Below are 121,896 nucleotides of genomic sequence, written 5' to 3'. Positions count from 1 at the left end.
GGACGTTCACCATTCTCTTACCTATAGGCATAGGGAGTAGTAGGACTACTACCCACTACTACCTTCCATGTCTTAGACTAGTCATTAGCTTGATACTCCATCATATCACGGTTAGTAACCGTGGATTCACGTAGTGTGTGTCGGTGACACAGTATTTTCATTTCACACAGCCCAGTGAGTACAATATTTTGTTTGCCAGTTTAATAACGACTGTGATAATACTAATAGTAACAAAGTTGTTTCCAACTTCGAATGTTCTTCGCCCGTCGTTTGTTCAACGTTTCATTTCCACAGCAGATCATAATCAGATTCAGGGCACTGTGAATAAAAGTCAAAACGATGAACCATGTCCTTATCGTTCATACTATTCTGACCTGGGCAACGATATAAAAAACTGGCAAATAACGGTGACCCACGTGCCACGGGGACAGAATGACCTTTGATCAGAGTATCTACGCATGCGCCGTCCATTACCGTGAAAAATGGCTGCTCTGTGATCAACGGTTGGGAGGAGAGATTCCAAAAAAGGAGTAAGTTTCTTCTTATTTTGCCAAGAAATTGGCAGAGAAAAGTTATAGAATCGTGAGAGGTGGTGACAATCGAGTGGAACGGAGATTACCCTGTATGAACGCGTTGTAGTTTAACAACGCCGATACCGAACTACTACTTCTGTCTGCCGAAAGGTGAGTTTTTTACGTTTTACCTGATATTGTTGATAAGACATTATCAGCGAATCTGTTGGTCAATAGACAATCAGAAGTCATATGAACTGTCTGGCTGTAAAACAGCATCGACATTTTAGTTTCTTGTCTGAAATACGGGTGCAAATATCCACGTGTAGTCTTCAGCACAGATTATTCATGCAGTCACCGAAGTCCCGGCGAAGTTTCTGGTCGTATTGATAAGAGGATTTAGCGTGTTCGTCGTTGTACGTGTTTACGTTGCGTAGTCCATGTAGTCAGACCCATTCATGTTGCTGCGTGGTTTGACTGAACACATATATTAGTACTCCACGAAAATATCGTGGTCTAATGAAAATTACCTTAGATGCTTTTTTTATGATCGTAGCTTCCGCCTTTCACGCCCTTCCCACCGGTTCATGCCAGGTATGCCTGGCAGTTTAAAAACCTTTCTTCACGCTTCTGTAGTCAGCCACGGAACAAAACATAGTGGCATAGTGTTCAAAATTATTGATAATTTCATATGTAAACATTGCAACTGTATTTAGTGATATGAATAATATGGAATTTACTGAACACACTGCATGTCAGTGATATTTATCCTACTGCTTTGTATTGTATCATAATATTAGTGTTTAACAATGGTTTAATGGATGTAATCACATTCTTAATGACTATCTAGATGCATAGTGTAAAACACAATTCATCTTGTTATTGTGACCAGTCTTTATTTCCAGAATGTCTAAGTATTATTGTAATGACCAATGTGATCCACTTAAATTTTCGAGAGACACACATAGATGAAATCTAAATTTTGTAGCAGTGAATATTTTAAGATTGGGAATCACTAACTCTCACATCTCATGTAGTATATTTATGTGGGGATTATGAAGGATTATGAAGTTTTCTGCAGTTTATCCTTAACCTGATAATCATACTTCTATACAAGTACTGTAAATTACTTAATTATTCACTGGCTTTTAATTTTGCTATTTTTGTTGATAAGTAATATTCACTAAATTAAATCCATGTGAAATTGGACAATAGAACTCATTGTTTCCCTACAAAGTCTGTAACCCAGTGCAGTTGATCAAAATATTGAAATATTGAAATTAAATGTCAGTGAAAATAAATGATTTTACAGTATTGCTCTTGTCTCAGGCAACATATCCATAATCTTTGCACAGTGAACCTTTCAATTTTGTGTAAACAAACAATGTATTAGAGTTGTTGCATAGGACCCATATCAAAATCCACATGACGTGACTAATGGTGCTTTAAGGCAACAATTTTTGCTTGAACTGATTGGTGTGATTGTTTGGTTCTCAGATATAGAGGTGTTTTATTTTTGTATATTCTATACATAGAGAAAGGTCTGAATGGTGTTCAGTTCAAATTGATTTCTGGTTTGCACAGATTTTGGTCGCTTGTTACCATATTTTTTTTAGTCAGATTGAGTGATCGTGCTTCAATGTGTTTGAAGGTAAAAATACCCATGTCATGTTTGGGTAGCTGTTGAAGAGTCTTATTTCAGGTACATGTAATAGTGTATTACCTACTCCTTGCAGCAAGGAGTCCACTTGTATCCCTACATGTAAACCTCATTATAGCCACATAAATTTAATTCTTATCCATACTAATTACTAATAGATACTTCACAGGATTATTTACTTCCCAATATTGCCGTCACACTCTACCTCGTATTATAGTCATTGCATGATATGAGGTTACTTATACAATACAAGTGACATCATGGACTAGTATTAGTCCAAGAGGAGTGAAATAACACAGCTTATGACGCCACAATTATCAACTAATTTACAAATTAGTGTTATTAGGTGAGAAGCTGTTCGTCACAAGACCACTATGTCGCACTACCTCAAAATGAGTTAAATTTGGCACAGTTTACCATCTTATTTCTACCTTATTTGACTACTGGTATGTATTTACATGTATTGACTACTGGCAGCAATACTCATTGGTTTCTTCAGTCTGACTTGACTGGCATGACTTTAAAGAAAAGAACTTTTGAATGCATGTTGTATGGAGCTGATAAATGCAGCTGTGAATAGTTTTAAATCATTGCAGTTCATTTTGTTCTTTTTCAGTCTTCAAAAATTTAGTTTAACATTTAATTAAAAGAAGTATTGAAAGTGTTAATTTCATACTATGTAATATATTTAATTGTATTGCGTGCAATGTTGTACCAGACGTTCCTGAACCACGGCAAGGTCATTGTTTTACATTTTTTTTACATTTGATAACATGTTGACTATTTTTGTGGTGAAATAGCATTCCATTCTGTTTAGCTAAGTGTTGATGTATTGTATATAGTTGTGGTTTGAAATATTTCCATCTTGACTAACTTAGAAAGACAGCTCCCCTAACTTTTTTGGCTCCATCTCTTTGACTTCTAATATTGCAATGATGTTGAGTGACTTTATTGAGTGGAGTGGAATGGATTGGTGGATCATCCCGCTACAGTAAATACAAGTCTATGGTGGATCAGGTAGGAGACATGTGACCTACATGTATCCCTATGCATTCTTCATTATTACGGGAAAGAGCGGAAAGAGGGGAAAAGGGAGAGGGAGCTGGGAAATCCTTACCGTGATAGGTTTTAAATCATTCATATATTTAACTACCGATATCAGCGACATCTCTCAAATGGTGATGGGTGGGGTCTCCTGTAACATGGATCTTTGAACCTTTATTATTGCATATTTTATCGTATGAATGTCTGACCTGTTGATATGGTGTAGGTAACCTATCCTATGTTAATCTGGGGTACTGAGCTCTATTTGCAATTGACAGTGTGGTCATCCTTCGGTTTAATTCCAGAGTTTAAATTCACCATGAATTAAGCTTCAAATAAAATAGTTCATACCAGGGCCAATAAGAAAAGTTAGAGTAATAGTTTTAATTGTCGTAAGGGGATATCCACCTGCTTAACTATGACAATATATGAGTTTATATTCACATCCTCACTATTTCTATGCTTTCTTTGTCATTAGTAAATATCTCCAGATGAATAAGTAAAAATGACATTATGATGTACTGTAGAATACTTTATTTTCGCTTGGAATTAATTTTCGCTATTTTCACTGAAAGAATGATTCAGTGAAAAGAAAATCCAGTGAATATACTTTTTTTCCTTTATTTTACATTAAACTTGTCAAAAATCAGTGAAAATTAATTCCATACAAAACATCCAAAAAGTCTTTTCAGTGAAAATTAATTCCAGCTAAAATAAAGTTATCACTGTTTAACATTCAGTCGTCGCAGTGGTCTCCTTATATCTGCAGATGTCTCTTATTTTAACTCACTGAATCTATTAAACAAAATATTTTCCATTTGATTAAATTTCTACAATCACGTGTTCTAAAGTTGGCAACATGTAACCGTCTGTGCTAAGATTTTAGCTGTGGGTGGGTCAAAGGTCGATTTATTACAATCACTTACTGGACAAAGTCTCCATTGATAACATTCCAGCAAAATGAAACGCTAATCAGCTAATCAGATTAAATAAAATTATACTTTTATGTATTGCATGATAGGGGTCAGCAAAAGTTAAAGGTTCTGTCTGGCAGAGAAAAAAAATGGGCTTTGATTGGCGAAAGGTTCAACACTCACTTCAACTTACAACATTCATTAATAAATCCAATATCACATGGTCACCCATTGAAGATACATAACATAAACCTAAGAGTTTAACAACTGGTGTGATTTGCCATGAAGATTTCATGTGGGTATATGGCATGGCAGGGCATTTTCAGCTCTGTGTGCAGAGCACACAGCTAATGTCATACGGATGTTTGCCTGTAAGGTTGGATGGATGGATGGATGGATGTACATTTATGTGTCAAATCTTGTCCCACTGATATCTCCAAAACCATCGAGTGGATCAGGGTGATTACATTTTACAAATCTGTGCATATTAATTAGCTAATTTGCTTAACTGTTTGCACAAATGGTTTGAAAACTTGTTGTTACAGTATACTTTCTGGTTTTGGAGCTCAATGTTTACTGTTAATTTGGAAATAATGTGCATATGTTAATTAGCTCATATGCATAGTATATATTTTGTAGTTGATACATTGGAGTCAAGCCTGGCATTCCATCCTAGAGGCTGCTACATTGTAGCTATATTCAGTAATACAATGTTTCGGGTTACTTTTGGCTGGTCTATAATCTTTGTAGTGTATTTGTCAAGATGAATTTTATAAAGTTCAGTACTGCATTTAGTTGTATTATACAAGTTATGCTATTAACTAATTTTGCATATATGTTGTAAATCAAGACTAGCCTTACGTAGCGATTTCATCGTTGCTGTGGTTTTTGTATTTTTGCATGAAATAGTGCAATGTGTACATGTACACTGACGTGTAGGTGTGTTGAATTCCAAAATTTGGTACATGTTTTTTCAAGTATCTTCCATCTGTATACAATTTTGTACTGTTCTTTTTTCAATTGATGAAATATTCAAAGCATACTAATTAGCTTCTTTCAGAAAAGTTTGTTGATGTAACAGTTTGCTGTAATCAGTTAAAACTTAATACTGTCTCATGCATACTGTTTGTGTAGTTGAATGTCTAATGCTACTTTGTAATTAATCTGCATATTGATTGTTCTCCTGATAATTACGTACTTACACAGGCCTTATCGTTTTATGTTAATTGTTCAGTAAACATCGAAAGTTTATTGTCTTCACTTCACATGGACACACTTTCTAGCATCCCTAGTTTAGTCATGGTTTTGACTTCTGGTATAGGGTGATAAACTTATTAATGTTTCCTGTAATTGTACCTTTTACTGACGATCCATGGTCTTATATTGATTCCATTATTTAATTGACAAATATATGTTAAACTTGCATGCCTTATTAACATAATGGTTATAGTTGCACATCTTTTGCATGCTTGACCACATTGTAGATTTTTGATTTTGTTCACCAATAAGAATAAAATTGTTTTTAATATTAAACCCACAAGCCTGTGCCATCTTTAGCATCTGTAATCATCATCTAATCTGAGAGGTGGTGATAACTATGGATTTAGTTTAATAAAGATTATTAGACAGTTTTATATGTTTACAGTTGAAATATAATATTAATGAGTTGGGAGAATAGGCACCTGTGGATTATTACACAGGTGTGTCATTAGTTTATTCATTACAAACACTCAAACAGCTTGCTCATGTCTGGTGTCAAACTAGTTCATTCAGTACTCTATTCATCTATAGCTTTTTACGGCTTTTGGAATAAAATATTTGACCACCGTTGCCAAATTTTGTATTCTTCTGTAATTGCATTCAAGCATGGAGAACTTTTATTAAAAACTATACGAATCATGTCTGTTATTACAAAGTTTTGAAATTAAACAACAATTTTGGTTAATTGATCTGTGCCTGTCCAATATAAGTGCGTGATGAAACATGTTAGCTGTGTTACTGTCATCAATTTTCAATCTTTATCCCATCTAGAAATAAATCAATCATTGGATCAATTGAAATATCAATATAATAAATACTATCACTTAAAAGGTCATGTTGCTTTAACTCTTATATGGTCAAGTCAATGTACAATTACATGGGGCTGACAAGATTTGGGTTAAAGCTTCCTCTCCAAATTGAAAAATCTATAAAAAAACAAACCTCTCACTGATGCACTGATTAGACTTGTGTAGTTTATGAAAAATCTTTCATGTGTTTATATTAGCTGTGTAGTCATAGTACCTATAGATAGAATGTGAACACAGAGTGATTGCTATAATTGAGTGGATATACATGGTATTACCTTCCAATCTTGGTCAAATTAAGGTGTTGCCATAGTGATGCTTTTGTTTGTTTAAAAACATCAAATGCTAAGCATGTATTGAATTTGAATTTGGCTCATACTGCCATTATAAAAAAGTTTTTGCAAAACTAAATTCTGAGAAATTATATCTGATTGACATTTCAATTATGAAGATAAACAAACATTTTTGGTGTATCTTTAAATTATGGCTTCTCAATTTTGTGGATCCCAGATTATCAGAGGTGTTAATTAAATACTTTATAATTGAAAGGTGTACCAGTTGCATTTGCACATGTCTTCTTTGCACAGGCTAAGAGATCAAACGAACTAAACTAAACACTCAAAAGTCATTGTATTCAGTGCCCATTTGAAAGCTTTACTATGAATATTCATATATAATGTAAAATGCTTTATTTTCACTGGGAATTCATTTTCGCTGTTTTCACTGAAGGAATGATTCAGTGAAAATAAATCCACCGAATATACCTTTTTTTCTATATTTTATTTTCAACTTTAAAAATCAGTGAAAATAAATTCTAGCTAAAATAAAGTATTTTACAGTATGTAACTATTCATTTCTGTATGCCGTTACCAACATGACAATGAACGTGAGTGCATCCAGAGATGTACGATGAGACTAGTTCCCGTTATTCTGTATGCCATTACCAACATGACAATGAACGTGAGCGCATCCAGACACGTACGATGAGACTAGTTCCTGTTATTCTGTATGCCATTACCAACATGACAATGAACGTGAGTGCATCCAGAGATGTACGATGAGACTAGTTCCCGTTATTCTGTATGCCATTACCAACATGACAATGAACGTGAGCGCATCCAGAGATGTACGATGAGACTAGTTCCCGTTATTCTGTATGCCATTACCAACATGACAATGAACGTGAGTGCATCCAGAGATGTACGATGAGACTAGTTCCCGTTATTCTGTATGCCATTACCAACATGACAATGAATGTGAGCGCATCCAGAGATGTACGATGAGACTAGTTCCTGTTATTCTGTTTGCCATTACCAACATGACAATGAACGTGAGCGCATCCAGACACGTACGATGAGACTAGTTCCCGTTATTCTGTATGCCATTACCAACATGACAATGAACGTGAGTGCATCCAGAGATGTACGATGAGACTAGTTCCCGTTATTCTGTATGCCATTACCAACATGACAATGAACGTGAGTGCATCCAGAGATGTACGATGAGACTAGTTCCCGTTATTCTGTATGTCATTACCAACATGACAATGAACGTGAGTGCATCCAGAGATGTACGATGAGACTAGTTCCTGTTATTCTGTATGCCATTACCAACATGACAATGAACGTGAGTGCATCCAGAGATGTACGATGAGACTAGTTCCCGTTATTCTGTATGTCATTACCAACATGACAATGAACGTGAGTGCATCCAGAGATGTACGATGAGACTAGTTCCCGTTATTCTGTATGTCATTACCAACATGACAATGAACGTGAGTGCATCAAGAGACGTACGATGAGACTAGTTCCCGTTATTCTGTATGCCATTACCAACATGACAATGAACGTGAGTGCATCCAGAGATGTACGATGAGACTAGTTCCTGTTATTCTGTATACCACTTCCAACATGATAATGAATGTGAGTGCATCCAGAGACGTACGATGAGACTAGATCCCGTTATTCTGTATGCCAATAAAAATTGGGCCCAATTAGTAAACTAACATCAAAATTTTCATTTTTGTATGTGACTTCATGCATTCAGAATTTTGATTTGAAATTTGATAATTGTCAAATTTATGGTTGAGCACTTCAATCAGATACATGATCACCATGGAGAGTGATTTGCATTCTGCTGATATCTTGTTGCCGTCTTTCCTTTCATACACCTGGAGCTGCAGTTTAAATGATCACATTGTTTCGTGCAAGGAACCAAGACAAATTAAATAGTTTGTAAGAGGCTTGGGACTAGGTCACTCAACTCATAACTCCACTGGAAACTCCACAGGTCACTTTGCAATATGGGGAAGTGTACTTGTATATAAATCTTGTCATGAATGAGAAGAGGTATCCATACATACTGTAAATCAGCTGTTTATTATTCTGCCATGTTCTTTACCTAATTTAACAATCGTGTGTTTTTTGAATTCATCAAGTCTGTTCTTATACAAGTCAGCATTTTAGTTGAACAAAATAAGTTCTGTAAAATGGCATGTGTTACAGTGGTAAGTGATTGTCAATTTTTCCAGCATAATATTCATAATCTTCATATTTGTTTTAACTGTTTATCGAAATACAGTTTTTATTTACCATGCTTGTGATTATCATTGACATATTTTTCATGAAAATTTCAGAAAAACATGAAACCAGAATGTTCACCATTGAAATGTCTTGAGTATGTTTACGAGGTAGATTGTGATTTGTATTTACCATGCAAAATTCTTTTTGTTTTTATTACTAAGATTATTTCTTTATAATAAGATGATTTAGTTTTTCTTTAAAACTATTTTCAGATTGATTGGATATTGTTTAGTATCACAGTATGTGTTATTGATTTCTTCTGAATTCTGCACAAGATTTCTTTCATACCAACAGATCTCTATGCATATTGATGCCAAGAATGTTATAAGCAAAATATTTTAAAATGAAAGATTATTTTGGAATTTGACATAGACATTATTGTAAATATTATATAATTGGTTACTTCAAACTATATTGTGTATTTTGAAAATATAATGTTACAATTATGATAAAATGAAACTATTTAAAAGTTTATTTTTTTTATGTCATTCCCAAATATTATTCTTCCTAGTTTGTGATGTTTTGCCAATTTTAATTTTAAATTGGAAATTCTATGGGAACTGAACTTTAAATTCCACTGTGACTGATCCATAAACTATTCCGTTTTTGATTATTGTTTATATTTTTATAGTAACTTCCTGTATGTATGTATGTACTAGTATTCCCGAAGGTGGTTTTATTTCCTGACACCTAAGTAAGAAAGGAATGAGTGTGTTTTCACCCATGCCCACATAGGCAGATACTGTATATGTTGCTATCTCTCCTTATTAGACTATCTTATTGCCTTTGACCCACAAACACCATATATAGCTAACTGTATCTCTAATTTAGTTAAAAATTTACCTTATTAGTTGGCATTACTCTGTGCATGCTATACATGTAGGTTCAGAGCTAGCCCTGCAGACTCAGCTACTGTTGTGTAAACTCAAATCTTACGCTTGAAAAGTCATCTGAAAATCAAAAACTGAGGGATGTTTCTGACGTTGATAGAGTGATTGAAAATTTCTAGGTAAGTGTGAGCTTGAATGATAAATATTGTAATTGATTGAAAACAAAAACAGTGACACGTATGGAAGCACTCAATGAAATGAAGCTATCAAAGTAACCACACCCTAAAATTATAGATTTTTATGTTTTCAATGTCTTATTGTGGAAATATGAATATACATTCTCCATTAAGAATGCATATTCCTGGTTGGTTTTTCCTTTTGACCTAAAAATCAAATTATTAGATTAGTTTATATTTAATCAGCAGCTTTTATTGATATTGAAGTAAATGTTTCGTTTGAATCCTCCGATAATTTGGGGCTGTTTTAATTTGCGTTATTATAAACCAAAATCATGTCTGATCATGAATTGAGAAGTGAAAAATTCTTTGTAAGATCTTTTGATAAAATTGGCATTGTGGAGAATCTGAACTATAAACAGTCAGCAATTGATTTACATGGGAGGCTGAAGTATAAAACATTGTAAATGTTGCATCATCAACTCTATAATCTAGATTGAAAGGTTGCTTCATAATTTGAGAATACTTGCTAGGTGGAAGACAAATATTCTGATTTATTCTAATCACATGCTTTAACTAGAAAACTATGTAATGTGAATTTGGTAATGATGATATGGGTTAGTAGTACATGTAGTTTAGGATTTAAAAGACACTCCCACATAATTAGGATATAAATGTAGTATTTATTGGTGTAATGACAATATGTTCTTTTACTGTTACTGGGCTTGTATCACTAACAGTAGCAGTATGCTAGGATTCATTGCGGAACAACTCTAATATTAAATCTACCATCTGATCTACTATTACTGCCTTGAAGGTCCCATTGGTGACCATCTGGTATAGAATAAATGCATAATAAAAACTGAACAAAAATATAACAATTTTTTTTTTCTTTTAATATTTTTTCCGCTTCTTAATATAATATATATTTCGGATTTTAATATTAAACAGTGATTTTGATAAACAGATTGATATTGTACAGCAAGAGGACATGCATAAAACTGTACCACACTTAGTATAATTCAATTTTTTTCTTTAATCATTTGAGCTGGCTGGCTGGCTGGCTGGTTGTGTGGGTGGGTGTGCATGTGAGTAAAAATCAAAGGTAGAAATCTAGAGACTATGCTATCTGAAATTCAATACTATGCTTGTAATTAGATAGATATAAAATACAGTATATTTGGCGTTATCAGTGAAGTAAATGTGCTTTCTAGGTTAATTAAACTTCTGCATCAATTAAATTCAGATTGGATTTGTCTGTATTCATATGTGTGGTTTTGGAGTATTACAGGTGATGAATTGCTACGCTACAAATGTTCAACTCATACATCTGCTTTGCTCTCTATTCTCACAAGAACTGTAAACTGCTTTATTTTTGGGAGAGACATTTTATGGAGAAAGTCAGTGAAAATTGCACTACTATCAGTGACTTACTAAAGATTTAGTCTTCACAAATGACATAATATTGCAAAAATTGTCAGCAGTGAAAATTAAGCATTTTATGATTTGTAAAATTTCTGTGCTACATGTAATCAGTCTTGGGTCATATAAGTACAAGTAATTATAAAATGATCATAATTCATATTTATTGTGTTTTCCTATTTCATATCTTCCTGTTTACACTAACCACTTGTAGTATACAAGTGTTTGAAAGGTAAGGCAGAAGTTCAACATAAATCAACTGTTCAGCTTGTGGGTGAGAAATAATTTCAAATTTAATTCTTCCATTGTCATGTTGGAATCACTGCGTGTTTTTTTCTTGAGTATTTAATTATAAGAGTCTGAATGTAAGGTATTGACTAAGTTTGTAAAATGCTGTGCAGTTTTATTTTTAAATGATAATCAATAATACCTTTCTACAAAGGTGCCCATTTTTTAAATTGAGTAAATTTGATTAATTCTACTCTTATGGTGTTTGTTAATATGATGAATGGCTAAAACTATACACCAAAGTAACTCAATCATCAAAGGTGTGATAATTTAATTATAAGGGAAAGGTAGGTTAAACAAACCTGAATATGTAATGATAATCTTGTATGAAAATTATATCTGCAATCACACCCATTCCTCAATTAAAAACCCTGAATTAAAATATAACTATAAATGTGTTGCCCAGGTAACATATTGATCATGGGTGTCATTAAAGGGGCTAAATTGAAGATTAAATGTCATGTTTTCCATTAGCATCCTGAAAAGTCAACCACAATTCTTTAAAAAACAAAAGTTCAAAATATCATGGTGAAATTTTTATTTAGTGAAATTATGAAATCATAACTCAAAATTTTGCCATGTAATATGGATGAGAAGCCATATTATTATTGATACATTGTATCAATACTGTTAAACATTTAAAATGATTAAACTTAGTGAGTTTCTAGTGTTGATATTTTTTCATTATATACAACAGAAACTTCTATTCTTTAATTGTACATATACAGTAACCTACGTTCAGTAATAATCCTACGTATACGTGTTTAATGCTATTTTTATCAAGAGCAACTATAAACCATGTCCATACATATACTGATGCTTTTCTCTGGACGCACTACCAGTCATGTCCATACATATACTGATGCTTTTCTCTGGACGCACTACCAGTCATGTCCATACATATACTGATGTTTTTCTCGGGACTCACTACCAGTCATGTCCATACATATACTGATGTTTTTCTCTGGATTCACTACCAGTCATGTCCATACATATACTGATGTTTTTCTCTGGATTCACTACCAGTCATGTCCATACATATACTGATGTTTTTCTCGGGACTCACTACCAGCCATGTCCATACATATACTGATGCTTTTCTCTGGACTCACTACCAGCCATGTCCATACATATACTGATGTTTTTCTCTGGACTCACTACCAGTCATGTCCATACATATACTGATGTTTTTCTCTGGATTCACTACCAGTCATGTCCATAAATATACTGATGTTTTTCTCTGGATTCACTACCAGTCATGTCCATACATATACTGATGTTTTTCTTTGAACACACTACTAACCACGTTCATACGTATGTCACTGTTTTTATCGGGACGTACTACCAGTCATATCCATACATATACTGATGTTTTTCTCTGGACTCACTACCAGTCATGTCCATACATATACTGATGTTTTTCTCTGGATTCACTACCAGTCATGTCCATACATATACTGATGTTTTTCTCTGGAATCACTACCAGCCATGTCCATACATATACTGATGTTTTTCTCTGGATTCACTACCAGTCATGTCCATACATATACTGATGTTTTTCTCTGGATTCACTACCAGTCATGTCCATACATATACTGATGTTTTTCTCTGGACGCACTACCAGTCATGTCCATACATATACTGATGTTTTTCTCTGGACTCACTACCAGTCATGTCCATACATATACTGATGTTTTTCTCTGGATTCACTACCAGTCATGTCCATACATATACTGATGTTTTTCTCTGGACGCACTACCAGTCATGTCCATACATATACTGATGTTTTTCTCTGGACGCACTACCAGTCATGTCCATACATATACTGATGTTTTTCTCTGGACTCACTACCAGTCATGTCCATACATATACTGATGTTTTTCTCTGGACTCACTACCAGTCATGTCCATACATATACTGATGTTTTTCTCTGGATTCACTACCAGTCATGTCCATACATATACTGATGTTTTTCTCTGGACGCACTACCAGTCATGTCCATACATATACTGATGTTTTTCTCTGGATTCACTACCAGTCATGTCCATACATATTCTGATGTTTTTCTCGGGACTCACTACCAGCCATGTCCATACATATACTGATGTTTTTCTCTGGAATCACTACCAGTCATGTCCATACATATACTGATGTTTTTCTCTGGAATCACTACCAGCCATGTCCATACATATACTGATGTTTTTCTCTGGAATCACTACCAGTCATGTCCATACATATACTGATGTTTTTCTCTGGAATCACTACCAGTTATGTCCATACATATACTGATCTTTTTCTCGGGACTCACTACCAGCCATGTCCATACATATACTGATGTTTTTCTCTGGACTCACTACCAGCCATGTCCATACATGTACTGATGTTTTTCTCTGGACGCACTACCAGTCATGTCCATACATATACTGATGTTTTTCTCTGGATTCACTACCAGTCATGTCCATACATATTCTGATGTTTTTCTCGGGACTCACTACCAGCCATGTCCATACATATACTGATGTTTTTCTCTGGAATCACTACCAGTCATGTCCATACATATACTGATGTTTTTCTCTGGACTCACTACCAGCCATGTCCATACATATACTGATCTTTTTCTCGGGACTCACTACCAGCCATGTCCATACATATACTGATGTTTTTCTCGGGACTCATTACCAGCCATGTCCATACATATACTGATGTTTTTCTCTGGAATCACTACCAGTTATGTCCATACATATACTGATGTTTTTCTCTGGAATCACTACCAGTTATGTCCATACATATACTGATGTTTTTCTCTGGAATCACTACCAGTCATGTCCATACATATACTGATCTTTTTCTCTGGAATCACTACCAGCCATGTCCATACATATTCTGATCTTTTTCTCGGGACTCACTACCAGCCATGTCCATACATATACTGATGTTTTTCTCTGGAATGACTACCAGTCATGTCCATACATATACTGATGTTTTTCTCTGGAATCACTACCAGTCATGTCCATACATATTCTGATCTTTTTCTCGGGACTCACTACCCTCTATGTCCATACATATACTGATGTTTTTCTCTGGATTGACTACCAGTCATGTCCATACATATACTGATGTTTTTCTCGGGACTCACTACCAGCCATGTCCATACATATTCTGATGTTTTTCTCTGGACTCACTACCAGCCATGTCCATACATATACTGATGTTTTTCTCTGGAATCACTACCAGTTATGTCCATACATATACTGATGTTTTTCTCTGGAATCACTACCAGTCATGTCCATACATATACTGATCTTTTTCTCTGGAATCACTACCAGCCATGTCCATACATATACTGATGTTTTTCTCTGGAATCACTACCAGTCATGTCCATACATATTCTGATCTTTTTCTCGGGACTCACTACCCTCTATGTCCATACATATACTGATGTTTTTCTCTGGATTGACTACCAGTCATGTCCATACATATACTGATGTTTTTCTCAGGACTCACTACCAGCCATGTCCATACATATTCTGATGTTTTTCTCGGGACTCACTACCAGCCATGTCCATACATATACTGATGTTTTTCTCTGGACTCACTACCAGTCATGTCCATACATATACTGATGTTTTTCTCGGGACTCACTACCAGCCATGTCCATACATATTCTGATGTTTTTCTTGGAACTCACTACTAACCACGTTCATACGTATGTCACTGTTTTTATCGAGACGTACTACCAACCATGTTCCTGCATGTACACAGCTCTATGCACTTTCATGCTTCATGAAAGTATGTTTTAACCCTCTTCTTACCGACGCCATAAAATACCATGTGAAAAATGGACACCTATTTTCCCAGCATACATTTCACACTAACTAGCCAAGACTTTTTGTGTAATTTCAACCAATTTCAATTGTCAAGTACTGCCTTTTAAGTAATCAAATTGACATTAAACTTGGTTTTCCATTTAGAATAGAATATTGTCTTCTCATTTCATGAAATTCAGACACATAAATTAAATTGTACGATTAGAGGAGGGTTACAAAAATATGCTAATTACGATAAACATGACAGCTGTGAATTTTGTTAATAAATCATAAAACCAGAGATAAAAGTGAACTTGCCTAAAAGAGTAAGTCATGGTTTATCAAGTAACTATGCTACTTGAGAATTTGAATTTGGGGGGTCCAAAAAAATGTTACCCCCCAAAATATGGTTTTGTATGGCTTGGGGTGTTTCCAGTCTAAAATCAATTATATGGTATTTTATGCGTTCAGATTGTGCAGAACGTAGGGGATTTATCTTATGGCATTATATGGCTACAGTAATAATTAAAGATATGGTACTTTATGGTTTCAGAAGGAATAAGTTCTCAGCCAGATAATATGGGTTTTTATGGCTTGGGAAAGGAAATCGTTGGTCCATAAAATATCATGTTATGGTAAAATATGGTTTGGGGAATACACGTTTATTTTATCATAACCTCAGGACCACAAAATATGGTACTTTATGGTTTCAGAAGGAATAAGTATTCTGCCAGACAATATGGGTTTTTATGGCTTGAGAAAGAAAATCATTGGACCATAAAATACCATGTTATGGTAAAATATGGCTTCAGGTTTTTATTTGAAAATATAATTACCTAAATGCGACGATGTAGTGTAGTAAATGTAGTAACCTTTTTATGGGCTAAAATAGCTGTCATTTTAAAATGTTAATGATCTTCATTTGTTTATAGACTAGTGGCACTAGAAGAATTTATTTATCAAAAGAAATGAACATTTCTACAGTTTGACCACTGATATATTTTGATTAAAGAAAAACTAAGTATAAATATGATAAACAAAATCGTCTGGACAGATAGAAGCAAAAATTTTATGGAAAAATGTTATGGACCAAACAGATTTGCACATATGTATCAAATTTTAATGAAATCTTGATGGTATAGTAACACATGGTTTAGTGAACTCTGACACCATATATTACCATAAAATTTTAAATCTGAAGCCATAATATACCATTTCACAATCAAGTATCATATAAAATGCCATAAATTACCATATTCAATCCAAGTGTAACAAATTTTACCATAAAAAAACCATAATGTCCATAATAGCTGATACCATAATAAACCATAAATCCATACCAACAGCAATATGGCCCAATCCATAAAAAGCCATGTGTGATTTTTTAGTGATGACTAGAAAAATACCTTTCGTGTATTTCATAAAAGTAGTATAATACATAAAGGACATCATAATAGATATAATGCATACAAGAAGTTGTAAGAATATTCCATAATCTAAAGTTCGGGAGATGTAAAACCAAAAGAGACAATGTGCTAAAATGGCTATGGTATTTTAAGGTATCAGGCAAAAATGCCCTCTATTTTCACAAGGTTTTTTATGGTGTCGGTAAGATAACACAAAATATATATTGGCTAAAAGAGGGTTAAATATCAATTGCTGTTCGGTACTGAATGCATGATCCTTATTTGCTGTGAACTCTGAAAAACGACCGATCTTGTATGATTCAACCTGGCGGCTTACAGGGACAGAAATAACAACACAAGGTGAACATGATCTTGTCGTTTACTTGTTTAGTAGACTTTTCGCATCTTGCAAGTGTTTACTATTGATTGATCTTGTACATTGCCAGGAGTACAATGTATGTCCTTAAGCCTACTATAGTAGTGAACAATTTTGAGTTTGGCTCAAACTCAACACTTAATTTAGAGTTGATGACAAATATTGATATTATCAGATCTATTGTCAATCAATGTTCGCAGTAGTAAGCATGGTTAATTAGAGCATCGTCCTTGAAATCAATTTAGTTAACTTAAATTTAGGTCAAAATATAATATTTTTATTACAGTTTTCGCTATTATTTTGCGCAATTTTGATTCTGTTAACTTTAATGAATCATTTTAGTTTATTTGATATACTAGGTCAAAGTACAATGTAGATAGATTGATGGATTATACCTTTCTTTTAGATTTAATTTAAGATTCTGTTCCATTGATCCAATATGTGAAAATTTGCTGAAATTATACATAGACTACTAGACAGGTGTAAATACTGTAAACCCTTTAATTTTAACTGCTAGAAGCTTTCGCAAATTCTGGATTTTATGTAATTCAGAAAGACAAAGTCTTGTGAAATTTTTTAGATGTATCACTAATTGTCATTGCTACAAAATTTCGCAAAAAATTGTCTCCTGTGAAATTACAGTGCTTCAGAGAGTAATCATGTGGGGTGTCACTTACTGAGACCACCTGTTAAATAGCTATATATATATATATATATATATATATATATATATATATAACTACTGGGTTGTCATGGAAATGCACACATTTTTACAGCCATGCATTTTATTCCTCAAATTACTCTTGCATGAGTCTTAAATATATAATAGTGTTATTTTCAAGTTTTAATCCTAATTAAGATTATTTATTAAAATACAAACATTTTAAATTCTCAGTAGTGATCCTAAATCAAATATTTGTGTCTTTCTTGAGTTATTGCAATCCCTAGTTGTCATGGAAACTCTAAAGTCTGAGAAGCTGTCGTGTAGTATTGATTGAATTATATATGTTTAACAGATGATAATATATTGTTTTAAAGCCTGGTTGTAACGCTGCACCTTTGACCTGTTCACGATATACATGTATTAATGCTTGCAAGTCTTGTGTGTGTTAATCAAAGTCCATTTCTAGAGAGTTGTGTAAAACCCCGTTTGATATGTAGTACTTAACGGTATTTTTCCTGTTTAGTGAACTTGAAATGAACATATAAATGAAACCATCAAATACATTTGGCATTGTGATTGATTTGCTGAAGAAATAACTACTATGAAATGATGGGCTATTTGTCACTTGCAGATATTGCCATTAACTTTTTGAATATTGGAGTAAACTTTTGTCTCTTTTCAAAATCAAATCTGAATTGTTTTTCCAAAATTGTTATTAGGACTTGTAGGCAGTGGGAAATTATGTTCATTGCATTCAAAATAAAGAATGAGATTGTAAAAGAAATATGTAAAAATCTTGCACCAAATTGTTTGCAGGAAAGTTGACTTTCTAAGGGTTAGACTGACGTCTGTAATAAATATCTACATCCATCCATCCATGGTTACCTCAATCTCAATTCTGTGCAATATTTGGAAATATTTGTGTTTATGTAGGTGGCGGTTCTGGACCAACTTTGATACTATTAATATTTTATTTCTTAATCTATGCCACACATTTTCCCCCTCATATGTGATTAAACAAGCTGTGTTCTTGTATATATACCGGTACCTCTGATGCAAGATCATGTCCATGATGATTTCTGTTCTTGCATCATTGGCATAATCTCCATCTTGCGTGTCAAAGCAATGTCACAGATTGTCACACGTGATGAGTTTAAATATGTATAAATACTGTAGACCTCTTTAATTTTGCTGTCAGTAATAATTGCAAAACTTCGTTGCAGTGAAAATTATAAAACAGAATGTCAGTAAATTTCAAGAAATTTTGTTTTCACAAATGCCACATAATCATCATATCCTGAAAATTGCTGGCAATGAAAATTAAGCAGTTTACAGTAAACAATGTCTGAATGTGATGGGGTGACATAGTAGCCTTTAACCATTCCAGGCAGGCAGGGTTCATATAATGTTACATTGTACCAATATTGTGGCAGTTGACGAAAATACTTGAAAATTTGTTTCTTTTCATTGTGATGACTATAAAACAACATTACACCATATAGTCATTGCGTAGTCAAGTATTGTGACAGGCTTGTAGTGTTGACATGACCAGTATATAAATATGATATATTTGTTCACTGTCACAGTGATCACAATTTCTATTTACTTGCATAAGGATTAGTTTTGAAGTGTATTGTAAAATTTGTTACTGCATGAAATATGGTGATCTGCTATTCATATCAACTTTGGGTGATCCTTTGTTTTGTTAGGGTTGAACCATTTGATTTTTGAAGAGGGGAGGGAGGTCAGAAACGAAAAAAAAAAATTTGCAAAGTGAAGGTTTCTTCAACAAAAAAAAATTGCTGCTTCACCAGTGTAAAAAAAAAATATTTGTCACTATATGACTTCGGGAAAAAAATGTTTCCATCAGCTGTTGTCGTGTCATCTCTGAACACGGTAGATTCACTTGAATTACTGCGTCATAAAATTATGGCAATTCTTCCTGCCAAGATAAGGGGGCACATAGTACAAGAAGAAACTAGGTCATATATAAATGGATGTCAATGATTCTGGTTTGTGGATTAAATAATAGCAGAGGGAAAATTAATATCTGCATTTCAATATTAATTTCAAAAACAATTTCACTCTGGTTGCATTTAGATTGTATACCATACATGCTTTATTAGAAGAGCATCTCCAATAGAAGCACATGTACGGCAACAATTGCATTGATTGTATACTGATTTATTAAAATACGATGTATTTTGACCATAGAAACACCTCTGTCATTTTATACACAAGAGCATGCGCTACTAATAGAGCAAATGCGGTATTGCATGCAACATCTCTGACAATTTAGCTGTTTTAGTTTAAATACATTTACAGACTAAAACAGAAACATTGTTAGAAAAGTTGCTTGCAATATTGCTGACTACTGTAAAATACTTTATTTTCTCAGGAATTTATTTTCGCTGAAAACAGCTTTCTGGTATTGTGTGTATCTAATTTTCACTATGTTGTATTAAGACTCAATGCAACGTATAGAGAAAGCTGCATTTTCACTGGAATTTATTTTACAGGAAATTGACTACAGGTAAAACAGGGAAAATAAAATGCCAGTGCAAATAAAGCATTCCACAGTATGTTATGTGACCACAATAATAGACAAGATACATTCATGATTGTATGGAACCATGTCATATTAAACAAGTACAAATAAAATAAATATCAAAGGAAGCTTAGAAAGAACTCTTGGGTGCTGAGAGTATTGGAGACACATTAAAATTAATTCAAAATTTAAGATTTGCTTTTCAAACAAGAAGCTTGGCAACTAATTTTTGTCTGCTATTTGAGATGCATAACATGAAAAAATGTGATTCACATTATCACAATTTATAAGACATACAGAAAATACATTTGATTTTTCATCCATGGTTTTTATTCTAATTAGTTCCAGAGCACCTCTGTGATGAATTCACTTTAAATCTGATTTTTGTTTAATATCAGAAATGGGCTAATCATAGATAATCAATATGCATTAAACTAATTTGGTCTGTGGAATACCTCAATGAACCAAATCAATTATTATACAAATTGAGAAATTATTATGTATAGATTTAGGTCTGTATATTGTTCCAGGGTGCACCTGTTCAAAGTTTCATTATAATGTGATGTTTAATCATAACTAAATTAATTGAAAGCTGAAAAGTAAATTATTATAGACTTATATTATTATAGATATTATATAATTATTATAGATGTATATAAACCTAAAACTAACTTGATCATCACATTGTGTTAGAGTATATATGTACCAAGATTCATTAAATTAAGATAAGTACTGTCACAGACCATCTATGTACAAAGTTTCATTGAAATGTGATTATATTCAAAAATTATGATTTATTATGCAAATTAAGTAATTAATATGATCTTAAACCAAAACTAATCAGGTCTATGCATTGTCCTAGAACATCTATGTACCAAGATTCATTGAAAAGAAATGAAGTCATAGTAGATGAAATATCAAAAGCTAAAAATTGAGTAATTGCGCAAATTAGGTAATTAGTATATCTCATATTTGTCTGTGCATTGTCCTATGTATCTATGCAAGTTTCATTGAAATGTGATGATTAGTACCTGAGATATCAGTGGAAAAGCGAAAATTGACTAATGAAAACCTAATCAAATCTGCGTATTAGCCCAGAGCATCTATTCACCAAGTTTCATTAAAAACCAACATATTGTTCTTGAGATATCAGATCACACATACAGACAGGGTAACTGCAAAGACTCCCATTGTGTGCTTCGCACACGGGAGTCAAAAATAAATAAAATGTAATAAAATAAATATTAAAATAAATGAGAAAATTTTTTGTCAGCAAATGTTTTACATCAAACTCTTACAGAGCAATCTCATTCTGACCTACAATCCGACTCTCACCACCCACCTTATTCTCACCACCCACCTCACTTTCACCACTCACCTCACTCACACCTACTATCTCATTCTCACCACCCAACCCACATTCACCAAGCATTCCACTCTCACCACCCTCCTCACTTTCACCAACCATTCCACTATCACCACCCACCTCACTCACACCTACCATCTCATTCTCACCACCCACCTCACTCATACCTACCATCTCATTCTCACCACCCAACCCACATTCACCAACCATTCCACTCTCGCCACCCTCCTCACTTTCACCAACCATTCCACTATCACCACCCACCTCACTCACACCTACCATCTCATTCTCACCACCCACCTCACTCATACCTACCATCTCATTCTCACCACCCAACCCACATTCACCACCCATTCCACTCTCACCACCCACCTCACTTGCACCAACCATTCCACTGTCATAAGCAACTTTAGTACATGTAGCAGTCCCCTGCATTTTAGCCCTTTTTGTTACAATGTCAGTGATCTTTTGTTGCTTGTAACAGGATGTGGGGACGATGCACACTTTCTCTTCTTATTTTTCTTTTTGTTTTCGGACTACCGACGAACCTTTTTAGTCCCAGGTTGGACGAAGTTCGAAAACGATTCCGTCCGTCCTTCTGGATTCATTTACCGGACAGCCTTTGACCGATCTCGTTCAAACTTGGTATACAGACAATCTATAATGACCTACATATGCCAATTTTCGTTACGATTCAATTAAATATGGCTGACTGGCAGCCATTTTGTCCCTCAAATTTGCTAAATTCTGATATTTAAACGTGAACAGGGCGATTTCAATCAAACTTTGTAATGGTGATCATGCATATTGGGTTATTGGTGCACGTCACTTTTTTTTCAAGATTCGGTCCAAAATGGCTGACTCGCAGCCATTTCATTTTTTTTTTATTTTTGTGCTGATTTCTCTGAAAGATATCGCCTGATTCACTTGAAAGTTTGTATATAGGTACTATACTTCAAGACAATACAACACCATGTTTTGTTTTGAGATTTGATCAAATTTGTCGAAAAGGCGGCCATTTTATTTAATATCTTAAATTCACAGTCTGTAACGTGTCTGGAACTGTTTCCTGAAGCTGAATAGGGCGATTTAAATCAAACTTTATATGATGATCATGTATATTGGGTTACACGTGCACGTCATATTTTTTTTCAAAATTTGAACCAAAATGGCCGACTGTTTTGTCTTGAGATTTGATCAAATTTGTCGAAATTGAGGCCACTTTGTCAAAAAAACATAAAATAGCAGTAAAATAGCAAGTCTTTTCTACCACCGTTGAAGATAATGAAAAATAAATGTTGGATATGATGAACTCCTAAAAATTTGCAAGCAAAAAAACCTACTGATAAAAAAAAAATTTCCAAACACATAAAAAAAAAAAAAAAAAATTTGCCTTTCACTGAGCTGACCTCCCCCTTCAAAAACAAATGGTCCAACCCTTATCAGAAATAATGTTGGACTGAATGTGAAATTTATTCGCTTCTCAACAACAAATAGCAAAAATATTTGGTCTGCTAAATTTGTTTCAAGATTTTTGTTGCTGCAATATTTGTGAACTACAAAAAATAGAAGCCTTAGATTCTATTGTGAAATCATATAATGTAACATAAATGATGGCTTTGTCAGATGCTGCTATGAATACAGATTTTACCTGTACTTGCTGTCCATGCTTGGATGCTATAGATTTTACCTGTACCTGTACTTGCTGTCCATGCTTGGATGCTATAGATTGTAAGTTTGTTTACAATGAAAATATTGAAACATTTTCAAACACAATAAAAGTTGAAAACAAGTTGAGGATTTAATAATAATATCAGCATAAATAATTTAACAAATATGAACATGATGATTTCAGTGAAAAATTAACATAAATTGGATGAAAATAATTGGAAATAATGTTAAAATAGCCTATATTATAGGAGTTTGCCAGGTTACAATGGAAATAAAACAGCCATACACATTAGATTTGACCCAGGCTATGGATTGAGGATAGCAGTTGGAGGTACTCGGCAGTCCGTCAATTGATACAGAGCCAGTTAATTCTTGGCTTACTGCCAGTGTTTACATGGATTAGGTATAAACTGGTTTGATTCAAAAGGTGTTGTATAATAAATGTCGTTGAGGTGAAAAGTACTTCAATAACATGTTATGCAATCACAAACCCAATTTAGGTGAAATAACATTGCCCATTCCAAAATCCAGACATTCAGGAACATTATCATATACCTTGGATTCCCCCCTTCATAACACTATGGGAAGTGCGCCCTCACATCAGGGCAATAATTTCTGTATTATGCCTGGCCCAGCACGCTTTCATCCTTAAAACAAAACGTGTCATTCTAAATTACGTTGTGTGTTTGAGGTAACAACATGATAAAATTGTAATTACACCTACAAGGTGTATGATAATAACTTGATGGACTGGATATGGCTTTTTCTGCCCTTGGTCGTACGGCTTACACGCCTTCACAAGCTTGGGCCACGAAAGCTGTATCAGGATCATAAAGAATAGAGTCACCCAAAGACAAAGTTAGACTACCACATCAACCACCTGTTTAGCTCACTCATTTTAAAAATTAAAGGAACGTTTTGCTACACTCTGTAATATACCAATCATATGCTGTCAAAAGTTGTCTGTACAGAGATACCAACACCACATTACTAGTTGTGCAAAAGTTTCAGCATGACAGTTCAGAGGATTGTGTAATTTGTACAGTGAGTTTTGAAAAGAAAGTGTATAAGAAATGACGATATATTCTATGTATTTTTATTATAAATGGGGACCCATTCTTGGACTAATATTGGGATCAGGTAGCAGAATTTAGGATCGAGGCAATTCCTGCACTGATGCACTAGTGTATACAATTCAGGTATAAAACCACATAGCAATATGAAATACAAATCTCAGTTGATCAAAAATGACTTGTATATCATTACTCATTAATTTAACAAGACACACTTTAGTTTACAGCATGCTCTGTTGACGATACTTGACACTTTAATGTGACTGAACATGGGCACTTAATGACGTACAGTGTAGGTCATGTGTGAAAAATGGTTTATACTGAAACCACTGTAGCATGTAAAAATACATGTGTGAAAGGCTTGTCTGGTCTGGGGGATGGCTGCTTAGGTTATACACATTGGTATGTCATCAATGTTTTCACTAAATGTCCTTCAGCAGGTGTATCGGTACACAATTTATACAACATTGTTGCATTGTTATACTTACTGCACTTCTCTAGTCATAGGCCCAGGACATCAACATGTAAAATCACCTCAGAAAAGATGAATATAGTTTGTTTGTTGAGCATTATAACCGCCTTTCCTCTCGCAAAATCATGCAAATTACAATTTTTGCTCACCACGTTGGATTAAGGGAGATATTATGCAAATCGTCATTGATTCCCACAACAGAGAAACACAAATGTTCAAGAAAAATATGCACATTTTATTACAATATTGTTTATTAGTTCCCGTGAAACGGAGCTTACATGTATGTGGTACAGGTGTCTGTGACTCTGTGACTAAAATTTGTTCCACTGATAACTCAAGATCTACAATTTCAATTCAAGCGAAATTTGGCACACAGCTAATATATGATGAGTAGATGCGCTGATTAGATTTTGGTGCAATTCCATGCATATTAATTAGTCAATTATTGCATTAATTAGTCCCCATTCAGACGCAGTATCTGTATTTTAGAAATGCCTGGACCAATCACAATCAAACTTCACACATACATCATACATGATATTATACATATGCACATCAATTTGTTTCACTATCTGATTCAAGATGGCTGAATGGCGGCCATTTTTGTGCTAAACATCATCACAATCAAGCATTTCTCGGCTGTTTACAGATGGATTTTGTTCAAACTTGGTATATACATTAGACATTATGGGACCTTGATGCAAATAATTTTGTTTTACGATTCGATTCAAGATGGCCGAATGGCGGCCATTTTTGTGTTAAAAAATCCTAAAAATCCAGCTTTCTCAGCTATTTACAGATGGATTTTGTTCAAACTTGGTATGTACATTAGACATTATGGGACCTTGATGCAAATAATTTTGTTTTTTAGATAAGATTCAAAATGGCCGACTGGCGGCCATTTTGTTTTAATGAATGTGGTTCTCGTGCCATATCTCTGACTTGCTTTCACTGATTATGTTCAAATTTTAAATATTCATTATACATCATGTCATAGATAGACAGATACATTGGTTTGACGATTCTATTCAAAATGGCCAAATGGTGGCCATTTTTGTGCTAAAAAATTATCAAATATCAAGCATTTCTGGCATTTATGGATGGATTTCGTTCAAATTTGGTACATATATTAATTAGACATTACAGGTTCCTAATGCACATCATTTATTTTTCAGGTCGGATTCAAAATGGCTGTCTGGCGGCCATTTTGTTTTAATGAATGGGCTTCTAGGCTTCCATATCTCAGACTTGTTTTGACTGATTATTTTCAAATTTTAAATATTCATTATACATCATGTCATAGATATACAGATATATTGGTTTGACGATTCTATTCAAAATGGCCGAATGGTAGTCATTTTTGTGCTAACAAATCATCAAATATCAAGCATTTCTGGCATTTATGGATGGATTTCGTTCAAACTTGGTACGTACATTAGACATTACGGGTTCCTCCTTATTCAAAATGGCTGATTTTGAATGCTGTTCCAGAGCAATATCTCTCAATATGGACAAGTACTTGTTTGACAATCAGATCCAAATGTCAATCATTTTAATGTTAAAAAATCCTATTCCTGACATGGTTATATTCCAGCCATATTACTATAAACAAATTTTACTATTTATCTTAAATTTGATAACCAACAGGGACTGTGCCATTCATGGCTTGTTATTTTATAACTTAGAGTCTTTAAAGTTTCTTAACAAATATTTGACTAAGATGAGTAGCCAAATTTGCATATTGCAATAACGTATTCTGTCGCAAAAAAAAAACTGGTAATATTTCATTGGAAGGTCTGCAAATTTGCGAATTTTAGTATATAATGATTTATTATATCATGATTGATGTTATTTGAGCAGATACAGCATCTAAAAACATCAAATGTATGCGAGTATGGGGAGAGTACGCATGCGCAGTTACAAGAGTGATGCGGCCATTTTTTCAGTTTGACGAAAAGGCAGTACCCTTTCCGATTTTCATGAACGCAAGTTCAATTTCACTTTGTGCGTCATATTCATGAATAGACAAAATCGAAGACAGATGCCGTACAACTTTCTGCCAATCTTGATTTGTAAATGTTCTGGTTACATGTACAGTGTTCTCCTCGGGCCTGCGTCGCTTAGACAATAGCAGCGTAACTTTCGTTTCGCCCGCGATTCTGCAGTGTTTTCATCAGGTCTTTTAAGGGTATTGGGTCCGATACTGTTCTCTCTTTCCACGATACTGTTCTTTCTTTCCGCGATACTGTTTCCCTAAAGCTGGGCCGTTTCCAGGTCATTGTTTTGCAATGAACAATTCATGAACAATTCGTGTGAACTGATCAATCCTAACTTATTATCTGGATACTCGTATTCACCTGCGGATACTTCGGCCTACTTTCAAGCATGAATAATAGAAGGAAATGAATGAATTTTTTTCAGTATCGTTCCAGACTTTGCAGGAAATTTATATAATAATCACAGTGATCACTACTATTTGGTTTCACTACTATTGTTTTCGCATGGTTTCTATCTTACTCAAATAAAACGAAGCAGTTGATTCCTATTTTACTTAGTGTTTATTCTTGTTTGATATTTTTAAACAAAAATGCACTCATTAAACAAATAGTAAATATGTAAGTTTTTTGTTTTTGCCGAATGAGTACAAGGAAGACAAAATGGCGGTAGTTTTGTGTAGGGTCGATCACGATCTTCGGTTTGTATCAAAAGCATGTCTCACAAATGAAATATTTTTTTTTTGAGCGATAATTTGATAGCAATTAAACAAATTTCAATCGTTGGCATATGTAAGGGCTGGATCACTTACTTTCAAGGGCTCAAAGTCCGGACGAACATTAAACTACGATGTTTTTATTTATCTGTTCTAGGTATGTTTACAGACTTTTTACTTGTACTATTTTGATGATTTAATTTCAAGAATCTGTCAAGGAAACAATCTGTTGTTACTTTGCATTTTCACGTAGGTTTAATTTAGCAGATTTTACTTGTCAGCGAAAATAGCGAAATTTGCCCATTGCGTCAGGAAGATCTATCCTGATTTGCTGCACTGAAGTTAATTGCGTTTTTTACTACTCCATCGCTAATGACACTAATTATATTACATCTTGTTTTTCAAAATGCCCATATCAAAATCATGTGTTTCCATATACAGTATGTCATAGATTCTCAGACATCTTGATCAATTTTATTGATGAATTGACCTACATGAAATTACATTCACTTATTAGGCAAAGCCTATACCTTTATAATACATGCTCTGATCACACGGGAGCTATTTACAGTTTAACTTTGATATTATCTCTGAATTTACAGTGGAAATTCGTGGGATCTGTGGGGAAAAGTCAAAGACAAAATGTCCAGCAATATCTTTGTTGTCGAAAGCTTTTGATTGTTCACAAACTCCTGATGCATAGCAATTTCTGCCATGATGTTGTTTCTGCAGGATTTGACCTGAAACAACGTACATCTGTGCATCTGTGCGTTACATTCATTAAAACTTCACACATACATCATATATAATATTATTCATACACATGTATGCACATCAATTTGTTTCACGACCTGATTCAAGATGGCCAAATGGTGGCCATTTTTCTTCTGAAAAATTATCAAAATCATGTATTTCTGGCATTCCGGATCTAAGCTTGGCTGTTTACCTATGGATTTTGTTCAAACTTGGTTCATACATTGGACATTATGAGACCTTGATGCACAACATTTTATTTTATAGATTAGATTCAAAATGGCTGACTGGTGGCCATGTTAATCAAAGGAAGTATTTAACACTTTTCATGGTGTCAGCAAGTCTCGTTAAAGCATATTTTGAAAGCTATCGACTTCGAATCACTCAGAGATATGTATTACTGTAAAATCTGTATTAGAAGCTGCGGCTTCTATTAAAATGGTACAATACAACACAGGGGATGCGGCTTCTATTAGAGCATCTATACATATGTGAATTTGTGGTTCTCAATTATTCAAAAAGAATGGGTGCGACTTCTATTAGGGATGCGGCTTCTAATACAAATTTTACAGTACTCCAATATTACAACATTGCTCTAATTGTGAGTAATAACAGAACGAAAGGGTACAAACATGTTGCGTTGTGTCCCATGCATCTAAAATTTACGATATTTTTTCTTGTCAAAGAATGAACCAAACAGCTCTTTTCCGATTTTCATGCAATTTAACAGATCTTTTACATGTATATTTTAATAAACAATATTTTTATTTTTAAGATTAACCCATAGAACTACAAAGTTCTATGATTAAATCCATTGTAAATGCCTGGTAAGAACAAACTTGGCATATAACCAAGGATGTCCTCTACTCATTATAATGTCTAAAAATAATGGGTGGGCTTATTCACTTGAACAGGGGAAGTACAGTATTTGATAATGGTTTACTAGTTATGCTTATACATTGTCTATTTAATATTCTGTTTATCATACTGTTATATGATTACTATAATAGGTAGACCATTGAAGGTCTTTCTTTACATGTGTCATTAAAGTAGAAGCACTCTTACCCCCAAAATAGAAGCACTCTTACCCCCAAAATAGAAGCACTCTTACCCCCAAAATAGAAGCACTTGTACCCCCAAAATAGAAGCACTCATACCCCCAAAATAGAAGCACTCGTACCCCCAAAATAGAAGCACTCTTACCCCCAAAATAGAAGCACTCGTACCCCCAAATAGAAGCACTCTTACCCCCCAAAAATAGAAGCACTCTTACCCCCAAAATAGAAGCACTCTTACCCCCAAAAAATAGAAGCACTCTTACCCCCAAAATAGAAGCACTCTTACCCCCAAAATAGAAGCACTCTTACCCCCCAAAAATAGAAGCACTCTTACCCCCAAAATAGAAGCACTCTTACCCCCAAAAAATAGAAGCACTCTTACCCCCAAAATAGAAGCACTCTTACCCCCAAAATAGAAGCACTCTTACCCCCAAAATAGAAGCACTCTTACCCCCAAAAAATAGAAGCACTCTTACCCCCAAAATAGAAGCACTCTTACCCCCAAAATAGAAGCACTCTTACCCCCAAAATAGAAGCACTCGTACCCCCAAAATAGAAGCACTCTTACCCCCAAAATAGAAGCACTCTTACCCCCAAAATAGAAGCACTCGTACCCCCAAAATAGAAGCACTCTTACCCCCAAAATAGAAGCACTCTTACCCCCAAAATAGAAGCACTCTTACCCCCAAAATAGAAGCACTCTTACACCCAAAATAGAAGCACTCGTACCCCCAAAATAGAAGCACTCTTACCCCCAAAATAGAAGCACTCTTACCCCCAAAATAGAAGCACTCTTACCCCCAAAATAGAAGCACTCGTACCCCCAAAATAGAAGCACTCTTACCCCCAAAATAGAAGCACTCTTACCCCCAAAATAGAAGCACTCTTACCCTCAAAATAGAAGCACTCTTACCCCAATAATAGAAGCACTCTTACCCCCAAAATGAAGCACTCTTACCCCCAAAATAGAAGCACTCAGCGTTAATACCTTGAAAATTGCACTTGTACCTTCAAAATTGTCTTTTTTGGTACATGTACCGGTATACTGCAATGTTAACACATTTATCTAACTAAGCAAATGTGCTATAAATAATTTGTAGCATATTTTTCTTTCACATTTTTCATCCCCAAATACACTATGTTTGATTTATGTATACCATACACTGTCAAAGGTTATGTCAGCAATGACTTATCCTCTTAAAAGAATTTCCCTGTTTCTAATTTTATACAAGTTACTACCACCTTCCTTTCTGTCATTTCCTGTAATTTGTCTCATGAGACAGTGATTATTTAAAGTATGCTTCCAAAAACGTCATTGTTGCTTTAATTGAAATGGAACAAAATTCAGATGAGAAAATGAGTGGGTAGTCTTCATTTGATAACATCTTTATACACGCTTCTGACTGATTTAATTGTAAGTTATAGTCAAAACAATATTGTTTTGGCGACATTCACATTTTTAGATGAGTAGGTCAGAATTTAGTTTTACATCTTCTACATGTACATGTATTGAGGCAGATAATACATGTATTGAGGCAGGTAATACATGTATTGAGGCAGGTAATACATGTATTGAGGCAGGTAGTACATGTATTGAGGCAGGTAGTACATGTATTGAGGCAGGTAGTACATGTATTGAGGCAGGTAGTACATGTATTTAGGCAGATAATACATGTATTTAGGCAGATAATACATGTATTGAGGCAGGTAGTACATGTATTGAGGCAGGTAATACATGTATGTGACAGATTGAAGTGCATGCATTAACTAGCTTGTATAGTTTATATTTAGTTGTATATTAACATTTTAGTTGAGAAAAGAGAATCCAATTTTAGAAATCACTTGAAACTTAATGATACTAGAAAGGTTCATATACATGTCAATGGAATGGATTGTACAAAGCCATCTTAAAATGTACAAAGCCATTTTGGACTGTACACAGCCATCTTGAAATATACACAGCTATCTTGGACTGTACACAGCTATCTTGAAATGTACACAGCTATCTTGGACTGTACACAGCTATCTTAGACTGTACGCAGCTATCTTAGACTGTACACAGCCATCTTGAAATGTATGCACCAATCTTGGACTGTACACAGCTATCTTGGACTGTATACAGCCATCTTGGACAGTACACAGCCATCTTGGACTGTACGCAGCCATCTTGGACTGTACGCAGCTATCTTGGACTGTACGCAGCTATCTTAGACTGTACACAGCGATCTTGAAATGTACACAGCTATCTTGAAATGTACACAGCCATCTTGAAATATACACAGCTATCTTGAAATATACAAAGCCATCTTGGACTGTACACAGCTATCTTGGACTGTACACAGCCATCTTGGACTGTACACAGCTATCTTGGACTGTAAACAGCTATCTTGGACTGTACACAGTCATCTTGGACTGTACACAGTCATCTTGAAATGTACACAGCTATCTTGGACTGTACACAGCTATCTTGGACTGTATACAGCCATCTTGGACAGTACACAGCCATCTTGGACTGTACGCAGCCATCTTGGACTGTACGCAGCTATCTTGGACTGTACGCAGCTATCTTGGACTGTACGCAGCTATCTTAGACTGTACACAGCCATCTTGAAATGTATGCACCAATCTTGGACTGTACACAGCCATCTTGAAATGTACACAGCTATCTTGAAATGTACACAGCCATCTTGAAATATACACAGCTATCTTGAAATATACAAAGCCATCTTGGACTGTACACAGCTATCTTGGACTGTACACAGCCATCTTGGACTGTACACAGCTATCTTGGACTGTAAACAGCTATCTTGGACTGTACACAGCTATCTTGGACTGTACACAGTCATCTTGGACTGTACACAGTCATCTTGAAATGTACACAGCTATCTTGGACTGTACACAGCTATCTTGGACTGTACACAGCTATCTTGGACTGTACACAGCCATCTTGAAATGTACGCACCAATCTTTGACTGTACACAGCCATCTTGAAATGTACACAGCCATCTTGAAATGTACACAGCCATCTTGAAATGTACACAGCCATCTTGAAATATACACAGCTATCTTGGGCTGTACACAGCTATCTTGGACTGTACACAGCCATCTTGGACTGTACACAGCCATCTTGAAATGTACGCACCAATCTTGGACTGTACACAGCCATCTTGAAATGTACACAGCCATCTTGAAATGTACGCACCAATCTTGAAATGTGCACAGCCATCTTGAAATGTACGCACCAGTCTTGGACTGTACACAGCCATCTTGAAATATACACAGCCATCTTGAAATGTACGCACCAGTCTTGGACTGTGCACAGCCATCTTGAAATATACACAGTTATCTTGAAATATACACAGCTATCTTGGACTGTACACAGCCATCTTGGACTGCACACAGCCATCTTGGACTGTACACAGCCTTCTTGGACTGTACACAGCCATCTTTGACTGTACACAGCCATCTTGGACTGTACACAGCCATCTTGGACTGTACACAGCCATCTTGGACTGTACACAGCCATCTTGGACTGTACACAGCCATCTTGAAATGTACACAGCCATCTTTGACTGTACACAGTCTTCTTGGACTGTACACAGCTATCTTGGACTGTACACAGCTATCTTGGACTGTACACAGCCATCTTGGACTGTACACAGCCATCTTGAAATGTACGCACCAATCTTGGACTGTACACAGCCATCTTGAAATGTACACAGCCATCTTGAAATGTACGCACCAATCTTGAAATGTGCACAGCCATCTTGGACAGTACACAGCCATCTTGGACTGTACACAGCCATCTTGAAATATACACAGCCATCTTGAAATGTACGCACCAGTCTTGGACTGTGCACAGCCATCTTGAAATATACACAGTTATCTTGAAATATACACAGCTATCTTGGACTGTACACAGCCATCTTGGACTGCACACAGCCATCTTGGACTGTACACAGCCTTCTTGGACTGTACACAGCCATCTTTGACTGTACACAGCCATCTTGGACTGTACACAGCCATCTTGGACTGTACACAGCCATCTTGGACTGTACACAGCCATCTTGGACTGTACACAGCCATCTTGAAATGTACACAGCCATCTTTGACTGTACACAGTCTTCTTGGACTGTACACAGCCATCTTTGACTGTACACAGCCATCTTTGACTGTACACAGCCATCTTGGACTGTACACAGCTATCTTGGACTGTACACAGCCATCTTGAAATATACACAGCTATCTTGGACTGTACACAGCCATCGTGGACTGTACACAGCCATCTTGAAATGTACGCAACAATCTTGGACTGTACACAGCCATCTTGAAATATACACAGCTATCTTGGACTGTACACAGCCATCGTGGACTGTACACAGCCATCTTGAAATGTACGCACCAATCTTGGACTGTACACAGCCATCTTGAAATATACACAGCTATCTTGGACTGTACACAGCTATCTTGGACTGTACACAGCCATCTTGAAATGTACACAGCCATCTTGAAATGTACGCACCAATCTTGAACTGTACACAGCCATCTTGAAATGTACACAGCCATCTTGAAATGTACACAGCCATCTTGAAATGTACACAGCCATCTTGAAATGTACACAGCCATCTTGAAATGTACGCACCAATCTTAGACTGTACACAGCCATCTTGAAATATACACAGCCATCTTGAAATATACACAGCTATCTTGGACTGTACACAGCTATCTTGGACTGTACACAGCCATCTTGAAATGTACGCACCAATCTTGGACTGTACACAGCCATCTTGAAATGTGCGTACCAATCTTGGACTGTACACAGCCATCTTGAACTGTACACAGCCATCTTGAAATGTACACAGCCATCTTAAAATGTACACAGCTATCTTGGACTGTACACAGCCGTCTTGGACTGTACACAGCCGTCTTGGACTGTACACAGCCGTCTTGGACTGTACACAGCCGTCTTACACTGTACACAGCCGTCTTACACTGTACACAGCCGTCTTGGACTGTACACAGCCGTCTTGAAATGTACACAGCCATCTTGAAGTATACACAGCTATCTTGGACTGTACACAACCATCTTGGACTGTACACAGCCATCTTGGACTGTACACAGCCATCTTGAAATGTATGCACCAATCTTGGACTGTACACAGCCATCTTGAAATGTACGCACCAATCTTGGACTGTACACAGCCATCTTGAAATATACACAGCTATCTTGGACTGTACACAGCCATCTTGGAATGTACGCACCAATCTTGGACTGTACACAGCCGTCTTGGACTGTACACAGCCGTCTTGGACTGTACACAGCCATCTTGGACTGTACACACATGTCTATAGCCATCTTTGATACACACATGTCTTGGATTTGTACACATCCATCTTGGACAGCCATCTTTGATTGTACACATTGACTTTCAAGGTTCAACAAAATACAAATATACTTACATGTACAGTATTGATGATATAAGATGACAAGTATTGCTAATTTATGTCTTGAATACAATATGATGATGTTTTATTCCAAATGTAATTTGAGAAATGAATAATATTAATAATTGCTTCCAATTTGGGTAGTCTGTGAATGTCAGTGGGTCATATTATTGATAAAGAAGAAGAAATGTTTTTCTCTCATCTTGACAGAGTAGTCAATATACGTCATGTGGCTTTGGGTGTGGCACTCTGACTAAAATAGAAATCTCATCTATTGTGCTATACATATGACAGTGCCAGATGACATGTTATACAAATTGGTCATTAAAGTGACTGAGTATATTTCATATTGCGATGACATTCAGTCATTAAGTGTAAAGGAGTGTAATATTACATACACAGTGTAGATTCTGCTAACCTGTATTTTGTCATTATTTTCAATATTCATAAATTTCTTGTTAAGTTTTCTGTTACTTTCATACAAAATAATGTTCTGGTCAAATGTTAGTTACGATAGGCAGTCATAAAATTGGCCTGCAACTCTTCAACTTTTCAAATGAATATGTTGCTTTCTATGCATTAACGATTACACGATAAGACGGTCTTTCAAGTGTTTAAGTTGGATACAGTGAATGACCTCATGTCATCTGTTAGCAGATGATCTCAGTGACACTATCATTTGTTTGGTGTGAGTGTTTTGTTCACTTACTGGGCTTTGTAAATAGTACTGTTCCTGTCTGCATATTAAATTAAATACTAAAGAGACGAGGAAGTCTTTTATTTAACAGAGGTCTTTAGTGCCTGAGGTGTGTACTTTGAATACGTTTCTTTTTGCACAATATTAATTTTTGACAAGTCATTGTATTACAAGGATGTTGGATTTACCACTCTACATTTTGGTCATTATTACCCGTTTGAATGTTTATTTGTAAACCTACTGCAACTTGTGTGATATTCTGTTAATTTTTATTCATTATTCTTGACAAAAACAAACTTTGCATTGTATTGTTAATTAAATTAATATGTTTTTCAAATTGTACAGTATGATTGGGTTTATTAAAAGGAACTATCACAATATAAAAAGCATTGCTGTACATTAGTTATGTGTTGCAATTGAAAAATGGTAGCACAGTATAGTATGAACATTGATGTGTTTCAGTACAATTTCTGTAAAGGCAGGCTAGATGGGATACTGAAATATTGTACCAAGTTATGTGGAAAACGTCTTCCAATTCTTTCAAATCAATGACAGTACTTTGACATGGTCTTTCTTTATAAATGTGTCATCGGATAATTTAGCTGAATTTGTAACATCTGTTTTTTAAATAGCTGATTTTTGGTTCAATGTGAGATGAAAATGACTTATGCATACAGGTATCACGCAGTTCTTGTCTGTATAGATACACTTAGTGTGGGGTAATCAGGAAATGGATATTGCCAGCACAATGTTTATAGTCTACATGTACATGCACAATATCATGATATCATACGTTGATGACACGTAATGTATCTGCGATGTGATTGGTTTATAAGCAAAGTTTAACCTTTGACCTCATCACTTGTATGTTATCAAAACGATCATTTCAATTCAGTTTTGTTGTCTTTAATTGACTAATAAAATCTAAGTGCATTAAGTGTGTTAAACAGACTAGCATTTTTCTAAGGCAACCCAGATGTGATGTATAAAATACTAAAAACTGCAAGTATAAATAAAACTGACAAATAAACTAAGGGAATTTAAAAGAAAATTAGAGCCTACATCGAATTTTGATCAGATTGACTTTAAACCTATTTTCCATGTGCTTGGGTGTTCGTGCTTCACATTTCTTGTTACCACCAAATCATAAATACATACGAGATTGAACCTTCTTGATTTGTGTTACATTAATAACAAATGGCAACATATTCTATTATTACAGTATTAAGTAAACATTTCTTATCCCATATGCATAATCCATTTTTTTGTTTCAGATTTAATTTGATGCATCAGTAATTGAAAATGTCTGTTCCAAATGGACCCACACGTACACAGACCATATTGGATAATATGGTGGGTGTCGGTGACTGTGTACTATTAGATCCAGTAACAGAGGATGCATTTGTTGATAATCTGTTACTCAGATTTCGTGCCAAAGATGTTTATGTAAGTAGTGAACATCACTGATATTTTTGTTTGTTTTTTGTTAAAACTTGAACAGCTAATTCACTGGCATGAACAGCTATAATGTGCTGGCATAAACAGCTAATTCACCAGCATGAACAGCTAATGGGCTGGCATGAACAGCTAACCCACTGGCATGAACAGCTAATGGGCTGGAATGAAAAGCTAATGTGCTGGGATGAACGGCTAATGTGCTGGCATAAACAGCTAATTCACCAGCATAAACAGCTAATTCACCAGCATGAACAGCTAATTCACCAGCATGAACAGCTAATGGGATGGAATGAAAAGCTAATGTGCTGGGATGAACAGCTAATGTGCTGGCATAAACAGCTAATTCACCAGCATGAACAGCTAATGGGCTGGAATGAAAAGCTAATGTGCTGGCATAAACAGCTAATTCACCAGCATGAACAGCTAATGGGCTGGAATGAAAAGCTAATGTGCTGGCATAAACAGCTAATTCACCAGCATGAACAGCTAATGGGCTGGAATGAAAAGCTAATGTGCTGGGATGGACAGCTAATGGGCCGGCATAAACTGCTAATTCACCAGCATGAACAGCTAATGGGCTGGCATGAACAGCTAATGTGCTGGCATAAACAGCTAATGGGCTGGCATGAACAGCTAATGTGCTGGGATGAACAGCTAATGTGCTGGGATGAACAGCTACTGTGCTGGGATGAACAGCTACTGTGCTGGGATGAACAGCTAATGGGCTGTCATGAACAGCTAATGGACTGGCATAAGCAGCTAACTCATCAGCATGAACAGCTAATGGGCTGGCATGAACAGCTAACCCACTGGCATGAACAGCTAACCCACTGGCATGAAAAGCTAATGTGCTGAGATGAAAAGCTAATGGGCTGGCATAAATAGCTAATTCACTGGCAAGAACAGCTAATGGACTGGCATGAACAGCTACTGTGCTGGGATGAACAGCTACTGTGCTGGGATGAACAGCTACTGTGCTGGGATGAACAGCTACTGTGCTGGAATGAACAGCTAATGGTCTGGAATGAACAGCTAATGTGCTGGGATGAACAGCTAATTCACTGGCATGAACTGCTAATGGGCTGGGATGAACAGCTAATGTGCCAGCATGAACAGCTAATTCACCAGCATGAACAGCTAATGGGCAGGCATGAACAGCTAATGTGCTGGGATGAACAGCTAATATGCTGGCATAAACGGCTAATATGCTGGCATAAACGGCTAATATGCTGGCATAAACGGCTAATGGGCTGGCATAAACGGCTAATGGGCTGGCATAAACGGCTAATGGGCTAGCATAAACAGCTAATTCACTGGAATAAACAGCTAATGGGCTGGCATAAACAGCTAATGAGCTGGCATGAACAGCTAATGGGCTGGCATGAACAGCTAACTCACTGGCATGACAGAATACTAACTGCAATAAATAGGAGAAAAGCTAGATTGGCAAAGTCAGGAATTAAAAAAAAATAATTTCAATTTAGCTTTTTTAACGTGATCGCAAAAACTAGCGTGACTGCAAAAGAAATCCTGACTTGGACACATCTGCAGGCGACCCCCTGCGTTGGAGTGAAAACCAGCGCGGATTCACTCCGGTGATTATGCTAATTAAAATATGTTGACTAACATTGACAACGTATCAAAGTGCAGCTGTATATGTCATCTCTTATCTATGTTAATGTACGTGACCTTTCACTTCTGAGGTCCCGACGATTTTGATAGACTACTTATATGCATTGAACATTTAAATCGACTGGTTTTCAGTAAAAATGGATGAAAGTATCACCATTGCACTTTAAACGGTATCCATGTCTGCGATCGAATCAATCTTTAAAAAGTCACGTTTACTTTTACACACCCACTCATGAATAATCAATGACATCATGAATAATTAATATCAGTCAAATGCCCGCAGATGCGTCCAGTCAGGATTTCTTTAGCGGTCAGGTTATTTTTCTTGATTACACTGAAAGGACTAAAAGAACAATTATTTCATTTTGTAAAACAAAAAAGAAGTCCCGACTTTGCCAGTCTAGAGAAAAGCCTACATTTGGCTTCGTACCAACTGTATAGTATTTATTTGAATAGCAAAATATAAAATGGGTCTCATACTTGTTTCCATGGAAACAGATACATTATTAAATATGGGCTTTACTCTAAGGGAGAAAGAGTTGTTACAAAGTTTAGAATATAAAATGGTAAAAATTAGTATGAACTTATTAATTAATCTCTCAAGTGTGTGTCTCATTTTTTTATGCATCTATTAGACATACATTGGTAATGTTGTAGTATCAGTTAACCCCTATCAAAGTTTGCCGCTGTATGGAGACAAGAAGATAGATGAATACCGTGGTAGAAACCTTTATGAATTACCACCACATATGTGAGTACTTAATACTGTAAAAATACTATATTTCAGCTAGGATTAATTTTCGCTAAAACAGATTTTTTGGGTGTTTTGTATAAAATTTTATTTTCACTGATTTTTGACAAGTTGAATGTACAATATAGGAAAAAAGGTATATTCACTGAATTTTATTTTTACTGAATCATTCCTTCAGCGAAAATTAGTTGCAAGTTAAAATAAATTATTTTACAATAACTTATATTTAAAACAAATAATCAGGAGAGGTAACATTTATAACAGGTATTGGTAGATGTTTGAAAAAAGAAATTGTTTTTAGATTATTTTTTTTCAATTATATCTTCTAGTTATGCAATTTCAGATGATGCATATCGGTCTATGCGAGACAAGAATAGAGATCAGTGTATTATCATTACAGGTGAAAGTGGTGCTGGTAAAACAGGTACAGTGACTATTCCTATCCCATTGGTCTAGTTTTCCCCTCCTAAGTTGTAAATTATAAGGTGTGGCCTCTGTTGTCTAATATGAAAAAATGATATTACAGAAGTGCGTTTGAAGGGATGGTCATGTTGTAAAATAAAATAATTGGATGGTATCACTCTTAATGTAAGCTACTAATTTTACAATTTTTATGAATTTTGTGATGCTGGGTTTGTCCTAGCAACAGAAATTAAATGGTTTTACTGTAAGATTAGTATGGAATCATATGACAACAGCGTTTATAAAATACCAGAATTTTAATGATTTATGTTTTTACTGATTCTGTAGAGGCTAGCAAGATAGTTATGCAATATGTAGCTGCAGTATCAGGTAAAGGAAAAGACATTGATGAAGTGAAAGAACAACTTTTACAGTCAAACCCAGTGTTAGAAGGTATGTACACATCTGACTGGTATAATAGAATAATTCAACTATGGCTTATCACTGGCCATTGCTGACTAATTAGTCTCCATTCGCAGTCCGAAAACGGGGACTTACGTTTTGACCTCTGTGTGTCCGTGCGTGCGTGCGTGCGTCCGGACCTGTATCTTAGAAATGCCTGGACCAATCACAATCAAACTTCACACATACGTCATACATGTTATTATACATATGCACGTCAATTTGTTTCACGATCTGAATCAAGATGGCCGAATGGCGGCCATTTTTGTGCTAAAAAAATCATAAAAATCAAGCATTTCTCGGCTGTTTACTGATGGATTTTGTTCAAACTTGGTGTATACATTAGACATTATGGGACCTTGATGCAAATAATTTTGTTTTTCAGATTAGATTTACAATGGCCGACTGGCGGCCATTTTGTTTTAATGAATGTGGTTCTTGTGCCATATTATGTTCAAATTTTAAATATTCATTATACATCATGTCATAGATAGACAGATATATTGGTTTGACGATCCTATTCAAAATGGCCGAATGGTGGCCATTTTTGTGCTAAAAAAATCATCAAATATCAAGCATATTTGGCATTACTATATATATATATATATATATATATATATATATATATATTTTTGTGCTAAAATATCAAGCATTTCTTGCATTTATGGATGGATTTTGTTCAAACTTATAACATACATTAGACATTACAGGTTCCTGATGCACGTCATTTTATTTTTCAGATTGGATTCAAAATAGCTGACTGGCGGCCATTTTGTTTTAATGATTGGGCTTCGAGAGCCAAATCTCTTAAATGCTTTGACTGATTATATTCAAATTTTATATATTCGTTATACATCATGTTATATATATATACATGTATTCAAAATGGCTGATTTTGAATGCTGTTCCAAAGCAATATCTCTCAATATGGACAAGTACTTGTTTGACGATCAGATACAAATGTCAATCATTTTAAAAATCATATTCCTGACATGGTTATATTCCAGCTATATTACTATAAACAAAACTATATATTTTAAATTTGATAACTAACAGGGACTGTGCCATGCATGGCTTGTTTAACTATGGCTTATCACTGGCCATTGCTGACTAATTTAACTATGGCTTATCACTGGCCATTGCTGACTAATTTAACTATGGCTTATCACTGGTCATTGCTGACTAATTTAACTATGGCTTATCACTGGTCATTGCTGACTAATTTAACTATGGCTTATCACTGGTCATTGCTGACTAATTTAACTATGGCTTATCACTGGCCATTGCTGACTAATTCAACTATGGCTTATCACTGGCCATTGCTGACTAATTCAACTATGGCTTATCACTGGCCATTGCTGACTAATTCAACTATGGCTTATCACTGGCCATTGCTGACTAATTCAACTATGGCTTATCACTGGCCATTGCTGACTAATTCAACTATGGCTTATCACTGGCCATTGCTGACTAATTCAACTATGGCTTATCACTGGCCATTGCTGACTAATTTAACTATGGCTTATCACTGGCCATTGCTGACTAATTTAACTATGGCTTATCACTGGCCATTGCTGACTAATTTAACTATGGCTTATCACTGGCCATTGCTGACTAATTCAACTATGGCTTATCACTGGCCATTGCTGACTAATTCAACTATGGTTTATCACTGGCCATTGCTGACTAATTCAACTATGGCTTATCACTGGCCATTGCTGACTAATTCAACTATGGCTTATCACTGGCCATTGCTGACTAATTCAACTATGGCTTATCACTGGCCATTGCTGACTAATTCAACTATGGCTTATCACTGGCCATTGCTGACTAATTCAACTATGGCTTATCACTGGCCATTGCTGACTAATTCAACTATGGCTTATCACTGGCCATTGCTGACTAATTCAACTATGGCTTATCACTGGCCATTGCTGACTAATTCAACTATGGCTTATCACTGGCCATTGCTGACTAATTCAACTATGGCTTATCACTGGCCATTGCTGACTAATTCAACTATGGCTTATCACTGGCCATTGCTGACTAATTCAATTATGGCTTATCACTGGCCATTGCTGACTAATTCAATTATGGCTTATCACTGGCCATTGCTGACTAATTCAATTATGGCTTATCACTGGCCATTGCTGACTAATTTAACTATGGTTTATCACTGGCCATTGCTGACTAATTTAACTATGGTTTATCACTGGCCATTGCTGACTAATTTAACTATGGTTTATCACTGGCCATTGCTGACTAATTTAACTATGGCTTATCACTGGCCATTGCTGACTAATTCAACTATGGCTTATCACTGGCCATTGCTGACTAATTTAACTATGGCTTATCACTGGCCTTTGCTGACTTATTTAACTATGGCTTATCACTGGCCATTGCTGACTAATTTATGATTGAAGCCTTGCTTTCCAATGTCCTACAATAATATGATAAGTTCCATTAGCCGCTGATGCATTCTGTTCAGCAACGGCTGATAAAATAAGATAATAGTAAATTAAAATAGATGTTATTGACTTATTCACTCCTGATTATATGTATATTATGAAAGAGGATTTCTCATTATAATATTTTGGTAAAACTCACTACATTTTAATGCCTATTTCCCTCAATATTTTAACACCACATAATTAATATTCATCACAATGTCTATGTTTAATATTTGATAAAGAATATCACCATAGAAACCAATACAAAGTTGAAATACTGATTATTAACTATCTTGTTAAAGATTTTTATCACTTTCTGTATACTTGTCACATGAATCCATAATATTAAAAATAATTTTTAATTTTGTTAAAACCTCAGATTGAATAAACATTGGGTTGATATTGAAGCACATAATGAATGGATGTTCTTATGCTTTGGTGCAAAGTTTTGGAGTGACTGACTTAGCATTACAAGCATTGTATAGTAGTGATTGTTTGAACTAACTGATACAACAAACCTTATGATGTATAATTTATTTGGTTTGACAGCTTTTGGAAATGCCAAGACACTTAGAAATGACAATTCTTCCAGATTTGTAAGTATTTTGATATTATCAAATCTATGTTGAGCCATTAGATTTATTGTTTTCTGCAATCACTGATTTGCAATAATCAACACTACTGTTAGGAAATTTCTATTTATGTTTTTAATTAGTTGCATACTACTGTTGTATTCTTCTCAGGGAAATTAAAATTGAAACACAAACTACAAACTAATACAGTGATTTTATATTTGTTAGCGTCAGTGTTGAATGTGGGTGCATATTTTGACATCAAGTCTTCCATGAGTTATAGTATTGTCAGTATAAGTAACTTTTGTGTTTTGCATTACAGGGAAAATACATGGATATGGAATTTGATTTCAAGGGAGATCCAGTTGGTGGTGTCATCACAAACTGTAAGTATGATACATCACTATTGGTAAACAGTGTCAAACCAGAGCAAGAAAGTGTTAGTTTCTCACCACTTCATTGGCGATAGTAAGAACCAGATGTCAGTAATGTTCTTTCCAAGATCTGTTACTTTGTAGTGGTGTTGTTTTCACTAAGTAGTAAAAATAATATTTAGTAGTAAATTATAATATAACATAACACCATTTAGTCTATTGTGTTTTTATTGTGTTTTTATTTGTAGATTTACTAGAAAAGTCGCGTGTGATAGATCAGAGTCCTAAAGAACGAAATTTTCATATGTTTTATCAACTACTTTCTGGGGCTCCCAGTCTTCTACTTGGTAGGTACTTTTCTTTATTAAACATGACACTGTCTTGAGAGAAAGATAGCCTAGGTCATCAGTGCTACATAGATAATAATTGATATACATGTATTTAGTAAATAAACTGAGATGTGAAGTCCTCCATTACAAAACCACAAGGAGATAGATTGAAATAAATATTACTCCAAGCCCCCAACTAAGCTCACTCTTGGTATGTGTTACAACCATCTTAGAGTTCAACCATCGTAGCCTCACTTAGGGTCACTCACTTCCAGGTATGTAATTGACTCTAAATGTTTCTAATTGTGTTTTCAGAGGAGCTTATGTTAGATAGAGATGCCGAAAAATACAACTTTTTAAACCAAAGCGGATGCATAAATGTGGACACTATTGATGATAAGAAAGACTTCGCAGTAACTCAGGTATGTGTGTGTGGTGATCACCCTAAGAAAATGTCACCATAAATCCTACAACCAATAGTTGAATTCTAAGAATTTCACTTGATACTGTAAAATGACTAATTTGTATGCTAAATTTTACATATTCACTTTGTTTTAAATTAGGAAAGTGCAGACTATAAACCTATAAACAGGAATATTTTGTGATGAAAAGAAGGAACTGGTGTTGAAAAATCTCACACAATATTGCCAACATTGTTTTTTTATACATTATAGAAAGCCATGCAAGTGTTAGGATTTTCAGATGAAGAAATTCTAGGCATCTATAAACTCTTAGCGGCCATTTTGAAACTTGGTAATATCCAGTTTGAGTGTTACACGGAAAAGAGTGGCATGGAAGCTGTGAAAATATTGCAAGAAAAAGGTTAGTAGAGATTATTTAGTTTGTATGCTTTATTAGTCTGTGCAATTCACATTATTATTATTCTTTATTCCGCACTATATGGCCGCTGGCCTAAAGTACTATTACATTTCAAAACTAAAATTACACATGGTCGCTTTAAAATTACAAGATACATATACTTCAAATTATACTTCCATTTCAGTTTCTCTGTAATGAAAACTCTTAAACAAATATTTACCCAAACCTAATAAAATATACATAAATGCCTAGTCATAAAATAACTAAACAGAAATTATTGTATATTGTTTTGCCAAAATTTGTACAATTCTATATGAAAGATGTATCATTACTTGCAGAGATGATTGAGATATGTGACTTGTTAGACTGTGAACCAAATGATATATTACAATCATTGACCAAGCGTAGTATGATGGGTGGTAAAGGTGATAAAGTTGTGACATCATTGGACCCTTCACATGCTGTCTATGGTAGAAATGCTGTCTGTAAAGCCATATATGCAAGATTATTTGAGTGGATCATCAAGACAATCAATGAAAGCATCAGGGTATGTATTTATTGTTATGAGATGTAATTGTTAGTGTCTGCCGAGCATTAGGAAGTTGTGAGTACATGGATAAATCAATAATAATGAGATTATAATTGAGTATAGTATTGTGCACTCCACATAAAACTATACATCTGGCTGTGATCAGTTTGTTTAGGCCAATAAAATTCCACATTTCATAATAATTTATGTAATTATTGTCAATATTATCAGGTTAAAGCCAAGACTAAGAGGAAAGTGATGGGAGTACTTGATATCTATGGATTTGAAATATTCCAGGTGAGATAGTAGGGTTTTCATTCATATAGTTATCTGTATACATACATTGTTTGAATTGAAATGAGACCAGCTACTTTAAGAGGAATGAGGAGGGTGATGGTTATAAATGATGACAATAGTAGTGAGCTCAAGAAGAAGCTAAAAAAAAAATCAAAATGATGATGATGATGATTCTATTATAATCCTATTATTTTTCAGAACAACAGTTTTGAACAGTTTATTATCAACTACTGTAATGAGAAGCTGCAGCAGATTTTTATTGAGTTGACATTGAAAGAAGAACAGGATGAGTATGTACAGGAGGGAATTGAGTGGACACACATTGAATATTTCAATAATGCTGTTATTTGTGACCTTATTGAAAAGGTATGACATATTGCAATTGAATAAGGAGCATTCTGTATTTACAAAATCTATTTGACTTCAAGGAAGAACAGAGATTATTGCATGCACCTCTAATGGAGTAAAAACTGTATTGAGATTATCTTGGTTTTTCTGTACACAAAGATCATGTATCATCAGAACTAATCTATAGAATTTGTCACAGGATGTTACCGTATTTGTTTCACATGCTTCATGTGTTTTCATTGTACAAGACTTCTCTGTATTAAAAACTATTTGTCTTGTTACCTTTGAACATATTCAAATATCAGTTCATGTGTCTATATCACAGTTTGTACATGTACCTTGAATCCAGAAACTGCTGTGCTGACATCTCTACATACTCTAACATTCAACTATTCTTTGTATCCAGAATAACAAAGGTATCCTGGCGATGCTGGATGATGAGTGTTTGAGACCTGGTACTGTTACTGACATAACATTCCTGAATAAATTAAACTCTTCACCGTTCATAGCCAATCAAAAGTTCTATGAAAGCCGTACCAAAATGAAATCTGACAAATCTATTCTACATCACTGTTTTAGAGTGAAGCACTATGCAGGAGATGTATGTATAACTTTCTATAACTGTAAATTTATTGACCTCATAGTACCTGCAGCTATTTAATGTAGCATTGTTGGTTTTATGAATGTTAATTTCTTGTTGAATTTAAGGTGATAATCTGTTTATTAATCCAGTGCTAATGTTAAAAGTTGACTTTTTTTATTTTGAAGATCTTCATGTTTGCTACTGATTTGATACCACTTTTTAACTGTCTGCACAATGATGGTGTTTGGTACTCCAACCATTGTTGGTTTTTTTTCAATCTTGGGAATTTGACTGTTTACCTCCTCTAATGTATTCTTTCAGTGTCTGATAAAAAAAATTGTGGAAAATGTTTTTGTGAGAAGCCTCAGTTACAATCTGAAAAAGATTACTTTCAACTTCAAAACATTAAGTATCAACTATATATATATTTTGATGAAGTTATTTTAAATAATATATCTATTTCAAAAATTTGTGTAATAACTTTTGAAAATTTGTTATTTTTCAGGTAACTTACAATGTGAATGGATTTATTGACAAGAATAATGACTTGTTGTTCCGAGATTTATCACAAGCAATGTATAAATGTGATCATCTTTTACTCAAGTTATTATTCCCAGAGGGCAATCCAGAACAGTATAGTAAGAAAAGACCACCAACAGCTGGCTATCAGTTCAAGGTACACCAATCTTTAGAATAAATATATTTCAAATGTGTCACCAAATCTTGGATTAAAGTAATCCTACATATCCATTTGCTGTAACTTTATGCAGCTTAATGCTTAGTTTGAAATAGTGGTAAATCTTAGTGGTGGCCTGATCTGATCCATATCTCCCAAGATTATCTTATTACAATATCATAGGGATTGTCATACAGTAACCTAACAATTACCCTCATACATCTATTTGGCTTCAGTTGGTGTCACCAAGGCTGTTTCTTTGATGCTCTTGTATCATTAGAATACATTCTGCTTTTACTTTCAATAATGTAGCCTGACGGGGTCATGGAGTTCACCCTCCGCACTGCTTCAAACCAACACATGCCTGACAGAAAGATTGTAGTTTTTCACGTCCCTCCATTTTTTGTCAGTACCAATCAAATTGCAGGAACGTCAGATAGTGATAGCCATCAAAGAGTAGTCATTCACAGCGGAGTTTATTTGTTGAAATAATGTGTGATAAGGTGCTGGCAAATTTACGCTCAATGTTTATCATCTTGTTGAAAACAGTAATATTTGCTGACAGTGCATACACAGCTTTGGATGACAGTGTTAATTACCATGACCACCAAAATGAATATTCATTTGAACTCATTGCAAGAAGGCGCGAACTTCTGCAAATTCCCTAACTATTAAAACTATTCTGTCAGGCGTTAGTGAGGTCTGATGCCATTTGGCCGGTGAAGCCCTACTCACACCTACATGTCAGGCGTTAGTGAGGTCTGATGCCGTTTGGCCGGTTAAGACCTACTCACACCTACATGTCAGGCGTTAGTGAGGTCTGATGCCATTTGGCCGGTGAAGCCCTACTCACGCCTACATGTCAGGTGTTAGTGAGGTCTGATGCCATTTGGCCGGTGAAGCCCTACTCACACCTACATGTCAGGTGTTAGTGAGGTCTGATGCCGTTTGGCCGGTGAAGACTTACTCACACCTACATGTCAGGCGTTAGTGAGGTCTGATGCCATTTGGCCGGTGAAGCCCTACTCACGCCTACATGTCAGGCGTTAGTGAGGTCTGATGTCATTTGGCTGGTGAAGCCCTACTCACACCTACATGTCAGGTGTTAGTGAGGTCTGATGTCATTTGGCTGGTGAAGCCCTACTCACGCCTACATGTCAGGCGTTAGTGAGGTCTGATGCCATTTGGCTGGTGAAGCCCTACTCACACCTACATGTCAGGTGTTAGTGAGGTCTGATGCCATTTGGCTGGTGAAGCCCTACTCACACCTACATGTCAGGTGTTAGTGAGGTCTGATGCCATTTGGCTGGTGAAGCCCTACTCACACCTACATGTCAGGTGTTAGTGAGGTCTGATGTCATTTGGCTGGTGAAGCCCTACTCACGCCTACATGTCAGGCGTTAGTGAGGTCTGATGCCATTTGGCTGGTGAAGCCCTACTCACACCTACATGTCAGGTGTTAGTGAGGTCTGATGTCATTTGGCTGGTGAAGCCCTACTCACGCCTACATGTCAGGCGTTAGTGAGGTCTGATGCCATTTGGCCGGTGAAGCCCTACTCACACCTACATGTCAGGCGTTAGTGAGGTCTGATGCCATTTGGCCAGTGAAGCCCTACTCACACCTACATGTCAGGTGTTAGTGAGGTCTGATGTCATTTGGCCAGTGAAGCCCTACTCACACCTACATGTCAGGTGTTAGTGAGGTCTGATGTCATTTGGCTGGTGAAGCCCTACTCACACCTACATGTCAGGCGTTAGTGAGGTCTGATGTCATTTGGCCGGTGAAGCCCTACTCACACCTACATGTCAGGTGTTAGTGAGGTCTGATGTCATTTGGCCGGTGAAGCCCTACTCACACCTACATGTCAGGCGTTAGTGAGGTCTGATGTCATTTGGCCGGTGAAGCCCTACTCACACCTACATGTCAGGCGTTAGTGAGGTCTGATGTCATTTGGCCGGTGAAGCCCTACTCACGCCTACATGTCAGGCGTTAGTGAGGTCTGATGCCATTTGGCCGGTGAAGCCCTACTCACGCCTACATGTCAGGCGTTAGTGAGGTCTGATGCCATTTGGCCGGTGAAGCCCTACTCACACCTACATGTCAGGCGTTAGTGAGGTCTGATGTCATTTGGCTGGTGAAGCCCTACTCACACCTACATGTCAGGTGTTGGTGAGGTCTGATGTCATTTGGCTGGTGAAGCCCTACTCACACCTACATGTCAGGCGTTAGTGAGGTCTGATGTCATTTGGCTGGTGAAGCCCTACTCACACCTACATGTCAGGTGTTAGTGAGGTCTGATGCCATTTGGCCGGTGAAGCCCTACTCACACCTACATGTCAGGTGTTAGTGAGGTCTGATGTCATTTGGCCGGTGAAGCCCTACTCACACCTACATGTCAGGTGTTAGTGAGGTCTGATGTCATTTGGCCGGTGAAGCCCTACTCACACCTACATGTCAGGTGTTAGTGAGGTCTGATGCCATTTGGCAGGTGAAGCCCTACTCACACCTACATGTCAGGTGTTAGTGAGGTCTGATGCCATTTGGCCAGTGAAGCCCTACTCACACCTACATGTCAGGTGTTAGTGAGGTCTGATGCCATTTGGCTGGTGAAGCCCTACTCACACCTACATGTCAGGTGTTAGTGAGGTCTGATGTCATTTGGCTGGTGAAGCCCTACTCACACCTACATGTCAGGTGTTAGTGAGGTCTGATGCCATTTGGCCAGTGAAGCCCTACTCACACCTACATGTCAGGTGTTAGTGAGGTCTGATGCCATTTGGCCGGTGAAGCCCTACTCACACCTACATGTCAGGTGTTAGTGAGGTCTGATGTCATTTGGCCGGTGAAGCCCTACTCACACCTACATGTCAGGTGTTAGTTAGGTCTGATGTCATTTGGCCGGTGAAGCCCTACTCACACCTACATGTCAGGTGTTAGTGAGGTCTGATGCCATTTGGCCGGTGAAGCCCTACTCACACCTACATGTCAGGTGTTAGTGAGGTCTGATGCCATTTGGCCGGTGAAGCCCTACTCACACCTACATGTCAGGTGTTAGTGAGGTCTGATGCCATTTGGCCAGTGAAGCCCTACTCACACCTACATGTCAGGTGTTAGTGAGGTCTGATGCCATTTGGCTGGTGAAGCCCTACTCACACCTACATGTCAGGTGTTAGTGAGGTCTGATGTCATTTGGCTGGTGAAGCCTTACTCACACCTACATGTCAGGTGTTAGTGAGGTCTGATGCCATTTGGCCAGTGAAGCCCTACTCACACCTACATGTCAGGTGTTAGTGAGGTCTGATGCCATTTGGCCGGTGAAGCCCTACTCACACCTACATGTCAGGTGTTAGTGAGGTCTGATGTCATTTGGCCGGTGAAGCCCTACTCACACCTACATGTCAGGTGTTAGTGAGGTCTGATGTCATTTGGCCGGTGAAGCCCTACTTACACCTACATGTCAGGTGTTAGTGAGGTCTGATGCCATTTGGCCGGTGAAGCCCTACTCACACCTACATGTCAGGTGTTGGTGAGGTCTGATGCCATTTGGCCAGTGAAGCCCTACTCACACCTACATGTCAGGTGTTAGTGAGGTCTGATGCCATTTGGCTGGTGAAGCCCTACTCACACCTACATGTCAGGTGTTAGTGAGGTCTGATGTCATTTGGCTGGTGAAGCCCTACTCACACCTACATGTCAGGTTATCAACAATGCTGTATAATATTTGCAACCTTCAAAATATTCAATAGATTCTTGATTCTAGAAAGTATGCAACAATTTTCTGAGATTTTAACTTAAGAACTATAGCATTGAAAACAACTATCGTTGGTGTGAATTTGTTTCATGTGTCCACCAAAACTGGTGTCTAATGTATAAAGTGTTTTATTTCAGAACTCTATTGCTGAACTCATGAAGAATTTACTCGCTAAGAATCCAAACTACATTAGGTGCATCAAGGTAAACATTGCAACAAAAATGTTTTCTCTTCACACCTAGGTGAAAAAACATTAAATTGAAATTTTTTTTTTTATTGAAAATTCAAATTCATTGTTTTTAATTTTTTCTTCTTTAGCCAAATGACTTCAAAAAACCAGACACTTATGATGAGACTATTATCAGACATCAAGTTCGTTATTTGGGGTAAGAGTCTTTAATTAGTGTGAAACACATCACTAACAGAAGATCATACAAACCTAACTTTGCAATTATTGTATACTGGATCATTAAAATACAACTCATTTTGACCATATCTGTAATATACATAAAGCATAGGCTATTAATAGTGCAATATTGTTTTGTATGAATATATTTTTTTATTTTGGCCCAAAAAAGTGTGATGATAAGCCTTTCAAACCGGCATGTGTGCTAGCATAAACAGTCAGTCTTATAGGTTTTGCAATTTTCTAATTGCACCAGTGATGTTTGGATGTCATTATTTTCAATATATATTTTATTCTTCAACATTTTTCAAGTTCTTCGATCTTAGATAAGTTCAGACATGGTCCGAAAAAAAGAATATTAATTTGTGTTTGTTCAGAAATGGTTCTCTATGCAGTGGACACAATAATGTTTCATGTTTTTTTACCAGTTCTTCTAATAGAGCAGTTATGGTATTGTATATGTTTATCTCCACAGTTTAATGGAGAATGTGAGAGTGCGTAGAGCTGGTTATGCATTTAGACAACCATATGAATTATGTCTACAACGTTACAAGATGTTGTGTCCTAGGACCTGGCCAAACTGGAATGGAACGCTGAAAAACGGTGTCACAGAAATATTGATACATAATCGCATCCCAACAGCTGAATTCTCATTTGGAAGGACCAAGATCTTCATTAGGTCTCCAAGAACAGTAAGTACAGCTAAGTTTAATTAGTTGCTAGCCATTCCATTTTACTGTAATTTTTGTTATACATTAACTTAACTTTGATTTAGAAGTCATATTCCTTGAATAGGTATATATAAAGCACATTATTGAGTTTTGACTTGGGTGTGCAAAGCACAAAGGGGGCTAATGTCATACCCAGTCTGTCTGTATGTATGTATGTATGTATAAATATCATAACAAGAGATTTTTTCAAATGGTTGTGACTTACAGCATGCATACTTTTTGTGCAGTTGAATGTCTAATAATATTTTGAAATTAGTCAATATCGAGAATTATTCTGTGAAGCAGCATGAGCAATACTGAGGCAGAAATACCGGATTCTGCCATAAATAATCACTTCACTTAACTTCACACAGGAACAGTTTTCAGTGTCTCTAGTACAGCAATTTTAATTAAAAAACAACCCAAAGCACTGTGTCGTGAAATTAAAAAAACACAATATTTTATTAACATTTTTATTTTAATGTCCACTATAATGTGACATTGTTAAATTGACAATGAACTACTTATTATTGCATCCTTTCAAATAACAATTTTATCAATTAAATAATTTGATATTTTTAGGAAAATTTGTGTAGTGTTAATTATTGATTTAATTAATGTACTAATTTAATGAGTGTGTTTTCATTGTTTATAGCTATTTGATTTAGAAGAGTGGAGACGGCGTAAATTGAATGACATCGCTACTATTATTCAGAAAACATTCCGTGGCTGGCGACAGTGGCGTTCATACCAGGAGCTGCGTAATGCTACAATTGTTGTCCAGAAACGAGTGCGGGGTCATCAGGTAAGCATTTATTACTGAAGAATACACCCTTAGAGTTTCAGAATTTTGATTATAGGAAGGCGTTAAAAGATTAGAAGAGGGCACTGCTCTTCTTTTACCCCATTCTATAATGCCAGAAAATAAACAAATTAAAATGTTTGTAAGATGGTGTTCATTTATGAACAAAAAAGATGACATGTACACATTGAATTCAAAGCAAGAGAAAAAGTCAGATTCAGAAACTAGATGGTATTTTGCATTGGTACTAACAAGTTGTTAAAAAACAGTAGAAAGTTTGATTTCATGCAAGTAGAAACACCAAACACAAGCACTAAAAGTTCTTCATAAATTGACAGGTTTTATACTACTAGAAACTAAACTAAAGCCTGTCAATTTCTCAGCTAATAAATACACATGTCTACATCATAATAATACACTGCATGGGTCATTCCAGTTTATATTGTTCTCGATTAATTACATATAATAATGACATCATAGATAACATTCACTATTGTTGCCTCTTTCTCATAAGCCCTTTATCATTTCTCTTCCTATTTTTTTAAGGCCAAGACTCGTTATCGAAAGATGCGTAGAGCTGCCATTATAATAGCAGCATACTGGAGAGGAACGGTGGCAAGAAAAGAAAAAAGACGATTGAAGTATGAAGCCAAATGCAAATGGGCTATTGGAGTCATTGTCAAGTTCTACTTGGGATGGAAGGTATTATTGCTTGTCAGAAACCGATTAAAATTGTTGACATACATGTAGAAGCTTTTTGGTCTAAGAGAAAATGGGCAGATTAATGTATTTGTACATCTTCCTGCTTCAGTTGGTTTTTATGTCCACTGGAATCATATAGTTTTTGTTGATGCTGTTTGGACATCAGTCACTAATTGTCTTGAACACACGGTTACTTTTAGTAATGTATCTTTATTATCTGTTGTAGATTCGTAAAGAATACAGAAAGAAGTTCCGTTCTAATGCTGGACCTAAAATCTATGATTTCCTCAAAAAAAGAATGGTACGTTAGTTATTCAAATTCAAAAGAAAATGTCATCTAAACTTCATTTTTTTTTAATTCTGTCCAGCTTATAAAATGTATGGATTTACTGTAAAATAATGTAAGATTACAGCACAATGAGTTGAAGAAAGGTATAATAATGCAGTGATATGTACACTTATTGTAATGAGATGATTACTATTAATACAGGCCTTGTCATTAAGATACAGAAAATAAACATGAGGTCATTGAACAGTATTTTGAGAAACTATAAATTTGACACTGCTTACAAGTAAAAGTATTGGTCTTTCATTTATACTTGTATAATGAATATATTATCTATTCGGACTAATACTGCGCCCTCTGTGGCAGTCATCTTCTTTTCCCCATTTTGTTGTCTTTATGAATAAACCTTTCATCTGTGTGTCACCTGAACACTCAAGTTCAGTATCCCCATTTATACTGTTCTAGGCAAAGCCAAGATCTCATTGGAAATTATTCTATTAGTGGTAATATGGCTGATATTGTGTGTTAAATGGCTACCACAGAGGGTGCTACATATGCTATTTGCATACTGATATCTTGTATTTTTAGTCCCCGTTCGGACGTAGTCCGAAAACGAGGACTTATGTTTTGCCCTGTGTGCGTCTGTGTGTCCGTGATCACCTGTATCTCGAACATGCATGGACCGATTAAGTTCAAACTTCACTCATACATCACACATTATATGGGACATAGGCACATGCATTTTTTTCATGATCCGATTAACGATAGCCGAATAGTGGCCATTTTAAGGCCAAAAATGCATCAAAATCTCACATTTTCACCATTCCGGACCCGGATCTCAGTTATGCATGGACGGATTTTGTTCAAATTTGGTAAATAAATTAAACATATTAGGACCTTGATGCATGTCGTTTTTTTTTTTTTTTGGATCAAGTTTGAAATGGCTGACTGGCGGCCATTTTGTTTTAAAGAATTCAGTTTTGGATCCGTATCTGAGACGTGCCTGGATTGATCGAGTTCAAACTTCACACACACAAGGTACATCATGTCACAAATATGTATGTGCATTTGTTTCATGATCTCATTAACGATAGCCAAATGGCGGCTGCTTTAAGGCTGAAAATGCATTGAAATCGCACATTTTCACCATTCCGGACCCGGATCTCAGTTATGCATGGACGGATTTTGTTCAAATTTGGTACATACATTAAACATAATAGGACCTTGATGCACGTTATTTTTTTCTCAGATCAAGTTCGAAATGGCCGACTGGCGGCCATTTTGTTTTAAAGAATTCAGTTCTGGATCCGTATCCGATTGATCAAGTTCAAACTTCACACACACATGGTACATCATGTCACAATTAGATATGTGCATTTGTTTCATGATTCGCTTAACAATAGCTGAATGATCGCTATTTTAAGGCCGAAAATGCATCAAAATCACATATTTTCACAATTCCGGACCCGGATCTCAGTCATGCATGGATGGATTTTGTTCAGATTTAGTACAATGTGTTGTACATATGCAGGTGCATTTCGGATCAGACCACTGAAAGTGGTCTGAAATTTCTGTCATGATCTGCTTTGAATGTATATGTCACTCAAATATGAACGGAACAGGGACGTGTCGTTGACAATGACTTGTTTTAATATAAATTTTCACATGTATATATCATGTCTGAATAATGACCATGTTTCTATTTGTGATGTTAGTAACGGTGAAATCCAACTCCAGCCATATTTTGAATTTCTTGTCACCAAATCAATTATTTTTAACTGATTTTGTTTCAGAAAATGAGGTTTCTACTGAAGATCAGAGACAACTTGCCAAGTATGTCTCCATTGGACACTAAATGGCCTAAGTGCTCCCCTCTTTATGAAGAAACATCCAATGAACTGAAGCAAATATTCATCCGATGGAGAGTAAGTTTCCTGAATTGAATATATGAAATTTTTTGCTTACAGTTATTCCAAGGGGGATTTGGATCACCATCTAAATCCTACTTTAAGCCAATAAATATTTTCACTGGTGTCCAAAGAGGGAACAGCCAACACACCTTTATAAGGAAAACATGAAAACTTGATTATTTACATTGTTACATGTAATATCAGATTATGGGGCTACTGAGTTCGAAAAAGATGACTAAGTGAACCAAAAAACATGCATTTAGAGACACACCTATGCAGAATTTCCATTGCCAGTACATAGCTCTTGAACTCAATAGTTCATAGAAACTCAATAATATATAGAACTCGCTCACTCATTTATGAGAATAACTCGTTTATGAGAACTCACTCATCCAAGGGAACTCAATCATCCAAGGGAACTCACTCATCCAAGAGAACTCACTCATCCAAGAGAACTCACTCATACATGAGAACTCGCTCATCTAAAAGAACTCGCTCATCTAAGAGAACTCACTCATCCAAGAGAACTCACTCATCTAAAAGAACTCACTCATCCAAGAGAACTCACTCATCCAAGAGAACTCACTCATCTAAAAGAACTCACTCATCCAAGAGAACTCACTCATACATGAGAATTCACTCATACATGAGAACTCGCTCATCTAAGAGAACTCACTCATCCAAGAGAACTCATTCATCCAAGAGAACTCATTCATTCAAGAGAACTCATTCATCCAAGAGAACTCATTCATCCAAGAGAACTCGCTCATACATAAGAACTAACTCATACATGGAAACTAACTCATTCATAAGAACTCATACAAGACAATACATTCATGAGAACTCACTCATTCATAAGAACTCACTCATACATGAGAACTCACTCATAGATGTTTTAGTTATTCTGTGTCATTTATTCAAATCAAAATCTGTGTTTTTCTGAAGGCAATGAAGTATAGGAAGAAATTTGATGAGTCCACTCGCCATCGGATTGGTGAAAAAGTCAGTGCAAGTGGTCTGTTCAAAGACAAGAAAGAACTCTATCCTTCATCGTAAGTTAATGTTGTGTTCTGTGATTTTTGGAAAATGTCCCATATTTGGGCACTATGTTGTTTATGGCATTGTGAGTTGAATCACAGGTTTCCATCAGAGAGACATAAGCCATGACACCAGCCACAACACCTTTCACTATATCTAACAGGTGTTTATTGATCAAAATAGCTGCTGTAATTAATGATATAATAATTATTATTGTCAATTTAGAAGATGAGGAATTAAACGAATCACTAATATTGAAACCTGACAGTAGTGAAACTGAGATTTGTTTCTTCTAATTGTTCAGGGTTGCTGTACCATACCAAGGAGACTATGTACGATTACAAAATAACTCTAAGTTCAAGAGAGCAGCACAAACTAGCAATGATCAACATATTCAGTTCTCAGACATTCTTACAAAACTTAATAGATCAAATGGAAAGGTAAGACAGCATTGTCAACAAGTTATAATAATTGACAAATAATATTATTAATAATTGACAAATAATATTAATAATTGACAAATAATATTATTAATAATTGACAAATAATATTATTAATAATTGATGTCTTGATGACTCAAACTATTTTTATCTCAATTAAGATGTTGATTTATTTCAGGGAGTCCCGACATTATTTGTAGTTAGTTCTTCATCTATTCAGTTATTGGATTCCAAGACCCTGGAAAAGAAATACCGAGTACCACTCACAGAAATTACCAATTTATCAGTTAGTCCCTACAATGATGGACTCTTTGCAATTCATGTAAATAAGGTGAGTTATTTGCGTCATTATAAAACTGCTGTCCATGAAAACAATATGAAAAAGGTGTTCGATTTGACCCATATTCAGTTTACAACATGGTTTTCTTGATTATTACCAGTGTCATGATGTTTGGCTTATGTGCTCTTAAAATAAAGCCAATACAGTAACCCTCCGACACTATCAATTTTCTTCAACTATTTGTACATTTCTGTACATCTTTCTCTATTCCCTTAATTTATTTTGAACCAAATCGTCATAATTTTTCACAAAGTGCTAATAAAATTTATTTGTGAATGGTGCTGAAAGTTACTTTAGAATTCAAAAGATTCTATAAGTTTTACTGTACATTATTTTGAGCAAAAAATTCTGAATAATACAGTTGTAATATGTTATTGTAACTGTTTAAAACACCTCGTAACTAAACTACATACAATTTGTCATTAACAGGGCAACCCTAGCAATAAAAAAGGAGATTTCCTGTTTGTGTCTGACAAAGTTATTGAAATCATTACCAAGCTACACCGAGCTGTTCAGCAAGCCACTAATAAAGCAATCTCTGTTGTCATAAATAACAAGTAAGTAATCTTTCTTTGGTGTCTTTCATTTCATCAATGGATGCAGCTATGGGGCATTCTTTGTGAATATCTGCAAGTGCTTGGCTTGACCTGGGACCTGGTTGATACTGGAATTGGAAGATGGTTGCATGGCCATGTCGTGTCCCTAGTATGGAAATTATCACGAATTAAAGACTTACAATTGACCAAATAATTATTTTTTTTCAGATTCCCTCTTCACTTCAATGGAAGTCAAATACAGCTAGCTTACACTTGTATAGACAAGAGACAAACACGAAAAGATCCAGTGTGTAAACGGAAAGGAAAACGTTTTGATGTAGTCGTGTGAGATACTGAGAAAGTAAAGCAGACATTTTTAATACTCTGGGCAATAAATCACTATTACTGTGTGCATTCAAAAAGAAACAAATTTATTTTATTAAAAACAAAAGTTGATAGTAGACTTAAAGCTAGTGATGTTGTTTGCATGGTTTTATTTTACTCATTAAATTATATTGAGAAAATTATGCAAATCACATCATAAGGCAGTTTCAGAAATGTTTATTATTTTGTTTTTACAAAAGAAAAAACAATAGTTTACCTAATACCTGTCACTGATGGCGCTATATAGTTTGGTTATCAGAAAGTGATGAGTGATCTGCTACAGTCTGGACTGTGTTTCTGTATACATTCTTGGCTATCTATTTGAATACTATGTAAACTACCTATTTTTGATGCTATTACAACAGCATTGCACAGCTGTATTCATAATTAATTCGTCCTATTATAGTTCTTAATTTAAGCGTGTTTGCCTTTACCTTACTCTGATTGGTCATGTTACATCGGGTCAGAAACCAATCACAGAAATTTGTAAATACTCTAGGTGAATCTTTTCCAATTGGTGCTAGCTAATTCCTCAATATGTAGTTGTCATGGCAACTCTTGAATCTGAGCTACTTTATTGTCTGCATTTGTGATTCACATGACATATCACCATTTTTTTGAAATTCTATATCTAAACGATTTCAACATGCAACATAATATACTAGTTTATTCAACACATTGACATGGCAACATAATATACTAGTTTATTCAACACATTGACACGGCAACATAATATACCGGTACTAGTTTATTCAACACATTGACATGGCAACATAATATACTAGTTTATTCAACACATTGACATAGCAACATAATATACTAGTTTATTCAACACATTGACATGGCAACATAATATACTAGTTTATTCAACATCAAACAATTGTTTTATTTACGGATGCTGGTACTTAAATGAAATGTTCCTCAAATTACTGTCCCGTCTAGATTGACTAACTCACCCACCCCAGGAAATAATGGGGGATTCCAAAGTCATAAGTGCTGCAGAGTATGCACCTGTATGTAAATTTATTATTGTTTCTAATTACTTCTCTAATTGCATTTACAGTAATTATTAATTAAGCAGCAGATATCTGTACATTTTTGTAATGTAACCACACTTGAGCTGTGATTTTCTTGACACCAACTTTACTGTAGTTATGCTGATTTACTGTATTGTGCATTTAAATAGATTTATCATTGTTTTGTTAGTAGTATATGGTTATTGCAGTAGAAATTTGAATTCTTGGTTTAGCATTGAAAATCGCAATTTACATTTACATGTAGTGCTATGGCTACCATCTCATTTAAGTGTACCTGGTCAGCCACGCCCCCTCCAGATTATTGTAATTTTCTAAATAAAAGTGTGCTTTGTGCCTTTCAAAACTCTGCCCAATATACATATTAAATAAATTAATAGTTTCTATATACCTTGAACATCTTTATGATTGCTCACTACAAGTATAATATATATTAAGATGTACTATCTTCTTAGTCCCAGTTCAAAAAGAACTACTTCAGTCAATCTCATTAAAATAAAATACATGTATAAAAATATTAGTATTGTTCTTGTTCCTCCAAGTAATCTCAATATATTTCAATTATTAGGACTTTATCCTGCTCATATCTTGTTCTCTAGTTAAACAGAATACAATTTCTAATTTGCTGGGTTTAGTTCAAGATTTCTGATATTTTCTTCTTTTATGATTAGCTTTACATTTTAAGAAAACTGTCAGATAATTATGTTATAGGTCATTGTAGGCACATGTATTTGTTGTTTTATTTAAATTCAGCAACTGTAAACATTTGGTATAAGTCTGAAGACTACCTGCAAGGCATGACTGGTGTAGTCTTGTATATCTTGGTTTGTTTTATAAGTTCTGACTGACTTGATTACTTTGTTATATTTGTTCAGAAAAATAATTATAACATAATTTAAGATAAATTTACAACAGTTTTTTATCTTCTAAGTTTCCAAGTCTGCAAAATCAATTTACAGTTTAAAAATATAATATTTGCCAAGTCTTTGTAATACATTGTAACCCTATTACATAATGTATTCATATTTTCATTTTAGTAAAATGAAAAACAAATATAATCATGATAATCAATTCAGACCAAATCAAAATAGTCAGTTCAACAGATATGTGCATTTTTTTCTTATTTCGTGTAATTCAAGTTATCGCAACACTTGTGTGTTTTGTCTTATTAATTGCTGCAGTTTTTAGTAGTAGTATTTTGCCGCTATATGAACTATGTCAATATGAATTGTGTGAATGCCATGGCTCACCATTGTTAACCATGTGATCAACAGTGCTAACCATGTGGTCAACAGTACTAACCATGTGGTCAACAGTGCTAACCATGTGGTCAACAGTACTAACCATGTGGTCAACAGTGCTAACCATGTGGTCAACAGTGCTAACCATGTGGTCAACAGTACTAACCATGTGGTCAACAGTACTAACCATGTGGTCAACAGTACTAACCATGTGGTCAACAGTGCTAACCATGTGGTCAACAGTGCTAACCATGTGGTCAACAGTGCTAACCATGTGGTCAACAGTGCTAACCATGTGGTCAACAGTGCTAACCATGTGGTCAACAGTGCTAACCATGTGATCAACAGCGCTAACCATGTGGTCAACAGCGCTAACCATGTGGTCAACAGCGCTAACCATGTGGTCAACAGTGCTAACCATGTGGTCAACAGTGCTAACCATGTGGTCAACAGTGCTAACCATGTGATCAACAGTGCTAACCATGTGGTCAACAGCGCTAACCGTGTGGTCAACAGCGCTAACCGTGTGGTCAACAGTGCTAACCATGTGGTCAACAGTACTAACCATGTGGTCAACAGTTCTAACCATGTGGTCAACTATGTGATCAATAGTGGTACATAAGCATATTGATTGTAATTATTTTAAAGCAGAATTCTTAAAAAAATGCAATTTTAACCAATATTCAGTAACTGATGTCCATGATGAAAAAAGAGCAGATTTTTCTATCACCTTTTGGTGTTCACAATACCTTGTACTTTTCTAATAATAGTCAGTATTGGATGATGGTTTAGTTTATTGTCAGATAAGTATTAAAAGAAATTTGGACACATCACATTGTGTAGAATGTAGAACAACACTCAAAGTAATTTTCTATTCGTAATATGTATGATTTGACATGTACACAAATTAAAAAAAAATAGAAAAGGAAGATTTTTTACTACTAAGAAGAATAAATTATTATTAATAAGTTTGGATATATGGATATGTACTTATGCAGATGGAAATATTCAGATGTCAGACATTTTATTACATTTTTGTACTTTGTGGAATCTTGAAAGGAGATGATTTGTGATACCAATTTAATGTGTTAATAAAATACTATACTTTAAAGCTGCATTCTGAGAATGTTTGTGTGTAATTTCCATTTTGAAAAGCCTCAGAAAACAGTTATCTAAACTCTAAGCTCAATAACAATCCCATGGTTTTGTTTAATGTAATAATTTGCTTGGTTCTATGTGTAGGGTGTGTTCAAATAATATATTATTCTGAATTGTGGATTTTTCAAAGAAAGAAGACATTTCTTTTTCACACTCTGCAACTTGTCTATCAATGTTTTTTGAAATGAAAGTCTTCCAACATATATCATGAAAGAAGGAAGGAAGCAAATAAGGGACATACAATACTTGTAATGCATGTACACTATACAACACTATTTATTTTACAAAAGTCTATTGTTCACATGTGGAAACAAGAATGTCATTACTATCACTCATTTTTATCTGCTATGGGGATTGTGCTTGATGTTTGTTACTAAAATAATTAAAATAATATATAAGTTTAGTTTGTAATTGGGAAATTACTGCAGTAATATTACATAACTGAGCAAACGGCTAAGTGTATCTTATTAAAAGAGCGCAACTTGTGATTGACAGTACTGAAATTCAGAAACAATCGGTCGTATTGAAATTTGTTTTTGTAAAACGACAATGATTTTGCGCATCGCGAGAGATCGTCAGTGAGAGATCGCCAGTGAGAGATCGTCAGTGAGAGATCGCGAGAGATCGTCAGTGAGAGACCGTCAGTGAGAGACCGTCAGTGAGAGATCGCGAGAGATCGTCAGTGAGAGATCGTCAGTGAGAGACCGTCAGTGAGAGATCGCGAGAGATCGTCGGTGAGAGATCGCCAGTGAGAGACCGTCAGTGAGAGATCGCGAGAGATCGTCGGTGAGAGATCGTCAGTGAGAGATCGCGAGAGATCGTCAGTGAGAGATCGTCAGTGAGAGACCGTCAGTGAGAGATCGCGAGAGATCGTCGGTGAGAGATCGCCAGTGAGAGACCGTCAGTGAGAGATCGCGAGAGATCGTCAGTGAGAGATCGCCAGTGAGAGACCGTCAGTGAGAGATCGCGAGAGATCGTCAGTGAGAGATCGCCAGTGAGAGACCGTCAGTGAGAGATCGCGAGAGATCGTCGGTGAGAGATCGTCGGTGAGAGATCGTCAGTGAGAGATCGCGAGAGATCGTCAGTGAGAGATCGTCAGTGAGAGACCGTCAGTGAGAGACCGTCAGTGAGAGATCGCCAGTGAGAGATCGTGAGAGATCGTCAGTGAGAGATCGCCAGTGAGAGACCGTCAGTGAGAGATCGCGAGAGATCGTCGGTGAGAGATCGCCAGTGAGAGACCGTCAGTGAGAGATCGCGAGAGATCGTCAGTGAGAGATCGCCAGTGAGAGACCGTCAGTGAGAGATCGCGAGAGATCGTCAGTGAGAGATCGCCAGTGAGAGACCGTCGGTGAGAGATCGCGAGAGATCGTCGGTGAGAGATCGTCAGTGAGAGATCGCGAGAGATCGCCAGTGAGAGATCGCCAGTGAGAGACCGTCAGTGAGAGATTGCGAGAGTTCGTCAGTGAGAGATCGCCAGTGAGAGACCGTCAGTGAGAGATCGCGAGAGATCGTCGGTGAGAGATCGCCAGTGAGAGACCGTCAGTGAGAGATCGCGAGAGATCGTCGGTGAGAGATCGCCAGTGAGAGACCGTCAGTGAGAGATCGCGAGAGATCGTCAGTGAGAGACCGTCAGTGAGAGATCGCCAGTGAGAAACCGTCAGTGAGAGATCGCGAGAGATCGTCAGTGAGAGATCGCCAGTGAGAGACCGTCAGTGAGAGATCGCGAGAGATCGTCGGTGAGAGACCGTCAGTGAGAGACCGTCAGTGAGAGATCGCGAGAGATCATCGGTGAGAGATCGCCAGTGAGAGACCGTCAGTGAGAGATCGCGAGAGATCGTCAGTGAGAGATCGCCAGTGAGAGACCGTCAGTGAGAGATCGCGAGAGATCGTCGGTGAGAGATCGCCAGTGAGAGACCGTCAGTGAGAGATCGCCAGTGAGAGACCGTCAGTGAGAGATCGCGAGAGATCGTCAGTGAGAGATCGCGAGAGATCGTCAGTGAGAGATCGCCAGTGAGAGACCGTCAGTGAGAGATCGCCAGTGAGAGACCGTCAGTGAGAGATCGCCAGTGAGAGATCGCGAGAGATCGTCAGTGAGAGATCGCCAGTGAGAGACCGTCAGTGAGAGATCGCGAGAGATCGTCAGTGAGAGATCGCCAGTGAGAGACCGTCAGTGAGAGATCGCGAGAGATCGTCAGTGAGAGACCGTCAGTGAGAGATCGCGAGAGATCGTCAGTGAGAGACCGTCAGTGAGAGATCGCGAGAGATCGTCAGTGAGAGATCGCCAGTGAGAGACCGTCAGTGAGAGATCGCGAGAGATCGTCAGTGAGAGACCGTCAGTGAGAGATCGCCAGTGAGAGACCGCGAGAGATCGTCGGTGAGGGACCGCCAGTGAGAGATCGCCAGAGATCGTCAGAGATCGCCAGTGAGAGATCGCCAGAGGGAGGTTTAGCCGCTCACGGGTGTTTGTCCAGGGTCCCGGTAAGTTGTCATCTTGTACCGTAATTCCTGTGGTTCGCTCAAAAATTTGGATTTCAATAGATGGCACTCTCTTGGGATCTGGACGCAACCCGTGGTCATCTTATTTTAATGTAAAACATGGGTATATATATCCTATACATGTTAGCTATGCTTTTAAGCGTTCACATTTTCGAATTGACAAAAATAAAAATCTGAGAAAAAAAAATCGCTAGTTACAGCTATTACAGCGGTATACCGCTTTAAAGAAAAAAGGGGAAAATGAAAGGCGGCCGGAAATTACATAGGACGAGGTAAAGGAGGGGGGGTGTAAAATATTTTTTTTTATAGAAATGGTATTATAATATGCCAATATTTCATTGGAATGGACTATGCTGAATTCTAAAAATTTATAATCGTAGATTATCAACTGTAAAGCATGGCGTGTGTACATTTCGCATTATTTGTTTCATATTCGTATGCCAGAAATATGATGAGATTACACGAACGTCCAGATATCTGGATTTTAACCTAGATCGTATAGACTATACATTCAGAATGTTTATCTTTTGGACCTTTTTTGAAATGGTTTGTGAAATGTTGCAGGTAGCGTTTACACATGGCACAAACGTACTAAAATACCCAAAACAACATCGCCGTGTGATGTCAACATTTGTCATAAATCACACAGTGCGCATGCGCACTCTGCTGCTGAAGGTGCAGGTATAAAAAAAATATAAACAAGTGTTTCAGTGACAATACGTTATTTTTAATTTGTGTGTTTTTTTTTAGCCAAATATGCATTTATTTTCTATTTAACACTAGCAACACTGATTAAGTCGTCATTTTTGTTCCATCCCATGACAAATACACTTTACGGAATTCGAAACTCTTCCGTGGATACAATATTAGTATGGATCAATAGTATAAAAATAAGCATTAGCTTGAGCTGCTTTATCTGGGTGTGGTGTTTAGAAATAATACCTGCGTATTCGCCTGCGTATTCATAGTAATATGCGGTAAATAAGCGCCATGTTGCATTGAGGGTACGTGTTTTCATGAAATCACACTAAAAGACTGGATATAATAGTTGTTACAGGTAAGCAACCACTCACCTTAACGCACATTTTGCATGTACTGAAAGTGTATGATGTTGATTGCAGGAAATAGAGAATGAAGGATTTATGGATATGATAAAGGTTCAGTTTCAGGGTCTTCCAAATCACCTCTACTGATCAGCAACATATTGCAGAATAATTTTGATATAAAACGGGGATAAAAAAACAGTAGTATGCGAAAACCAGCGCCACAATAAGCTAGGTGTGTATGGTACAAAAACACAGTTACTTGTTTATACTGTACTGTTATTTGTTTATGAATTGGGCAATTATAAATGTTGTCAGAGAGAAAATGCGTATTTGTCAGATGATTTATGTTTATATTGAATATCAAAAGGACACTAATTACACTCTGTATCATTCATAACTAACATCTCCATGGCCTCTTACAGCTATGAGATATTTGGTGTCGTCAAAAATACATCTCTCTTTCAAACATTACGATACCATAATACCTGTTTAGATTCGTGAAATATCAGTTTGAGAAGACATTATTATCAATAGTGTTACCTATATCAGTTTGAGAAGGCATTATTAACATTAGTGGTACCTATATCAGTTTGAGAAGGCATTATTGTCATTAGTGTTACTTATAGCAGTTTGAGAAGACAATGTTATCGTCAGTGCTACCTATATCAGTTTCAGAAGGCATTATTGTCATTACTGTTACCTATATCAGTTTGAGAAGACATTATTATCATTAGTGTTACTTATAGCAGTTTGAGAAGACAATATTATCGTTAGTGCTACATATATCAGTTTGAGAAGGCATTATTATCATTACTGTTACCTATATCAGTTTGAGAAGGCATTATTATCATTAGTGGTACCTATATCAGTTTGAGAAGGCATCGATGTCACCTATACCAGTTTTAGAAGGCATTATTGTCACTAGTGTTACCTATATCAGTTTGAGAAGACATTATTGTCATTAGTGTTACCTATATCAGTTTAAGAAGGCATTATTGTCATTACTGTTACCTATATCAGTTTGGGAAGGCATTATTATCATTAGTGTTACCTATATTAGTTATTATCACCTATATCAGTTTGAGAATACATTATTACCATTATCGGTACCTATATCAGTTTCAGAAGGCATTAGTGTTACCTATATCAGTTTGAGAAGACATTATTATCATTAGTGTTACATATATCAATTTGAGAAGACATTATTGTCATTAGTGTCACCTATATCAGTTTGAGTAGACATTATTATCAATAGTGTTACCTATATCGGTTTGAGAAGGCATTATTGTCATTACTGTTACCTATATCAGTGTGAGAAGACATTAATAACATTTGTATTACCTATATCAGTTTGAGAAGGCATTATTATCATTACTGCTACCTATATCAGTTTGAGAAGACATTATTATCATTATTGTTACCTATATCAGTTTGAGAAAACATTATTATCAGCAGTGTTACCTATATCAGTTTGAGAAGACAAAATTGTCAATACTATTACCTATATCAGTTTGAAAAAGCATTATTATCACTAGCGTTACCTATATCAGTTTGAGAAGGCATTATTATTATTAGTGGTACCTATATCAGTATGAGATGACATTATTATCATTAGTGGTACCTATATCGGTTTGAGAAGACATTATTATCGTTAGTGTTACCTATATCAGTTTGAGAAGGCATTATTATTACTAGCATTACCTATATCAGTTTTAAAGGCATTAATTAGAGTCATTATTTGTACCTATATCAGTTTGAGAAGACATTATTGGTACCTATATCAGTTTGAGAAGGCATTAGTGGTATCTATATCCGTTTGAGAAGGCATTATTGTCATTACTGTTACCTATATCAGTTTGAGAAGACATTATTATCATTAGTGTTACCTATATCCGTTTGAGAAGGCATTATTATCATTAGTGGTACCTATAACAGTTTGAGAAGGCATTATTGTCATTACTGTTACTATATCAGTTTGAGAAGGCATTATTATCATTACTGGTACCTATATCAGTTTGAGAAGGCATTATTGTCATTACTGTTACCTATATCAGTTTGAGAAGGCATTATTATCATTAGTGTTACATATATTAGCTGGAGAAGGCATTATTATCATTAGTGTTACATATATCAATTTGGGAAGACATTATTGTCATTAGTGTTACCTATATCAGTTTGAGAAAGCATTATTATCATCAGTGTTACCTATATCAGCTGGAGAAGGCATTATTATCATTAGTGTTACCTATATCAGTTTGAGAAGGCATTATTATCATTAGTGTTACATATATCAATTTGAGAAGACATTATTGTCATTAGTGTTACCTATATCAGTTTGAGAAGACATCATTATCAATAGTGGTACCTATATCAGTTTGAGAATACATTATTACCATTATCGGTACGTATATCAGCTGGAGAAGGCATTATTATCATTAGTGTTACCTATATCAGTTTGAGAAGGCATTATTATCATTAGTGTTACATATATCAATTTGAGAAGACATTATTGTCATTAGTGTTACCTATATCAGTTTGAGAAGACATCATTATCAATAGTGGTACCTATATCAGTTTGAGAATACATTATTACCATTATCGGTACGTATATCGGTTTGAGAAGGCTTTATTAGCATTAGTGTTACATGTCAGTTTGAGAAGACATTATTATCATTAGTGTTACCTATATCCGTTTGAGAAGGCATTATTATCATTAGTGGTACCTATAACAGTTTGAGAAGGCATTATTGTCATTACTGTTACCTATATCAGTTTGAGAAGGCATTATTATCATTACTGGTACCTATATCAGTTTGAGAAGGCATTATTGTCATTACTGTTACCTATATCAGTTTGAGAAGGCATTATTATCATTAGTGTTACATATATTAGCTGGAGAAGGCATTATTATCATTAGTGTTACATATATCAATTTGGGAAGACATTATTGTCATTAGTGTTACCTATATCAGTTTGAGAAAGCATTATTATCATCAGTGTTACCTATATCAGCTGGAGAAGGCATTATTATCATTAGTGTTACATATATCAATTTGAGAAGGCATTATTGTCATTACTGTTACCTATATCAGTTTGAGAAGGCATTATTATCATTATCGGTACGTATATCGGTTTGAGAAGGCTTTATTAGCATTAGTGTTACATGTCAGTTTGAGAAGACATTATTATCATTAGTGTTACCTATATCGGTTTGAGAAGGCATTATTGTTATTAGTGGTACTTATATCAGTATGAGAAGACATTATTATCATTAGTGGTACCTATATCGGTTTGAGAAGACATTATTATCATTATTGTTACCTATATCAGTTTGAGAAGACATTATTATCATTAGTGTTACCTATCACGCTTTGAGAAGGCATTATTATCAGCAGTGTTACCTATATCAGTTTGAGAAGACAAAATTGTCAATACTATTACCTATATCAGTTTGAGAAGGCATTATTATCATTAGTGTTACCTATATCAGTTTGAGAAGGCATTATTGTCAATACTATAACCTATATCAGTTTTAGAAGGCATTATTATCATTAGTGTTACCTATATCAGTTCGAAAAGACAAAATTGTCCTCAGTGTTACCTCGATCAGTTTGAGAAGGCATTATTGTCAATACTATCACCTATATCAGTTTGAGAAGACATTAGAGTCATTAGTGATACCTATATCAGTTTGAGAAGGCATTATTATTATTAGTGGTACCTATATCAGTATGAGAAGACATTATTGTCATTAGTGGTACCTATATCGGTTTGAGAAGACATTATTATCATTAGTGTTACCTATATCAGTTTGAGAAGGCATTGTTATCACTAGCGTTACCTATATCAGTTTTAAAGGCATTAATTAGAGTCATTACTACTACTTATATCAGTTTGAGAAGGCATTATTATTATTAGTGGTACCTATATCAGTATGAGAAGACATTATTGTCATTAGTGGTACTTATATCGGTTTGAGAAGACATTATTATCATTAGTGTTACCTATATCAGTTTGAGAAGGCATTATTATCACTAGCGTTACCTATATCAGTTTTAAAGGCATTAGTTAGAGTCATTACTGCTACCTATATCAGTTTGAGAAGACATTATTATCATTATTGTTACCTATATCGGTTTGAGAATGCATTATTGGCATTAGTGTTACCTTTAACAGTTTGAGAAGGCATTATTGTCATTATTGGTACCTATATCGGTTTGAAAAGACATTATTGGTACCTATATCAGTTTGAGAAGGCATTAGTGGTACCTATATTCGTTTGAGAAGGCGTTATTGTCATTATTGTTACCTATATCAGTTTGAGAAGACATTATTATCATTAGTGTTACCTATATCCGTTTGAGAAGACATTATTATCATTAGTGGTACCTATATCAGTTTGAGAAGGCATTATTGTCATTACTGTTACCTATATCAGTTTGAGAAGGCATTATTGTCAATACTATCACCTATATCAGTTTGAGAATACATTATTACCATTATCGGTACCTATATCGGTTTTAGAAGGCATTATTGTCATTACTGTTACCTATATCAGTGTGAGAAGACATTAATAACATTAGTAATACCTATATCAGTTTGAGAAGGCATTAGAGTCATTAGTGATAAATATCAGATTGAGAAGACATTATTGGCATTAGTGTTACCTATATCAGTTTGAAAGACATTAGAGTCATTACTGTTACCTATATCAATTTGAGAAGACATTATTATCATTAGTGGTACCTATGTCGGTTTGAGAAGGCATTATTGTCATTAGCCAAGGATTTCTGTGTATTTTTTAATTGCAGCAAACTACCTTAATAAGTCTGTGTTATTAGGTCTAGTCACGTGTTTGATCCTTAGATCTAGGCACCGTATATCATACACCGACAACGAGCTAAGTTATGTGTAAAATTATGTGGTAATGAATTGCACATAATGCCATGCAGCATTTGACTATCGGTGAAATGTTTTTCACTGTCAGAATGAATTATTGTGCCTCTGAACCCATTTGACCATTGGGTTAGTGGTAAACAATAATACATGGCTATATCATGTTGCTATAGCAACGGCTTAATCCTACTTGGTATTAAAAGTTGCGTTCGCATACAGCACCTTAGCACGGGCTAAGAGATCAAAAACTGTAGCCTGTGATATTAAAATGTATATAAACGCTTAGCACTGGCTATGAAGCGGTAGGTACGAGCTAAATCAGGCACGTTTTAAAGATCCAGTCTTTGACTCCTAGAACTAACGAAGTGTGCGCGAATTGTTATTTGGAGGGGGCGCATAAAGTACTGGTGATGGTGTTCGATCACTGGGAGTCGTATGGTGTTAACATCCACGTACTCCAATAGAGCAACTCATGGCGACATGTATTCACCAGTGTTATGAATGGCGTACGTGGTTACTGTGTGTACTTAGCGAAAACAAACACAGTAGTCAAATTTATGTTTTTATTATTACAGCGTTCATAACTTATGTATTTCACATACGTGTTGCCTTGTTTGTTTAGGGTTACGGTCTGTAGTAGGCAATAACGGCAAATACCAATTGCGAAATATTTAATATTTGGTTAACGGCAATATGGTGGAATCGTATTAAGAACATCCTTCAAGTTATTTATTTTTCTAAACATGTAATTTATGAAATATTTTAAAACTGAACAGAAAAGTTGACTCGACTATATTGCAATAGAGACATGATTATTGTGACATATAACGAATAGAACAAAAAACAATATTGCCAAGATTTGGTTTATTTGATTGTACTATAACCCTCCATTTAGTTTCAAATACAGTTACAGAGATGCAACACAGTAACGTACTCAGCAGACGCCGTATTTAACATACATACTAAGCATACAGAATAAAATTAGGGGTGTGTCAATTTTCAATATACTGGACTGTCGAATTCGCGTGGTTTTATTTCTTTTGTATATCAATTGTAACGTGATGCATTTATAAACTACTAACTGTATCCAAATCTATTTTAAATCTTAGTGACATATTGTGACGTCATTATATGGGCTGTATCAATCTGATTAAAATCTGATGTAGTGTACGGGCTTTAATTATTTTGGCTATAAACTTATTTTATTTTTTTTTATTAATGCCCTTTTATTTTATTATTTTACTTTGATTTTGATTTTTTTTTTTAATTCCGCCCTACCTACATCTGATCCTACGCCTATGTAAGTCCCGTTCAAATCTCGCGTAAGTAACAGCCAATCACAGCCCTCCTTTTATACAGGCTGTCGGTTGCTTACTTTTCAGTGTAGCGACACTCTACGGGCAATCTTTTTGTACATTATATTTTGCCCACTTGAATAAACCATTAATAGAAAATTGCTAGTATATTTTTATTTGCAAAAGAAATTCCACAGCATTTTACAATTTTTGTCATTACATTGAATATTTTTTTCACTTCCAACAAATGTGTACACTTCCAGATACATCTTCGCCAGCCAAGGTTCGTTCATTCAGTCATCGCTTCAATTTTACATCACTGAGCATAATTATCTAGAATGGAAGCAAAAAAATAAGTATATCGTAATGATTAGAACACTGTAAACAGCTATAGTAAACAATGCAAACTGATTTTAAATTGTATAACGGTCACCGGCCCACGGCATCGACGCAAAAAATTGGAGCAAAAAATATTTCCTGATCAATTGCGTTGTGTTCCAATAAAAAATATTTTATTCCAGTCCAAATCAGCTCAATTACTTTAATAAAGAGTTATTGTATAATGTACAAAATGTTGATACAATTTGATGAATATTTACAGCTCTGCTTCAATGCCGTAGACGATGTTGGCCCAATCGTCAACAAAACATCACCCGTCTCCAGGGCAGGCGACTGGAAAAAGACACTGGTGTTCGGTCGAAACGGTGGAAACAAAATCGTCACTCCCAGAATAACTATGCAAAATAACGATCTAAAGTCGAACCATTCGAGCCACAATTTTAACATAAAAATGACTTTCGTTGCATTTGACAATGATAAACGTACCGAAAAGCCGTGTTATTCTCGGTCGCTAACGTCAGTATAATCCGCCATTTTATTTGACTGTGTTTGCCACCCGACTCCGCCCGGTGACGTCATCATGTGCGCTATAGAAGGAGGTCTGTGATTCGTTGACTACAATCGTCGATAGTGGGTCTCATTGAAATCTTGTTACATAGGCGTCGGATCAGATGTAGGTAGGGCGGAATTAAAAAAAAATCACAAAATCAAAATCAAAGTAAAATAATAAAATAAAAGGGCATTAATAACAAAAGTAATAAAAAATATAATTAAAATAAGTTTATAGCCAAAATAATTAAAGCCCGTAAACTACATCAGATTTTAATCAGATTGGGGAAACACTTCCTCATTACGCGACGCATGCGCACTCCCCGGATGGCGATAAACGAGATACATATAAAACTCTTTCTGGTGCCGTAATTCTGAGTCATACATGGTCACAGCACAATTTCACGGAGAACAATTGTAAAACATTAGTTACAATAACAACAGTTTTGCTTGAGATAATAATAGTTGTCTGGACAATGTGAAAACGTCCGTCGCTGAGATCAAAAGGTAAGCTGTCTGCTACAGTTGTTGACCAACGAACTGAGGAAGCACATATACTTTGCGCTCAGGTAAATTACTCATTATATTTCAATGTTTACACCAGTCCCCCTTCGAAACTCTAAGTTGTCGAGCTAGCGACTTTCGACATTTATTGCCGTCTTCGTTTGGGTATCATCCACTTGATTTGTAAACTGACTGTATTTAAAATGAACAGCATCTAGAAGTATTACCACTACACGCTTCACCCATTCCATTATCAGCCAGTTGAAATGCCCCCTTCCACTATTTGGACCGTCACATTTGTAAAGGCATGATATTATCATCATTTTCAAAACGCACCAAATTCCAGTTTACTGATCCATGTGAGTGGCACTGTTGTGTGGCGTGTTTCTGTTGCATAAACTATGCGCCAATTGATAAATGGGAATACTGTTTAGAACAGTGAACGCATTTAACACGTACTATTAATGGTGTGTGACCTACAGAAACAACTATAAATTGTGTTTGTATCCTTGTTCACTACGTGTTGGCACACAGACTGGATTCAGATGTGTCTATAGAGTAGTTTTAATATGGCAAACTATACGACAACGTCCAAAGACGTAGTACTAAATTGCCATAATAACATCCATTTGGGATAGAGGGACTGTGGTTCACGCTACGCCAAGTACGGGCTGAGTATGTTTGCATATCGGATAAACCCAAATTCATTCACGCTCGGGAGGAAACAGTGGTTGATACGGGTGTTAAGCCACTATTTTGGTATTTGATACATTATTCTCCTACTTTTTGGTAATATATTTTGGCACAAATCAATAAATCTTATATTTCTAAATAATTGTGAACAGTTTGTTAATTTGTCCATAGACTTTAGAGAACACGGACATGCTACTGTGGGTATCCCTTTCATGTAACCTTAGTTATAATCCTCTACCCAATTAACACCTTAGAGGAAATAAAGCTATGTCAACACCACTGTTACATTCTCTCCTGTTCCATAAGCCAGACATGGCTGCCAGGGTGTAGCTACGTGAAACGAGCCAACTTTGTTTTAAGTTTATAATCAGAAAAATTACATTTGATCAAAACTGAATAGCCAAGTCCATTCTATTGATACGAGTGAAACTAAAAATTGCAAAGTTAAATAATGCCTTTTATTCCACTATGAAAACAGGAAGGGGAAACAAAAAGGGAAATTTTTCTCCACAAGAAAACAAAACTGCCTACAAGCATGGAAGGCACTAACGGAAGGAGCCACGACGCCTCTCATGTGGCCACTTAAGCCTCTTAACTGGCTTATTTACTTTTGTTTCAACCCAAGTTAATCCTGATAAGCCCATTGCCTAGCTAATCTTTAATGTCGATGATAGTTTGCGGTTGTTTACACAAGTAACGAGTTAGCGGAATATGATATTTATTTATTTATTGCTTCCCTTTTGTAACAAGGGCTCACTATGTAAACTAGGAGCTGCACCAAATAAAAGATACATTTCACTCAAAGACTTATGGATAAAAAAAAAACTTTTGATAGACAAAAAGAAATTAAGTTACATCATGGAACTATATAGTATATAGTTCCATGGTTACATGAACTAAGATAACAAAATATAACAACAACAAAAGACATCTAAAAGTAGCAACAACAACAAAAAATAAGAAAACTAAAATATAAGAAGTACACTGGAAAAATATTAAATATTATCTGTTTACCTCTTTCTACTGTCCATGGCATCAACTAAGAATTTTTTTGTAAAAGTATCAATTTCGTCACACAGGACTGAATTATACTGCCTTGTACTGTCACCCAGGATTAAACATAGCACTTCTTTGTTTGCTATGAAGTCTTTATGTAAATTTATTTCATTTTTGTTACATAGGAGCATTTCAATCCCTTCCATTAGAGTTTTTCTCTGTGCTGAGAAACATTCACAATGTAATATGAAATGCTCCAGTGTTTCAGGTTCCTTTTTGCAACATGAACAGATACAATCATTATTATCCAAGTTTGCCCATTTCCTTTTCTCATATGCCAAACCAAGAGTGCAGGATCTTGCCTTGAATTTTAATTGGGTGCCCTTGAAGTTGGATAAAGAATTTAAATATTTCTCACAATATTTTAAATTTGTTTTAAATTTTCTATAATGAACGAGACTTGATTTCTCTGCCATTTTTTGTTTCCATTGAATCTCGTCACTTTTTACAATCAAATTTTTAATATTTGTTTCAGACAGATTAGTGAATTGACTTTTGTTTATCTTTATATTTCTTTCTATATCTTCAATGCTATTTAGCCATGGCCAGGTCTTAATCAGATTATTCTCTTTAACTGCTGTTAGTTTATTAAAAATAATTTTTGACCATCTGGTTGATTCCATTAAACACAACCTCTTGTAATAATTCAGTTTTAATAAACTGACTCTACTTTTCATAGTTATTCGCCCCAGGTCCCCTAGAACGGCTTCATTTGCTGTGTATCGACATGCTCCCAGAATAAACTTTCCCACTGTACGTTGCATTCTTTATAATTTTTCCATATCTAAATATTAGTAACTCACAGGCATACTCTAAGGCAGGTCTAATAATGTGGTTCCACAGGGATATACCATAATCTACTCTATTTACATTGCCATGATTACCAAGAATTGATTTCATAATGGGGAATAACTTGTTAAACTTTTCAGACATTTTTGTACATTGTGTATGATCTGACAAGTTACGTGTAATCCAATAACCCAAATATTTATACTCAGACGCTTTTTTTATCTTTGAGTTCCCAATCTGCCAATCTTTGTTTTTGTTAACTTTCTTGTTAATGATCAACACGTTTGACTTTTCCTCATTAATTGTCATCTTCCATAGCTTGCAGAAATGGTTTGTGACATTTAACATGGATTTGAGTTGGACCTCATTTGGTGCAATAAGCACCACATCATCAGCAAAAAACAATCCATTTATACAAATTTCATCCAATTTAACACCAAGTAGTGAATCATCTAACAGTTTTTTGAATTCATTCATATAAATTGAGAATAACGTTGGGGCTAAAACACATCCTTGTTTTAAACCCTCATTCTGTGTAAAATAATCTGTTTCAATATCGCCAAATGATACTTTACTTTCAATATGGTTATATGTAATTTTTATTATACGCCATAATTTGCCCTTTACACCATTCTGCCATAAAGCATACCATAAACCTTCTCTCCAAATGCTGTCATAAGCCTTTTTAAAATCTAAGAAGGCAAAATATGTATGCTTTTTCTGGTGTTTACGAATTGAAGCTATCCCTTTTAGAATGAACACTTGGTCAATTGTCCGTCTGTTTTTCCTGAAACCCCCTTGAATTTCCCCTAAAATATTATTAGATTACACCAAATCGGTTAATTCTTTTTCAACTATTTTACTATAAATTTTTCCAATAACTGAGCTGAGTGAAATGCCTCGATAGTTATTCAGATTTTTTATATTGCCTTTCTTGTGTAATGGTATTATTATGCTTTTTCCCCAATCTACAGGGACAACCTCAAGGTGGAGACACATATTAAACCTCGCAGATTTTTAACGCGACCATAAAATATATGCGCATTATGAAACTACGGTCATCACACATGCGCACTCGGTTTATTTAGGTGTGGAAGGTCAAAATACGCATTTCACAACCGAGAATTCAACAGATGAACGTTTAATTTCACAGATTTCACATGTTTTCATTATTAGCAATTGTAACAAGAACAAGATTTCGAGCGTGTACAACAAAAATTCCTAAGAACTATTATCACAGAGAAAGTGTCTAGGTATGCCCTTCTTTCGATACTATCTTTTCTACTGGTGTTCGCCGATGCCCGGTGGTTGACATTTTTAAACAGTTTCGGGCGTCAAACCCACGCACTGACAATGGTACCATTGAATAATGCAATTGTTATTGTCACAGGCAATTATTCATTACGTCTAATCAACATTACAAATACAAACAGATTCACGATAGTTCAATCGATGTTATATCTGTCAATTTTTCATTAGAATTTGCCAAGATCTCCAGAAACAACAACATTCCAACTAAACGTAATTTTCAATCTTGTGCATGCGCAGTTCGTCTATCTTGCTACCGAACATGCTCCGAATATTACCGAATGCTCGAGATTGGCGTAACCCATTGTAAGAAGGTGTCATGAGGTAACAAGAACCAATGTTTGTGAACAAACATTGACAAACTATCATAGGGTAAAGCTAAAACAATATCGTCGTGGCTTCTTTCGTTAGTACCTTCCATCATCCATGCTACTAGTAAACAATGACCTGTCAAAATTTGTGTCATTTTAACAGGTGGATTTGTTATCATATTCAGACCAATAGTGCCCCTGTTATACACGGACAAATGTGAATATTGTCACAGCATAACTTATCAAACATATAAAAAAAAACTAAAAAGGTATGCCTTAATGCACAGTTCCTCTATAGACTATACCTCCATGCTATACATAACCCACATTGCACACAGGAAGTTGGATTTTCTTTTGTCTCAGACAGAAGTTGCATGTCCCTGTTTTCTAAGTTCTATGATTTGTCTTTTCTTTGCTTGCGCATCTTTTCTGACTAAACTTTTATCGGGCCAAGGAACGTCCAAACTTGATAACAATATATAGTCATTTTAACCATGATTACTAAGTACAGTAACTTGAAATGTATACATGTTAGTACTATTGTTATAAAACAATACCAAAGCATGGAGGTAAAAAGAGAAGGAGTCACAGCCAAGCTTAGATCAAAGGTACCAGGATGGTCGCCGCTGTTTGTACATAGATCAGGGAGTTTATTTGCCGAACGGATCAAGGAGGACAGTTTCCTCTTAGCGCAGTGAGGATTACCGTGAATTAGCATACTACGGACGCCTTCGGCGGCACTCGGTGATTTTCGTGACAATTCTGTCAAATTCTTATAAACAAATATGGCGACGATCGATAACGCGCACGAGTTTGACTACGAAGCTGAAACTGCTATGTCCTTCATTTCAGAAGACGTAAACGAAATCAAAGAGCATATTACAGACGAAAAATTGGTTTCCATATGCTGTGAACGAAACGATTACTCGAAAACTAAAAATGCAGCGAATTTCTTGTTGATGCACTGCCGTAGGAAGTAGGACATACAAGGGATATAAACTTCAAAAAGCGTCATTTCGAACCTCAAAATTCAGTCACTGGTACAACGCGGTGCGGTCCATGCCATGCACCATTGCAAAGATCATTAAACGAGCTTTATTGTGGACTAAAAAACAGTACTAGCAAGGTTTCGAAACATTACAATATTGCTGATTCAAAACTACAACGGAAAATGTGCCGAAAAACGAAAAATTACATAAACTTAACAAGAAATTCTCTGATTTTCAAAATTCCAACTTTCCCGTTCTCACAAACACGTTTCCTCTACGTATAAAAGATCTGCGCATGCTTTATGTCCTTTGACATTTACTGCGACACCATAAAACAAGACCTTGGAATGTGTACTGTGCGCAGCAACGCTTGAGAGTAAATGACGCGTCGGCGACGATCCTGGGGTGAAAGGACGATAAGTCAAAGGGAATTATAGGATTAAACTTGTCTAAAACAAAAGAAGTTTAGAAGGATTATTTTGGCTGTGACTCCTTCTCGTTAGTTCAACTGCAGATTGTCGGTTTATTTTTTCTCAAGATAGATATGCGTTGATTGTCATGTCGGGAAAACCCACCCGAAATGAATAGTTATGAATATAATAGTAAATCGTTTTTGGCGTTTAGACCGAGTTAAGCATTCATGCACTTTTCGATAACACTAGCCACAGTCCCTCTATCTATTCCAACCCTTTTTAATTTCGAACTTACACTACAACTAAAACTAGCGCTACCCGCGCTAATAAAACTCCCGCCAAATTTTCTCCCGTCCTCCTACCAATCCCGGTACTTATACTTTTCGACTCCAATCACTTCTAGCCCCCCCCCCCCAAATGGCTCGCCCCAATCGTCCTACGCCACTTTATCTTTCATTTTTGGACGGTTCGCGCCCGCTCCCGAACCAGCCTTTCGTTTTTTCGTTTCTCCCACACTTTCGATCCCCAAATTTACCACATTTTCGACTTTTTTCCTCTTAAACCACGTTTCAGTCAACCCCTTTCGATTATGTAACGTTTCAACAACATCCTCGCAATTTTTCATTTTATTTACTCCCGCCAACTACTAGACTTGCGTTCAAAAATACCGCTGCTCAACAGCTGTCCCGCCCCCATAAAACCGATCCCCTGTTTGCCGTTTAGTTCAGTTTTTGTTCTATCTCCCTTTACAATTCCCCCGTTTACACCTCGCCTGGTATTTACACTTCCCATCCTCACCACCCCTTTGAACGACCGCTACCAATCAGACTGTACAAATAGTTATCGCCACGGTGTCTACTCCCCAGTAGCACCACCGACCACACACCGACGCCCTCTACGCCACGGTAAATGATAAGCGCCCCAAATTTTAACATACTGGCTCGTTGTTGTTGTTAACGCCGCCGCCGATCACAATAATAACAACAATGTCGTCTCGCACCTCCCCGCCAGTCCCTGCTATTTCCGTTGATTTATTTCACACTCTTCCTACGAAAATTCTCAACAGACTTTTCCAGAAGAACTCCCGAAATAATCGACGCCCCCCTAAACATTTACGTTCCATTAGTTCGCATTTATTCTAGCCCGATAATTCGCGAACCACTTCTCGCTGGCCCTGCCCCTACACTGGGTGTATAGGTGATTACTCTCTCTTTTAAACAAGTGATAGAGGGACTGTGCCCTAGCTGATGACCGGAACGTATTTAGAGTTATAGACCGTGCTATGCGTCCACGCCCGCACGGGCTAACGTTTTTGACCTTTTAGCCCACGTTAAAGATGAATGATACTGATAGTTGTTGCTTTATTAGAGTAAACTTAACAAACGAGGAATTTAAATGAAAATGAATTTAAATATATTGACATAAATATTTGATTATAATCTACAGTAGGACTAATACCACATAAGTAAACACTGTGACATACCTATTATGTAAACTTCTATACCACCTGCCCTTTCTGTCAAAATATCTGTCCATTTTATATCCATGGTCTGGTAAAGTTTACATAAACTATCGTCCAGCAGACAAAACTGTCTCGATACAATTCTTCGGGTGTCTGTTCTGGATTCAATGTCTGTTAATTCATTCAAATGATAAGATTATATGAAGGTTTTAAAGAATTTACGTAATAGTTCTACCTGTTACGGATGAACGTATCTTTTTATATGTTCACGAGGTTACAGTTTTTTTCTATTTAAACGAGGTTTCTATTGTGTTTTTACTCACGTTTCTTTCCATTGTTTTATTGTTTACTAAAATTGAATTTGTTATTTCCACGAATTTCTTCTATATTTAAAGTTTTGATACGATAACGACCCAAATATACAACTTTGTGATACACTATGAATGAAACTACACCATAATGACATGCCACGGTTTAAAATGACCCTGTGTGTCATTTTTGATAAATAGCTTTGCGACCAATACCACTCATTTGTAAAAAATAAAGCATGGTCGACCTCATCAAAGGGCATTACTAAAAATAGCAACATATACTGTGACTCGGCGAGAATAGTCTTCACAGAACTAGTAACAAAGCGGACGCGGGTTTCAATGACGTGCAACGACTAAATTACGTAGTTTATGTTAAACGAGAATAACTTAGCTCCAGATCTGCATGTGACATATTTTAGCTAAGGAACTTGTAGGGAGATAAGTCTGTAGTTTTGAACAGACTTCCCACTCCTACGATGTATTTCAAGTTTTCCAAAAACAGCACTGAAAAAAGTGAAAATTGTAAAAAAAAAAATAACTTGAAATCAGGGATGGTGAAATCAAGTGTACAATTCTGTACATGGTTTTCAAGATCAATCATCACTAACCTGCACATTTCATGAGATCAACATAGCTAATTACAGACGACAAAAAACATTGGATTGTGATATGACTGGGGAACTTATTACCTGGTTCACACTGGCTAGAAATACGCCGTTGTAGGGCCAGTGAGAACACCAGTGTTCGCATTGGCTCTACAACGGCGTATTTCGTTTGCGATCACACGACATTAAAAACGCTGGCGTAATTTTATATCAGGCCTGTGTAACACCCCCTCTGTAGTTAGATCCGTGTTTGAACATATTCGTACCCGACCACTACAGTTATTATTGTCAATTACTTCCTTGAATCTCGACTTCAAAGGTTTTACTTTTTGACGGCACAGTTCTGCGGGTTTATCTAACCCCAATTCTTTGTCTTTTTGTGCAATAATCCTGTAAACCTGGCTATCGTGGGTGGTTCCGTGTATCAATCTAAAAATACTTTACTCTTACCAAATAGAAATCAGTAGCAATTATTTCCCAGACTACTCGTTCTACTGACCAGAGCGGCACGTGTATCACTCGACGTCATGTCGTTGCTATGTACTTAGACACGAATTTCCGATAGAGGGTGTTTGTGTCACCGTTTATGCCACTGTGTGTGTTCACACGAACTTTTGTTTAGAATTTAGGTCTGAGCGCGGACTCTGGTCAAACAGTTAACGCCGGTGTAAATTCGGCCATTTTTTACATCGGCGTAAACTTGTCACACGGTAAAAATAACACCGTCGTTAAATTTACGGCGGTGCTACAACGGCGTGAATGTTACGTGTGAACCAGGTATATATCATTGTGTGTTAAATAAGCTTTTCTATTCTATTCTATTCTATTTTATTCTATCTATTCTATAACAAATATAACTCGAAGTGGCTTGAGCACTGGTTCTACCACTATAACGAAAATTTACACACACACCAAATGTTAAAACTAAGATTATCTATGTCTACCTAAATTACACAACATTGTTGTGCTTACAATTTACTTTCATAATATTATCTCCAGTTACGGTCAGTTACATTAATTCTTTACCCCGTCACAACGGATGACGTAACGAACTGTGCATTGCGCATGCTCTTTTGAGTTATTAATGAACACTATTAATACAACAACCATGTAGTGTCTAAGTAGTCGTGTAGCCTTGCGAATAAGCACGGACGCTGCCAATGAACGGTCTGAGGTGAACACGAATATTTTTTTTTCTCTACATATATTTTAATTATAATTATTAGAAATGTAAATTTCTCTTGCGACTTTGCATTTCGCGTGCTCTCTTGAACTTTCGTGTGATCTTTATCCGACATCAACATCGTTGCATACCCACCCCTCCCTAATTTTAATCTCGGTATGAATAGTTGAAATCATTCTAACTTTATAGTGCTTGGTAAAATTAAGACATATCTAAATGCAAGACTATAGTTTTATTGCAGATCTTATGAATAGACTTCTACCCCATAACTCTTTAAAAACTGTACTTTTTAGATAGTTGCAAGATTGCCACTTCATGTACAATGTTGAGATTGTGGTGTTTTCTTGAGCTATTTTCACTGCTATTTCGACCGGCGTTACACAGCAGCTCGCAGCTCGCGTAGTGCGCGTCCTAAGATTACAACACGAGTAAAATCCTTGACGCTGCTGGCGGTGCGTCATCGTATCCTTGGGGGCGGAGCTACGTCACAAGATGTTCCACGCTGCTAAGACGCGCACCACTGTACCACGCATTTCTACAGGCTTTGCGCAAGCTGCTGTTCGACGCCGGTCGAAGAGCCGATGAAAACAGCTGAAAGAGCACAAACCCAAGTTTGACGTAATCCTGAGCAACAAAATTTATATTTGTTGCACATGTAGGGGTGATCTTGTTACGTTGGTCAGGAGATTCTCAACAACTATCCCAAAATATAGTTTTCTGGGAGTTGTCGGCCCTTGTTTTCACCGCGATGGTTGCCAGGCGGTGGAAATGCTAGTAATGCTGCCCTCACCGTCAGTGAACATAAATACGACGCGTCAACTGTTTCGTTTTTCAATCGTAATAGTAGTTTATAAATAAATAAATGCAGCTCGGACTGATAAATATGATATATAGAAGATAATATTTGGTAATCGTAGTCCTAAATAACTATTAAAAATAGCTAGACGTTTCGAGCAATGGCTCTTTATCGATAGCATAGAAGAAAATGTTATAACGTACAGGTAGAACATAGGAACGTAAGAACGCGCATGAACTATAAGTTAGAATCACAAAAAAATCCACAATAGAACAAATAACGCGCCTTAGGTAGTGAGCTCCGAACTCCACACAGTTCGATACGCGTTACTTATCATCAAACAGTTCAACTCATTTGTTGAGCTCACTCAATCTCCTTCCCAGAGGCCTTTGCGCTTTACGCAATAGTGCCTCTGCCACAGGCAGCCTTCAATTTTGTGGTCAATCACCTCACTACGCACGGCCATTTTTCTGTAGCTGTTACATCTGAAAACTTACTACAAAAAGTGGGAAAAAAACGTATGTGACATCCGAACTATTTATTAATGTCAGACTTCAGTAAAAACGTAAATACGAACCATTTTATCGCGGACTATGTTTTGCGAGGTAATGTTATAGTGGTGAAATGGCGCACGTGATACACTAACACTTGGAGGAAAGAAACGTTCTGTTAACGAATATAGTTGGGAAAGAAACATTAAAGACTAATTTCACTGAAAGGAGTTTCCTAACATTTCCGTTCATCTTGTATTCTGGTGAATATTTCAATACTATTTCTGGCTTGAACGGGTTCGATTTTCCGCGTCTAACAGTCATAGAACACAAAGGTTTTAGTAAGTTTATAAAGTTATTTATTTATTGTACATTATAATGCTTTGGCATCTTGGAAATTATTGCAGTTTTCTAAAGCAAGTCTTGTATATTTTGTTCTAATCACTAAACATTTTATTCGGATTCAGGGCGTGAAACGTCTTATTAAAATGATTGAAGTAACCAAGTGACTTTCGCACAACTTTGTTAACCGCCAAGGTCTTGTAGTTCGAACATATTCGAATATGCAAATGAGTTTTATGCAAATCTGCTTTGTGCAGTGATGATAAGTAACGCGTATCGAACTGTGTGGAGTTCGGAGCTCACTACCTAAGGCGCGTTATTTGTTCTATTGTGGATTTTTTTGTGATTCTAACTTATAGTTCATGCGCGTTCTTACGTTCCTTTGTTCTACCTGTACGTTATAACATTTTCTTTATGCTATCGATAAAGAGCCACTGCTCGAAAGGTCTAGCTATTTTTAATAGTTATTTAGGACTACGATTACCAAATATTATCTTCTATATATCGTTTTTCAATCGTTCTATGAGTACAAGTAGATTCCCGCGTGTTACGAAATCGAACATTTTGAACGTGTCGAATATTCTCTGCAGCACGGATATTGCATGAACTCAGGTAGTTTTGTCATCGTGCTTCACTCGATAAAGAAAATTGATTTGTATGCAGCAAACACTTGCGTCCTTAATATTAGTTTGCGTGCCGTATTGTACGTTATCTATTTTACAAAGTTTGGTGCACGAATGTCAAAGACACTAACATTTTGCTGAGCACTGTCAACACGTACTGATACTGTAATGATAATTGTTGGTTTTCGTTTTGTTTTAGATATCGAAGTTTAAATAGCAAGAATGGATTGTTGTCGAAGAGTAATATTCGTTATTGTTTTGGTATGTTTCGTCCGACACAGTCTTGCCGGTGACGATAATACAGTTAATGCGAATGGGACGATAAATTGGGCAGATTTGCCTCCTATTACCGATGACTACGAGTCACCAGCGGAGTACGATGAAGGAAAATCGCCGTATCCGGGATTATGGGCGATGATTGACGGTTGGATCAATGTTGTATCTCCTGGAAGTCTGCCATACGATCTCATCAACGATGCATTAGGCGGATCATTTGAAATCACCGAAGTAACCAACCATTTCACGGACTACTCGTCACTTCTCTTAGGTTTTGCGATCTGTTTCGTTATTGGAGCTCTCTTTCTGATAATATTTCCAATTGTTTGTGTATGTTTTTGTTGCTGTCGATGTTGTGGCAAGTGCGGGGGAAAGATGTACCAGAAACAGACTGGGAATATGAGCTGCAAGCGATGGACATTCATCCTCATTCTGACGTGTGTAACTGTGGTTTTAGCTGGTGGCATGGCGTGTTGTTACTTTGTCAATGAAAGACAGACCACCGAGTTCCCCGCTGTAGGCCCTAACGTAATAATGAGTTTAGACGATCTGTTCAAGTTCGTTGACAATACCGTAGATGAAATCACATTTGTCGCTATCTCCCAAACTTCGTGGATATTTGAGCAAGTCAAAAATGACTTGGACAATGTTGGAACGTTGGTCGGTGTGCCGATTCAAGAAGCGCTAGACCCGGTAGTTCAACCAGCAATCGACGCAGTCCTTGATATGGTTGATACGATTACAGATACACGAGATGGATTGTCGTCTTTAAACGCAATGGTCACAGATTTAGACTCTAATTACACCGATCTTACCGCTTCACTGTCCACCTTAAAATCAAACATAGACACATTATACACCACCTGTGTTGGTTGCTCCCCAACGCCAGGGAGCATGGTGAGTACATCAACCCTAGTCACTAATAGAGATTTCAGTGACGTTATATCTTCCGGAACATACCCAAGGATCAACGTTACAGCCACAATAGTCGCTCTTGATGCCATTATCGCTAACGATCTAAAAGGTGAGGCTAAGGCCGGTGAGCAAACATACAAAGACATACCAGAAATGATACAAAACGAAACCAGCAGCGCCATTGGAGATCTGACTGACAGTTTCGACGATTTCGAAGATGAAATCGCCAGTGGATTGGACCCAATGATTGAAGCATTAAACAATCTGTCATCTCAAACAGAGTCGTTCTACGACATTATCGATGACGTCACTGAAAACGTAGAACGATATGGACCGTACAGAAGTAACCCGCTTATCGTTTTATGTTGTATCCTCTTGGCAATCGTGTGTTTGAATTTACTCGGAATCGCCTTTGGTATAATTGGCTATGATACTGATGCTACGCCGACTCGACGCGGTGGATTATCCAACTGTGGTGGGATACTACTGATGTCGGCCGTAGGACTGTGTTTCAGTTTTGCCTGTATTTACATGCTTTTAACAGCATTTCCCTTCATAGTCGGTGGTCCAGTGCATAAAATAATCTGCCAGCCGATACTAACCCACGAGATTTTCGAGAAAACTATTGACCAACCAGACATTATCACTGACGGTTATTTCTTGGGAGATCTTATGTTTGATGACGGGAACGTGTCCTTGACAGTGACCGGAATATTGGATGGTTGTGAAAACAACTTAGCAGCGTTCACAGTGTTTCAATTAGAAAACATCGTGAATATATCTCAATTTTTAGACATAGACGAGTTTATCCCGGATGGTCAGTTTGACGACTTAAACGTAAATATTTCAGACCAAATCGAAATTATGTCAGACACAACGCGAGACAACCTTTTGGATGCACAGAATGCGGGCGCAGCAGACATCGACTGGACCGTTTTCAAAGCAGAGTTAAATTCGAATTTGATTGATTACGGAGAAAATCTTGACGTCTTTGCTGACGCTTTGCAGGCATATATAGACTCATCACCAGGTTTTCCTAGCGGTGTAAAGAATGATTTCCAATCGATGGTAACAGTCATACGTGATCTGCAAGATGGTGAAGTCGACCCATTAGTATCGCTCCGTGATCAAGTACTTCAAACTGTACTGCAAGTCGAAACCGATTCAAATACTATAGACACCGCCATTAATCTAACGATCTGGACTGCGGAAGCTGCTGATGTATATATAGAAAACAACCTAGACAGCGTAGTGGCTGACGAAATAAACGCATTTCAGACGAGGATTCTTGACTATCCGCGTCAGTTTGTTGACTACGTCAAAGACATGATATTCAACGAAATCGGGAAATGTCGCCCTGTTTACAATTTGTTGCAACACTTCATCAACACAGTTTGTCGAAGTTTCTTGGACGCATTCAACGGACTTTGGTTCTGCATGGGATGGTGTGTTTTCTTCATGATACCAAGTATTATATTTGGAGTCAAGTTGGCTAAGTACTTCCGCCGAATGAACGAAGAAGACGTATATGACGATGGTATGGAAATGCAAGACAAAGCGCCCTCTTACAAGTCTGGTCCTCCGATAAACGCTTACGGGAAGAATAAAGTTGACCCTGCGTTTTAAGCCAAAATAAGCCTAAACAGCGTATAAATAACTGGAATTTATAGTTTTGTCTTCCTGAAGGGTTTAGGGAAATATGTAAAATTTAACGTTTAGTAACTAACACTAAAAATGAACTTGAGAATGTTCATATTTGTAAATATGGATTTTTAAACTAATATTTTTGTACTTTCTCGCAAAATTTGTAGTTTAGCATAAGTCAATAATACAACGTAGTAAAAGACAAAATATAATCAACGATTTCACAATACATAGGACGTTTTCAAAATACAAACGACAATTTCAAAGTATGAGCGACGATTTCGAAATATAAACGACAATTTCAAAATGAAAACGATTTCAAAATACAAACGACGATTTCAAAATAAAAACGACGATTTCGAAAGACGAGCGACGATTTCGAAATAAAAACGACGATTTCAAAATACAAACGACGATTTCAAAATGCGAGCGACGATTTCAAAATAAAAAGGACGATTTCAAAATACAAACGACGATTTCAAAATACAAACGATGATTTCAAAATAAAAACGACGATTTCAAAATACAAACGACGATTTCAAAATACAAACGTCGATTTCAAAATACAAACGATGATTTCAAAATACAATCGACGATTTCAAAATACAAACGACGATTTCAAAATACAAACGACGATTTCAAAATACAAACGATGATTTCAAAATACAAACTGACGATTTCGAAATACAAACGACGATTTCAAAATACAATCGACGATTTCGAAATACAAACGACGATTTCAAAATACAATCGACGATTTCAAAATACAAACGATGATTTCAAAATACAAACTGACGATTTCGAAATACAAACGACGATTTCAAAATACAATCGACGATTTCGAAATACAAACGACGATTTCAAAATACAATCGACGATTTCAAAATACAAACGACGATTTCAAAATACAATCGACGATTTCAAAATACAGGCGATGATTTCAAAATACAATCGACGATTTCAAAATACAAACTGACGATTTCAAAATACAAACGACGATTTCAAAATACGATCGACGATTTTCAGAATACAAGAAACGAATTCAAACTTAATAATTTTACAGTAGCGTATATTTATTTAAACACATATGAAAAAAAAATATTTTATGGCGTCATTGGGACTTATTCTGTTTACAATTCAGTTTCTTTCTTTTCCAATTCATTTAATGTAGGTTGTAGGTGAAAAAAAGCAAAGAAGTTGTTAGGTTATCACCAGCCACAGCAGTGTTTCACCCCGTCGTGCAAGTTATTTTTTTGGATGGTAAAAACTGGAAATAGATAATATTTATCTATTGGCAGGTACGTCTTAGGTGGTGCACTGCAATTTATGTCGGTGCGTCGGCGTCGGGTGGTAGACTTATATTCGATACACATAAGTGGCATTCTCAAAGGATCGACTGAGTAAACGAAGAACGAATAATCTGCCGAAGTCGTAACATGCTCTACTTATTGTAAAGGATAATTTGTTATGAAATCTATTTGAATGAATGTGTGATTTATATTTATTGTTTACCAAAGTTTGAGAAATATTCCTAAACCTATGAAATGTTTATTCAGATTTTGTTTAATATTTACTGTATAATTTGTACTCAAGATTAAAGTACACCAGTAGTTACATCACTCATGCTCATGTGACCCTATTGTTCTGATCCTAAGTTTGTTCTTGGAAATTCACTCTCATGTTTTATCGTTTTTATCCTTTTCATTACCAGTCATCATCGCTCAAATTGTGCACGTTTTTGTTTATATTCTTCATTATTTCTGGAAATGAACCCTAATTTTGGAGCAAACAGACAAAATTCGTGTCAATTTTAATTTTTTTACGGCATTGTATTGCTACCTTATATCGATACGTATTCGACCCAAAACTTGGGTAACTGGTAAATATTAAAAAAAAACTATGATAACAGCATTAATTAACTGAAGAAAATCTCCCAACAAGGTCGAAAAACACAACTTACGCCGATAAAGGACGCGATTTCTCAACTCGTTGTGCCACTTGCCGTTACGTAAACTCTTGAAATGTTCATGAAAACTGTTGGAATGAATCTATGGCTCATCAATTGAGACACTTTTCTGGGAACTTTGTTGTGATACGAAAGTAAAAACGAACAAACAAACACACAAAAACCGCATGTTTGATTTGCTATTTTCATTGGCATTCCTCCTCTTCTAAATGTATGTGTAGAATAGTAGTATTCTATGGTTATTAATTGTGTTTATGTACTAGCTCACAGGAATGCAATAGCCAATTTATCGTGTTTGGCAACGACTTGAGAATGTTGTAAACTGAGAGCTGATTTCTGTGAGCGACTGAGTATTAGTCACTGAATCTGGAATGCGAATAACGCACTGGAGAGGAGAGGAGCGCTTGTAATTGAACCCAATTCCCCTCGAAATGTTTCATACAATGTATCAATATAAATTTTCAAATGACTAAATTTACGTCACAGACTCAAATCATCACATGTCGTTCCCCCTTACAAAGGATGAAAATTGGTTTTCAGAACCTTGGACATGCAATAATAAATACCAGCAATTTCCACCCGTTTTCCCCATAGCATCAATATAATAATAAGGTACACTTATTTCCCTTGCCTACCACCACCCACCACATAATCTACAGTTTGTGACTTGAAATGGTCTTTGCTTTTCTGACTGTAGCTGTTGTCGTCTTTTTAGCAATATCAAAAGATCTATCACAAGCGTTTACATCATACCATCTTTTCTGTTCAGACTGTGTGGCCACCATATTCTGTTTCACTATTTCCATCGTATCTTCAATCTTATATCTTCCAGAATAACTATGGTCCATTCAACATAACAAGAGGTTTTCTTACCTGTCTAATTCATAATAATAATTCATACAGTAACGTTTTTGGAATACCTACTTGACTAAAAGTCTCAATTAAACAATCTACTTCAGCTTCCATATATTTTAGATTTCCATTGCCGAAATAATTGAACATCAAAATAGAAAAAAAAAAAAAAACCCATGCATGGCACAGTCCCCGTTAGTTATCAAATTTAAGATATATAGTTTTGTTTTTGAATATATTTTGAATATATATAACATGATGTAACACGAATACATAAAATATTGACATAATTAGTCAAAGCATATCAGATATATGGGTATAGGAGCGCATTTGTATATCTATATCATGATGTATAATGAATATAACAAATTTGAACATAATCAGTCAAAGCGTGGCAGAGATATGGCACTAGAAATTTATTCATTAAAACAAAATGGCCGCCAGTCGGTCATTTTAAATTGTATCTGAAAAAATAAAATGATGTGTATGTATGTATCAAATTTGAACAAAATCCATCCATAAATGCTTGATTTTGATGATTTTTTAGCACAAAAATAGCCACCATTCGGCCATCTTGATGTGCATATGTATAATATTATGTATGATGTATGTGTGAAGTTTGATTGTGATCGGTCCAGGCTATTGACACGCAGATCGCCGCAAACCAACCGATGACTAGCGCCACCTGTGTTGACACAATGCGGTCCAGGCATGTCTAGATACAGGTCCGTACGCACGGACGCACAAAGGTCAAACATAAGTTCACGTTTTCGGACTAAACAAATTCTGGCACTGCTACTTCTCTCGCCTTAGTCAGTATTGCATTTGATTGCTGCAATAGACCATTTTCCGTTCACTGCGAGAATCACGCGTCATGCGTGAAATCGAACGTAAAAACAGGACAAACAAAGGTCATAGCGTCGTAGTCGCGTCAAACATCGCGTGGGATTTGACAAACGCGAAAGTATTTCGGGGACATTTCCATGCTTAATAATGTGCTGTCCACATTTGATGATAGGCAATTTCGATTAAGTGAGGGTATTCGGAAGCAATATTCTTCTGTCGAAGATCGGCCGGTCAATGTAAGCTACGAAATAAAGAAATTCTAGTTCAAAATCAAATCGTTCGATTTTTGCGGCAGACGTTCGACGCGCGTCTTTCATGCATCTCGCGAGATCTTGCAATTGTACGGAAAATCATCTATTGGTTATCAACTCCTCTGATATCAACGAAGCCCATTATAGTATCTCATTACAACACTTGTTGTTACACCTGTTAATTATTTATTACACCGTACATTAGTATGTTTCTTTCTAAATGCTTTACTTTGACCTCTATTGACAACATATACAACGTCTTCTCTTTAGTTATGTTTACCTGAATATAAATAACCCCAAAATAATAACATCTTCAAATAAGGTAATAATAATTATTATTATCATTATTATACATCTGTCATCGTAACGCCATAAGTTACAGCGTGCCGTAATTTTGCGATATTGCTGCAAGTCTTTATCCAAATCCTCTCCTAATTGCAATACATGGGAATCAATGGTTAGCATAGCAACAAACAGTGAGTGAACGATAGTAAAAATATTGGCCAATCAGCAATTCGCAAAAATATTTTTTTCAAGAGAGTTGAATAAAAGTTACAATCATGTACAAATGTACCATTTCAACGTACACTGCTTCCAGGACTGTCATCCAATCCAGTTCAAATCGGCTTTTCATGCAGCTAACGAGTTCGCCTCGTATACATTCACATATATTGTGTCACTTAGATAACATTGCTAGCATAAACACTTGCCATTGATGACATCACGCCACCATGTAAAGGCAGGTAAGCCGTTCCATGTACGAAATTTCAGGCACTTTTCCTCATAGCTGTTTGATTGTCGGAAAATCAACTCACCAAATCTCAATTCTTAGTTCATAGCCCGGGGGCAGTTGATACATAGCTAGGTAGGGAGGTGCCCCTGAGTGCTCAAGTGAAAAGTGTGACCATTTTTATACCTGGATAGCGGGAAAATCTATACCCATATTTATACCAAAGTACTGTCATGAATTTGTTTTTGCGTATCTGTTAACCGACTTAATTAACTGATTATTAGCGAATTGCTGTGTTATGTCTGTCATCGTGTAGGCCTATTTGAAGTTTTGGACGGAACTTGGCTCAGTGGTTTGGAACTAATTACAAGATACCGTCGCTATTCTGACATCCGTAGTTATTAATGTAGTGAACGATTAATCAACAGATATGACGTATTCAGTACTTAGTGTGATTGGCTTTATGATTGAAGGTTACGCCCTAGAGTCTTTTTACTGCATTGTAATTGGTCAGAGTTTTGAAAATGAATAAAGAGAGTTTGAGTTGGTCTTGGCGAATACTCCACGATAGACGCAGGAGAGAGAGAGTGCAGTCGAGAGTCCAGTCCAGGGGCGAGCCTTGAGGCAGTCCAGTCTTGGGCGAGTCTTGGTTCAGCCTTGTGAGAGTCTTGGGGACTTTTCCCCAGGGCGCTGTGTCTTATAGAGTGCTCCAAAAGATCGACTAAGACGAGAGTTGAAACGTATTTCGTTGTGTGTGCCTTATTTGACTGTAAAGTTAAAGTGACTTTCCCGATCCCGTACCTCAAGGGGACGAGATAGAGAGACGAGACGAGTTTCCCCCCTGACAAGTGTGGAGACCCCGTGGGAGAAGATTTCCCCCTGATAGTACCATTACTGTCATCACTGTTTATTCCAAATAATATTTGCTCTATTAGAAGAGCATCTCCAATAGAAGCACATGTAAGCCAACAGTTGCATTGTATATTGATTAATTTCCGGGTTGATGTTTATATAAATCTGAGGCTGGGATCTGAGGTGGAGATATTCGCTCATATACGGATCCATAAGTATACCAAATCGGAAAAATATTACCGATATTTATACCTATCTTGACCAGAAAAAAAAAACGAGACCCATTTCAGGGGGCACCCATTAGGCAAGTTCTATGTGTTCCCCCCCCCCGGGGGTCATAGACGGTATAGACAGCATTTCACCTTCCTTCGACATTGTCGCACACAGAGTATTGGTAACCAAATCCAGGTGGTAAATAACGCACTGATGAGGAGAGGGTGATTTGTAACTGAGATGTTTATTATTCAACTGCTAGGCCAGGAACTGAGCCCAAGTCGTCGCAAGATGTTCCAATGCATCAATATTAATATTCAAATAACTACACTACGTCACAGCCTCAAATCATTACAGATGTATTTATCCGTATTTATATTTGATGCCATTTTTATTAAAAGAGTTGCTGTATTTATTTTCGTGTTTGGAAATGTAAATGTTTGTACGGCAAAAATCATTATGTATCTACCTGTACCTGTAAATCAGCTATAGTGAAGATGACCAAATGTGGGATTTGATCCCACGACATCTGAGTTATTGAGAGTTCCGATGAAAGATTTTGGTGAAGACACACATTAGAATGGCCATTTTAATGTCAGGTGGTTACAATAGACTTTTCATTTACGTCAATTTAACTCCGATATTCGGCTCGTTTACGTCATCACCTTGCACTGGCTTGTCACGCACGATAACTAAGTTCGAAACTACAACGAAAGTGGGCTAAAATGGAATAGAATGTAACCCGTATGACGTAGTTGACATAGTTTATGACTGACACCGTGTCATTATTGCCTGGCCATTCATAACGAGTGACGATGTTAAACGTCAACTATTATGTTTTATTCAATTTATTAGTCACGACACGTACGGGTATTTTCAATTATTGTCCAATTACATCATGGACATCATTCGAGTCACGTGATTTTCCTTATAAAATGACTTGTATTTGACACCAGAAAAAAGTATTTTGCTTGAATACGTACTATGTTGAATACGTACCGATCTTACACAAGCATGCTTTATATGATTATAACCGTCATTACGTAATGTTTCAAATTAAACGTTTGCTAGATGACGTAAACTGACAAAAATACCATGACCACGTGACATTTAAATCCACAAAAGGTTACTTTATAGTACCTCGCACAATGAGCCAATATGCTAAAAATATCTATTGTGCTCAAACACAAACTGCCAAATTTGAGCAGTACTGTACACTTAACCTCGGAATTCAACTCACCAAGCTATAGCCATTTGGGATGATTAATTTGATATTATTTATCACATGTATCATGCACTTTCGGTGTAATAACACCCGTGTGATATTTTTGGTATTACACACTTTGAAAGTGACGTCACACTTTAAGTCTGTGATGTGATTGGCCAATACAGCTAATTTCACCTTTGACCTAATCAGCAAAGTTAGTACTGAATTATGCAACACTTATGATGAGGCAGATTTTAATGACAAATTATGTAGAAATTATTACATATTATACTTATTAGATTTTTAGATGCTATATAATCTCTGATTTTATCGCTGTTAAATAAACAAAATATTAAAGATATTAATTACAGTCTCAATTCTCCCAACCCGAAAATAGTTCGGGCATGACAATGTTTCGTCTGCTGTAAATCGTACAAATTTGCATCTCAAAGTAAACAAACCTTCAGCTGATCGAACGTTCGAAATCATGATACATATGGGCGACTTATAGTCAATACTTTTGATATAGACGTGGCAGAATTTATGAATGATGAGCAAGAAAGACCAAGTGAAGGTACGTTTACGTTGTTTTCTTTCGTCAGAACTGATATACTGAGATCATGATCACTCGGCGTATTGTATGATCGCATAATGCATTGGATAAAAATACATCACAATACTGCGAGTACTAAATAAAATGATTCCACAACATGAATTTATTTTTATATTTATAATAACAAATGTAACATTTCTTTTCGTCACAGAAAATGCTTCCTTGGGTGAAGCGACAGCACAGACCACTGACAGCGACGGCGCCGAGGCCGGGCCTTCACGACCATGTAGATTTGTCACGGTGCCAGTCACCGATGACGATGTCAGAAGAGCAATCGAAACTCAACAAAACAAAAACACAGCCAAGAAAACTCTATATGATATGAGATTATTGGGCCAATTTTTGAAGACACCAGAAATACAAGAAGCTAGAGAAATCCACGAAATCCCTCCAAAAGAACTGGAAACAATTATATGCAAATTCTTTATCAGTGTCCGTAAACCAAGCGGTGATGACTACGAGCCTACTTCATTAAGATCTATGCTTTCTAGCTTTGAACGTCACCTGAAACGACACAAATACATGTATTCACTGATCAGTAGTATTGAGTTTAATGAGGTGCGGGAAACAATAAAAGCAAAACGGAAGAAATTAAAGAAAAATGGTAAGGGCAACCTACCGCGAACAGCTGAGGCGGCTACAGATGAGGAAATCGAAATTCTGTGGGAATCGGGACAGTTTGGGTCCCACAGTCCTGAAGCCATAATAAATACCATGTGGTTTTATAACACAGTACATTTTGGTCTGAGGGGTAATACCGAGCACCGTAACATGTGTTGGGGAGATGTGAGCCTATGTACTGATAGTAGCGGTCGTGAATATCTTGAGTTCTCTGAACGGCAAACTAAAACTCGGACTGGAGAAAATCCAAGGGATACCAGAAAAGTGAAGCCAAGGATGTGGGACGTCCCTGCGAATCCCAGAAGATGTCCAGTTGCTATTTTCAAAAAAATACCTCAGTTTACGACCAGCTAGTTACACAAATAGTGACGACCCATACTACATCGCCACGCATTCTCGCGGACTGCCCAGACCGGGTGAGCAGTGGTTCCGTCACCAGCCTATCGGAATTAATAAAATAGGTTCCCTGATGAAAAATATGGCAACTGCAGCAAATTTACCCCCAAACAAACGCCTCACAAATCATAGTGCCAGAAAGCATCTCATCCAGAAATTAAGTGACCAAAATATACCACCGACACAAATAATGCAGATCTCCGGTCATCGTAACATTCAGTCCGTCACAATCTGATTAAAATCTGATGTAGTGTACGGGCTTTAATTATTTTGGCTATAAACTTATTTTATTTTTTTTAATTTTTTTTATTAATGCCCTTTTATTTTATTATTTTACTTTGATTTTGAGATTTTTTTTTAATTCCGCCCTACCTACATCTGATCCTACGCCTATGTAAGTCCCGTTCAAATCTCGCGTAAGTAACAGCCAATCACAGCCCTCCTTTTATACAGGCTGTCGGTTGCTTACTTTTCAGTGTAGCGACACTCTACGGGCAATCTTTTTGTACATTATATTTTGCCCACTTGAATAAACCATTAATAGAAAATTGCTAGTATATTTTTATTTGCAAAAGAAATTCCACAGCATTTTACAATTTTTGTCATTACATTGAATATTTTTTTCACTTCCAACAAATGTGTACACTTCCAGATACATCTTCGCCAGCCAAGGTTCGTTCATTCAGTCATCGCTTCAATTTTACATCACTGAGCATAATTATCTAGAATGGAAGCAAAAAAATAAGTATATCGTAATGATTAGAACACTGTAAACAGCTATAGTAAACAATGCAAACTGATTTTAAATTGTATAACGGTCACCGACCCACGGCATCGACGCAAAAAATTGGAGCAAAAAATATTTCCTGATCAATTGCGTTGTGTTCCAATAAAAAATATTTTATTCCAGTCCAAATCAGCTCAATTACTTTAATAAAGAGTTATTGTATAATGTACAAAATGTTGATACAATTTGATGAATATTTACAGCTCTGCTTCAATGCCGTAGACGATGTTGGCCCGATCGTCAACAAAACATCACCCGTCTCCAGGGCAGGCGACTGGAAAAAGACACTGGTGTTCGGTCGAAACGGTGGAAACAAAATCGTCACTCCCAGAATAACTATGCAAAATAACGATCTAAAGTCGAACCATTCGAGCCACAATTTTAACATAAAAATGACTTTCGTTGCATTTGACAATGATAAACGTACCGAAAAGCCGTGTTATTCTCGGTCGCTAACGTCAGTATAATCCGCCATTTTATTTGACTGTGTTTGCCACCCGACTCCGCCCGGTGACGTCATCATGTGCGCTATAGAAGGAGGTCTGTGATTCGTTGACTAAAATCGTCGATAGTGGGTCTCATTGAAATCTTGTTACATAGGCGTCGGATCAGATGTAGGTAGGGCGGAATTAAAAAAAATCACAAAATCAAAATCAAAGTAAAATAATAAAATAAAAGGGCATTAATAACAAAAGTAATAAAAAATATAATTAAAATAAGTTTATAGCCAAAATAATTAAAGCCCGTACACTACATCAGATTTTAATCAGATTGAGTCCGTCAATGCCTACAGCACTATATCAGAAAACCAACACAGAGAAATTTCTGGCATTTTGAATAATCAAGTAGCCACCCCTAACTATAGCACATCAAACCCGTGTCAAACATCAATACCTTCTGTTATGCAACCTCAACCACAACGTAACATCGCGTCCCAGTTGACATCAACCAATATCAGCCATCATGCCTCGACCTTGAGTTCACAATCCACACCGATATTTGGAGGCCCCATTTCCGGCGGAGTATTTAATGTACACGTACATTACAACATTGCCAACAATGATAGTTCAACAATTCCACCGAAAAGACGTCGGATATATGTGTTTGATTCCTCTCAGTCATCAGATGAGAACTAAATAATAACTTTCAATCGACGCAGCGTTGACTTCCATGTTTGATCTCGTGGACCATGTCAATGACGTCATAGAGTGACGGGGAAACCCCCGATAAATACTTGTAGTTCCTACAGCTTTTTGATGTATTTAATAGTTTTTACTGCTTTCGTTTTTCGCTTTAAGTGTTTAAGTTAAAAATAATGTAATTTGTTTATTTGTATTTGTATGTAGTTTGGTGTTTGGACCTTTATTAAAGTTCTTTTTGATCGCTTTTGTCTCTTCAATGACTCTTCACTTTTACTTGTTCGACCGAATCAATGCGCCCCGTGTTTGCGTTGTCGATTTCGGCTGCCGACGACAGTGGAAACATTTGGCTTTGAATTACAACAAAAAAGAATACATGTGATAAATAGGATCTCAAATTCGTGACCGTGTAATATCGGATTTATTAAACGAGTGTAGTAATTTTCATATGTTCCGAGCCAAAAATAACACACGGGTGTTATTACACCGAAAGTGCATGATACATGTGATAAATAGAGGATCTCCAATGAGTGACCGTGTAATATCGGATTTATTAAACGAGTGTAGTAATTTTCATATGTTCCGAGCCAAAAATATCACACGGGTGTTATTACACCGAAAGTGCATGATACATGTGATAAATAGAGGATCTCCAATGAGTGACCGTGTAATATCGGATTTATTAAACGAGTGTAGATAAATCCGATATTACACGGTCACGAATTTGAGATCCTATTTATCATATGTATTCTTTTTTGTTGTAATTCAAAGCCAAATGTTTCCACTGTCGTCGGCAGCCGAAATCGACAACGCAAACACAGGGCGCATTGATTCGGTCGAACAAGTAAAAGTCGCTTTTGTCTCTTCAATGACTCTTCACTTTTACTTGTTCGACCGAATCAATGCGCCCTGTGTTTGCGTTGTCGATTTCGGCTGCCGACGACAGTGGAAACATTTGGCTTTGAATTACAACAAAAAAGAATACATGTGATAAATAGGATCTCAAATTCGTGACCGTGTAATATCGGATTTATTAAACTCGTGTAGTAATTTTCATATGTTCCTCGCCAAAGGCTCGGAACATATGAAAATTACTACACTCGTTTAATAAATCCGATATTACACGGTCACTCATTGGAGATCCTCTATTTATCATCTGAAATATTAATTATCACAAATGTCATAATGTAACATATGGCACGCACTCGTTACGTCATCATATCATTTATATTTGCATGTTTATATACATGACGTCATAATTATTGTGAACGTTGCAGTAGATGCGACAAAGTCGAATCATACATCTCCAGTATGGCAGCATACAGTACAACATATACTAAATATATCTACAGAAATGAGAGCTTTTGTGTGATATTCGCATACTTATATTTCAGTGACCAGCAAATCGCTATAAATGGCTACCCTGTCACATATGGAACCACACAGTCGGCAATCTTACCATCATATAGGCATGTACTAAGTGCTTCCTTCCAATACGTAGAGTAATTAATTCATATTTTAAACTCTTTCACTTTCTTTTTAAGTTATTCGACGAGTTAAGTGAAATGCGTTAAATTAAATGCCATTTAAAATGACAATAGATCTCGTTCTTTCCCAGGAAAATGTGGTAAAAATGAATACGCCTAAAATGTCAAAATTCATTTTATCAGTTATTTTTCTTCCTTTGCGTTATTTTTTTTGATGTTAAAATAGCAATTGACTATTTTCAATTCAAAACAAATGACAATAAATTATTATTATTATTATTATTAATATTAATATTAATATTAATATTAATATTAATATTAATATTAATATTAATATTAATAGTTTCTAAGTCGACCAAACACGTCTAACGCTAATTCAAAACTACACTTTTAGGAACTTTCATAAGTTATCCGAAGGAGCGGAAGACCGTGTCCGTACCCGTGCAGCTTGGGACAAGCAACAGATACGGTTCATTGTTGCAAACAGCGCCCTCAGACGGGAGATTTACTACAACCAACACTTTCACACAACCAGCAGAAATCTCGTCTGTCAAACAAAGTGTTTACACAAAACAAGAAGAGGCAGGAAAATGGCCGTATTCGATAGGACCAATCACTCCACGTACGTGTCAGCACAATCTCCTAGTGGATCAGCTGCTTCCTCATTTATTGTGTTTGTTTAAAGCGCGGTAGTCGTCGCGGTGCACATGTGCGAGATATATGGGTCTCATGTAAACAAAGATGGCGACTTTGACTGTTGCGCAGATCAACGAGTAAGAACTGAGACGTTTCCAAGCTTTAACTAAGTAATTTTCATGTTATTGGAAGGTATCGAAGGAGTCACCGGCGGTAATCAGTGCAAGTCGCGCCCAGGTCAAACCTCATACTAGTGATTTCCATTTGAAAAGCGCATTGGATTGTGGGAAAACCAATGTTTATCAACACAAATGTGGCACATGTGCAGCGCGACGACTACCGCGCTTTAACCTGTTTAGTAGCAAAGCCTCTGGCAAATGGGAGACCAGAGCGATGTCGCAGTTGGCGAGAAGTGATGTAGTATGATGTAGGATGTTGAGAGTTGAGAACAGGGATTGATAGAATATTTTATATACACTCAACTCCCATGATGCATTAGTGTATGAATGTAACCTCAACACCGATTGTGGTATTTGTTTTCTAGCATGGCGCTTCCCAGATGGCAATATGGACCAACCCATTTACACGTGGGAGTCAGGTGAATGTTACCAAGGCAAAGACAGTCTCAGTTCTGATTATAAAACACTGCAGCTCATAGCAGGAAACGAACATGTGGGGTTCAACAATAACGACGCTGTTAGACCACCACCTGTCCAACTATCGTCACTGGAATCTGAATTTCAAGAAAGTTATTTAGGGCAAGTACTGTTATGTATGTATGTATGTATATATGTATGTGTGTACCATGGTCTTACTATATTCCGCATACCATTACTTCACTCAGAATCGAAGCATATATACACGACAACATTTGTTACGTCATACTAACGTGTCAAGCTGCTCTGATTGGTCTGACTGTTTGGGTTGGGTAACCAATCAGGCACAATCTGGTAAGTAGCTTTGCATTAACTCCAATGTATATTTTCCCAGAATTCCCGCGATATCGGAAGAGGAGGCTCGTGGTGCATTTTTGGAGTACGTGAAAGATCAAAGTTGCTGTCTCAACAATTCAGCTAAAAATATAGTTATTGAAAAAAATCAATCAGTGGATAATTTGCATGTAAGAATTTATTTACATTTGACCCAAAATACAAAATTTGGAGAGAAAAATAGAACACTGTGACATTAATGTATTCTGAGTCATAACATTAACATACGCAGTCAGTAAACGTCTATCATGGAACTATTCAAGACACACTATACTTGCAATTAAAAAGAGTACATTTTATACCCGAATGTTGGATTGGGATATAATTTTGAACACATACTCGAGTTAATAAATAGATATTTGTACTAAGGCGCATGCATATCGGCAAGTAATACTATATCGAAATATTTGGTGTATGAAGTCGATTATGCCACTGAAAAAAATGTTATCTTTAGGAAAATATCAGCGTATTTTCTACGCCACGCGAACGCACTATAAACAAACAAACTATAAATGAGTGTGCAACTGAAAAACTAAACAATGTAGGAATACTAGTAGGTTACAATATGGATAGTTATCGTCTCCCTGGACAACAAAACATAGTCATGTGGGAAGGCCAGAATGCATAACATTTTCGTTCAGCTTAGTAATTTGAGTTTTTTGTGTACAAAGTTATAATCGAAACATTTAACAGTAGGATGTATTAAATACGATCTGTGCCGATGTACGAATCACTGTGATTATGACGTCACAAAATGTAGTCCGTAAGGCTGCAATTTCACGAGTTCAGTATGTTCTTAGTCTCACGGATTGCCCTAACAGATACCTGAAAGAAATAAACAGAATGTTATTTTCATTTCTTTGGAAAGGAAAAGATAAGGTGGCCAGGAAAACAATGATAGGGGACATTTGTGTAGGTGGCCTAAAAGTACCCGATATTTTTGCAATAGTGAAGGCTCAACGAATAGATTGGTTACGTCATCTGTTTGACAATGTATAGTCCACCCTTGGAAATGGATATTAAAGAAGAAACTGTCTCGAGTTGTGGGAATAGAAACTCTTTTAAGGAATAACTTTAATATTAATGTTCTCCCCATTACTGTGAGGGGTTTCTTTAGTAGTATGTTTTGGATTGGTTTGGAAGTGTGGTCGCACTACCACGCGAATGAAAAAAGGAAGTAGATATAAAAAAAATTGCTAGCCTTGAGGATGATATGTTGGGTATCAGATTTGTGGGCGTTCAAATTCATTTGAAACAATGTAAAACTAAGTTAGTAACTCCAGAAGTGATAAAGCGATATTTTATTACGCCATGATCTGAAATGTATCATGTTGAAACATTGAACTCCAATATTACTGAATGGGAAAGTTTTTACTTAGCACCATTTAAACTCACAATAAAGTCAAAGCTCAGTGAATTTCAATGGAAAATCATCCACAATATCCTGGTAACCAACACGGTTCTATGTAAGATGACCCCACCAAAAATTGAATCAGGAGCTTGTACGTTCTGTAAGGGGCCTGGCGAAAATCTGCTTCATCTTTTCTATGAATGTCCAGTAGTAAAATTATTTTGGGATACATTCTTTGAGATATGGGGGACAAAACTGAGTTTCCCTTGGGTAAACGACCCAGAATGCTTTTTGTTTGGTGATAGCCTTCTTCCCCTCCTGTTAAACGTTTTGCTTTTGGTTGCCAGAAGGTTTATTTATATTTGCAGATGTCAGGGTAAAAAAAACAAAATTTGAGGAATTAAAGACTTCGTGCAGAAGGTACAGAAAACTGAGTACTTGATTGCAAACAGAAAGGGTAAATTGGGGAAACATTAAAAAAAAATGGTGAAAATTGATGAAAATTGTAGCAACGACCTAGCATATCAACATGACTACTTGGAAAATTGTAATATTTTTTGTGGAGACTTTGTACTTGTTTGCTGTGCAATGTAATTTTTGGGTACACATACATTTGCACAATATGAATTCTGAACCACATTTCGTGATAATTATCATATTATATTTTATGATTATCTTATATTTCAGAGACAGCGACTGCGGGCTGTACCAGTGTCCAAAGTACTTTACTCACACGGCACGGTAAATACTCTCTCATTCTTGGTGTATGGAAGCAATCAACGGGTTTATGAGGCAGACTATTTAGACACTATGAATTGGAAACGATGCAATATTCTTTAGACGAACTCAGAAACCTGACCAATACAAGCCGGAATCACAGAAACCTAGCCAATACAAGCCAGGATCACATAAACCTGTCCAATACAAGCCAGGATCACATAAACCTGTCCATTACAAGCAAGGATCACATAAACCTGTCCAATACAAGCCAGGATCACATAAACCTAGCCAATACAAGCCAGGATCACATAAATCTGACCAATACAAGCCAGGATCACATAAACCTGTCCAATACTAGCCGGAATCACATACACCTGACCAATACTAGCCGGAATCACAGAAACCTGTCCAATACAAGCCAGGATCACATAAACCTGTCCAATACAGGCCAGATCACATAAACCTGACCAATACTAGCCGGAATCACAGACACCTAGCCAATATAAGCCAGGATCACATAAACCTAGCCAATACTAGCCAGGATCACATAAATCTGGCCAATACAAGGCAGGATCACATAAACCTGACCAATTCAAGCCGGGATCACATAAACCTAGCCAATACAAGCAAGGATCACATAAATCTGACCAATACAAGCCAGGATCACATAAACCTGACCAATACAAGCCAGTATCACATAGACCTGACCAATACAAGCCAGGATCACATAACCTGACCAATACAAGCCAGGATCACATAAACCTGACCAATACAAGCCAGGATCACATAACCTGACCAATACAAGCCAGGATCACATAAACCTGAACAATACAAGCAAGGATCACATAAACCTGTCCAATAAAAGCCAGGATCATATGAACCTGTCCAATACAAGCCAGGATCACATAAACCTAGCCAATACAAGCCAGGATCACATAAATCTGACCAATAGAAGGCAGGATCACATAAATCTGACCAATACAAGCCAGGATCACATAAACCTGACCAATACAAGCCAGGATCACATAGACCTGACCAATACAAGCCAAGATCACATAAACCTGACCAATACTAGCAAGGATCACATAAACCTGTCCAATACAAGCCAGGATCACATAAACCTGTCCAATACAAGCCGGGATCACATAAACCTAGCCAATACAAGCCAGGGTCAAATAAACCTGACCAATACAAGCCAGGATCACATAAACCTGACCAATACAAACCAGGATCACATAAACCTGTCCAATACAAGCCGGGATCACATAAACCTGTCCAATACAAGCCAGGATCACATAAACTTAGCCAATACAAGCCAGGATCACATAAATCTGACCAATACAAGGCAGGATCACATAAACCTGATCAACTCAAGCCGGGATCACATAAACCTAGCCAATACAAGCCAGGATCACATAAACCTGTCCAATACTAGTCGGAATACAGAAACCTGTCCAATACAAGCCGGGATCACATAAACCTAGCCAATACAACTCAGGATCACATAAACCTGACCAATACAAGCCAGGATCACATAAACCTGACCAATACAAGCAAGGATCACATAAACCTGACCAATACAAGCAAGGATCACATAAACATGATCAATACAAGCAAGGATCACATAAACCTGTCCAATACAAGCCAGGATCACATAAACCTGGCCAATACAAGCCAGGATCACATAAACCTGACCAATACAAGCAAGGATCACATAAACATGACCAATACGAGCAAGGATCACATAAACCTGACGAATACAAGCAATGATCACATGAACCTGACCAATACAAGCAAGGATCACATAAATCTGACCAATACAACCCAGGATCATATAAACCTGACCAATAAAAGCCAGGATCACATAGACCTGACCAATATAAGCCAGGATCACATAACCTGACCAATACAAGCCAGGATCACATAAACCTGACCAATACAAGCAAGGATCACATAAACCTGTCCAATACAAGCCAGGATCACATAAACCTGACCAATACAAGCCAGGATCACATAAACCTGACCAATACAAGCAAGGATCACATAAACCTGACCAATACAAGCAAGGATAATATAAACATGATCAATACAAGCAAGGATCACATAAACCTGTCCAATACAAGCCAGGATCACATAAACCTAGCCAATACAAGCCAGGGTCACATAAACCTGACCAATACAAGCCGGGATCACATAAACCTGACCAATACAAACCAGGATCACATAAACCTGTCCAATACAAGCCGGGATCACATAAGCCTGTGCAATACAAGCCGGGAACACATAAACCTAGCCAATAAAAGCCAGGATCACATAAATCTGACCAATAGAAGGCAGGATCACATAAACCTGACCAACTCAAGCCGGGATCACATAAACCTAGCCAATACAAGCCAGGATCACATAAATCTGACCAATACAAGCCAGGATCACATAAACCTGACCAATACAAGCCAGGATCACATAGACCTGACCAATACAAGCCAAGATCACATAAACCTGACCAATACAAGCAAGGATCACATAAACCTGTCCAATACAAGCCAGGATCACATAAACCTGACCAATACAAGCAAGGATCACATAAATCTGACCAATACAAGCCAGGATCACATAAGCCTGACCAATACAAGCAAGAATCACATAAACCTGTCCAATACAAGTCAGGATCACATAAACCTAGCCAATACAAGCCAGGATCACATAACCCTGACCAATACAAGCAAGGATCACATAAACTTGTCCAATACAAGCCAGGATCACATAAACCTGTCCAATACTAGCCGGAATCAGAGAAACCTAGCCAATACAAGCCAAGATCACATAAACCTGTCCAATACAAGCCGGGATCACATAAACCTAGCCAATACAAGCCAGGGTCACATAAACCTGACCAATACAAGCCGGGATCACATAAACCCGACCAATACAAACCAGGATCACATAAACCTGTCCAATACAAGCCAGGATCACATAAACCTGTCCAATACAAGCCGGGATCACATAAACCTAGCCAATACAAGCCAGGATCACATAAATCTGACCAATACAAGGTAGGATCATATAAACCTGACCAACTCAAGCCGGGATCACATAAACCTAGCCAATACAAGCCAGGATCACATAAACCTAGCCAATACAAGCCAGGATCACATAAACCTGACCAATACTAGCCGGAATCACAGAAACCTGTCCAATACAAGCCAGGATCACATAAACCTGTCCAATACAAGCCAGATCACATAAACCTGTCCAATACAAGCCAGGATCACATAAATCCGGCCAATACAAGGCAGGATCACATAAACCTGACCAACTCAAGCCGGGATCACATAAACCTAGCCAATACAAGCAAGGATCACATAAATCTGACCAATACAAGCCAGGATCACATAAACCTGACCAATACAAGCCAGTATCACATAGACCTGACCAATACAAGCCAGGATCACATAACCTGACCAATACAAGCCAGGATCACATAAACCTAGCCAATACAAGCCAGGGTCATATAAACCTGACCAATACAAGCCGGGATCACATAAACCTGACCAATACAAACCAGGATCACATAAACCTGACCAATACAAGCAAGGATCACATAAACTTGTCCAATACAAGCCAGGATCACATAAACCTAGCCAATACAAGCCAGGGTCAAATAAACCTGACCAATACAAGCCAGGATCACATAACCTGACCAATACAAGCCAGGATCACATAAACCTGACCAATACAAGCCAGGATCACATAACCTGACCAATACAAGCCAGGATCACATAAACCTGACCAATACAAGCAAGGATCACATAAACCTGTCCAATACAAGCCAGGATCACATAAACCTGCCCAATACAAGCCAGGATCACATAAACCTGTCCTATACAAGCCGGGATCACATGAATCTAGCCAATACAAGCCATGGTCAAATAAACCTGACCAATACAAGCCAGGATCACATAAACCTGACCAATACAAACCAGGATCACATAAACCTGTCCAATACAAGCCGGGATCACATAAACCTGTCCAATACAAGCCAGGATCACATAAACCTAGCCAATACAAGCCAGGATCACATAAATCTGTCCAATACTAGCCGGAATACAGAAACCTGTCCAATACAAGCCAGGATCACATAAACCTAGCCAATACAAGCCAGGATCACATAAACCTGACCAATACAAGCAAGGATCACATAAACCTGACCAATACGAGCAAGGATCACATAAACCTGACGAATACAAGCAATGATCACATAAACCTGACCAATACAAGCAAGGATCACATAAATCTGACCAATACAAGCCAGGATCATATGAACCTGACCAATACAAGCCAGGATCACATAGACCTGACCAATACAAGCCAGGATCACATAACCTGACCAATACAAGCCAGGATCACATAAACCTGACCAATACAAGCAAGGATCGCATAAACCTGACCAATACAAGCCAGGATCACATAAACCTGACCAGTGCAAGCAAGAATCACATAAACCTGTCCAATACAAGCCAGGATCACATAAACCTAGCCAATACAAGCCAGGATCACATAACCCTGACCAATACAAGCAAGGATCACATAAACTTGTCCAATACAAGCCAGGATCACATAAACCTAGCCAATACAAGCCAGGATCACATAAACCTGACCAATACAAGCCAGGATCACATAACCTGACCAATACAAGCCAGGATCACATAAACCTGACCAATACAAGCCAGGATCACATAACCTGACCAATACAAGCCAGGATCACATAAACCTGACCAATACAAGCAAGGATCACATAAACCTGTCCAATACAAGCCAGGATCACATAAACCTGCCCAATACAAGCCAGGATCACATAAACCTGTCCTATACAAGCCGGGATCACATAAACCTAGCCAATACAAGCCAGGGTCAAATAAACCTGACCAATACAAGCCAGGATCACATAAACCTGACCAATACAAACCAGGATCACATAAACCTGTCCAATACAAGCCGGGATCACATAAACCTGTCCAATACAAGCCAGGATCACACAAACCTAGCCAATACAAGCCAGGATCACATAAATCTGTCCAATATTAGCCGGAATACAGAAACCTGTCCAATACAAGCCGGGATCACATAAATCTAGCCAATACAACTCAGGATCACATAAACCTGACCAATACAAGCCAGGATCACATAAACCTGACCAATACAAGCAAGGATCACATAAACTTGTCCAATACAAGCCAGGATCACATAAACCTAGCCAATACAAGCCAGGATCACATAAACCTGACCAATACAAGCCAGGATCACATAACCTGACCAATACAAGCCAGGATCACATAAACCTGACCAATACAAGCCAGGATCACATAACCTGACCAATACAAGCCAGGATCACATAAACCTGACCAATACAAGCAAGGATCACATAAACCTGTCCAATACAAGCCAGGATCACATAAACCTGCCCAATACAAGCCAGGATCACATAAACCTGTCCTATACAAGCCGGGATCACATAAACCTAGCCAATACAAGCCAGGGTCAAATAAACCTGACCAATACAAGCCAGGATCACATAAACCTGACCAATACAAACCAGAATCACATAAACCTGTCCAATACAAGCCGGGATCACATAAACCTGTCCAATACAAGCCAGGATCACATAAACCTAGCCAATACAAGCCAGGATCACATAAATCTGTCCAATATTAGCCGGAATACAGAAACCTGTCCAATACAAGCCGGGATCACATAAATCTAGCCAATACAACTCAGGATCACATAAACCTGACCAATACAAGCCAGGATCACATAAACCTGACCAATACAAGCAAGTATCACATAAACCTGACCAATACAAGCAAGGATCACATAAACATGATCAATACAAGCAAGGATCACATAAACCTGTCCAATACAAGCCAGGATCACATAAACTTAGCCAATACAAGCCAGGATCACATAAACCTGACCAATACAAGCAAGGATCACATAAACATGACCAATACGAGCAAGGATCACATAAACCTGACGAATACAAGCAATGATTACATAAACCTGACCAATACAAGCAAGGATCACATAAATCTGACCAATACAAGCCAGGATCATATGAACCTGACCAATACAAGCCAGGATCACATAGACCTGACCAATACAAGCCAGGATCACATAACCTGACCAATACAAGCCAGGATCACATAAACCTGACCAATACAAGCAAGGATCGCATAAACCTGACCAATACAAGCCAGGATCACATAAACCTGACCAATACAAGCCAGGATCACATAACCTAGACCAATACAAGCAAGGATCACATAAACTTGTCCAATACAAGCCAGGATCACATAAACCTAGCCAATACAAGCCAGGATCACATAAATCTGACCAATACAAGCCAGGATCACATAAACCTGTCCAATACTAGCCGGAATCAGGGAAACCTAGCCAATACAAGCCAGGATCACATAACCCTGACCAATACAAGCAAGGATCACATAAACTTGTCCAATAAAAGCCAGGATCACATAAACCAGGCCAATACAAGCCAGGATCACACAACCCTGACCAATACAAGCAAGGATCACATAAACTTGTCCAATACAAGCAAGAATCACATAAACTTGTCCAATACAAGCCAGGATCACATAAACCTAGCCAATACAAGCCAGGATCACATAACCCTGACCAATACAAGCAAGGATCACATAAACTTGTCCAATACATGTCAGGATCACATAAACCTAGCCAATACAAGCCAGGATCACATAACCCTGACCAATACAAGCAAGGATCACATAAACTTGTCCAATACAAGCCAGGATCACATAAACCTAGCCAATACAAGCCAAGATCACATAAACCTGTCCAATACAAGCCGGGATCACATAAACCTAGCCAATACAAGCCAGGGTCACATAAACCTGACCAATACAAGCCGGGATCACATAAACCTGACCAATACAAACCAGGATCACATAAAACTGTTCAATACAAGCCGGGATCACATAAACCTGTCCAATACAAGCCGGGATCACATAAACCTAGCCAATACAAGCCAGGATCACATAAATCTGACCAATAGAAGGCAGGATCACATAAACCTGACCAACTCAAGCCGGGATCACATAAACCTAGCCAATACAAGCCAGGATCACATAAACCTAGCCAATACAAGCCAGGATCACATAAACCTGACCAATACAAGCCGGAATCACAGAAACCTAGCCAATACAAGCCAGGATCACATAAATCTGACCAATACAAGGCAGGATCACATAAACCTGACCAACCCAAGCCGGGATCACATAAACCTAGCCAATACAAGCCAGGATCACATACACCTAGCCAATACAAGCCAGGATCACATAAACCTGACCAATACTAGCCGAAATCACAGAAACCTAGCCAATACAAGCCAGGATCACATAAACCTGTCCAATACAAGCCAGGATCACATAAACCTAGCCAATACAAGCCAGGATCACAGAAATCTGACCAATACAAGCCAGGATCGCATAAACCTGACCAATACAAGCTGGGATCACATAAACCTGTCCAATACAAGCCAGGATCACATAAACCTGTCCAATACAAGCCAGGATCACATAAACCTGACCAATACAAGCCAGAATCACATAAACCTGACCAATACAAACGAGGATCACATAAACCTGTCTAGTACAAGCCAGGATCACATAAACCTGTCCAATACAAACCAGGATCACATAAACCTGTCCAATACAAGGCAGGATCACATAAACCTGCCCAATACAAGCCAGGATCACATAAACCTGACCAATACAAGCCAGCATCATATAAACCTGACCAATACAAGCCAGGATCACATAAACCAGACCAATACAAGCCAGGATGCCATAAACCTGACCAATACTAGCCCGAATCACAGAAACCTAGCCAGTATAAGCCAGGATAACATAAACCAGTCCAATACTAGCCGGAATCACAGAAACCTAGCCAATACAAGCCAGGATCACATAAACCAGGCCAATACAAGCCAGGATCACACAACCCTGACCAATACAAGCAAGGATCACATAAACTTGTCCAATACAAGCAAGAATCACATAAACCTGTCCAATACAATCCAGGATCACATAAACCTGGCCAATACAAGCCAGGATCACATAACCCTGACCAATACAAGCAAGGATCACATAAACTTGTCCAATACATGTCAGGATCACATAAACCTAGCCAATACAAGCCAGGATCACATAACCCTGACCAATACAAGCAAGGATCACATAAACTTGTCCAATACAAGCCAGGATCACATAAACCTAGCCAATACAAGCCAAGATCACATAAACCTGTCCAATACAAGCCGGGATCACATAAACCTAGCCAATACAAGCCAGGGTCACATAAACCTGACCAATACAAGCCGGGATCACATAAACCTGACCAATACAAACCAGGATCACATAAAACTGTTCAATACAAGCCGGGATCACATAAACCTGTCCAATACAAGCCGGGATCACATAAACCTAGCCAATACAAGCCAGGATCACATAAATCTGACCAATAGAAGGCAGGATCACATAAACCTGACCAACTCAAGCCGGGATCACATAAACCTAGCCAATACAAGCCAGGATCACATAAACCTAGCCAATACAAGCCAGGATCACATAAACCTGACCAATACAAGCCGGAATCACAGAAACCTAGCCAATACAAGCCAGGATCACATAAATCTGACCAATACAAGGCAGGATCACATAAACCTGACCAACCCAAGCCGGGATCACATAAACCTAGCCAATACAAGCCAGGATCACATACACCTAGCCAATACAAGCCAGGATCACATAAACCTGACCAATACTAGCCGAAATCACAGAAACCTAGCCAATACAAGCCAGGATCACATAAACCTGTCCAATACAAGCCAGGATCACATAAACCTAGCCAATACAAGCCAGGATCACAGAAATCTGACCAATACAAGCCAGGATCACATAAACCTGACCAATACAAGCTGGGATCACATAAACCTGTCTAATACAAGCCAGGATCACATAAACCTGTCCAATACAAGCCAGGATCACATAAACCTGACCAATACAAGCCAGAATCACATAAACCTGACCAATACAAACGAGGATCACATAAACCTGTCTAATACAAGCCAGGATCACATAAACCTGTCCAATACAAACCAGGATCACATAAACCTGTCCAATACAAGGCAGGATCACATAAACCTGCCCAATACTAGCCAGGATCACATAAACCTGACCAATACAAGCCAGCATCATATAAACCTGACCAATACAAGCCAGGATCACATAAACCTGACCAATACAAGCCAGGATGCCATAAACCTGACCAATACTGGCCCGAATCACAGAAACCTAGCCAGTACAAGCCAGGATAACATAAACCAGTCCAATACTAGCCGGAATCACAGAAACCTAGCCAATACAAGCCAGGATCACATAAACCTGACCAATACAAGCCAGCATCACATAAACCTGACCAATACAAGCCAGGATCACATAAACCTAGCCAATACAAGCCAGGATCACATAAACCTGACCAATACTAGCCGGAATCACAGAAACCTGTCCAATACAAGCCAGGATCACATAAACCTGTCCAATACAAGCCAGGTCACATAAACCTGACCAATACTAGCCGGAATCACAGAAACCTAGCCAATACAAGCCGGAATCACAGAAACCTGACCAATACAAGCCGGAATCACAGAAACCTAGCCAATACAAGCCTGGATCACATAAACCTGACCAATAATCTAGAATAATCTGGAATAATTTGGAATAATCTAGAACTTGTATAACGTATTCTGTGGTTTCCCTTTCTCGTACGAATTTCGTGCAGAAACTCACCGAATGTACGAGAAGTTTCTTAAAATAAATATCTGATATATTGGTTTGTGGAGATGATTTTAAGTCGGATTAAACTCTCGTACACAGACTCTTGGAGTATAAAGTTCTCACCGTGATATCGTGAGTCGGATGTTATTATATCCCAGATTAGTTTTCATACTCGGGCTTTTACCAGAGTCTGTTGCTCTAGCCTGTTAATACAATATCAGTTCAAAAGTCAAACCAGTTTGGAAACAATTTCTTTGAAGCTCATGGCCGGATCTATCTGATTATAGTGAGAAATGACGTCAGCTTACTAAGTCATTCGATGACTTGGTCGTAAAGTTTTTTTTAATATTGGGGGATAATCTCTTATTACCCAATCGCTCGTAACCGCTTTTAACATTATGAATCAGTTTCAGAAATAAGATATTAGAAAGTAGCAACACCGGGATAATGAAACGATTTCAAAATATAATTTGGTAACATGACTGTAAGAAAACTTTGTTTAAAGGAGTTGACGAGAGAGTAGTCTGAATTGAGTTATGGACTAGGTACCACCTCACAAATCGCACTCAAAGTTGCTGGCAATGAGACTACTTTCAACTATGACAACGACACGTGACGTCCACCTGATCACATTAGTCAATGTCACCAGGCTTCGTGCATCTGATTCGTACCTTGGCATGCCGTATTTCTGTTTTCCCACCTGTCCCGGTTAGGACAGTTCCTGTCTCAGGAATATATTCTGCTTGTATCTCAGACCTTCCCAGGGGGCGTGAAAGCAATGACATGCCTGTATGTATCCCCTAATGTGAGCATTCTCATCAACACATATTAATAATATATCTTAACTGATACTTATGGAGAGTAAGACAGTCACAAAACATACTCAGGTGAGAGTATGCAAATTATTAATACGATAATGACTATTACCATTCGATGGCGCACTATTCACCTTCTAATACCGAAAGGAATCAGGCAAAGGCACGCCCGGTAAATCGTCGCCTCATCAACAAATTTGACTACTGACCGTCCTGAAAATTAATTAATTAATTGATTAATTAATTAATTAATTAATTAATTTATGTATTTATTTATTTATTTATTTATTTATTTATTTATTTATTTATTTATTTATTTATTTATTTATTTATTTATTTATTTATTTATTCGGTATAATTTTCAGTTATACACAGCTTCAGAATTACTGTTGATCTTTATTCTCGGACCATTAAATCTGTACGATAACACACTACATAAGGTAATGTTCATTAAGTGATTACATGCTGTTCAATTTATACAGTTAAAGTTAAGGTATTTCCCATTATAAAATCGGGGCCATTTGAAGAGTTTTACGAACACACAATTTGCGGTGGGTTTAAAAAACAAAACAAAAGACGACTGTATATTGTAAACGAATTTGGGAAATGAATGGAATAATTATCATCAGGCATATGTGAATGAAATATGTTATCTGTCTACTAATACTCTGAACTGATAGTCGCTTTAAATCACATCAATGGTAATCACGCGATAACGCCTGCAGTTATTTATGGAATGCCACAGTTATTTTAAGTCGTAAAACATTATGTTATGTAGTGAATTTATCATATGTACGGCATTTACTATGTTTTTTAATGCATTTATTATATATTATGTTGTTATGTAGTGCATCTATCATTGTGTGGTGTTTATCATATTATGAGGTGCATCCACCATGTTATGCTGTGATTTCATCTTTTTGTGATGTTCTTTTGTCTGGTCATGTGATGCATTTGCTTGTTGTCTTTTGCGTACACTGTGTTATGGTGTCTATTCGTCTCTTTATGTGGTGATAATTATTTATTGTATAATTGTATTTCGATTTTATGTAAGGATTGGGTGCAGGTATACTGTAATTTGTTTCGCGTCTACTCTGTTGTTCGCGTGAATTTTATTCCGTGCAAAGTCACCTTCCGAGAAAATAAGATCAGATGAAAGTAACGTATTTCACATTATTAGGCTATAAAAACATTTTCTATATTAAAAATATTTCACTTTTCATTCAGCTTCTATAATGTGTAGACTTTTATTTCATATTTTATATTTGTGTGTGATTTACACTAGATTTTAGTTTGAATATATGTTTGTCAACACCCGAGTTTTTGATATACAAGTATCTCTTATCACAATAAGTTTTGCATTATTATTTAACGTAACGTGTCTTTGTTCATTATTCCATATTTTCACCAAATATTGAAAAACTTCTATGTTCAACATTTTGTGCTTTAGAACTGTTACTTTCCAGCTTTCTGTTTGTTTGTTGTAACACGAAAATGCACTACATGACATGGTAAATCTACTGCATAATATGTTAAATGTACAACATATCATGGTGAATGCACTACATAACACGATGAATGCACTACATAACATGGTAAATCACTACATAATATGGTAAATGCACCACCTAACATGGTAAATGCACTACATGACATGGTAAATGTACTACATAGAATAGTAAATGCACTACATAATACAATGAATGCACTACATAATATGGTAATTGCACCACATAACAAGGTGAATGCACTACATAATATGGTAATTGCACCACATAACATGGTGAATGTACTACATAATACGATGAATGCACTACATAACATGGCAAATGTACTACATAGTATGGTGAATGTACTACATAACATGGTAAATGCACCACATAACATGGTGAATGTACTATATAACATGGTAAATGCACTACATAATACGATGAATGCACTACATAATATGCTAAATGCACCACATAATACGATGAATGCACTACATAATTGCACCACATAACATGGTGAATGTACCACATAATACGATCAATGCACTACATAACATGGTAAATGCACTACATAATATGCTAAATGCACCACATAATACGATGAATGCACTACATAATATGGTAATTGCACCACATAACATGGTGAATGTACTACATAATACGATACATGCACTACATAATATGGTAAATGCACTACATAATATGATATATGCACCACACAACATGGTGAATGTACTACATAACATGGTAAATGCACTACATAATACGATGAATACACTACATAATATGGTAAATGCACCACATAACATAGTGAATGTACTACATAACATGGTAAATGCACTACATAATACACTAATGCACTACATAACATGGTAAATGCACTACATAATATGGTGAATGTACTACATAACATGGTAAATGCACCACATAACATGGTGAATGTACTACATAACATGGTAAATGCACCACATAATACGATGAATGCACTACATAATATGGTAAATGCACCACATAACATGGTGAATGTACTACATAATACGATGAATGCACTACATAACATGGTAAATGCACTACATAGTATGGTGAATGTACTACATAACATGGTAAACACACCACATAACATGGTGAATGTACTATATAACATGGTAAATGCACTACATAATACGATGAATGCACTACATAATATAGTAAATGCACCACATAACATAGTGAATGTACTACATAACATGGTAAATGCACTACATAATACGATTAATGCACTACATAACATGGTAAATGCACATAATAATTTGGTGATTGTACTACATAACATGGTAAATGCACCACATAACATGGTGAATGTACTACATAACACGGTAAATGCACTACATAATACGATGAATGCACTACATAATATGGTAAATGCACCACATAACATGGTGAATGTACTACATAACATGGTAAATGCACTACATAATACGATGAATGCACTACATAACGTGGTAAATGCATTACATAACAAGGTGAATGCACCATATAATATGAGAAAATAGCAACACTGGGATAATGAAACGATTTCAATGTAATTGGTAACATGACTGTAACAACACGTTGTGTAAATAAAAGTGTTGATGAGAGAGTAGTTTGAATTGAGTTATGGATTGGGTACCACCTCACAAATCGCACTCAAAGGTACCAGCAACGGGACTACTTTCAACTATGACAACGACACGTGATGTCCACCTGATAACATTAACCGATGTTACCAGGCTTCGTGCATCTGATTCGTACCTTGCCATGCCATGTTTCTGGTGTCCCACCCATCCCGGTTAGAACAGTTCCTGTCTCAGGAATACATTCTGCTTGTATCTCAGACCTTCCCAGGGGACGTAAAAGCAATGACATGCCTGTATGTATCCCCTAATGTGAGCATTCTCATCAACACATATTAATAATATATCTAACTGATACTTATAGAGAGTATGACAGTCACAAAACATATTCAGGTGAAAGTATGCAAATCATTAGTACGATAATGACTATTACCATTTGATGGCGCACTATTCACCTTCTAATACCGAAAGGAACCAGGCCAAATAATAGACTGACTAAGGTATAGAATTTTGCATAATTAAGTGACTTAAATTGGTTTTAGCAATTTTTAAAATATTAGCCTGTACATTTTACACAACCCACAATTACCTAATCCACACTGGACTAAACTGGCGAATATTTAATATATTGAATAATACGATGAATGCACTACATAACATGGTAAATGCACCACATAACATAGTGAATGCACTACATAATACGATGAATGCACTACATAACATGGTAGATGCACCACATAACATGATAAATGCACTACATAGCGTGGTAAGTGTACTACATAATATGGTAAATGCACCACATGACATGGTTAATGCACGACATAATACGATGAATGCACCAAATAACATGGTAAATGCACTAGGTAATGTGGTAAATGCACCACATAACATGGTGAATGCACTACATAACGTGGTAAATGTACTACATTACTTGGTAGATGCACTACATATTACGATGAATGCACTACATAATATGGTAATTGCACCACATAACATGGTGAATGTACTACATGACATGGTAAATGCACTACATAATACGATGAATGCACTACACAATATGGTAAATGCACCAAATAACATGGTGAATGAACTACATAACACGGTGAATGCGCCACATAACATGGTGAATGTACTACATAACATGGCGAATGCACTACATGGCACGATGAATGCACTACAAAACATGGTAAATGCACTACGTAATATGGTAAATGCATCATATAACATGGTGAATGCGCTACATAATACGATGAATGCGCCACATAACATGGTGAATGTACTACATAATACGATGAATGCACTGCATAATAAGGTAAATGCACCACATAACATGGTGAATGTACTACATGACATGGTAAATGCACTATATAATACGATGAATGCACTACATAATATGGTAAATGCACCACATGACATGGTGAATGCACTACATAATACGATGAATACACCACATAACATGGTAAATGCACTAGGTAATGTGGTAAATGCACCACATAACATGGTGAATGCACTACATAACGTGGTAAATGTACTACATCACTTGGTAAATGCACTACATATTGCGATGAATGCACTACATAATGCGATGAATGCACTACATACTACGATGGATGCACTACATAATGCGATGAATGCACTACATAACATGGTAAACACGCTGCATAATATGGTAAATGCACTACATGACACAATGAATGCACTACATAACATGATGAATGCACTACATAACACAATGAATGCACTACATAACACAATGAATGCACTACATAACACGATGAATGCACTACATAACAAGATGAAAGTACTACATAGCATAGTAAATATACAACATAATACGATGAATGCAGTACATAATAACATGAATGCACTACATAATACGATGAATGCACCACATAACATGGTGAATGTACTACATAATACGATGAATGCACTACATATTATGGTAAATGCACCACATAACATGGTGAATGTACTACATAACATGATAAATGCACCACATAACATGGTGAATGTACTATATAACATCGTAAATGCACTACATAATACGAGGAATGCACTACATAATATGCTAAATGCACCACATAATACGATGAATGCACTACATAATATGGTAATTGCACCACATAACATGGTGAATGTACCACATAATACGATAAATGCACTACATAACATGGTAAATGCACTACATAATATGGTATATGCATCACATAAGATGGTGAATGCACTACATAATATGCTAAATGCACCACATAATACGATGAATGCACTACATAATATGGTAATTGCACCACATAACATGGTGAATGAACTACATAACACGGTGAATGCGCCACATAACATGGTGAATGTACTACATAACATGGCGAATGCACTACATGGCACGATGAATGCACTACAAAACATGGTAAATGCACTACGTAATATGGTAAATGCATCATATAACATGGTGAATGCGCTACATAATACGATGAATGCACCACATAACATGGTGAATGTACTACATAATACGATGAAAGCACTGCATAATAAGGTAAATGCACCACATAACATGGTGAATGTACTACATGACATGGTAAATGCACTATATAATACGATGAATGCACTACATAATATGGTAAATGCACCACATGACATGGTGAATGCACTACATACTACGATGAATACACCACATAACATGGTAAATGCACTAGGTAATGTGGTAAATGCACCACATAACATGGTGAATGCACTACATAACGTGGTAAATGTACTACATCACTTGGTAAATGCACTACATATTGCGATGAATGCACTACATAATGCGATGAATGCACTACATACTACGATGGATGCACTACATAATGCGATGAATGCACTACATAACATGGTAAACACGCTGCATAATATGGTAAATGCACTACATAACACAATGAATGCACTACATAAAATGATGAATGCACTACATAACACAATGAATGCACTACATAACACAATGAATGCACTACATAACACGATGAATGCACTACATAACAAGATGAAAGTACTACATAGCATAGTAAATATACAACATAATACGATGAATGCAGTACATAATAACATGAATGCACTACATAATACGATGAATGCACCACATAACATGGTGAATGTACTACATAATACGATGAATGCACTACATAATATGGTAAATGCACCACATAACATGGTGAATGTACTACATGACATGGTAAATGCACTATATAATACGATGAGTGCACTACGTAATATGGTAAATGCACCACATGACATGGTTAATGCACTACATAATACGATGAATGCACCACATAACATGGTAAATGCACTAGGTAATGTGGTAAATGCACCACATAACATGGTGAATGCACTACATAACGTGGTAAATGTACTACATTACTTGGTAGATGCACTACATAATACGATGAATGCACTACACAATATGGTAAATGCACCAAATAACATGGTGAATGAACTACATAACACGGTGAATGCGCCACATAACATGGTGAATGTACTACATAACATGGCGAATGCACTACATGGCACGATGAATGCACTACAAAACATGGTAAATGCACTACGTAATATGGTAAATGCATCATATAACATGGTGAATGCGCTACATAATACGATGAATGCACCACATAACATGGTGAATGTACTACATAATACGATGAATGCACTGCATAATAAGGTAAATGCACCACATAACATGGTGAATGTACTACATGACATGGTAAATGCACTATATAATACGATGAATGCACTACATAATATGGTAAATGCACCACATGACATGGTGAATGCACTACATAATACGATGAATACACCACATAACATGGTAAATGCACTAGGTAATGTGGTAAATGCACCACATAACATGGTGAATGCACTACATAACGTGGTAAATGTACTACATCACTTGGTAAATGCACTACATATTGCGATGAATGCACTACATAATGCGATGAATGCACTACATACTACGATGGATGCACTACATAATGCGATGAATGCACTACATAACATGGTAAACACGCTGCATAATATGGTAAATGCACTACATGACACAATGAATGCACTACATAACATGATGAATGCACTACATAACACAATGAATGCACTACATAACACAATGAATGCACTACATAACACGATGAATGCACTACATAACAAGATGAAAGTACTACATAGCATAGTAAATATACAACATAATACGATGAATGCAGTACATAATAACATGAATGCACTACATAATACGATGAATGCACCACATAACATGGTGAATGTACTACATAATACGATGAATGCACTACATAATATGGTAAATGCACCACATAACATGGTGAATGTACTACATAAAATGGTAAATGCACCACATAACATGGTGAATGTACTATATAACATCGTAAATGCACTACATAATACGATGAATGCACTACATAATATGCTAAATGCACCACATAATACGATGAATGCACTACATAATATGGTAATTGCACCACATAACATGGTGAATGTACCACATAATACGATAAATGCACTACATAACATGGTAAATGCACTACATAATATGGTATATGCATCACATAAGATGGTGAATGCACTACATAATATGCTAAATGCACCACATAATACGATGAATGCACTACATAATATGGTAATTGCACCACATAACATGGTGAATGAACTACATAACACGGTGAATGCGCCACATAACATGGTGAATGTACTACATAACATGGCGAATGCACTACATGGCACGATGAATGCACTACAAAACATGGTAAATGCACTACGTAATATGGTAAATGCATCATATAACATGGTGAATGCGCTACATAATACGATGAATGCACCACATAACATGGTGAATGTAATACATAATACGATGAATGCACTGCATAATAAGGTAAATGCACCACATAACATGGTGAATGTACTACATGACATGGTAAATGCACTATATAATACGATGAATGCACTACATAATATGGTAAATGCACCACATAACATGGTGAATGCACTACATAACGTGGTAAATGTACTACATCACTTGGTAAATGCACTACATATTGCGATGAATGCACTACATAATGCGATGAATGCACTACATACTACGATGGATGCACTACATAATGCGATGAATGCACTACATAACATGGTAAACACGCTGCATAATATGGTAAAT

General features: G+C 36.7%; 2 protein-coding genes, 2 long non-coding RNA genes and 2 other non-coding genes across 8 annotated transcripts; 2 read left to right on the top strand and 4 right to left on the bottom strand.

Annotated features, from left to right (window-relative positions):
• Window positions 1-200: 200 nt before the first annotated feature.
• On the bottom strand, window positions 201-81,163 carry LOC144343506 (uncharacterized). Of its 3 annotated transcripts, XR_014928037.1 has the most exons (4): window positions 81,026-81,163; window positions 80,128-80,277; window positions 72,519-72,679; window positions 71,602-72,026 (listed from the first exon to the last, which is right to left on the bottom strand). It is a non-coding gene; the product is annotated as an uncharacterized LOC144343506 (long non-coding RNA). The 3 variants fall into 3 exon arrangements; XR_013418970.2 differs by lacking the exons at window positions 71,602-72,026; window positions 72,519-72,679 and adding an exon at window positions 201-318 and having other exon boundaries at window positions 81,026-81,157; XR_014928036.1 differs by lacking the exon at window positions 72,519-72,679 and having other exon boundaries at window positions 81,026-81,157.
• LOC100374351 (unconventional myosin-Ia-like) lies at window positions 456-61,919 on the top strand. The gene is made up of 27 exons (XM_078006025.2): window positions 456-683; window positions 36,814-36,985; window positions 39,265-39,380; window positions 39,710-39,804; window positions 40,131-40,235; window positions 43,244-43,290; window positions 43,589-43,652; window positions 43,889-43,987; window positions 44,285-44,391; window positions 44,644-44,791; window positions 45,127-45,335; window positions 45,549-45,614; window positions 45,813-45,980; window positions 46,369-46,563; window positions 47,051-47,221; window positions 51,111-51,176; window positions 51,292-51,359; window positions 51,855-52,071; window positions 52,745-52,894; window positions 53,438-53,593; window positions 53,820-53,894; window positions 55,673-55,804; window positions 56,735-56,841; window positions 57,132-57,267; window positions 57,446-57,598; window positions 58,037-58,164; window positions 58,372-61,919. Exons 2-27 carry the CDS (start codon window positions 36,842-36,844, stop codon window positions 58,490-58,492), a joined length of 3,243 nt encoding a protein of 1,080 aa, XP_077862151.1. The 5' UTR covers window positions 456-683; window positions 36,814-36,841; the 3' UTR covers window positions 58,493-61,919.
• Window positions 81,164-84,679: 3,516 nt separating the features above from the next.
• Window positions 84,680-88,911, top strand: LOC100374504 (prominin-1-A-like). The gene is made up of 2 exons (XM_085495383.1): window positions 84,680-87,185; window positions 88,464-88,911. The coding sequence occupies exons 1-2, from the start codon at window positions 84,680-84,682 to the stop codon at window positions 88,472-88,474; spliced, it is 2,517 nt and encodes an 838-aa protein (XP_085351509.1). The 3' UTR covers window positions 88,475-88,911.
• Window positions 88,912-94,902: 5,991 nt separating this feature from the next.
• Window positions 94,903-97,824, bottom strand: LOC146729516 (uncharacterized). Its single transcript, XR_014928039.1, has 2 exons — window positions 97,521-97,824; window positions 94,903-96,561 (listed from the first exon to the last, which is right to left on the bottom strand). It is a non-coding gene; the product is annotated as an uncharacterized LOC146729516 (long non-coding RNA).
• A 15,500-nt stretch (window positions 97,825-113,324) lies between these two features.
• LOC146729515 (Nuclear RNase P) lies at window positions 113,325-113,640 on the bottom strand. Its single transcript, XR_014928110.1, has one exon.
• A 3,089-nt stretch (window positions 113,641-116,729) lies between these two features.
• Window positions 116,730-117,043, bottom strand: LOC146729514 (Nuclear RNase P). Its single transcript, XR_014928163.1, has one exon.
• Window positions 117,044-121,896: the final 4,853 nt, after the last annotated feature.

This window comes from Saccoglossus kowalevskii, chromosome 21, assembly GCF_978046115.1.
Source record: "Saccoglossus kowalevskii chromosome 21, keSacKowa6.1, whole genome shotgun sequence".
In the NCBI taxonomy this organism is placed as follows: domain Eukaryota; kingdom Metazoa; phylum Hemichordata; class Enteropneusta; family Harrimaniidae; genus Saccoglossus; species Saccoglossus kowalevskii.
The sequence above is the reverse complement of the archived record's forward strand: the minus strand, read 5'-3'. Positions and strand labels throughout refer to the sequence as shown.

Bases quoted from the DNA above. Each gene is read 5' to 3' on its own strand.
- LOC100374351 (XM_078006025.2), top strand. From the start codon at position 36,842: ATGTCTGTTCCAAATGGACCCACACGTACACAGACCATATTGGATAAT. The intron at 47,222-51,110 runs GTACACCAATCT...GTTTTATTTCAG, and splicing joins CAGCTGGCTATCAGTTCAAG to AACTCTATTGCTGAACTCAT. The intron at 52,895-53,437 runs GTAAGCATTTAT...TATTTTTTTAAG, and splicing joins AACGAGTGCGGGGTCATCAG to GCCAAGACTCGTTATCGAAA.
- LOC100374504 (XM_085495383.1), top strand. From the start codon at position 84,680: ATGGATTGTTGTCGAAGAGTAATATTCGTTATTGTTTTGGTATGTTTC.